The sequence below is a fragment of the Topomyia yanbarensis genome, chromosome 1 (assembly GCF_030247195.1).
Source record: "Topomyia yanbarensis strain Yona2022 chromosome 1, ASM3024719v1, whole genome shotgun sequence".
NCBI lineage: Eukaryota > Metazoa > Arthropoda > Insecta > Diptera > Culicidae > Topomyia > Topomyia yanbarensis.
Window position 1 is genome coordinate 66,412,824 of NC_080670.1, and position 144,179 is coordinate 66,557,002.

Genomic DNA, 144,179 nt, shown 5'->3' on the forward strand with positions numbered 1-144,179 from the left:
CCGGAAGCCCCGGCGGAAGTATCTAAATTCAGAATAACATTCACATCGGTTTCTCGGAGATGGCTAGACCGATTCGGCTAAACTTGGTCTCAAATGAAAGGTATTGCGTCCTCGTAAATGACTATTTAATTTCATCCCGATCCGACTTCCGGTTCCGGAGTTACAGGCCTGGGCGTGCGATCACAGAGCAAATTGTGATTCAAACCGATACTCCGATGAAAGCAAAAAAGGTAAAAGTTTCGCTAAAATGTCTCTCAAACAACTTAAATTTGCTGTTCTCGGTCACCGACGGCCAACCAAACTTTCGTTGACTACATTGACCACCATAGATGGTTCCGGAAGTGCCTGGGAAAAGCGGCCACCTTTCAAAATTTACGAACTCACATCAGTTTCCCGGAAATGGTTTGGCCGATTTTCACAAACTTAGTCCCAAATGATAGCTATAATATCCCCACAGATGTCTATAAAATTTCGTACGGATCGCTTATATGGGTCCGGAAATATAGACTAAATCGTCCGGTCACATATGAAATTCCCATATAAGCCGGAACTCAATTTTTTTTTCAAAGGAGGGACCCCATGAAATTTCAGAAATCGAATTCGTATTTTTGATGCCAAACATCTTAAAAATGCATGAAACGTCGAGATTTTATGTTATCTCGAAAAATTTTTTTTTATGAAGATCGACTTTTTGGGACTTTGCCGATTTCGCACCTTTTTTTTCAGTTCAATATTACCATGGCTGTTTTTTCTTTTTCAAAATTTTAGAACTCGAATAATGATTTATTTTCCTGTATATAGTTGTCATGTGATGTATAATAATAAAATGTAATATATGCATTTAAAAGTTTTTAATGAATATAAACAACGCACACATTCTCGTGATTCATGATTGAGAAAGGCACAATTGCACCGCTAGGTGGATTAAAATAGGTTTTTATCAATATATTGCTCTTTTCGTGCATAAAATAGTAAGTACGAGTATGACGCACATAAGTACAACATTGTAGAAATTCAACTAAAAGGAAACATATCTTTCGTTTTAAGGTTATGATCAATCAATTTAATTTCACTTACAAATTCAATATTTACAGATCTGAAACCAATCGAACCACTTTTATGCACAGTACATTGGCGAATCGCAAGCTGTACTCCGTTCTTGGCGTTGTAAAAGATTTTAATCACTGCATATTTGGTGGGATAACTAGCGATCACGCAAGGAATCATTAAAGCGAAATACTTGAAAATATTCTGTTCACAAAATTACCCTCTTGCAGACGAAAGGATATAAAAACAAATATAAAACATTCACGTGGCCAGGATTATTTTGGTTGTCTGTAGTGATTGGGATAGATTAATAATAAATTAATGATTAGACATAATGTAAGTACAGATTATTATTTCTTTAAATGATAGTGTAATTTGTAAAATAACACAAAGTTAGTGCAATAATAACAATCCATCTATCTAAGGTTATTCAAGTTTCAAATGTGCGGGATCCTGTGATCCTACTGGAAAATATTATACAAATACATGTTGTTGAACCTGGCGGGTTTGTGAATGTTCCGAGCTAGTCGCTTTGGTATTGTCTCGACGGGGTCTTCTGCATCGCCATGGCGATCATCTGTGTTGTTCTCAGCTTCGCTTTCAGAACTAAGTACATTCTCTGCAATGTCTTCACTGTGCAATGGAGCTCGCTTAAGATCATTAATACTTCTTGTGTATTGAACACCGCGGTCACTTTTAACTACTACCTTGGCGCCAACTCGCGATAGAACTGTGAATCGTTCGATAGTGAATATAGGATCAATCTTTCCTTTCTTTGGTATCGCTATCAGTACGATATCCCCTACTGAAATGTCCGAGTATTTTGCACACCTTCGGGCGTCAGCATATTTTTTACTCTGCAACTTGGTCTTTGCATCCATATCACGTACGTTGTCTCGGTCAAGTCTATCCTCTGATTTTGAGTCCCAAAGTGAAGGGAATATACCTCTGTACTTCCATCCCACTAATAACTCAAACGGAGTAATTCCAAGTCTAGCGTGTGGTTTAAGCGTATTGTGTACGTGTACATATTCCTGTAACGCGTGTCGCCAGTTTTTACCATCAACTTTAGCTGCTGCCAATGCTTTTATAACTCCTTGATTTTAGCGTTCTACGGCTCCGTTTGTCTGAGGACACAACGGAATAGATTTCCTTACCTAATAATATTAACAGTTAAATCATAAATATTTTACTACATTGCTCTGTAAATTACCTTTACACCTTTTGATTCCCAAAATCTTACAAATTCGTTGCTCTAGAATGGGGGTCCATTATCGCTTTGTAGGATAAGCGGTAAACCCCAAGTGAAGAAAATCTTCTGAAGTGCTTCGTTGGTATTTCTAGCATCGGTAGTTCTTATTTCAACTACTGTGAGAAATCTGGAGTACGTGTCTACTAAAACCATAAACTCTCCAAAACCACAGCCATGAACTGCCAGAAAATCAACCTGCAATATTTCCCAAGGGCCTTCTGGCAACTGGCGACTTGAGAGAGGAATTGGAAGAAGTTTTTTTGGAAATTACTATGCAGGTGTTGCAATTTCTCACGAACTTCTCTACATCACCGCTCATCCCCGGCCACCAAAAGAAACATCTGAGTATTCTTTTCATTGCAGGACATCCTATATGTCCCTTGTGCGCTTCTGCTATGGCTTTTAGGTGCAAACTTGAAGGAAGAACAATTTTATCCATTTTGAACACCATTGGGCCCAAAACCCGTAAGTCTCTCAACTGTGCCTCGTAACTAACGAGATGTTTCGACCAAACATTAGACTTTATGGCTGTACGCACATCATCCAATTCGTTGTCCTTCTCCGATTCACATTCAATATCATGCCACGTTATGTTCATATAGACCGAATCCAGGGCATACAATAAATTATTTTCATCTTCTTCCTCGAAGGGCTCGTCAACTTGTGCCTTTGATATCAATCGAGAGAGAGAGTCTGCTACATTCAACTGTCCTGGTATTCGCTTGACTTTAAAATCGTAAGCCTGCAGCCGCAAAGCCCACGATTCAGCCCGCGATACAGCACGCTTGCTTGATTTGTATCCTTTACCAAAAATAAATTCGTTGGCTTCGGAGTCAGTGCGTACCACAACACTTTTTCCAGTTAGATAAAACGTGAACCTCTCAATTCCCCAAACCATCGCGAGAGCTTCCTTTTGCGTTTGCGGATATCTCATTTCAGCAGCTGTCAGTGCCTTGGACGCACAAGAAATTACCCTTGGAACCCCTTCTTTGTTGTATTGTGCAAGAACTGCACCTAATCCAAATGGAGATGCATCAACGAAAAGCTCCGTATCATCACTAACGTTGAAATAACCAAGTTTTGATATGGTTTTCAATGCCTCATTTTTTAAGAACACAAATTCCGCCTCTTCTTCCTCACTCCAGTAAAAATGTTTACATTTAGCGAGTTCCCTTAACATCTTAGTCTTGTCAGCTCTGTTGGGGATGAAGCGTTCAGTGAAGTTCATTAGTCCCAAAAAACTCTTCACTTCTTGCTGCGTTTCTGGTTTACGAAATCCCCGAATGGCTTTTAGTTTTTCATCTTCAACTCTGAGTCCGTCGTGACCCAATTGGAATCCAATAAATTTTATTGACTGTTGACTAAATACACATTTATCATTGTTTATGCGGACGTTGTGATCTTTCAGTCTATGCATCACTTCGCTCAAGTTTTCATCGTGTTCCTTTTTAGTTTTCCCAAAAACTAGAACATCGTTGAGGTAATTACGAACTCCTTTACATCCAGTCAATACAATTGTCTGCATAATTTCCTGAAAAATATCTGGAGCGTTTGTAAGACCAAATGGGAGCCTTTGGAATCTATACATTGCATTTCCCGCAAAGAAATTTGTCAGGTGGCGCGAACTTTCATCCAAAACGACGTGGAAGAAGGCACTCGTCAAGTCGATTGTGGAGAACCATTTAGAATCTGGTAAATCTGAGAGAATAGATTCCAGTGTCGGCATCTTGAAGGGTGTACGGATGATTGATTGATTTGGACCTCTGAGATCCACCACTAATCTTATATCATGTTTACCCTTAGGCACCACCAGAAGTGATGAGCAATATGATTTGTCCATTGAATCTGAGACGCGTTCAATAATTCCTGATGCCAATAGATCGTTAATGCGTCGCTCGGTCTCGGCTTTAAAAGCCGGTGGGATATTTGTAAAAATCCTTCTCGATGGTGGCATGGTGTTATCGTATCTGAGAATCACCGGTGGAACATTGAACTTTGGGAACTCATCTGGTACATTTAGTGAATGTATTTCTCCTGGGAAGCTTGTTTTATGTTCATTTCGGATTGGGACATTTAAACCCAGCTGCAGAACACTGTATCTAATAGCAGTATCCCTACCCAGCAACGCACGAGCTTTGTTGATTACATAAAATTTTTCCATGTAGCATGGGCGATCCTCACTAAGAGTTAGCTCTGCCACAAAGGTTGCCACAACATTAATCTGGCTTGAAGATGCGTAAGCCTTAAGTGGTTTGTCCGTACCGTTGTTGATGCAGAACAACCCTGATCTGGATTGGACTCCGTTCAATAACATTTCGAATGTGTCGCTTCCGATTGTGTTTACGTCTGCACCCGAGTCTATTAGAAAACTAACTTGAGCTCCCGATATTTTACCAACAATTACTCCATTATCATTTGAAGCCAGCGATTCATTTACACTTGAAATGAGTAACCCGGATTCCACCAGTTTCGGGATTTTGGTTTTTATATTTGTATTATTATCAGATGAGCACACGTCTGATGACTCTCTGACTGCTTCGAAAGAACATTCTGATTAAAATCTCTCGGCTTCAATTGGGATACATATCTCTGGAAATCAAAATTGTATTTCTTATTCATTCAATCAATGATAGTCATTTACGAGTTCATTGTATGTTTATTTATTTATTTTCTTGTTTTAAGTTTTGTTTAAAGAAAATTTAAGCTATTTCAATAACAATTTGCAAAAATCAATCCAATAACTCGCAAAAGAAAACCAGGACAAATCAGATAAGTTAAGCCAAAGATGGTGAACTTACATCATCGATGACTGCTTCATCCTCGTCTTGTTTAACGATAGCAACCTTCTTCGCAGCTGTCGCTTCATCTTTGTCGTCGTTGCTGTTTCGCCTCTTCGCTGGGCCTGATGACGGCATACGACGACAGGCACGTGCTACATGCCCCATCCATTGGCAATTATGACAAGTTTGTTTAATACTTCAACACTCCGTTGCGATGTGTCGACTACTCAAACACCTCCAACACGTCTTTTGTTGGACGATCGCTCCTCTGGCATATCCACGAGCAAACCCTCTTCCTCTAGCACCTCTCCAGTTACCACCAAACGGAGATTGGTTATTACGTTGGTATCTCTGACTGCTGAACCGATTATTGTTGAAATAATCATTACTTGATCCATCAGCTGCAACAGCTGCCACCTGGACCTGCTGTGGAACTGTCTGGTGATTCTTCGCATACGTCTCTTCGTTGATTTGATCCATCTCCAAAGCTCGAACTTTATCCATAATCTCCCCAAGCTGTCCTCCTTTGCGCAGAAATTTCCTGGCTACCTCACGAACCCTGCGATTAGATGCATGGGCTTGAATTGTATCTGCTACCTGCTCTAGAAGAATAGTTTCGTCGAAACCGCACAGCTTTGCTACTGCTATTACCCGTTTTACATATTTTAAATCTGACTCCCCTGATTTCTGTGCCAGTGCTCGGAGTTTTTGTCGTTGCATAAATAAATAGTCTCGAGAACCAAAAAAAGCGTCAAGTCGATAAATTGCGTTGGAATACGGGGCTGTACGTACATCGGGTGCATTGGTATCTGATACCGTTCCTTCGAAAATATCCAAGAGTTTCAACCCTGCCTTTATTTTGAAAATATTCATTCTCGTAACTTCTTCGGACACTCCTGCTAGCTGCATGGATGATTCCAGCAGATCCTTCCATTGCTCGTAAATTTTGCGATCGATATCATCTTCACCGTCGCTTGGCTTACATTCTGGAACTTGGAGCGATGCAAATGACAGATTGCTCATTGATGTCATCAAAACCGATTGTTGCTCAATGGTCGAATTGTCTTCGTGCATAGTAGAATTTAATCGCACAAAACTACCTTCTGCTAACGACTGTTCCAGCTGTTTCTTATCAGAGCGCACTTTTTGCCTTTCTCATATAAAGAAAGGCATGCAATCACTGTAAAAATCGACTTATTAGCCGAGGCCCGGAGGGCCGAGTATCATACACCATTCGATTCAGTTCGTCGAGATCGGCAAATGTCTGTGTGTGTGTGTATGTATGTATGTGTGTGTGTGTATGTGTGTGTGTGTGTCATTTAAACTCACACAATTTTCTCAGAGATGGCTGAACCGATTTTCGCAAACTTAGTTTCATCTGAAAGGTATAACGCTCCCATAAGCTGCTATTGAATTTTTAGTTGATCCGACTACCGGTTCCGGAGTTACGGGTTGAAGAGTGCGGTCACACAGCAAATTCCCATATAAACTGGTACCACCATAATGTTCAAATGATGTAAAACATATTAAAATTGATATAACATTACTCTAGTTTGCGGGTCTGGATCACTAATGATCAATCAAAGCAGCTTTGACCACATTGGTCACCTATGACGGTTCATGACGCCCTCGGGGAACCCGCCAAGTTCCTAAGCTAATATCACACCCATTCCACAACGAATTCTCTACCGATTTTTACGAACTTAATTTCAAATGAAAGATACAGTAATACCATTGACTGCTGATGAATTTCATTCTGTTCTGACTCTTGCTTCCGGAGTTACAGGGGTGTTAGTAAGGATACACTGGAATTTCCCATATAAATCGGTACAATCGTAATACCTCAGAGGCTAAAAACTATTGAAATGGTCACCAAATTACTTCTAATCGTAGATCTAGATCACTGATTGCCAATCAAACATTCTTTGAATATATTGTCCACTATCGACGATTCCGGAATTCCGGGCATATTCCACAATTAAAGTCACATCGGTTCATCGGTGATGACTGAACCGATTTTCTCAAACCAAGTCTCAAATGGAAGGCAAAATATGCAGTTGAGTATTGCGTAGCCGCCCCTTCCCCCCCCCCCCCTCCCCACCTTGCCCTTACACCTCCCTCCTTCATCACTCCCCTCTTCTTGGATCACCCTCACGCCCAGATTTCCTTCATCCACCCCGTATACCGAAATAAGATGAAGGATTTCTGACGCATACTCCACACCCACTCTACTAAACCCCCATTCCCTACACGTTCAAACGCATTCCACCAACCTTTGCAAATTATAATCACATGAAGATAACATTGAACTCATGCTTATTAAGCTAATTAAATATTATTCTTTTGCCTTTCATATATAGAAAGGTTATGCAATTGCTCCAAAAACCGACTTTCTAACCGAGGCCCGGAGGGCCGAGTCTCATATAACATTCGACTCAGTTCGCCGAGATCGCAAAATATCTGTGTGTATGTATGTGTGTATGTATGTATGTGCGTATGTGTATGTGTGTATGTATGTGTGTGTATGTGCGGATTTGTTAACAAAATGTCCACATCGGTTACTCGGAGATGGCTGAACCGATTTTTACAAACTAAGATTCAAATGAAAGGTATAATATTCCCATAGGTTGCTATTGAATTTCATTTTCAACCGACATCTTGTTCCGAATTACGAGTTGAAGAGTATGGTTACAAAACAAAATTTGTTGATTTGTCCACATCGGTTTCTCGGAATTTTCTGAACCGATTTTGACAAACTTAATTTTAAATGAAAGGTCCATCAGCTGCTGTTGAATTTTGTGTGGATCCGAGTTCTGGTTCCTGAATTACAGGGTGATACGTACGATCACGCAGCAAATCCCGATTCTAACGAATTCTGCGATGAATGTAAAAAGGTGATTTTTTTTTCCAAAATGTAAACACAACTGTTGAATTTGTAGATCTAGGTCCCCAACAGTCATTCAAAGTCTCTTTGGCCACACTGGCCACCATCGACGGATCCGGAAGCATCCAAAGTCAGACTAACGGTTATATTGGTTTCTCGAAAATGGCTAGATTTGTCAACAGTTTTTTCGGCATTTAATTAGCAAGGGACTGGAAGGTGAAGTATATTTTTCAATATTTAGAGCCATAGTACTCAAGGGAGAGCAAGGTGTTGAAAGGAGAAAGTTTAGAAAAGCGTGGAAGGATCATATATGCAAGCTTAGAGCTCACCGGCGACTTAACCCTTTGTCTGCTACCGTAGGGGTCAGGGTCTTTTGGCATTAGAAATGCGAATCACCTGAGTCTACGGCATGTCCGAACAAGCTTAAAGTAACTTGTTACTTCATGCTGTCGGTTCCGACAGGTTTTTTAATTTTGATCGCAAGGTAGTGTTGAGCCTTTTTGCCTTTCTCATATAAAGAAAGGCTATGCAATCACTGTAAAAATCGACTTTTTAACCGAGGCCCGGAGGGCCGAGTGTCATACACCATTCGATTCAGTTCGTCGAGATCGGCAAATGTCTGTGTGTGTGTATGTATGTGTGTGTGTATGTGTGTGTGTATGTGTGTGTGTCATTTAAACTCACACAATTTTCTCAGAGATGGCTGAACCGATTTTCGCAAACTTAGTTTCATCTGAAAGGTATAACGCTCCTATAAGCTGCTATTGAATTTTTAGTTGATCCGACTTCCGGTTCCGGAGTTACGGGTTGAAGAGTGCGGTCACACAGCAAATTCCCATATAAACTGGTACCACCATGATGTTCAAATGATGTAAAACATATTAAAATTGATGTAACATTACTCTAGTTTGCGGGTCTGGATCACTAATGATCAATCAAAGCAGCTTTGACCACATTGGCCACCTATGACGGTTCATGACGCCCCCGGGGAACCCGCCAAGTTCCTAAGCTAATATCACACCCATTCCCCAACGAATTCTCTACCGATTTTTACAAACTTGATTTCAAATGAAAGATACAGTAATGCCATTGACTGCTGCTGAATTTCATTCTGTTCTGACTCTTGCTTCCGGAGCTACAGGGGTGTTAGTAAGGATACACTGGAATTTCCCATATAAATCGGTACAATCGTAATACCTCAGAGGCTAAAAACTATTGAAATGGTCACCAAATTACTTCTAATCGCAGATCTAGATCACTGATTGCCAATCAAACATTCTTTGAATATATTGTCCACTATCGACGATTCCGGAAGTCCGGAATTCCGGGCATATTCCACAATTAAAGTCACATCGGTTCTTCGGTGATGACTGAACCGATTTTCTCAAACCAAGTCTCAAATGGAAGGCAAAATATGCAGTTGAGTATTACGTCGCCGCCCCTCCTACCCCCGCCTTGCCCTTACACCTCCCTCCTTCATCACTCCCCTCCCCTTGGACCACCCTCACGCCCGCATTTCCTTCATCCACCCCGTATACCGAAATAAGATGAAGGATTTCTGACGCATCCTCCACTCTCACTCTACTAACCCCCCATTCCCTCCACTTTCAAACCCATTCCACCAACATTTCAAAATATAATTACATGAAGATAACATTGAACTCATGCTGATTAAGGTAATTAAATACTATTCTTTTGCCTTTCTCATATAGAAAGGTTACGCAATTGCTCCAAAAACCGACTTTTTAACCGAGGCCCGGAGGGCCGAGTCTCATATAACATTCGACTCAGTTCGCCGAGATCGCAAAATATCTGTGTGTATGTATGTGTGTTTGTATGTGCGTATGTATGTGTGCATGTATGTATTTATGTATGTATGTATGTATGTATGTATGTATGTATGTATGTATGTATGTATGTATGTGTGTATGTGCGGATTTGTTAACAAAATGTCCACATCGGTTTCTCGGAGATGGTTGAACCGATTTTTAGAAACTAAGATTCAAATGAAAGGTATACTATTCTCATAGGTTGCTATTGAATTTCATTTTCAACCGACATCTTGTTCCGGATTACGAGTTGAAGAGTATGGTTACAAAACAAAATTTGTTGATTTGTCCACATCGGTTTCTCGGAATTTTCTGAACCGATTTTACTTGATTTTAAATGGAAGGTCCATCAGCTGCTGTTGAATTTTGTGTGGATCCGAGTTCTGGTTCCTGAATTACAGGGTGATACGTACGATCACGCAGCAAATCTCGATTCTAACGAATTCTGCGATGAATGTAAAAAGGTAAAATTTTTGCCTTTCTCAATAGAAAGGTATTGCAATTGCTCTGAAAACCGACTTTTTAACGGAGGCCCGGAGGGCCGAGTGGCATATACCATTCGATTCAGTTCGTCGAGTTCGGCAAATGTCTGAGCGTGTGTATGTATGTGTGTATGTATGTATGTGTGTGTATGTGCGGCTGTGTGTGTATGTGACCAAAAATGTCACTCATTTTTCTCAGAGCTGGCTGAACCGATTTTGACGAACTTAGTCTCAAATGAAAGATACAACGTTCCCATAGGCTGCTATTGAATTTCTGATGGATCCGACTTCCGGTTCCGGAATTACAGGGTGATGAGCACGATCACGCAGAAAATGTCGATTTTAATAAATTCTGCAATGAATGTATAAAGGTGAAAATTTTTCCAAAATATGACCACAACTGCTTCGATTTGTAGTATTAGGTCACTAACATCCATTGAAAGTCTTTTTGGCCCCATTGGCCACCATCACCGGTTCTGGAAGCCCCGGCGGAAGTATCCAAATTCAGAATAACAGTCACATCGGTTTCCCGGAGATGGCTAGACCGATTCAACCAAACTTAGTCTCAAATGAAAGGTGTTGCGCCTTCGTAAATGGTTATTTAATTTCATCCCGATCTGACTTCCGGTTCCGGAGTTACAGGTTGTGGCGTGCGATCACATAGCAAATTGCGATTCAAACCGATACTCCGATGAAAGCAAAAAAGGTAAAAATTTCGCTAAAATGTCTCTCAAACAACTTAAATTTGCTGTTCTAGGTCATCGACGGCCAACCAAACTTTCGTTGACTACATTGACCACCATAGACGGTTCCGGAAGTGCCCGGGAAAAGCGGCCATCTTTCAAAATTGACGTACTCACATCAGTTTCCCGGAAATGGTTGGGCCGATTTTCACAAACACTGTCCCAAATGATAGCTATAGTATCCCCACAGATGTCTATAAAATCGCTTGGATCGCTTGGATGCGTCCGGAAATATAGACTAATCCATCCGGTCACATATGAAATTTCCATATAAGCCGGAACTAAATTTTGAAATTTCAGAAATCAAATTCGTTTTTGATGCCAAACATCTTTAAAATGCATGAAACGTCGAGATTTTATGTTATCTCGAAAATTTTTTTTTTATGAAAATCGACTTTTTGGGACTGCCGATTTCGCACCTTTTTGCCTTTCTCATATAAAGAAAGGCTATGCAATCACTGTAAAAATCGACTTGTTAACCGAGGCCCGGAGGGCCGAGTATCATACACCATTCGATCCAGTTCGTCGAGATCGGCAAATATCTGTGTGTGTATGTATGTGTGTGTATGTGTGTGTGTGTCATTTAAACTCACACAATTTTCTCAGAGATGGCTGAACCGATTTTCGCAAACTTAGTTTCATCTGAAAGGTATAACGCTCCCATAAGCTGCTATTGAATTTTTAGTTGATCCGACTTCCGGTTCCGGAGTTACGGGTTGAAGAGTGCGGTCACACAGCAAATTCCCATATAAACTGATACCACCATAATGTTCAAATGATGTAAAACATATTAAAATTGATGTAACATTACTCTAGTTTGCGGGTCTGGATCACTAATGATCAATCAAAGCAGCTTTGACCACATTGGCCACCTATGACGGTTCATGACGCCCTCGGGGAACCCGCCAAGTTCCTAAGCTAATATCACAGCCATTCCACAACGAATTCTCTACCGATTTTTACGAACTTAATTTCAAATGAAAGATACAGTAATGCCATTGACTGCTGCTGAATTTCATTCGGTTCTGACTCTTGCTTCCGGAGTTACAGGGGTGTTAGTAAGGATACACTGGAATTTCCCATATAAATCGGTACAATCGTAATACCTCAGAGGCTAAAAACTATTGAAATGGTCACCAAATTACTTCTAATCGTAGATCTAGATCACTGATTGCCAATCAAACATTCTTTGAATATATTGTCCACTATCGACGATTCCGGAATTCCGGGCATATTCCACAATTAAAGTCACATCGGTTCATCGGTGATGACTGAACCGATTTTCTCAAACCAAGTCTCAAATGGAAGGCAAAATATGCAGTTGAGTATTGCGTAGCCGCCCCTTCCCCCCCCCCCTCCCCACCTTGCCCTTACACCTCCCTCCTTCATCACTCCCCTCTTCTTGGATCACCCTCACGCCCAGATTTCCTTCATCCACCCCGTATACCGAAATAAGATGAAGGATTTCTGACGCATCCTCCACACCCACTCTACTAAACCCCCATTCCCTACACGTTCAAACGCATTCCACCAACCTTTGCAAATTATAATCACATGAAGATAACATTGAACTCATGCTTATTAAGCTAATTAAATATTATTCTTTTGCCTTTCTTATATAGAAAGGTTATGCAATTGCTCCAAAAACCGACTTTCTAACCGAGGCCCGGAGGGCCGAGTCTCATATAACATTCGACTCAGTTCGCCGAGATCGCAAAATATCTGTGTGTATGTATGTATGTGTGTATGTGTATGTGTGTATGTATGTGTGTGTATGTGCGGATTTGTTAACAAAATGTCCACATCGGTTACTCGGAGATGGCTGAACCGATTTTTACAAACTAAGATTCAAATGAAAGGTATAATATTCCCATAGGTTGCTATTGAATTTCATTTTCAACCGACATCTTGTTCCGAATTACGAGTTGAAGAGTATGGTTACAAAACAAAATTTGTTGATTTGTCCACATCGGTTTCTCGGAATTTTCTGAACCGATTTTGACAAACTTAATTTTAAATGAAAGGTCCATCAGCTGCTGTTGAATTTTGTGTGGATCCGAGTTCTGGTTCCTGAATTACAGGGTGATACGTACGATCACGCAGCAAATCCCGATTCTAACGAATTCTGCGATGAATGTAAAAAGGTGATTTTTTTTCCAAAATGTAAACACAACTGTTGAATTTGTAGATCTAGGTCCCCAACAGTCATTCAAAGTCTCTTTGGCCACACTGGCCACCATCGACGGATCCGGAAGCATCCAAAGTCAGAATAACGGTTATATTGGTTTCTCGAAAATGGCTAGATTTGCTCAACTTAGTCTCAAATGAAAGGTGTTGCGTCCCCAGAAACTGATATTAAATTCCATCTCCATCCGACTTCCAGCACCGGAGTTACGGGTTGTGGAGGTCGATCACATAGAAAACTCCGATTCAAACCGATACCGCGATGAATGCAAAAAGGTGCTCTTATATATACTTACCAAGTGTAATAAGAATGAAAGACATTTCCATAAAGTTATATTGTACGAACCAGCTATTAAATCATAGTTTGGAGAAATGAGAAAGGCACAATTGCACCTCTAGGTGGATTAAAACAGGTTTTTCAATTTAATATTAATGTAGCTGTTTTTTCTTTTACAAAATTTTAGAACTCGAATAGTGATTTTTTCTTGTATATTTGTCATGTCATGTATAATAATAAAATGTAATATATTCATTTGAAAGCTTTTAATGAATATAAACAACGCAAACATTCACGTGTTCGTGATTGAGAAAGGCACAATTGCACCGCTAGGTGGATTAAAATAGGTTTTTCATCCTCAAGTTGTTTTGCCAATGTTGTGGTATTTTTGGCCGAAGTTCTGGTTATCCTCCTGTGGGAACATTCCATATTACACACATTATTTTTTACATTGGTTTATTGTCATTCACAATTACAAAAATACTCTCGGTATTAATAACTACTTCATGATTCATCAATATTATTGTTATTGATATTTTTTTTTGCTAATTTTCATTTTTCATTTGTGTTATTTTACAGATTGTGTTATCTATATGAACGTAAAAAATCTAATGGAATGTTGAATTTTGATTTTTTCTTTTATATTTTTAATATACAAATATAATATGAACCCAACCGGGTCGACGTTCTCTACGGAACGCACCAATCCGATCAAGAGTTGGATTTTATTCTAAGATCCAACCAGATCGAACATTCTCTAACGAATGCAACGACTACTCATTTTGCTACTATTCTTGGACATATCACTCGTTCTCTCCGGAACGCACCAGCCCTATAAATGGCTGGGTTATCACATTTTTTTTATTTTATGTTTAGACCCAACCGGGTCGACGTTCTCTACGGAACGCACCAAATCTGATCAAGAGATGGGTTTTTTTTTTGAAAAACCCTACCGGGTAAACGTTCACTACGGAACGCACCAACCCGATCGAGGATTGGATTTTCTTCTGGGTTGCATGATTTATACGAAACTATTTGAACAAATGCGGAGATAGTTTTAAGTTTAAAATAATTATAACTGTACCAGTTCACGTTAATAGTTTACTTAATATATTAGGTTGCCAATCAATTAGATTATTGAATTTCTATTAAAGATTTTAGTTACGAAAGGTTTAAATTACAATTTCAAGTAATTTTAAATTGAAAAGAAAATTAGCGCCATCTTGCTTTTTTTTTTTATATATATAAAATTGTGCGTTATCAATGTACATTTCATTTCCTCCATGGCCTAGTGCAATCAATGATCACTACTTACTTTCCGACAGGAGCGTTTCTGGTATCCCCAACTGCGCCATTGTCGGATTCCTCCATTTTTTTTACTCAACGGTATTCGGGTGGTGCGAATGCGGTACCGCAACTGTCACACTCAACAATCTTTCTTCGAATGAATCCTTCCAATCTTTTTTCATCCGCCTACTATGTTTGAAATCACATTTTCAATTTTTTTCATTTTCGTTACTTCCGTTACCGTAACATTAGTCGCGTGTTATATTAAGATAATTTAAACATACACCGACACACTACAAGGAAGTTAGGGTAAGTGCCTCAATTTACGCTTTTTTTTGCATAATGCTATTCTTACACCCTATGTGATGAATATTTATTTACACATATATTTGAAACAGATGCATCTAATGTTTAGTATTTTTATTTCATTCTTGAATTAATTTTCATTTTCTAATTCCCGCTTACTTTTAATATATGGAACCTTTAACTATTGCTTCGTCATATGTACCTACAATATATATCACCTACAATAGTGTGTTTTAGTTTTAAGGGATTTGCGTCAAGCCGGCGCTAATCTATTCCGACAATACGTTAGTGTCGGTTTCTGAAGAGGCGAAGCCGAAACGCAACATAGTATGAAATAAGGATTTGTGCCCTCCTGTACAAAGACTGGTTTTTACCAACAAATTTTCACCCTAGTGAGAAATTTTGGTTTTTACCAAATTTTCTTCCTTAGGGTGAAATATAGCATAGTGCTTTCGCATAGACCTGCTAAGCCAAGACAAGTTTCGGCTTCACTTGTGTCTCATCGGCATAAACAGAACTTCTGCTCGAACGGGACATTACGTTTGATCAGTCGTTTGATTGAAACACATAGTGTGTTTTAGTTTTAAGGGATTTGCGTTAAGCCGGCGCTAATCTATTCCGACAATACGTTAGTGTCGGTTTCTGAAGAGGCGAAGCCGAAACGCAACATAGTATGAAATAAGGATTTGTGCCCTCCTGTACAAAGACTGGTTTTTACCAACAAATTTTCACCCTAGTGAGAAATTTTCTTCCTTAGGGTGAAATATAGCATAGTTCTTCCCCTTGTTTGAGAAAATTTAACCATTCTAAATGTAATGGCTTTCGCGCACTCAGTAAATATGTAAACGGATTGTTTTTCGCTTTATAGATTAGTTAGTTAACCTGTGTGTCTGGAAGTTAACAAGAACACACTATAATTACCGCTTTATGCCGTCATCAGGGGCACTTTTTTTTGAAAAGTCATCTGTTTGCCGTTTCAAAAATAGAAATCGCTCAAACTTTCAAGATTTTTTTCCGAGGGCCGAGTCTTATATAGCAATCGACTCACCTCGACGATTTGGGACAGTCTGTGTGTGTATGTAACGGACCAACTCTCATTCTTTTTCTCAGCAATGGCTGAACCGATCTTATCCAAACCAATTTTAAATGAAAGACCTATCAGCCAGACACAACGCTATTAATTTGTTTTTGATTCTGATGTTTAGTTTCCAAGATATTAATGCTTGAATGTGTGAAAATGGCTTTTCACAGTTTTTTTTTTAAATTATCTGCCGAAATTGACAACATAGATTAACACTTTATATATTTTTAGACAGCTTATACAGCTTGTTCGAACAAGCTATAGATTGTTGAAATCGGACTGTTATCAAAAGAGATATTTAACATTAAATACGGAGGACGGATTCTTGCCGTTTCCCAATATCTAGAAATAATACCAATAACATGAAATTGACTATTGCCGCCAAAACCGCTAAGTTGAGACCAATAGTGTCTTCGGAGAAGTTATTGGATATAATATGCTCTTTCTTTTGACATTATGCTTTCACTGATTAATCGCCCTATAAGTGAGATATTTTCATAAATTTACTTGGAAGTGATTATATTGAGATGATGTCTTCTGCAAATTTACAGATCTTTCTTTTGCAAACAACTTTGCTGAAGATACCAACCATCTATCTTGTATGGTTTAAAAGTTTTAGCATGTTATTTATCGTTCTATATAGTAATGGTCCGTTTAAACTTACCAGCCGAATTTTATTTCCTTTCCACCACAATTCCTCAATAATCAACAGTTTTAACCACCATTTGTTTCGTGTCTGACCCAGGCAACACTTGTAACATGTAATGGACGCGGTTTGTTGCATAACCATTAACTTTTGCTGGTGCGCTTTTTTGGATGCTAAATCAGTTGAATAATGGTTGGTGTACATTTCTTTTCAACTAATTATGTTGTAGAAACTGTTAGTCAACAAACGGTGTTACTCGGGGAGTTAATGCACTCCTTTTGGTTGCCAATAAGCTATTGTAACTCTCTATGAATGTCCATGAATTCGACTTATATAATTTACAACGACAATAATTGAATCTTAAATATGTTGTATTTGGAAAAGGACAGCTTTCGGTGGAGCTTTGATTTGAAACAAAAGAACAATTTTTTAGATGATTATTTTTATTTATATCATTTAATATATTTAAACTATAAGTATTATTATTATTATTATTATTATTATTATTATTGTTATTATTATTATTATTATTATTATTATTATTATTATTATTATTATTATTATTATTATTATTATTATTATTATTATTATTATTATTATTATTATTATTATTATTATTATTATTATTATTATTATTATTATTATTATTATTATTATTATTATTATTATTATTATTATTATTATTATTATTATTATTATTATTATTTGCTCTTTATATTAGTATTAATAGCTTTAGATTATTTTTTTCTTAATTTCTGCGTTGACGGTGTCAACCTGCGTGCTGATGTTCTGTTTCAGCTGGAGACATACTGCAAACAAAAAAGATTTATTATTTTAATGCTTTAGAACAAGATTTATATCTTACCAAATGCAGGAATATTTTGCTTGTCGATATAAGATAGTGCATCATCAGCCACACGGATGAGTGTAGCGCACATCCGCTTCACTTTCTGGACCTTGAACATCTGAAAGCATTATTATTATACAAAAGGGTCTGTTACGAAATAAAGAACAATATAATCTTACTGCAATTTTCTGGACGTTTTTATTAGTTTCATTAGTTCCTTGGCGATTTTTCTGACGTTTTGTGTACATTCTACTTCTTATTCTTTGGTTTTTTCTCCTCGTCCCTCTTTTCTTTGTCATCATCGTTGTACTTGCCATCGTCCTTGGTGCTTGGTCCTACATCCGCCTCTTGAATGTCCATTTCCTATTGCAAGCAACATATGAATTATGTACAAATTATTAACAACATCTTACCAAAATAATTTAGCCCAAGCTCACCTTTCTACCCAACACAATGTCCTGAAGATCCTGTAGTTTCTTCCACATATCCTTCTCGGTTAATTGTGCCATATTTCTGTAGAAAGAACATGAAACATTTCAATTGATTAGAAGATTGATAATTGATGAAAATATGTACTCACATGATGCATTGCAAGAAAAAATCTAAATTATTATAAATACTAATTTTATCGAACGCGTGGAGTCATCAATTTTGTGAAAATTTTCAAACAGAAATTTTCATACCATGACATTAATCGAATCTTCTCTATTGCTACCAGGTAACGTGAGAAGTTATTTATGGATGTACCGATACAACACTTTTAATTTGATGTATTCATTATATTGATCTTATATTGTTCTTATTTAAAAACAAGGTTGTATGAATACTTCTTAGGAGATTAAAGTCAAAATGATGATACGGTACACAAATTAGGCCTAAATCCGACTCAATAGCATACGTCGCGTCAGAACACCACTTAATATAAACATTATATGTTTTATTTTCGCATTATATTCATGTAGGGTACACGAACAATAGCAATGTGGCGGTCAAATAAATTCGAATTTATGTATTTCGCATTATATCCTCTAGAGTATTTTGCAAACTATACTTCGAATGAATGTTTGTGAATGACCTTTTTACATCTCGTGGTAGCAACACATTGTAATGAATACAATCAGTACCCGCATTTCGAAGGTGTAATACTATTGGTGCTGAATACACTGTATAAGGTTGAATCAAAGAAACATTGACTTCCTCATTTTGTTGGATAATAAATATCTTTCGCTCCAGTTTGAAACTCAGAGCAAAAAGTGTGTCCATATTACCCCAGCGATTTAGATCGCAACAAGTTCTTAGTAGTTCCGGCAAAGTCTCCGATTCTAATCTTGGACCTAATCCTTGAAAAAGTTCAAAATTCTCAAGTACGCTTTGAAAAGCTAGATCTTGAGAAAAGCTTTCGTTGCCGTGTATTGCATAAGAAATAGAATTAAATTGACAATTGCCATTTCCAGAGATTGGGATTTCATGAAAATCACATAAAATTTGTTCTGAATGAAGTTTGTCGCGTTTACTGTGGAATATTGTACGTGGCACATTTTTAAAATAATTACAAGTTAGATCAAGGGTTCGTTTGTATAACAACAGTTTTTGTTCAATGCATACAATAACGACAGAATTCATGCTGTTACTTTCCAGTATTTCTAAAAGATTTTGTTGTAGGTTTTGAAACAGAGAAGAATTGAACGATTGTATGTAATCAAGATCCGGACTAGCTGTTGTTTCATTCGAAAAAAATGACTCTTGAACTCTTCTAGTAGCACTTGATCTATTAGTTTGAGTATCACTGCATTGTATTGACAGACAAGCCATTTCGTTTGTAGCGTTTTGTAACTCATCACTAATAAATATCGAATCACGGCCTTGAGTATATTTATAATTGGGTTCTGAATATTCAATAAATAACACGTGAAATAAATTAAATCAATATGACTATGATAGTTATGTTTTCGGTAAAATTTGAAGACAATTTTCGTTGTTATGTTGTCGATAAGAATTCCATATTTGGAAAAACACATAAGTCCTTTGGAAATATTTGTTTTTTGATGAAACTGATGCGAAATGTCACATCGGTAAAACAATTCGTAGCCAGATATCATAATTTGATCACTTGGACTTGTACATGTTTCGGAAAATATCAATACATCGCATCTTGAACACCATTTATCTGCTAAGACATGCCCAAGATTTTTCCGTAAGAATTTGAATATATGCTATTACCAACCCTTGTGCTTTCATTAAATTATTAAATGAAAGACATAGCTCTCGTTCTAATCTTAATCTTTTCATTTCATTTAAGCTGATATTTATAGTATTATTAATTTTCATGTTACCAGGAAATGTTCCCCATATTGACAATCCGGACAGTTTCGTTACTCTGCTCAATGCTACATAAACTAATTGTCGAGTTAAGTTACCAGATTTGCGAAAATCTAGGCAAATATTTTCATACGTTTGCCCTTGGCTTTTGTGAATTGTAAGGGCTCACAAGGAACCAATGGGAATTGATCACGCATGGCTTGATAATCTATCTGAAAATAATTTGTGAGGTTGTAGACTCGCCTTGTGATTGGAGTCCAAGAGCTATTAATTGAATTATTTGTCGTAAAGTCGATGTACTGTTGGCGCACTTTTTTTACCAACGATATTCGACCTAAAGTCAAGAAACACAATTTTCGGTCTGCTTGTTCCAGCATCGCAATGTACGAATTTAAGCGTTCCTGTAGCACCATTGACCAATCAATCTGAAACGTCCAGGTTCGCAGTGATCATATACTTTATTCCTCGTTTTAGACGTAGCATATAAGGATAACCAGCACAATCCTTAGTCGGTTTTTCTTTCCAAAGTTTCAATTTTTTAGCTCTATGTTGTTGGTTTTGATTTCCTATAATAATATCTACAGCGACACATGGTATTGCTGTTTCTATGGACTGCTATATCTTGATATTGTTGAATTTTTCAACATCTGAGTTTGTATAGTACAATCGAATGGCACAATCAGGTACCTGAGATTCATCAACTTCCCTTGTTTTGATAACACATATATCTTCTTCGGTCATCACACCACGGGCAAAGTTGTTCAATGCATTAACAAAGTTTAGGTTATCTTTTTGACGCATTACGTCAGTCAGTTCGTAAAGGGAGAATTCAAACTATACTTCGGTGGTTGAAAAATTATAGCATCTTTAACAGGTGACAGTTGCAAAAAATCACCAACTACAGTCAATGATAAATCACCGAAACTTTCATGAGAGCCCATAATTTGTCTCAATCTTGTATCGATTCTAGAAAAAATTGCACTACCTACCATTGATATTTCATCAATAATAATCAACTTACAGTATAGTAATTGTTGCCTTAGATTATTTGCTACATCCACTGGTAAATCTGGCATATTAGCACTTTCTGTCAAAGGTAACGCAAATGCTGAATGTAACGTATTTCCTCTGATTAAAAACGCTGCCTTCCCCGAAAATGCACATAGTAATACCTTCAGGGAATCCAGGTTTTGATCTTTAGTTATTGTAATCGAATATTCCAAATGATAGGTTATGAGATGAAAAATAGTAGAAATTACCATACTTTTTCCAACGCCAGCTGATCCAGAGAGGAATATTCTTAGTGGTAATTGTCCGACCTTAAAGCATTTATAAACATGTATAACTGTTTAGATTAACCGTACAAATTTAGCGATGTTACTAAAGGGAGCTGATAACGGTGTAGGTTTTACTTTGTAACCCCACTCGTATACGTTAGCCGTGTAGCATTGGCATTTTGCTTCCTATGCATTTCGTCACCTATACATAGATAGTAACAGCTGTAATAGGGAAAAATAAATTCAGTTGATTCCGACCGTCGAACTGTGAACACTACCTGCAAAATAAAAGAAAAGTGGTTAATAAAATTAGTACTTACCGTGTAGTTTTTCGTGGTTCCTGCCCTTCTTCAAAGTGCTGCTTGCTGTTCCATCTGCTGCGGTGTTCAGCTGCTGCGTTGCTGCGTTGCTGTCCAAATCGGTGAGCTAAAAAACCACAACGTAGGACACTTAGCGCGATCATAATTGGTGCCGTGACCAGGATCGCCATTAGCAAACGATCGATTCCGCCATCGCCGATTCGTTTGAACAGCAACTTTGTCTCGCCGGACATTCTTGAAGTCGCCGTTGTAGACGCCGTCTATTTTCCCGCTTGGATATCTGAGAGTCGCCATCGCTATCTTCAAGCACCTGTTGGAATATATTTATACAAGGCCTGATACCTTCAGGCAGAAGGCTTCATCAAATTCTTGGAATTCTTTCGACGGTCGACGACGAGGGCAGTTTTTCGGATCCGGTAGTTTGCGAAGCAGTGCACATACTGGCTCTACGATCCACTCGAGGGATACTTACGTGACCGCCCATCTCTATGGCCCCTGCGCAGTGTATTGAATAGACTCGAGGATCACCTACGGTACTCGGCCATCTAGCGCCATTTTCTTCTATACGACTTGCAGCCATTGTAGCGTGTATCTGCGAACAATATAGCTTCCTGATTCGGATCAAGTTTTTGGAATTCTTGATCGAGTTCCAGCCTGTTCCTGTTTGGATATAAAATTCAAGGCATTGATTGCTTTGGAGAAGATCGACGCATTTTCGAACCACAACCGTTCTTTCGATCGCTTATTGCTGGTCAAGATGGCTGACAACCAGCGAATTAATCAGCTGACTGCAAGGAGAGCTACGATGATTGGCGCTCTGGGTCGGGCTGAGGCATTTCTGGTGGACTACAACGCTCAGCGGGACGAACCTCAGGTACTATTGAGGCTTGAGCATTTAAACAGCATTTTGGCTGCTCTGGAGGAAATTCAAACCGAGCTGGAAACTGAAGCGACAGATCAAGAAGGTAGGGCACAACATGATGCAGTCCGTGCTGATTTCGAACCCCGGCTTTTTACAATAAAGGTTTCATTAATTACTAAACTGCCTGCACTTCCTGGTAACGCTAGTAACCCCCGACCCCCGCATGCTACTTCCGCTCTCTCTGGCATTAAACTGCCTACTATTTCGCTTCCTGAGTTCGATGGCGACTATATGCAATGGCTGACCTTTCATGATACGTTCTTGGCTTTAATCCACAACAACGCTGATGTTCCACCTATTCAGAAGTTCCATTACTTGAAAGCAGCTGTCAAGGGGGAGGCTGCTCAATTGATCGAATCCATCGCAATTTGCTCCGCTAATTATATTCTTGCTTGGGAAGCTCTCGTGGGACGGTATTCCAACGAATATCTACTGAAGAAGCGACACCTTCAGGCACTCTTCGACATCCCACGCATGAAGAAGGAGACTGCAGCAACGCTTCACGGATTGGTAGATGAGTTCGAGAGACACACGAAGATTCTTCACCAGTTGGGAGAACCGACGGATGCCTAGAGCACCATCCTTGAGCATTTATTGTGCACGCGACTACACGATGACTCTCTGAAGGCCTGGGAGGACCACGCATCCACAACGCAGAACCCGAATTTTGCTTGCTTGATCGATTTTCTCCAGCGTAGAACCCGCGTGTTGGAATCGATCTACGTTAATCACCATCAATCTACAAGTGCGACTAATGACGGTGCGTCCACCAGTCAGTTCCGGAGGCATTCCCAGTTTCGTTTGTCGTCCTGCGCATCCACCGCTAGCCCGTCGTTCAAGTGCCCCACGTGCAGCCAATCGCATTCTCTGGCAAGGTGTGGCAAGTTTAATAGTATGTCTGTGAATGATCGGCAGCAATTTGTAAATCTGAAGCGATTGTGCCACAATTGCCTGAGAGGAGATCACATGGTACGTCAATGTCCCTGTGATATGAATTGCAGAAAATGTAACCAGCGCCACCATACTCTTCTGCATACGGGCCCAACCGCCGGCCCAAAGAAGTTCAGCAACGACGCGACTTCTCGTTCAATTAATTCCATCGAGCCTGCTGTCAAGGCTACTTCGTCGTCTACTAACGTAATCTCCGAGCAAACCATTGTTGCTGCTGCTGAAGATGTTTCGATTGTTAGTGCTTCCCTTTAGCAACCTCGTGAAAATGTTTTCTTATTGACCGTCATCGTCAACGTCGTCGATGCTTATGGGCAGCATCACCCTGCACGCGCTTTACTGGACAGCGCATCGCAGCCAAATCTGATCACCAACCGCATGGCTCGTATTCTCCGCTTAAAGAAGCATCCCGTCAATGTTACTGTCCAAGGGGCCGGACAAGTGTCGAAAGTCATTAGCGAATCTGTCTACGCCCAAGTCAGCTCAAGGAAGGAACCTTTCTCTTGTGGTGTTAGCTTCCTCGTAATGGATAAAGTGACGGCCAATCTTCCATCGCATAATGTCTCCATAGCCGAATGGAGAATTCCAAAGGAACTCTTTCTCGCGGATCCAACATTCCACAAGAGCCAGCCGATCGATATGGTGCTCGGAGCTAAGCATTTTTACTCCTTCTTCCCGAATGCCGCACGCATATAATTGCATGGCAATCTCCCACTCCTAGTTGACAGCGTTTTTGGGTGGATCGTTGCGGGTTCGGCTGATTCAATTCTTCCAACACAGAGAGTATCTTCCAGTCCCAGCAGTATCGTAACTGTATCGATGGTTTCCTTGGAAGAAAGTCTGGAGCGTTTTTGGAAAATGGAAGAACTGACAACCAAAGACAACTACTCCATCGAAGAGAGGCGTTGTGAAACCCTCTACCAAGCGACGGTCGCCAGAAACCCCGATGGACGATACATGGTTCGCCTTCCTCGAAAACCTGACTTTGACGATATGCTGGGCGAGTCTAAGGTAGGCGCATTGCGACGATTCGAAGATTTGGAGCGACGCTTGGAACGAAACTCCGACCTAAAACTAGAGTACCACCGTTTCATGCAAGAATACCTCGACCTTGGCCATATGCAGCTGACCAAAACAACTGGCGCCGAAAGCTCCAAATCTTTTTACTTACCGCACCATCCTGTCATCAAAGAAGCGAGTTCCACGACGAAAGTTCGTGTTGTGTTCGATGGTTCGGCAAAAACATCTACCGGTTTCTCCCTCAACGATGCCCTCTGTGTTGGTCCAGTAGTTCAAGACGAGCTACTTACCACAATGCTACGGTTTCGCACGTACCCAATTGCTTTAGTCGGTGACATAGCGAAAATGTATCGACAAGTCCTCATGCACCCAGATGATGTTCCACTGCAGCGAATTTTCTGGCGATTTTCCCCCGACCAACCAGTGCAAACCTTCGACTTACTTACCGTTACTTACGGGTTAGCTCCGTCATCATTTTTGGCAACTCGTACACTGCTACAGCTAGCTGACGATGAAGGTCAGTCCTATCCCCTCGACAGCAGGGCTCTCCGGAAAGGCTTTTACGTCGACGATTTCATCAGCGGGGAGCAATCGATCGAAAAAGCCATCCGCCTACGCAAAGAAATCAGCGAATTACTTGAGAAGGGAGGATTTGTTCTTCGCAAGTGGACTTCCAATCGACTCGAAGTCCTACACGGATTAAACGCTGACCAAATCGGCACTCAATCCCCTCTGGAGTTCACCCCCCATGAAACGGTGAAACCTCTGGGAATAATTTGGGAACCAGAAGGAGATTTTCTTCGATTCGATTCGCAAGTGCAACACGACGGCAAACCGCCCACCAAACGATCAATTTTATCGTCTATTGCCAAGCTATTTGACCCCATCGGCCTGATTGCGCCCGTTGTTGTGCGGGCCAAAATCATTATGCAGCAGTTGTGGCTACTACCAATTGAGTGGGATGATCCAGTTCCCAAAAATATTCGTGTTAACTGGGAAAAGTATCACAACGAATTGCCGAAAATTACCGCGCACAGAGTAAGTCGCTACGCATTTCTACCTTGTTCCACCATGCAATTGCATACCTTCGCCGACGCGTCCGAACTAGCCTACGGCGCGTGCACCTACGCCCGTTGCCAAGACGAACAAGGAAACATAAAAATCGAACTTCTTACCGCCAAGTCCCGTGTTGCTCCGCTAAAACGACTGACTATCGCACGTCTGGAACTCTGCGCTGCAGTTTTGGCCGCTCATCTCCACGATCGAGTCAAACGAGCTCTCGATATTGACGTTTCTGCTTCCATTTTCTGGTCGGATTCTGCTATCGTTCTCCAATGGCTCCAATCATCTCCAAACACATGGCAAACCTTTGTGGGAAATAGAGTTTCGGAAGTGCAGCACTTCACTCGTGGCTGTCAGTGGAAGCACGTTGCTGGTATCGAGAATCCCGCCGATTTGGTGTCCCGGGGTATGTCGGTCGACGAGTTCCTGGCTAGCACGTTATGGAAGGAAGGACCGCATTGGCTTCTTCTACCGGATCGAGAATGGACCAGCTCTAACCCGCCAAGTGTGGCCGAGGAAATGCTAGAAGTTCGACACATCGTAGCTACCGTACAGTCAGTTCCATCAGTCAATGCATTGTTTCTCCGTTGGTCGTCATACACCCGCCTACTACACGTTACAGGCTACTGCCTTCGCTTTCTGTTGAACGCCCACGCCAAGGCCAGAACTCAGCCTCCCCCCAACGCAGAACCTGTTGCGAAATCACTGTCTGTGGAAATACTTACCAAAGCCAAACTTACCCTGATTCGCCTTGCTCAACAAGATGAATTTAGTCCTGAAATAAAAGAGTTGGAAAGGGGGAAACCTATATCAAAACGCTCACATGTACGCCAAATGAGTCCGTTTCTAGACCAGGAGAAAGTGATGAGGGTCGGAGGCCGTCTTAAACTAGCACAGTTACCCTACCAAATGAAACATCCCGGCCTACTACCCAGCTTTCATCCCCTATCACGTTTAATTGCCATGAACTATCATGAAAAAATGCTTCACGCCGGTGGGCGACTGCTATTATCAGCCATGCGCGAAGAGTTTTGGCCACTGCACGGTCGTCGCCTAGCACGTAGCACTGTGCGTAAATGCTTCCGCTGCGCTCGCCTTAATCCAGTGCCTGCTCATCAACACATCGGGCAGCTACCCGTTCACCGAATTATTCCCAGCCGTCCATTCAGTATCGTTGGATTCGATTACGCTGGCCCGCTGTACCTTAAGCCGATCCACAAACGCGCAGCATCTCCAAGGCGTACATCTGTTTGTTCGTCTGTTTCGCCACCAAAGCCGTCCACATTGAGCTCGTCAGCGATCTGTCCACTCAGGCTTTCCTATGTGCGCTTCGTCGTTTTATCGCCAGACGTGGTCGCCCAGCACACATCCACTCAGACAATGGCAAAAACTTTGAAGGAGCTAAAAATGAATTACCGGAATTATTTGCCATGCTTCAAAACTCGGAAGTAAACGAACAGATCACATCCACCTGTGCTGACGAAGGAATCACTTGGCACTTAGTTCCGCCAAAAGCGCCCCATTTCGGCGGGCTATGGGAAGCTGCCGTTAAAGTAGCTAAAAAGCATCTCCACCGCCAGCTCGGTCCGTCTCGACTGTCATTTGAGGATGTCAGCACTGTGCTCACTCAGATCGAAGCACTGATGAACTCCCGGCCGCTGCTTCCTATGTCGGACGATCCCGATGAATTAGCTGCACTAACACCTGCGCATTTTCTGATCGGAACCAGTATGCTAGCCTTGCCCGACCCAGACCATCGGAACATCCCTGTCAACCCACTGGATCACTACCAGAAGCTGCAACTGCACGTCCAAAAATTTTGGTGTCATTGGCGCACCGAATACCTCCAGGAGCTTCAGAAAGACACCGTGATGTACCAACGAAACGATAGTTTGCTTCCCGGTCGAATGGTTATTGTCGTCGATGAAATGCAGCAGCCAATACGTTGGCCGCTCGCCCGAATCCTGACCACTTCACCCGGCCCGGATGGAATGACACGTGTTGTAACGCTGCGTACTGCTCGGGGAATTATCACCCGCCCAATCACCAAAATTTGCCTGCTGTCTGATCCTGCTACTACTGCAAACGACGAAGAAGATGATCCGCTGGCCACCAACCAACATCCGGCCCAACGATCCGAGGTTCCTGAAAATGAAAATTGAAAAAAAGAAATTGAATTTTGTATACTCACCTAGTTGATAAGTTGAAATTTTTTCTTGTGAATTTTGTTTATTTTGAAATGACATTTCAAGGGGATGGCAATGTTTAGATTAACCGTACAAATTTAGCGATGTTACTAAAGGGAGCTGATAACGGTGTAGGTTTTACTTTGTAACCCCACTCATATACGTTAGCCGTGTAGCATTGGCATTTTGCTTCCTATGCATTTCGTCACCTATACATAGATAGTAACAGCTGTAATAGGGAAAAATAAATTCAGTTGATTACGACCGTCGAACTGTGAACACTACCTGCAAAATAAAAGAAAAGTGGTTAATAAAATTAGTACTTACCGTGTAGTTTTTCGTGGTTCCTGCCCTTCTTCAAAGTGCTGCTTGCTGTTCCATCTGCTGCGGTGTTCAGCTGCTGCTTGCTGCGTTGCTGTCCAAATCGGTGAGCTAAAAAACCACAACGTAGGACACTTAGCGCGATCAATAACAATTTACAATTGCCTTGGATTCAATGATTTGAGAGTATCAAATAGCTTTGGTACATCTATTTTTAACGGAGTGGGGTAAACAAACGGGCCGTTCAATGCCACCTTGAATTAAAATGTCGATATTTTGATCTCGATCAGTTTGATCAAAATCAGTTATTTCAGCTTCATCAAGATCTTGCCGGTTATTAGTAGATTCTTCCACTGCCTTGTCCAAAGAATCACCCGGTATTGCAATAAGCTGTGAACGATTTTTGTTAATTGTGTGAATATTATTTTCATACACACTTTTCCAATTAACTGATTCAATCTCTTTTTCTTAATTTTTCCATGGTAAAAATAATAATAATTGATCTCGAAAATAGTTATCTGGATCCTCATCAATTCTGTATCTAACATAACGTATAATTCGTGCTTTTTTACGGCGATGTACATCTTCCGTTGGTTTTTGATATACGCCATTATCACTCGCATCAGCTTCAGAGTTAAAATTGTTCTGCTTCCTAATAAGCTGCATATTCCGCTAGGTACATATCCGATAAAGCTCTACGTTCTGAATAGTGAGTAATAATGTGCTTTCCAACTATATCTTCGGAATCGGGATGCAGAGCTTCGAGTTCTTTAACTGATTTCAAAAATACTACCCTTTCTTCCTTCTGATTTGTGTTTATGAAAATACATGACCTACTTGTATCTGAAAGACTTTTTTTTGTATTTCGTTTATTTGACACGGCTCATTGTGGTAACTTTACGGAGCCGTAGGGCTATTAAATTATTACAATATGTAAAAATAAAATTAATAAACAAATATTATGAAGTATCCTTCGGGTCTCGTCCACGCAACTTTCTATTGCGTGGGGAGATCTTCTTTCGTGGTAAGGTACCATTTGTCTGCTCGCCTAGTGCATCTTGTGGGTCGATCATTTTTTTTGTTTCTGTCGATGTCATCATCGTCTATGGTGTCTACATGTTCACGATCAGATGTTCCTCAAATTGGTAACAGCTGCCACAAAATTGGTAACCGTTTGTGGTTCTGGTGATGGTATTGAAGTCTATGTTTCAGATTGGTTTTCCGAAGATGTGCGGTGAATTGGCTGTGATGCATTCTCCTCAGCATCTTCCGCACAAGGTGTTCCATAATGTGCCGTCTGGTTGCAGTATTTGCACGTAGGTGTCTGCCCTTCGTGGGTGCATAGCGTGTTTAATGTTAGTTCCATTAAAATTGAATTGTATGGTCAAGTGGGAGGGAATAGGTCTTTCCACTCGCATCCTAACCACAAGAACACCGTACCCGGGAAGAAGTTTCTCGAAGTATCAGGTGTAACGGATTCCACTTCTCCGAATTGCGACATGTATTTTGTAATTGATTCACGGGGAGTACACGGTGATAAATCATTCGTCTCACATCTATAAAATTATTTTCTATGTACACTGGGATCTTCATTTCAACACTGCCACTTTTAATCACGTGTTTCAGGTTGTTCTGTAAAGCGAACTTCATTGCTTGTTCTAATGTGGTGAATAATATCAATACTGCACTACGCAGATGATGATATTGAAGATAGGTGACGTCCTTAAGCCTAAGCTTCATGTTCACCTTCAGAAAATGTTTCAGCTCACGCAGACTCGGTCGCGTAGAACAAAATTTCAAGTCAACAACCGCTGTGTTGGGTCGAAGCAGCGCTTTTTCATCAAATTCACTCATGATGGCAGGAGTACATACAATGGTTCTTTTGTTCTAGACGCACTAACTGTCGTTCACTTTGCTCGTTTGTTACTCTTGTTTAGAGGGACTTTGGCAGATGTAAAAGTAGATCGAACGGTTTCCTTTGTTCTTAAGACAATGCACACACTGTGTTGTGGTTCGTTTTGCGCTGGCTCAGACAGCGGCAGAATTTCGTGACCGGTGTCTTTGGTGGTTGTAAATCGACTGATGTATCTGAAAGACTTGTCCCTAAGCAATGATATACTGCTTCGGGAGCTGAGAACATTGGCATTTAGAAACTTATTGGCGATGCATCGAAAGCGTTCAAGTAAATTGCGGTCACCTTTATTCAGTTTTGTTTGGAGATCTTTTAATCCTTTTGACAAACCAGCCTCTGTTTTCGCTATATAATCTACTAAGTACTTAGCAACCGCGTATTCATCAATAACATACTGGACATCTACGTTTGATTCCATTAAGTTTAGTAATGTAATGTTATATGTATTGATATCAACTTCGCAGCTTCTGCTTTTATAAAACAAGGACACCTTCGAAATTGAGCATCTTAATGCAGTAATATAATCTTCGTCCGACATCCCTAATTCATTTAAAATATCATTGAATTCTTTATTCACTCGTTCCTTGTTTTTGTAAAAGACTTCCATTAGATTTTTGATTTTTGCCAAATTTTGTTTAACTTCAGTTGTTTTCCTGACGTGTGTTAAAGGATCGAGAATCATTGTTCTTCGCATTAAAATTTTTGGAAAATTGAATCTACAAGATTGCATATTTTTTCTACCTTTGCTACACGTGTCGGTGTGCCTGTGGCGCAAATATTTGCAGAATGGATTATTTTCATCATACTCGCAGGTTATAAAGTTATCTACAAACTCAATTACTTTCGCAAAACTAGTTGTATTTTCTGGGTCCAATTTTGGAGCTCCATTGATAAACAGAAGAATGTGATCATGAGGAGAACCTCTTTGTTAGAACTCCCTTCGTAGATAATGATCTGTTACTTGAAATGGTTGAAAAATCCCCATTTTATGATTAATTACTCTCATAGGTTGTTTTATTTTATTATCGTAATATCTTGCAGTGAACACTGGATATTCTTTAATAAGCTTATACTTTTGTTCAGCTGGTAGGTTCAAAGCTGAAGTCAATTATATATTTTCACCCGTTGTTTTCAACACTAAACCTTGTATTAACTCAGGCCAACAGGGTTCAACAGCAGAAACGGTTAGAAAAACTGTTGGCTTTCCTATCTGCCTAATAATTGCCATCAATTTCTTTTTTTTGCGATGACCAGTAACTTGGTGAGCATCGAATGTGATTTATGAAGGTCAAGCCATCATTGTGCTGTCTTAAATCGGCAGAGAAATCTGGATTAAGAGCTTCCACGGCTGTAATACCCTTTGATATTACTTTCTTTTCATCGCTGCCGTTATAAGCATATTTGTCCCATGTTCTATGGGTTTCCCTATATACATGGGACAGTTATGCGTAGAACGGCAGATCGATGTTTGTATAGAATTAAGAATATCGCGCTCAAGTTTAATCTTTGCCAAATATAATAAACGAGGAACTGTTATTTTCGAAGAATAATACGTAACCTCCCATTTAACAGTATCCGTTAGCGTTATATTTTTATTTAACCGTTGTGTATCCGACGCGGTACCCGGGTACCTTTTCAGGTTTCAATTAACGAAATTCCTATGTTACATCCATAGTACGAAATTGAAACTTTGTGACATCTTAGAACTTCACTAAGTCAAGGTTTTGGGTTAATAATATAGTTGATATAGTCAGGGGGGGAGTGAGGAGGGGCTCCTGAATATTTTTATTACGGAACAGGCCGACGTGGGTACCCGGGTACCCACAAAACTGAAATGCCAATAACTAAGGCAATTTCCAACCGATTTCGACACTTTTGGACGTTTTGGAATCAGGAACTCATCTACTTTTTTGTACTCTGATAAAAAGATCAGTAAAATTTATCTGGTTCCCGTGAACCCGGATTTCCAGGAGAACGTTCAATGGTGGAATATTATTTGTGAGTTTCAGTACAATTTTAGCAATATGAGTTCAAAATTCTACAAATTTTTTCAAGAGATTGCTTCTTACCGTTATGGAATCATCCAACAACCACCCCGGAACGGTCATTCCGGGACGGGTTCCCGTGGGGCCGTTTGTGGCCGCAAACTGATTTGAATGGAATACTGTCAATATGGGTGTTGAACTTCTTGGAATTGTCTCAAGGGATTGTTTTTTATCATTTCGGAACTATTGGATGGGACGGTCATTCCAGAGCAGGTTCTCGTGGGACCGTTAGTTTCGAATATACGATTTGAATGCGTTGCGTTGCGTTGCGAAGCACGGTGCTATTCGTAGATTGCATACTAACGATTATCATGTTGCCTATAGGTAGCTCAACTCATCTTGCTTGTGAGATAGATGATCGGGAATGAACTTTATCTCTTATGAGTTCAGTAAACCAATAGCATGAGAATCGTTATTGCCGGCCACGACCATCTTCACCGATACTTAGGATAGGGTAGGAAATGTTGATGTAATACCTACTTAAGGAAGGCCCCCGACTCAGCGACGCTTCCATAGATATTACGGAGTTGGATTGAAGGACAGGTACAGGTCTAGGATTCGCCACAAGCAGGCAATGCGACCACAAAATGAATATGTTTTATGCGGTGGGATGGTTAATCTCCGAGTACACGTATACTCAGAGCAAAAAGATATTTAGTTATGATTTTTCTTGTATTTAAACTCAGGATAGCCGGCCATCAAGAGTGATTTAGTTTTTCCCTAAACTACAGCAATTTGAACTCCAAACAGCCGGCCATAGGAGTATTGCTAAAAGCGCGAGCTAGTCTGATATAAATATTCGTTTGAGAATTGGGTAGTAGGAACACAAGTCAAGAGTATTTTTAATGTGCACTTTCAAATAAAACCACAACTTAGTCTATCCTCATATCGAGTCATAGCCACCGCGGGCTGAACCTACCTCCAACCTCTAAGGCAAAGTTTCGTCGGACCACCGATCGCGATCTACTTTCAAATAGTTTCCAATATACGATTTGAATGAAAGTAAAACAATATTGTTGTCAATATCTTTGGAATTATTTCAGAAGAATGTTTCTTGACGTTATGAGATCATCTGAGTACATACGACCCAAAAATTTTAAGTTACACATTTTTTCCGAATGTAATTTATATTTCAATGCAGCATTTGGCACTATTATGTATGCCGGTTTATTTCTAAAAACAAGCTGATGAATTCATGTTATTTTTAAAAAAAAATGCATAAACAAATAAAAATAAACAAAAACAAATTAAAAATCAACAATCAGAACACAAATATCTGCAATGTGCATTACAAATTGGTATCAAACATGAATGACAGATTTTCCTAGTCTTTCTTCGTTTGTTTTCTTCACCTTTGCATATTCCGCAGATACCAACTTGTGGAATCCGTCCCGTTTGGTCACGTTCAGTTGGGTTGCAGCTCTCATTTATAGATTGATCTGCAAGTTTTTTTCCAACAACATGCTCAATAGCCGTTTGCGTGAAATATTTGGCCATCACATTCGGATTTTGCATTCTTGTTTCAATAGACGGCATACATAGCTGCACCGATAGATCCTGCAAAAATTTCCTGCGCTTATTCGTTGACATCAGTGATTTGTTATGTTCGTGATAAATTATGTAAGCAGCCAATCCAGCAATGTTCAGCATATTGTAAAACATTGCGAGAGGCCAACGGTTCGTCCTGCGCTGAACAGTGTATTCAGCCAATAGTTTATCCATATTGTCCACTCCACCTTTTGTCATGTTATAAAACTTAATTATCTCCGGCTTGGCAGCAGGAGATTCGTCAACTTCAGCATTTGTATGCATGGTTGATATCATAACAACAGCCTTATTTTTTTTGGGCACATATGAACATAATGTAGCTTCTTTGTTGAATGCAAATTCTGTAGAATACAGCTTTCGGTTTTTATGCGGTTGCATGTTTGCTGGAAGAAACGGCTTGTTTTTTCTGACCGTTCCAACCATCGTTAGATTCCAGGTGTTCAAAACTTTTGCCAAGCTATACCCTAAAAAGTGAACAACGCGAATATAGTGTTGAAAAAAGCATGCATGAGGGCGCTGAAAGCATCTAGAAATCTGACTAATTTGAATATGTACCTGTGAAAAAATTGTCCATTGTAATAGTCCTGCCTGTATTTTTGTACGGAGCGACTAGGTCCAATACTGTACGTTCACCAACATTCGTTTGCCGTTGTCCATCCGATGGCTTTCCGGTATAAATATGACCTTGCAAGGGATATGATGTTTTGGCGTCACAAACCCAGAAAATTTTAATACCGTATTTCTCCGGTTTTGCGGGCATGTACTGGGTGAATCTGGTTCGTCCGCGATATCCGAAAAGCTGTTCGTCGACCGTTAAAGTTTCGTATGGACGGAAACCTTTCCTCAAATTATGATTTAATAGGTCCCAAAGTGTTCTTATCGCAGCTGCTTTGTCGTTTTTAGATCGTTCGCCACGCGATGTTCCGTCATCAAACAGAAGGAACCGAAGAAAATCGCGGAACCGATTACGTGAAATGGAGGCCCGAAAAAGTGGTAGATGCTGTGGCTTCCAGAGTTCTTCTATGTGCTCCTTATTGGAACGATGCACTCCAGAAAACAAAAGTAAGCCAAAAAAAGCATCTAACTCTTCTTCTGTAAATGGAACGTGATTTTTCTGATCCTCGTTTCTATTCAACACTTGGGAAGCCTTTTTATTAGTTTCTATCAAAATGATTGAAATCATTTCCGGTGTAATAATAGTTTTGAAAACTTCCTTTACCGTGTACATATTTGAGAATTTAGGAGCTCCTCTTCTCTGCCGAAGAATGTTTCGCATTCATGTTTGGGAAGTTGGTAACGGGTTTGAACTCCACTGCGTTCCGTCCTTTGTTGTGATGTCGAAGATCGTCTGTACTTCATCATGAAACTCATCAGAATCGTATTCTTCATCGTCGTTTGAAACAAGTTCCAAATCATGTTCAACATCAGATGCATCATCATCCGTTTCACTGTCCAAATCACTTACTATTGCTCTAATTTCATCCGAGTTTAATCTGCGTCTACTGAGCTCAAGTTTTTCCATGTTTGCAGGATTTTCGAAATAATTCTCGTTTTATCTCCAATGAACTTCTAATACGACTGTCAAACAAAATCATAATATTGCGGTTACACACATACATGCCCAAAATGATCTGTTGAAATGCATACTGTTTCCAATCGAAAGGTTGTGCTTTTTGTCACACATATAGCTAAGGTTCTATTCAAATAAGTAAATGGATTCTACTCACGGAATCTGTTCCGGAATGAACATTCCGGTTCCCATAAATTTGAAAAGAGCTTTCCTAAAAAATCAAGAATTTTATGCATATTTCTATAGTTTCATTTAAACCCGTTTATAGCTTATAGACCCTACGCCAATCTGTTCCGGAATGACCGTTCCGAATTCAATTCTCAGATGGTTTCATAACAAAAAGATACAATTTGTGAATTTCAACAGAATTCTGGCAATATGGCTACCAAAATTCTTGGAATTGCATCAGCAGGCTATATATCGTGGTTTTGGAGCCATTTGGTGATTTGACCCCGGTGCGGACATTCCGGAGCAGGTTCCCGTGGGGCCGCGAGTGACCATTACATTCCAATTCCGTTTTTTAAATTAGCATTGGGTCCCGTAACAATAAATAACAGACTTCCGAGACAATTTGAAGAATTTTGATACTCATATTGCTAAGATATTAGTACAACCCTAGTAATGGAACATTACTCCGGAAAATCCGGATTACCAAGAACCAGATCCATTCATCCGGTTCAATTTGACATAATCGAAAAGTGAACAAGTTTCTGAATCCAAAACATCTAAAAGTGTCCAAATCGGTTGAAGAGAGCCATAGTTATGAGCATTTCAATTTGTGGGAACCCGGGTACCCACGTCGGCCTGTTAAAGGTGTTTTTTTTGTTGGACACACAACGGTTAAAATACACTTTGCTTGACCAGAAAAAATCTTGGGAAAACTTAAATATTCCCAATTTGGGTCTCTGTGCACTGAAACCGGATATTGATTTTGTCCAGGTGCCAAAACGATTATAGCATTATTGACGGTTTGTTCGTTGTAATCGAACAGAAGACATTCATCTTCGTCGTCATCAAGGTGCTCGTAAAACTCATCTTCACAATCAATGTGACAATTTTCTTTGACATTTTGGTGGTTTTCACTTCTCATAGTCAAAATTATTTCATCGTCGATTTCTAAAGATCTTAGAAAATCTGGATCGGGTACGATATTATATTGTTTGTATAATTGCGTATTTTTAAAAAAAAATCCAGTGCAGTAATTTGGTAATCTGGACAAATTAAACCTGTCAAATAACTTGAAGAGTGATCAAGTCTTCTTTTAAAGTCTACTGGAATGGTAATCATATCCAAATTATCGAAATTATCTTGGAATAGATGTAACGATTTCGGTAATGTCAACCGGAATGTGAATTACGCTACCTTTTATCCCAAAGTGAGGGTTAGAGGCACGCTTTGACATTAGGGTTGTGGTACCGGTAATACCGGTACCGAAAATCCCGGGAATACCGACCCATTTTTGGTACCGTAATACCGGTACTGAACAAAAACCAGTACCGGTATTTTCGGTACTATACGATTTTTTATGACAAATATGTTAACTCTGCAGGGGGATCTGTTTCAAAATATCGGTCTGCAAGGTAACGTTTAATTATATTAATTTGCCTTCTAGATAAATCGTTGAGATAACACCTTTGTGTGGGAAAGAGGTGGGGCCATCATCATAATAATTCTAGAAGATAAAGTTTTACTAGCGACATTCTGATTGGTTTCCATTATTTACTGGGTGGCACGTAATAAGACTATGGTCTAAGTCATGTCTGTATTTGGTTTGCTCTTAAATCTTTATCTATAATAGAACGAATAGCGATTTAGTAGCTAACAGTTTTAGAGTTGGTGAACTGCTTCAAATGGGGCGATTTGTAATTATTGGTGATCGGAAAATTCAGCAAAACTCAGCATAGTTTACCGGAAAGCAAAGAGCCTGAATATGCGTTGGAGAATAGTAGGCAAACGACATAAAGGTCAACACCAATTTTCAGAACAGCAAGAGAGGAAATGCGATTAACCTGCTCGGATTTACTGCCATTCTCGCTTTGATTTACTGTTGTTAATAGAGTTTCATACATTTACCATCTGTTCAAGTCGACGAAAGTCGCACCACTTAGCAGTTATTGATTTCAAAGTGGCCTAGATTTCGAAATAAAAGAAGGTGCTTCATACGAAAAATATCTTCTGTGAAATGAGTCTTGCCATTACGAAACAATTAAAAACAATAAACATGTTTTATGATCAGCAAAAATCAATCATCTGAGAATAAGATCATCAGTTTGAGCATTCAATTTCAGTTTGAAGCATTTTTCGAATTTTTTAAAAAAATATTCAATTTGAAGCTTATTTCGAATTTTTTTAAAAAAATATTCGAGTACCGGTACTTTACCTGTACTACCGGTACTGAGGGCTTCAGTACCGTAGTACCGGTTCTCGCCAAAAAGGGTCGGTACTGCGAACCCTATTTGACATATCACGAATTTGCATGAACGGTACACACGGAGAAATCATTCTCTCTTCAATATCATTCAAGCGAGTTAAACAAGTTAGTACATTTAGAAATTAGAGACCCCAACTAGTAGCTAACTTAGGAATTCTACCCGATGTTACGTACTTGTGTACATGTATGACAGAGGAAATTTTGACGCTTAACATCGTAGCAGTTTAGTACACGAGAATCGATAATATTTTCATTAAAGCTTCTAGATTCCAACAGTCCCTTTGTTTTTAGTTTTTCGATAAGCAATTCGCGAGTAAATTTAATAACACTAGCAGGAAATCATGCTCTTTCACAGCAAGAACATATGAAATTTGGATCATTCTGCCTTTCTTCTATAAACTATGGTAGCAAACATGACAATTGATCTGACTGGGATGCAATTAATTTGTTGTAGAAGATATTTCTATGGGCTAGTATGTCACTGCTACGTTGAATCCTTCTGCATATCTTATCTCTTTGCCTTTCATTGATTCTACATATTTCATTGTTGCAAAGATTTTGCATCTGCGTCTAGTTATTAATTTTCTCGTTAACCGAATACATTTCATTTGTTCTGATTAAATGCATTCTAGTTTTATTTTTGGCTCTTTGTTGAGTGGTATATTCATTATCAATAGTCCCTCTTTTTAACATTTTCAATATTTCTAAATTGTTCGTCTTTCCGTTTATCGATTTTTTTCAATTTATTTTGTTTTTTTTTCTCGTGTACTTTTTATTTCGAATTGGTAGTCCTGAGGTGTAGCATATTCTGACGATTATTTATTCTTTCTTTATCCCTATAATTTTTGTCATGAAGTCTCTTATTACGCATTTGGATTTTGTTATCGTAATTATCCTTCTTTTTTAACTCGCTATTCTTTCTTCTTGCTGCCATATTGATTCTATTTCGTGTGTTATATTTGATTCTAAATTTCTCATTCTGTCGGCTTAGAGATATCCAATCATTGAAAGTTTTCGCTTCTACTTTTCGTTTCACTTTATCCTTTCTATACGTAGCAACCCTTTTTCTAATGGAATCTTGCTCTTTCCTTTTGAAGAGCTCATCCTCTTTCAATCGTTCATTCCGCTGCATCTTTTTATTTAATTTCATTGTCAATTCATATGACATAATTTTGTTTAATCTATTTTTCTGATCTTTCAATCTTTTTAAATTTTCATAATTTTATTATTACTCAATTTCTCGTTTCTTTCTGATCTCCGTAGAGGTTTAATTTGACTTTCTAAGTTCACTTTTTTCGTTTTATTTCATTTAATTCCTGCTCCCCCTGTTGTAATTTCCGTTTCGTGGTGTACGCCCTCAACAACACTTCTTTTCGTGCTTCCGACACTTTCTTCGTTGTTAGCATTTTGCTCATTATCTGAAATTTTTTGGATAACGAACGAAATTGTTTCAATTATTATTGAAATTTCCTTATTTCTTCAAAGTTGGAATTAAAGAATGTATACAAAATGTATATTCCTACAAGCAATGCGAATTTAGGCAGGTGCAAATGAAACGAGAAGCTAAAGTTTGCTTTCCGAAACACTTGATTCAATATTGTTATTGAAACGTACAAAATTTTGTAAACACGCTGATCACAGCAAATACCGAAGTTTACGAAGCGTGATTATTTAAATGCCCTTAAATATTCTTTCCGTTTCGTTATTTTACACTATACTCCTATCTCGGTTCGTTTCGCGTCAATTTATTTTAAACACAACATGATAACAACACATACGGTGGGTAAAGGGAGTTTTCGATCATTTTTTCAATAGCGATTTTTTGATGACTCAGTTGACATGTTAACACTTTTTTTAATTTGTTCAGATTTCTCTATAATTTTGTTATGCCAAAAATATACGCTTGAACAGCGTATTCAAATTTTGGAATGTGCAATCAAAATGATCTTTCGATCAAGCAAACTTTTCGCAATTAGACACTTCGAAAAACTCTTGTAATTTTACGTCATCTTACGCCGACATATGCCAGCGAACAATATGACCGATTATTACGTTCATTCTTATTTTTACAAGACGCTAAATTATTCAAAAACGTAATTTTACATTATGCCAACGGTAAAATTACGTGCGACATGTAAATTTACAAAAACGCTGAGAAATTACATTTGTCTAGTAAAATTGAAGTAAGACGCATTTTCAATCCGATAATAAAAACATCCTTACTGCAGTTCGTCACGCAGCTTCTTACCAACAAATAATCGACCCATTATCTACTTTCGTGAAAATGGACGATACAAATAAATAGATAGATAGAAAAGATACAAATATATGCGTATACATGTATTCTAATTTCAAGATAATTTATTTAATATGCTGCACAACCGAGTTGAATGATTTAAAAATGACCTGGTCGAAAAGGCACACGAACTTCTTTTCCCTTTTGTGCAACCGAACATGTTTAATAAAAAAAACTACGTTTTCAGCGGAGAATCCGCAGAACTAGCAATCTAATTGCATTTTGATCTTCACACGAAAAATCGCCTTGCGCAGCCGATGGACCTTGAAGAACTTTTGAGAGAAATACACGCTTCGCTTCGTTTGATGCGTTGATGATGCGGGACGTGTAATTTTATGACATCTTACACTGAAAACATAGTCATTGGGTCCAAATTTTATTTCGTGCGCTTAAAAATAGTGTGTGCGACAAGCGTTTTTGTTAATAATGACGGAATATTGAGTTTATTAAAGAGAGTATAATGAGTGCGTCGATTATGACATAAAAATAGATCACGTTTAAAGTTGCGTCATATGCAATTGCGTCAGATTTCTCAATTGAGTCATCTTTAATATTCAGATTTTTTTAGTGTGATGCCTAAAATTATTCTTTTCACACGAAGCTCGTCTGCCTATTTAGTGTGATGAGTCTCCGGAAGGGATTCTAGAGAACTTATTTCATCCTAATAAAGTGACTGGGTGGTGCTATTTGTACACCATTGGTATGCTAGGTTAATTCTTCTTCAAGAATGATGCTGGAGACAATGACAACGACAATGTTGTTACACAAGATCTGGGAAACCTTTGTTTAAATAAATTGGGGAAAAAAGTCGTACGGCTGTTGCAACCATCGATGTATTAAAGACGATGTTTGATAGACAAAAAACGGTGATGTCGATTGGCGATTTGACATCCTTGGATTTTTATTCATAGTCCTACACTGATAAAATATATTCGTAAATTGCTGGGAATTAGTTTCGTACAGAAAATATTCATAAAATATACGAATTTTTCGTACATATAATGAATGTTCATAGTTCTATTGAAAGACTTTAATTTTTCATTACGAGTTTTTAGTGAAAACCACGAAACGGCTTTCGTTGGCTTATTACGAAATGGCTTCATTAGGCAAACGAATTGTTCACTGCTATATACGAAAGTCTTTATAATATTTACGAGCACCATTCGTCAAACCGTCAACGTCAAAGGAGTTTTAATAGAGGAAGAATATGGAGTCATTGTTGCTATACGTCAGATAATTGTTGATCATCACGACGGTCTCGGTCTGACTATTTAGTAGCCGTATCCGTGTCCGCCGGTTTCAAGAAGATTTCCTAAACCTCTTTCGCTTCCATTTGATCCAGAATCCGGAACAGTAGGGATTCAGTTGAGCCATCGCGAACTGCTCGTTGGTTTTGTATGAATTAGTTTGAGTTTTTCTCTGCAAGATCAATGTCAAAATAATATGCTATTAAATGCGTAAAATTCGCCTAGATGAACGTAAAGAATTCGTGCGACCAACGAGACTGTTCGTAATATACACAAATGTTTATTAAAATAAACAAAACATTTCGTTTCATTCACAAAAAATATTGTCGTTTTCAACGACGACATTCGTGCAATGTACAGAAAATTAGTAAAATTTACGAATACTTTCGTTCATCAAGCGACCATTGCTTCATACTACAATAAAATCGATCTGAGCCTTTTATTAAAAAAAATCGGTGTTGGCAAACATCGATCCCTAAAGATCGAATGAAAAAATAAGAGGATAATAAATACGAAAACTTTTCTAAAATAAACGAAAAGAGTTCGTGCGACCAACGAAAAGAGTTCGTGCGACCAACGAAATCGTTCGTAATATACATAAACGTTTATTAAGATAAACGAAACATTTCGTTTCATTCACGAAAAATGATGTTGTTATCAACGATAACATTTGTTAAAGTTACGAAAACTTTCGTTCATCAAGCGGCCATTACTTCACACCACAATCTTTCTAGTCCTCAACATTGATGAGCAGGTTGAAATAGAATCGAATTTTCCAGATCGATCCCTTTAATTAAAAAAATCACTGCTGTCAAATATCGATCCTAAAAGATCGAATGCGACCAACGAAATCGTTTGTAGTATACATAAACGTTTATTAAAATAAACGAAACATTTAGGTTCATTCACGAAAAATAATGTCGTTATCAACGATTACATTCGTTACAAAAAATTTCGTTCATCAAGCGGTCATTTCTTCGTACCACATGAAAATCGATTTGGCGATATCGAGTTTCATAAACTAAAAAAAAATCGATGTTATCAAACATCGATCTTAAAAGACTGAAAGCAATAAGAGGCTAATAAATACGAAAACTTTTTATAAATAAATTCGTGCGACTAACGAAATCGTTCATCATATACATAAACATTTATGAAAATAAACGAATCATTTCGTTTCATTCACGCAAAATAACGTCGTTATCAACGATAATATTCTTGCAATGTACACTAAATATGTAAAATTTACGAAACCTTTTCTTCATCAAGCGGCCATTACTTAACACCACAATCTTTTTAGTCCCCAATAGAGCTGAGCAGGTTGAAATAAAATCGATTTTGCCAAATGGATCCTTTTAGTTAGTTTAAAAAATCGTTGTTGTTAAATATCGATCTTAACTTATCAATTGAAAAAATAATATGCTAATGAATACGAAAACTTTCGTTCATCATGCAGCCATTTCTTCGTACCACTATAAAATCGATTTGGCCACACATATATATATATATATATATATATATATATATATATATATATATATATATATATATATATATATATATATATATATATATATATATATATATATATATATATATATATATATATATATATATATATATATATATATATATATATATATATATATATATATATATATATATATATATATATATATATATATATATATATATATATATATATATATATATATATAGAAGAATTTAAATAATTTTTGAAAAGAACAAATAACCTTCCGGCAGTCGCGCTAGTGCAATCAGTGCACGCTGCTCTGAAAACCTAGCAAAATCGTTTTAGGGCACCAGCGGCTGCTCGTTCAGCGCGACTTCCGGAGGGTTAAGCAAAAGATGAACGTTCACTATTATCATTGAGCAAATTAAATAAATGAAGGCGCCCAAACTCAGTACGTCCAAACAAAACAAGCGTACGATTAATAACCGTGATCGTACACTACCCATGATCGCATAGTTGTTCCGTTTTCTATGGGATTTCCTATCTTTATGGGTCTGATATGCGATCATGGGCAGTACAGCAAAGCTGCGAAACGACTGCACCAATAATAATAAAAACGCTCTCGCTTTGCACATATAGCTGTAACGCGCATATGTTATTCGCGTCAATATTCGTTTGCTCAATATTTGTTTGCATGCGTAAAGATACTAGAACAGATCGCCGCACATGCTGTTGCTTCAGCCAAAACATGTGGTTAGAATACGAGATTCATTTGTATTAATTTCTCAAAAAGAGCCTATTACGGAAAGTGCCGCATTTTTGCATTAATTACTCGACCAATAATTGACAAGATGCAAATAGGTGGAAATACTTACTGAAAACTCGAATCGAGAACCACAATTATCACCATTTGATTCAATGTGTTTAACAAAGATGGCAGACCCTGCTCTAACCAATGGCTTCAAATGGCTAGAGCAATAATAGAATCAAGGCGAAAAAGGCCTATTGTCCTATATATACTGTTGACTAAGATACAAGGGCCCGATTTATTCACCCTCGCTTAACCTTTAAACCGGGTTTAATGCCCCGATAAACCTGGTTTAACAGTTAGCAAGGATGAAGAAATCGACCCCAAATGTTGAATAATTTGTGGATGAAATGAAAAGGGTTGTTTATGTTAAAATATACATTTAATTGCTTAACCTTAGTTAATGTGAAATATGTGGGGAACCCACTCACTTACCCAACAGCAAGGCAGCAAATTCCCAGCTTCGATCACTCACTATATTACTATATCACTATATCGCACCACAAAAACCTCGTGTGTCTTTGTCGAGTAATATCATACAACTGACAACTGTTAAAAGAGAAACAAAGAAATGATAAATTTGACAAAAGCGCTTGGAACTATAGAATAGGTATACTCATCAAAGCATTACGGATCGCCCCGATCGTCACACGGTGCTACAATAATTTTGAACTTTGCAAGGGACCTAGTATAAAGTGTAGGTCGCGTCAAAACAAAATAATGTATGAAAATATACTCCCGAAAACATTTATTGCAAACAAACCATTTTTTGGAACAATCGGTACAAACAAATTAGTTACGGTTTAATTGATTAGCCGATTTTGTATTTTTCATTAGTTCTGAAATTTTTTATGCTTCTGATTTGGGAAAAAAAAATAAAAATCTCCGGCATTTTTTCGACCGATTTTGACCATCAAAATATCGTTAGATGAGGAATAATTTTTTGAACTTTCACTAGGATATGCCTTGCGCTCACTTGGGAATTTCTCATATAAACCGGTACAATTGTATTACCTCATAGGTTAAAAGTCCATTGATATGAACATCATATAACTTCGCTGACCTAGATCACTGATGGTAAATTAAATATTCTTGGAATAAATTGTCCACTATCTATAATTTCGGAAGTTCCTGGTTCCGAACATATTCCAGAACTAAAGCCATTTCGGTGATGGTTAAGTCTCAAATGGAAGGTATACTATGACTGATTGTGGCTGTTTATAAGTAGCATTTTATGAAATGAAAAGCCCAGGAAATCGATTGAATACAGTTAGAATGGCCACATTAAATGTGTGTATCCGTTTTACCCCAACTCTTCTTTTAACTCAAGTGAGCCTGAATGCGACAGATCAAATGAAATGATTCTTATAAAAACATATCTGGGAAATCGATTGAAGACAGTTGTAATGACCGCACGAAACCCGCACTTCCGTTTACCCCAGTTACCATTACGTGCTTTTTTATTTGATTATTTTTTAATTTCTTTCCTTCTTCTCTAGTATCTATTTCAGATATGCGGAAAATGCGTGGTGTGCAAAGCCATTTTTCATCACTTTCCTCCTAGTTTCCGACAATTTAAATGCGTTCTGAGTACACTCAAGATAGGTTTTCTGCCGAGCAAAGTTATTGTATGAATCTTCAATCACTTTTGTCGTCCTGTGAGATTTTTTAAGGTAAGCAGTGGTCATATAAAATAATAAACAACATATGCAATAGACATAATTAAAAATATTCTCGAGAGTATAATAAAACAGAATAGTTTGTTTGAAAATATCGAAAACTTAAAGTTGTGGACAGTAGCCACGTAGTTTAAAAGGCGTTTGACGCTATCGCAAATGTGTGTGTGGTTAAGTTACCGATAGGATTAATAACTTACATAAAGTGTGCACAATTCTTGCTAGAACCTGATGTAATATTCTTACTTGGTTCGCCTATTTCCGTGGTTATCTATCCTTACTCTACCCTATATAGGATAAAATAAATAATTTTAATAGTATTTTCAATAAATATCATAAAAACGATCCATCAAAATTGTTGGAACAAATTAGTAAACTTGTAATCTTACCTATATCTATCAAAATATCTAGTTTCACCTACCATACATAATTGGCTGACAACTGTGATGATAGTGATTTCATCGCAACATCAAATGAAAGTAACATTTTAACAAAGAACGTCTATCCTCAGCAGATGCTGCTTCCTTTTTTCGCACGAACTCTGTGTACGTTTATTCGAATACTATGAAAGAGAATACTGCAATATGAGCAAAGGAAGTTGAAACCACACGACAAAAACACTTTTCCCCTACCACTCGATTTATTGCAGCTTAGCAATAAATTCTCAGCTCATTTTCTAATGAACAATATGGTCCAATGTGGTTTCCCTACTGTGTCCTAGTTTGCGTTCAGTCGTTTTGTGACTACGATAGCAGGGTGGAGAGTTTTTGTCGGTTGTAGGCCGTCGGCCTCCTTGTTTGTTTGCTTGATCTTCTGGAGCTTCCTTGCGAAAATTTTGCACACACACCTCTCAGATGTGTGCCTTGGCCCAAATACAAACGGTTCATTTTCCAATGCTTCCGTAATGAAAAACAAGAACGGCTATATATACATTTATACGAAGCCAGACATGGATAGAACTTATTTGTACATACGATCTGTATTAACTGGTAATATAGAGAAGGTAGTCAATGGAATGCAATGGAAGTTCCATATGTAGGGAGGGGAGGGGGGGGAGGGGTTGTTTCATACAGTGCACTAAAATTCTGGCAATCGTATTTATATTGGATTGTCTGCTCCAAATATATCACCAAGGGGCCGATCATAAATGATATCGTATTGATAGTTGGTAACGAGCGTGACTTAACATGATTTGCCGAAATCAAAACTAAAGTGAATTTGAGACGTACTAGTGAAGCGGGGATAATAAAACCAACAAGAATTTGCAATATGCTTGGAGGGGAAGTGTATTTTAAACTATTTTTTTTCTTTCATGCGAGACATGTTTTAGGAATAATCCCCAAATAATCAATATTCCATAATGAATATCACGTAACATCGATGACAGAGCAGTGGGATTAAAGCCAAGTTCTCTCTGGGTCGTGCAAAACTAAGAAGCAACATCAATTTTGAAAACAATGTGAAAATTCCAGAACGATAGAAAACCATTTGTTCGAGTTTTATTTCCGGCTACTGCAAAAATGTGGTTTCGGGAAAAAATAAGTTAAAGCTTGTAGTACACTCAGGGTATATAAGAGACGTTGCGGCAATTATTACCGCCTTCCATACCTAATAAATATTGCAAAGAATTCGCAGATTATCCAGCCTATTGTCAATTGGACGCAACTATAAAGTTTAATCAGCAGACCCTGTTGATGGAGAAATGCGAATAACTTATAAAATGGTCGTAATAAAACAATATAATTGGCATGAGGCAGTCCACTTATACGCCTATACACTCACTCTTCTGTCTTGCTTCGGGGTGGCTGGGTTTACCCCTTACGCGGTTGCCAGTCGCTGCGCCAAACCTGCCTCGGCATGAACAGACCATTCACTCCCTTTTTTGCGCTTGGCCTTTTTCGCTCCAGCTAACCAATCACTAGTTAGCCGTGCCCGTCGTCTGTTGCTCGGTTCGCCAGATTACCTGTAGCCTACTGGCAATCTGGATGGTAGCAGCCGAGACTGCGTTCCACTTCTCCATCGATTGACACATCCGCTGAATAAGGGTATCAGGGGTTGTGTCCCAGCCACAGACGTCAAGCATTACTCTTCTTTTGACGTCGAACCGATGACATACGAACAGTATGTGTTCAGCAATTTCGTCTACACCTGGGCAGTCTGGGCAGACTGGGACCTCCGCGTGCCCGAACCTGTGGAGGTACTGTCGGAAACAGCCATGGCCTGACAGGAATTGTGTCAGGTGGAAGTGAACTTCTCCATGGGGTCTTCCCACCCAGCTCGATATGCTAGGTATCAGCCGGTGGGTCCACCTACCTTTCGAGGAGTTGTCCCACTCACGCTGCCATCTGGCGACCGAGGTCACCCTGGTGCGCTCGCGGGCTCCCCTATTTCCACATAGCTCGAAGCACTCCTCATCTTCCCGAATGACCAGCCCGACTGGCATCATGCTCGCTATCACGCAGGATGCATCGTGTGATACCGTGCGGTAGGCAGATATCACTCCGAGGCACATCACGCGGTAGGTGCTCTCCAGTTTCTGTAGGTAACTGGTTACCCTCAGTGCTCTTGACCATGACGGGCCGCCGTACCTGAGGATAGATACGGCAACGCCTGCCAGTAACCTACGTCTACTGGCGCACACCTTTGAGCTGTTGGACATCATTCTCGATAGAGCCGCAACAGCAGTCGACGCTCTCTTGCATGTATAGTCGACATGGCAGCCGAAGGTCAGCTTATCGTCTATAATGACTCCGAGAGACCTCAGACTTCGCTGTGAAGTGATCGCAACTTCTCCCACATGAATAACTGCATGTTGTGCCGACTTGCGGTTGTTGACGATAACTACCTCCGTCTTATGATGAGCGAGCTCCAGGCCTCTCGCGCTCATCCATTCCTCCACCGTGCTGATCGCGTGTTCTGCGGTTAGTTCTACCTCAGGAATTGACTCCCCGTAGACCTCCAAGGTTACGTCGTCAGCAAAGCCGACGATCTCCCGCTATGACTACCGGTTTCAGGCCCACTAGGTCCGACGAGAGCCTGTCGATCATCTGGTTGAACTGTTCTATTGGCCACCTTGGTGGAGCGTAGCAGCTGCAATAGAACACACCATTGATCTTGGCAATCTTGAATCGGGAACCGTCCCGTTGTACAGATTACCACCATTCCAGACCCGTCCGACACCCAAGGGGGGCCGTCTGTCATATACCATTCGACTCAGTTCGTCGAATTCGGCAAATGTCTGCGTGTGTGTGCGTATATATGTGTGTATGTATGTATGTGACCAAAAATATGCACATCGGTTACTCGGAGGTGGCTGAACAGATTTCATCAAACTTAGTCTCAGATGAAAGGTACAACGTTCCTATAGGCTGCTATTGAATTTCATTAAATTCCGAGTTCTGGTTCCGGAGTTACGGGTTTACGAGTACGGACACACTGCAAATTCAAATTTTTGCCTTTCTCCTATAGAAAGGTTATGCAATCACTCTAAACATCGTTCACTTATTTTTTTTTTTGACGTACATAGGTTTTCTGTATTTTAACATGGTCGTAGTTAGGGGGATACGGTGAGGCACTCCCCCCCCACATCACTCACCACCCTTCCCTAAACCGCCCTTCCCTCATCAAGTACCCCACCACGCGAATGAAATTTTCTAATTCCTCTAGGCTATATTTTCCTAGTGGGTCTGAAAAACCAGTGCAAAATTTGGTTTGAAATGATTTTGAGTTGAGAAACTAATTTAAATTTTCTTAACAAGTTGAAAATTTTTGGCGGGGTCCAAATCCTCGAACCCTTCTCCTGGATTCGCCGCTGGTTTCAAGTGTTTCAGCGTCGACATATAGCGACTCAAGTTCGTAGCTGTCGATTCATTGTACGTATGTGTAAATCACACTGAATATTTAATAGACATTTCCACCATTATATTAAACATAACCAGCCATGGAATCGTAGTTTGGATAAATGAGAAAAGCAAAATTGCACCACTAGGAGGATTAAAACGGGTTTTTAGAATTTCCATCACTAAATAAGGTTCTGTAGATAGTTTATTTTAGCTATTTGTTTTGCGTTGTGTAATTTTTTGTTAACATGTCTTAGGAGTTCACTTTTATGGCTATCGGTGGGGTGTATTTTTCGTTTTTCGAGTAATTAGTTTTTTACTTGCATGAGTTTCCAAACATTGAAGTTAAACCATCTTTAACTTCAATGAAGTTAAGCCTTATCTTTAATTTTTACTTCAATTTCAATATATTTGGTATGTTTTAATCTTAGTTCGTTATATTTATCGATGATCTGAAGCAAGGTATCATTTGAATTCAATTCATTCGCGATGTTGCTCAAAAACTGCAAAAAATCAAACTGAAATGAATGATTACTTAGCATATGTTTTACCAATTTAATTTGTTTTGTCTTCGTTTTCAGGTCGACTTGAGTTAAAGGGGGAGGGGGGAGATATAAACTTTCAGTTTCCGGCATCAGGAATTAACAGCCAGGATTACAGATTCGAACGGATTGATCAACTAAAACTAGAAGATAGGGGGACACATAAGTTTTGGAAGATATTCAAGGGGAGAAGGGGTGAAGTCATACATCTGTGTATCAGAGACATGGGAGAGAGGGTGGACAAGGCTGAACGGGGGGGGTGAGATATAAACTTTCGGTTTCCGGCATCAGGAATCAACGGCCAGGATTACAGATTCGAACGGATGTATCAAGTATTGGGACGCCGGGCGGTTTTCCTGGAGCCGGCAGGGGTTCCTCCAGACGATTTCGTAGTACGGCTCAGATACGGATCGGAAACACACCGCGTTGCGCGTGTGATGTTGTACTGTAGATCTCGTGTTGTTGGTTCATTCGACAGATGTTTTGTCTCGTCTTGGAGTCGTATCAAACCATCGTTGGGGTACGGTAGGCGAAAGAGGGCACTTCTGGGAATGATAGGAGAAAAGATAGGGGCATTTAAATTTGGATATTGATGGTTTTGAGGAACGTGTATATAAGAGACATGCAGAGAATATCGCGGCTTGCTAGTACATCTCGAACCGGGACATTGGGTGATCTTCCTCGGGCCCGAAGGGAATCGAATAGTTGAGATCTAGCAGAACAGTACTCGGTGCATGCCCAGACAACATGTTCGATTTCGTGATAACCGTTGCCACAAGCGCAGATACCGCTATCCACGAGCCCAATACGCCGGGGATGTGCGTCCAGCGTGTAGTGATTGGACATGAGCCGAGACATCACGCGAATGAAATCCCGACCCACAGCCATCCCCCTGAACCAAGGTTTCGTCGATACCTTAGGGATTATCGAATGTAGCCACCTTCCCAGTTCACCATTGCTCCATGAAGTTTGCCAACTTTCGAGGGTTCTCTGATGAGTAATACTGAAAAATTCGCTGAAGCTAATTGGTCTTTCATATATGTCACCTTGCAAAGCGCCCGCCTTAGCTAAAGAGTCCGCTTCTTCATTACCTGGAATGGAGCAATGCGAGGGAACCCAAACTAAGGTAATCTTGTACGATCTTACAGACAAAGCACGCAGGCGCTCCCAGATTTTCCCCAGAAAATATGGAAAGTGCTTTCTAGGTTTCATTGAACGGAGAGCCTCGATTGAGCTGAGGCTATCCGAGACAATAAAGTAATGATCGGTGGGCAAAGTATCAATGATCCCAAGGGTATACTGAATAGCAGCAAGTTCTGCGACGTAAACTGAAGCAGGATCATTGAGTTTGAATGAGGCGTTGAGGTTTTGATTGAATATACCGAAGCCAGTGGAGCCGTCGAGGCTTGACCCGTCGGTGTAAAACATCTTGTTGCAGTCGACTTCTCGAAATTTACTATGAAAGATGCTTGGGATCACTTGCGGACGTATGTGATCCGGGATTCCACGAATCTCCTCTTTCATGGATGTGTCGAAGAATACAGTTGAATCAGAAGCATGAAAGAGATTGACACGGTTGGGATAGTATGAAGAAGGATTGATATTTTGTGCCATGTAATCGAAGTACAAGGACATAAATCGGGTTTGAGAATTGAGCTCGACAAGCCTTTCGAAATTTGCAATTACTAACGGGTTCAAGATATCGCATCGGATGAGCAATCGATATGAGAGGTCCCAAAATCGATTTTTCAGCGGAAGGACGCCCGTCAGCACTTCGAGACTCATCCTGAGTGCATGCAACCCAAAGCAATACGCAAACAACAATATTGGATTCGCTCTAGTTTGATGAAATGTATGTTCGCAGCGGAGCGGAAACAGAAACTCCCGTACTCCATCACCGACAATATTGTTGTTTGGTACAGCCTGATCAGGTCTCCTGGGTGGGCACCCTACCATGTTCCGGTTATTGTACGGAGAAAGTTGATCCTTTGCTGGCACTTCTGTTTCAGATACCTAATGTGACATCCCCAGGTTCCTTTAGAGTCGAACCAGACCCCGAGATATTTGAAAGTTAAAACCTGAGCAATAGTTGACCCATTAATTGAAGCTGCAGTTGCGCTGGTTCACGCTTCCTTGAAAATACGACTAGCTCAGTTTTCTCCGTGGAGAACTCGATACCTAGCTGGAGGGCCCAAGCAGACAAATTGTCCAAGGTATCTTGCAATGGTCCTTGCAGATCGACGGCTTTGGGACCTGTAATAGAGACCACACCGTCATCTGCAAGCTGCCTTAGCGTGCAGGAATTGACAAGACATTCGTCAATGTCGTTCACGTAAAAGTTATAGAGAAGGGGGCTTAGTCCTGGGGAAGACCCATGTAGCTAATTCGTGATGTCGATAAATTACCATGCGAAAAATGCATATGTTTTTCAGACAGCAAGTTTAGCAAAAAGTTGTTTAGAGTCGGTGAAAGACCATGCTGGTGCAGCTTCTCAGAAAGAATTTTGATAGAAACTGAATCAAAAGCCCCCTTTATATCTAGGAAAACTGATGCCATCTGCTCTTTGCTAGCATAAGCCATTTGAATTTCTGTTGAGAGCAACGCAAGACAATCGTTCGTCCCTTTGCCTTTGCGGAAACCAAATTGTGTATCTGACAGTAAGCCATTTGCTTCAACCCAATTATCGAGGCGAAACAAGATCATTTTCTCGAACAACTTTCGGATACAGGACAGCATCGCAATCGGTCGATACGAGTTGTGATCGGAGGCTGGTTTTCCTGGTTTTTGGATGGCGATGACCTTCAATTGCCTCCAGTCATGAGGGACAATATTACCCTTAAGAAACTTATTAAATAAATTCAACAAGCGTCTCTTGGCAGAGTCTGGCAGATTTTTTAACAAGTTAAATTTGATTCTGTCTGGCCCTGGGGCTTTATTGTTACATGACAAGAGAGCAAGTGAGAACAGTGTTTCGTTCGCGTTATTGTGAGGGGACGCGGCGCGGTAGATCTTCTGTGCCGGGGCGGAATCCGGACAAACCTTCTTGGCAAAATCGAATATCCAACGGTTTGAATATTCCACGCTCTCATTAGTACTGTTTCGGTTTCGTAAGCGCCGGGCCGTACTCCAAAGAGTGCTCATCGATGTTTCTCTCGTTAGTCCGTCGACGAACCGGCGCCAGTAGCTACGTTTTTTGGCTTTTATCAAACTCTTCATGCGCGTTTCCGCCATCGCAAACTGTCGGTAGCTAGCTGGCAGCCCGTCGTCCCGGAAGGTCTTATACGCAGCGGCCTTCTCCGCGTACACGTCTGAGCACTCTTTGTCCCACCATGGATTGGGAGGACGCCCGCGTGAGTTCGCGTCTGGTACGCGTTTAGTCTGAGCTTGAATCGCGGTATCGAGAATCAAGCCAGCCAGGAACCCGTACTCTTCCTCCGGAGGAAGCTCTTGAGTGCACTCTATTTTGTCGGATATCGCGATATCGCGATCTTCCAATCAATATTTCGTGTGAGGTCATACGAAACATTGATTGTATTCGGTGGCCCTGAACCGTTAGCAATATTAATTACGATTGGCAGATGGTCGCTGCCGTGGGGATCAGAGACTACCTTCCATATGCAATCTAACCGCAGCGATGTCGAGCAGAGGGACAGATCTAAGGCGCTCGGTCGCGCTGGAGGGGCAGGAATCCGTGTCTTTTCACCCGTATTCAAAATAGTCATATTGAAGTTGTCGCAAAGCTCATGGATTAGGGTAGATCGATTATCGTCATAAAGGCAACCCCATGCCGTGCCGTGGGAGTTGAAGTCACCTAAAACTAGCCTCGGTGCGGGGAGGAGTTCCGCAATATCGCAAAGCCGTCGGTGGCTAACTGAGGCTCTAGGGGGGATGTAGGTGGAAGCAATGCAAAGGTCTTTGCCTTTAATTCTGGTTTGGCAAGCGACAACTTCAATGCCTGGTGTCGAGGGGAGGTCGATCCGATTGAAAGAATAGCACTTTTTGATCCCCAAAAGCACTCCTCCGTAAGAGTCTTCTCGATCCAAGCGAATAATATTGAAATCGTGAAAGTGTAGGGTTATTTCTGAAGTGAGCCATGTCTCGCATAGGGCAAATGCATCGCATTTCAAATTATTTAGTAAGATTTTAAACGAATCGATTTTCGGGATAATGCTTCTGCAATTCCACTGTAGAACAGTGATTAAATCCTTGACCTCGTTCGATGAATTAGCCATCGAAGGATACAATCGCTGAAAGAAGGGGCCATTTCGCAGTGAACTGCATCAAAAATGTTTTTACTGCGGGGAGAAAGCTTATCAAGATACTTTTAAGGGGGTCAGAAATGTTTAACGCTGTAAGAATACTGTCCACAATGTCAGAGAAATTTATTAAGCCAACACTGTTTTCTTTCTCTGGCTGAGATATGGGAACACTTGGGGTTTTTGATGTTCCTGGAAGTGCTGGGAACTCCTTTTCTGACTGAGACCGGGAGCGACTTGCTTCGGTTTTGCACCAGTACTTCCTTGAGTAGTTATTTTAGGGGGACCATGAAGAGACACCTTCTGGCCTTTACGACGAAGCTTGGAAGAGGAAATGTTCTTCCTTTTTCTACTACTTCTAGGCACAGCAGAAGATGTTCCCTCCTGGGGTTCATCACAGTCGCCTTCGTCAGTAGACAAGTTGGTAAAGATGTTTGTAGAGACAGGTGGCGTAGCTATCTTAAGCATTTCTGCAAAAGATCGCTTAGAGCGTCCCTGAAGGGAACGCTTAAGATTTTCCTCGCGCTGTTTGTACGCGGGACATAAAGGGAGATCATGTGGGTTTCCCCCACAATAGAGACACTTTTCGACATCTCTACCACATGATTCCCACCGCATTTCCCACAGCGGGCTTTATTGCTACAATGGGAGGCTGTGTGTCCCAATTGTTTGCAATTAGTACAGTTCATGACCCGCGGCACAAAGAGGCGAACGGGTAGACGAACCTTGTCAAAGAGGAGGTAATTGGGCAGGGCAGAGCCGGCGAAGGTCACCCGATAAGAGTCTGAGTTGACGTATATTTTCTTGCCGTCAGCTGCGACTGATGCTGAATGCAAACGTTTGCATTCCAGTATCTTCACTGGCTTAAGCATGGGGTCTTTGAAACAGCCAGTCCCATATTTTAGCAGGTCCTCGCAATTCAGACTCGAATCGGAAACGACCCCACTGACTTCAACCCTGCTAGCTGGAATATACACCCTGTACTCCTTCGTAAAGGGCTCGTAGCCAGCAATATCGTTTGCCTGAGTTGAGCTGTTAACCACTACCCGAAGCTTATCAGGGCGAATTTTCGATATTTCTGTCACGGCCGAATACCGATCCGTCAGAACTCGAGAAATCTGCAACAGATTCAAACACTTTTTTTCTTTGGTCCGAAAGAAGATCATAAATGGCCCGGTGGCCGAGCTCGGATATACCTTGAGCCGGGGAGCCGATTTTATTTCGACGTCCATATCACCTTGAGATGAACCGCCGTCAGGGGAAGTCATTGTTGCACGGGCCTATTGCCCAGTGCACGTTATTAAGACAACCAAGAAGGGGAAACGAAAACTAATACTTAGCTTGTGTAGGTAACGGTATCCAGACGGCTTATTAGAAGAACACTGCTTCACTTCGCTGACCGGCTAACGGTACTCAGAAACAGAAACACAAAAGAAGGGAAAAAATACTGAAACCTCAACTAGGCGTAGAGTGTGCAAATAACCTTGAACGCGGATTAACACTATTTGTCGCTATAGAGTGTACGGACCGATGACAAAAGACTTCTATCTCGACTGAGTGCTCGATAACGAATGTATATCAAATCTTATTTTCAATTCATAAATAAATAGAACAAAATCATCAAATTTGGATAAATCATTTAGACCGCGAACATTTTGTTGATTTGTATTGAGCATTTTTCCATTAACTCTTGAAAGTGGGGTAACATTTAAATTAAACTGTTCTATATCAGTAAAGTTTAAGTTAACAATTCTGGCATCCATTTCTATTTTTGGTTTATGAACCTAATCCAACCGAGATCTACGAACAATATCTTTTAGGAGTTTGATCCTGCTGTGGACTGACTTCCGAAGCTGTCCGTTTACTTTGATGAGCATACTCCGTACATTGAATGCATTGTTCCCGTTCCGGATTTTTATAAAAGACGAGTTATCTCTTTTAATAAGAACTACACTGCTAGGACCAATCCAAACATATTGTACTCCCATTTCTTTCTGCTTGGATTTCAGCTCCTTGTAGATTTGGTGACATCATCGGGTAGCGAGAGGAGTCGAACGAGTATAACCGCAGCCAAACCTTTAATCGTCCAGTTAGTATCGAAGTCTGTTGATTTTAAGTTGTGCAGCTGCTTTGCGAAATCCTTAAACTTGTTCCTGCAGTCAATACTTTTGAATGTCACTCGGATTGGTGGGCTGACCATTGCCTTGTTTTTTTTGTAGAAATCAGAAAACAGAAAGTATATCGTTTCTCGTGAATAGCTATGGTTGTCCGTATGTCATGCGGTTGATTATAGTGACGTCCACTTGTGTTCTCGTTCGCAAATAATAGTACTCCAAAAACATTGGTATTGTTGGCTAGGAGCTCTTTGTGTAGAAATTCAACATCACCTTCCAAATCGTGGACTGTCCCCTCGAGTTGTGAACTAGGGCTCGTCGCGGTGCGGATGTGGGCAGTAAATGGATAGTCCGCACCGCAACCGCAAAAAAAAACATAATAAACCGCACCGCTTACCGCAACCGTACTGCATTTACCGCACCGCACCGCTCGGTAATGCGGTAAAATTCATGTATTTTTAAAAATTGTTGAAGTATATAATACGACCGAATAATGTTTATTAATTTTGTTTTTTATTCCTCGGCTTTTCGGTCTTTCAAATCAGAACGGGTATTGTATACTGCCCGACGTTTCGGCCACTGGTTTTGGTCTTTTTCAAGGGAAATATGTTATCGTTCTACGTCTATACGTCGGTTATAGACGTTGAGAAGGTGGGAACTTATGGACCTTCTCAACGTCGATAACCGACGTATAGACGTAGAACAATAACATATTTCCCTTGAGAAAGGCCAAAACCAGTGGCCGAAACGTCGAGCAGTATACAATACCCGTTCTGATTTGAAAGACCGAAATGCCGAGGAATAAAAAACAAAACTTCTATGAACAAAATACCCCCAATACTTCTATGAACAAAATACTCCAAAAACCCTAACTTCGTATTTATCAAGAACTGGATGTATTCTTCTTCAAATACTAAGTCTCCCTTAAAAATGCATGAGCTGTAATTTTCTTACAGCTAGTTTGAGAGTTTTAGCATTTTATGTATTTTTTTCTAATATTTTTCCATAATGCCAATGACAAAAACGTCAATTGAAGTTGGCAGGGGTCAAAAAGTGTCCAAACTATGTAAAATTTGGCATCTGGGCTAACTTTGCCACTTGTCACAATATGAAGGGAAGCTTTAAGAAACACAAAAAAATCGCAATACCCTACATAAATTTCGAAAGCTTTACTTTCAAAAAGATACAAAATAATTCTAACTAAAAAATATTAGTTGGTTATTTGGTAGATAATATTCCCAGTTGGACGAACAATGGACGTACGCGAAAAAATGTAGAATACTTTTTGAGAAGAAGTCTTATAAAACGGACTCATTACGAATTTACACAGAAATCAAAAGAGATAGAAATACGGTGTTGAAGAACGAATGATTAGATAATCAGCCTAATTTGGACCCCTCCTTATTTTGAACGCTTCATTTGTCTCTTTTACTGCCAATTCCTCCAAATTCGTTTGGTTTGATGATGATTATTACATTCTTTGGATTGTTTTTAAGTCTCAGTATTAATAGTTCATCTTTAAGTTCTCCCAATTAATCAAAATTCGCAGTTGAGAAAAAAATGGCATCGAAAACGATTCTTAAGGCCACGATTGCCAAGGAATCGGAAGAAATTATGCATTTTTACATTGAATTTGACAGTACATTTCAATTGTTTTTCGATGATGAGTTCGTGCGTTTTATGTATTTGAAAAAGTAAGTTTGTAAATTTTTACTTTGAAGTATAAAATAAATAGTGTTCAAAATATGTCGTAAAAATAATGGTGCAAAATTATATTGGACACAGCTCAAAGATTTTATTTCTTAGTAACAGTATATTTTATCATATTAGAATAACCAACATGTAAAAAATCAGGTAGCGATAGATCGAGTAGAGATTATATTCGGATTTATTTTCAAATCATTGTCAAGTCTATGGAAATTAGCGCTATTGAATGTTTATTATGTTTCTCTATTGTAGGGTAATAAGTAAAACTCGAACGTTTTGACAGAGGGATTTTCCTAATAATGACATTGCTAAGCATTTGTTAAGAAAATAAATCTAGTTGCGTACTTCTCAAATGGTAAAAGTCATAGTTTTAATTCACTTTTAATGCAGACTACAGACTTTATAAATTATTTTTTTAAGTGCGGTTGCGGTAATACCGCGCGGTAAAAGCTCATTTTCCGCACCGCATCCGCGTGAAAAAGTGTCTCACCGCACTGCAGTTCTTGCGGTGCGGTTGTGGTAATTACCGCAACCGCGACGAACCCTAATAAGTATAGTTAGTATGTATTTAATTTAGTCGTTTCGCATATGTACCTAAGTATATCAGCATAATGAGTAATTCGTTTCTCCGGCTGCATAGCAAACGAAATATTGCCAGTTTTGCACATTAAAGTCAGTGAACTTACCATATGAGAACCACCCACCACCGATGTATTGGGAAAATGCGCGAAATCGGCAAACCCAGGCGCGGAGATTGTTCGGACGTTGGCGTAACACGTGATGGAACCTCCGGTGGAGGTGGCATTCGCAATTGGTCGTCTAGCTGCTTTGATAGCCCAGCACTAGCTCCGCTGACTGTATTTAGTTTAAACTTGTTTAAATCCAAGCTGCTGCTTCGTGTATGACGGTGTTGGACTGGTCGTGGTGGTGGTAATGGTGGTGGAGGTTGATCCATCTTACTGGCACTATTTGCGAGGGTGCTCACAGGTGCCTGTCCAGTGATATGGTTAATGACACTATTAAAAGTGACCGTATCTAGCGATGTCTGGCCATTGAATCTGCAGTTCCTGTCGAACCGCTGGAAGATGTTATACTTGGTTCATGTTGTGGAGGAGGCGGAATGGCGCCGACTCCCTTCGACGGAGGCTTTTTCGGTTAAGGTGTCTGTATAGCACGAAGATCACCACTGGTCAGCGAATCGCGTTGATTGGAGACCGGTTGTGCTAGCTGTTGCGGACTAGAATCGTCCTGCTGAACGATCAAGATATCTCCTGCGCAGGAAGATAATCGCTTTAAGAACGATGCTTTTGGCATACAAACGTGTGCACCGTACCAACAGGTGTAACTCGCAGTGGCACTGGATGTAAAATTTGAGGATCAGAAACTATTGCCTGCGTCGTACGCTGCATATCAAAGTTGACCGGCTTTGGTCCGGGACTAGAGACGTTGAATGTAGCAAATTCTGTGAATTTGGTCCATTCTTTGCTGGATGCGTCCCATTCCTGGATGAGAAGAAAAATTAAACTATATCCGCTACAGGTTGATACTTGATTTTAGAATAATTTACCTTATTTAAATTATTTGTTCGAGTGCTTTGCTTTCTGCGGTTGATGAGGAGGCGATGCCAGGTTTGTTGGAGTTTTTCTTCCGCTGACCGTGTTTATTAATTTCGAGTTGTTTGTAGTGGATGAGATCGCTGAGGGGTTGCTATCGGTGCTATTAACCGATACCAGTGTTACCGTAGCCGTACTACTGGCCGATGGTAGTTGATGATTCAGTTTGAGTGGTTCTGGATGCGACAGAATACGCTCGTACTCTTTCTTGTCGACGGTTACCTGGGTGCCGTTATCTGTGATAGATTATGTGCCAGTTCCAGCGCTGCTAGTACTAGCACCTCCCGCCGACCCACCACTGTGTTGGTTTTCGCTGTTCGCACCAGGTAACAGCGAGGTTTGCAATAAATTCGGCATCAAACAAGCAGGAAGTGTTGCAGGAATGTTGTTCCGTCGCAAAACTACCAGATGCAGAGCAGCAGTGAACTCGGCCAGATTAATAGCTCCATCGCGCGTAACGCACACATTTGCCAAATATAACGGAGTTCCTCACTTGGAATACGAGATCTTTTCAAAAAATACCCTACAAAGTAGCACGATTTCAATTATTCATCGTCGATTATAAGGTAGTTTTTACTCACCTGGCCACTTGTCCGCTGACTAAACCTTGAACATCATGTATGGACCGAAATTGTTTCAGGTAATACTCTTTTTGCGTTTGTGAAATCTGATAAAAATATTTCAAATCGGCTTCCTGATCATCGTGACTGCTATGCTTATCGGATGACTCTTCTTCTGTGCCAAGTAGCTGCTTCTGTTCCTCGCATACTAACCCTTGCCAAAGGGCTTGATTTGCCCTGGGACGCTCTGTAACACTGTTGGTTGGCGTAGGGCTATCACTGGCAGTACTCCAAGCTTCTGGCGATCCACCGACACCACTGTTCTTTCCACCGACTCCTCCATCTACCAGTCTACCTGTTCCATGGCCTTTCACTTTTATCATATAGTGTCGTTCGACAGAACGCAGCATAGATTCTTCGTTATGATCTACCTCCGAGTCCGTACTGGGTTGATCTGAATTAGTCATATCACCACTGTTCGACACGTTATCCACCTTCTCACGACTACTGCTACAGCTAGTAGTAGTCAGTTCGATGAGATCTCTGCCAATCTTCATAACCTTGTAGTCCGTCGATCGGCTTCCGTATCCGTTGCGTTCTGATATGGCACTGCTGGAACTGGTGATGCCTGCACCTCCAGATGAGCTCCCTGACGGTGGTGGAAGTGCCGTCGAAGACTATATCCAGCTAAACTGTGGCAGTGGAAGAGTCACATATTTGAATTAATATATTGTCTTCGAATTAATAAATTTTCGTACAGACTGAAATACTATACTAACTTAAACCTATTTTCAATTTGAACATTTCTCTACTTAAGTTAAAGTCCAAATGATGAAAAACGCTATTGAAGAGCTGACAGCAAACATCTACCGGGTTATTTTGGCCGTACTGCGTGCGATGAGTAGAGCACCGAAAGAAGTCCATTCTCCGCAGAGACCTACCAGGAACGTTGAAGTCCAGCTTAGCGAGAAGCAGAGGGCAGTCAATGCTGTCAGCGAGAAGATCGAACACAAAAAGTCGCTGCAGAAAAACTCTCCTGTTTCGTAGCGTAGGCAGGTTGATAAGAGCACAACGATGCTCATACGGTGGTAGTTCAAATCGATTTCGCCAGGGAAGCCGTCGAAGGGCATACCGGACGAAGCTCTTTTGCACCCGTTCTATGCGATTAATGTGTACGGTGTGATACGGGGCCCAAACGATAACTCCATACTCTAGAATGCTGCGTACCAGACTGATGTACAGTGCCTTCAGGCAGTAGACGTCGTTGAAATCTTGGGTGTTTCGTTTGATGAGTCCTAGTACTGCATAGGCTTTAGCAGTTACTGCATTGAAGTGTTCGATGAAACGTAGCTTACGGTCAAGTATAACACCAAGGTCCTTGAATGATGAAACTTGTTTTACTGGGGCAGCGCTCACTGCATACTCAAACGTAATTGGCGAGAGTATTCGTGTGAATGTGATTATGTTACATTTCTGAATGTTTATAGTCATTCCGTTTCTATCACACCAACTCATGATCCTATCTATGTCCATCTGAAGTGCACAACAATCTACCAGTCAACGTCAACGTGGATGTTAAAATTTCCTCACACAGGGGCACCGATGCTTGGTAGACCGCAATCAGCTACAGATATCCGTATAACTGCTGTCGAGATAGGTGCAGCGCAGTTTGTGGAATTCCGACTAGCGAAGTTATCTACGAATTGTGGGAGAGGAAAATAGTATTATTTATATTACTGTTTCTTGATTTTCCTGTAAGTTTAGAATCAACAAATGATGAATAAGCACCAACGCACGGCACGGCTGTTCGGCCATTTATGGAAGCTGTCCTTCAATGTCAGCTTCTTTCACTGAACAGCCTAGATAAGCCGTGTAGTGTCGGTAGTGGTTATTTCAACCGGCTAAGAATTACGCTACGGACTACCTGTTCCAGTGGTAAAAATCCACCAAACAGGGAATCCCAATTCCCTAGTGTTATGCGACCCTATGGGTAAAATTTTGGGGGGGGGGGGGGTTAAAATATTCTCAATGGCGAACGGAGCCTGGGAAGAGTTGGGCGAACTCCCCAGTATGCTGCATTATGCAGCGGAATTCTACGCACCGAAGTTTTTTTTCACCGATGATCCGCTTAATTTTACCGAATTTTTGTTGGCTGGGGGTTTGCTGAGACTCTCGGCTGATGGTAGTTCGGTGAAGTTTTGTTGAGTTTCGAATATCAAATTTCGATGTGTACAGATGAATCTGCCTAGAGGCCGCGTGGTATCCGGCCAAGAAATGAGCCACTGGGGTCCTGCTCCCATGTCGTAGGTGGCGACTGACAGTAGGAGACCATAAGTCAAGGTGTAGTTCCGTGCCGAGGACTTGATGACTGGAGGGCCTAAAATATGCCAGTCGCGCACGGAGCATTTTGGGTTTTGCCCTTACTGTGTTATGCGAATCTCTGACACAGTGGACCATTATTTTCTTCGCAAATCGTGGGAATCAGATGATCGTATCCCATTTAAACCTGATATGGCTCGCTATATGCGTTAACATCCCAACTCGCTTGGTGTCCTCTAGTTGTTGTGCAATTTATGTTGGAGATGAAATGTACAGTTCTCTAATCAACAATGGTTAGAGTAGCACAAATCAATCTCCAACATAAACGTACAGCAACTATGAATTTATCTCGACTCATGCAGAAAGGGAAACTTCTATTTTGGAAAATTACTTAACACTGCCTTCATTGCTTACCACAACACAGGCATGACTACCCCACGTGAAATGCCTCGTGCTTGCATTCTTGCAAATAAGGTTATTGACGCGTGTCTTATATTGGAGCGCACAACTCGCGATATCTTTGTTGTCACAGTTACACTAACTGTCGGAAACGTAAACAAAAAATATATATATTGTTCAGCATATCTACAGCATAACGAGTGATCTCCTTCTGATGATTTCAAAACAGTTGTATCGTATTGAAGCAGAAATGGATTTCCGCTCATTATCGGCAGTGATACGAATGCTCATCACATCATTTGGGGCAGCTCAGACATCAATCTGAGAGGCTCTGAACTGATGGAGTACATAAGTAGTACAAATCTCCATATTCTGAATGTGGGAAACCGACCAACTTTTGCGAGGTCTGGGAGGGAAGAGGTGTTAGACATAACACTTTGCTCTGATAGAATTTTGCATTGAATTTGAGCTGGGAAATTGGCAGGTTCCAAATGAAACTGAACCGTCTCTATCCGATCATAAATATATATTTTTCGATCATTTTGATGTCACCTTCAATGTGGTAACATATCGTAATCCTAAATCTACAAACTGGGACCTCTTTTTGGAAAACTTGGCGACTAAATTTCATGGATATTTTCCAACAATTAGTCAACTAGACGACTTAGATGACGTCGTGGATACGACAAACTCATTCATATTAGCATCCTACGAAGAAGCTTGTCCACTTCGTACTGTTAAATCGACTAGGGGAACCCCTTGGTGGAGGGCTGAGTTTGAAAGAATGATGAAAGTTATGAGAAGAGCTTGGAACCGGCGTCAGCATGATGACTCCAGATCTTTCAGGTCAGCTCGTAGTGCATATAAGAAATGTCTTAGATGTGCAAAACGGGCTGGCTGGCAAAGCCTATGCACTAATGTCTCTAGTCTGAGCGAGGCTAGCAGGTTAAATAAAATTCTTTCCAAATCGAATGATTTTCAGATGAACTCCTTAAAAATGTGTGACGGACGAAAAAAATGTTTTTAATTGTCTCTTCGACACGCACTTTCCAGGTTGTATCGATCCGGAGTTGAACAATGTTCACAGATCTCATTCTGGTGAACCGAACTCGTGGGCGTTAGCACGCACATTGGTTTCCACTGAATCGGTCAAGTGGGCAGTTGACAGCTTTGCTCCATACAAATCACCCGGAAAAGATGGAATACTTCCCGTGCTACTGCAAAAGGGATTTGATATTCTTAAACATATCTTGAAAAAGATTTTGCTTTCCAGTCTTGCTACCGGGTATATCCCGAAAGCATGGCGAGAAATAACTGTTATATTTATTCCTAAAAGGGGGCGCTCAAGCTATGAAGAAGCCAAGAGTTTTAGGCCTATCAGCTTAAGTTCTTTTCTTCTGAAAGCTTTGGAACGGATAATCGATCATCACATCAGGAACGTTAGTTTAGTTGAATATGCATTGCACAAAATGCAACATGCATATCAGTGTGGGACATCCACGATCACTCTGCTTCACGATGTTGTTTACAACATTGAGAAAGCCTTCTCACTCAAGCAATCTAGCTTGGGTGTATTCCTAGATATTGAGGGTGCTTTTGACAATGTGTCCTTCCAGTCTATTCTGGAAGCTACGCGCGGTCATGGGATACCTGCATGTATCTCGGGTTGGATAAACGCAATGCTTAGTAACCGCATACTTTGCTCGTCACTGCGACAGGCTAAGATACGGAAGTTGAGTATTTGCGGTTGTCTTCAGGGTGGCGATCTGTCACTTTTGTTATGGAACTTGGTAGCTGATGGCTTGTTGAAGAAACTCAATGAGCTTGGATTTCCAACCTACGGGTTTGCTGACGATTACCAAATACTAATTACTGGATTTTGCATCGGAACAATCTTTGACTTAATGCAACAGGCATTAAGAGCTGTCGAACAGTGGTGTCAACAAGTTAAACTATCAGTTAACCCAAGCAAAACTTCAATGGTTCTTTTCACGAAGAAGCGAATAACAACCGGGGTTCGTCCCTTGCAGTTCTTTGATTCTGAACTACTGTGTGCAGATCAAGTCAAATACGTTGGAGTCATATTGGATTCCAAACTGAATTGGTCTGCTCACATTGAGTTCAGAGTCAAGAAAGCGTGCATGGCCTTCGGGCAGTTCAGACGAACTTTTGGAAAGACCTGGGGTCTCAAACCTAAATACATCTATTGGATTTACACGACAGTTGTACGTCCAATACTGTCATACGGATGCCTTGTGTAGTGGCAGAGGTGGTGACAGTCCAGTCAAAGCTAAACCATCTGCAAAGAATGGCGCTTGGCGTTGACTGGTGCTTTTACACGACTCCGAGTGCTGCTCTTGAGGCACTTCTAAATATCAAACCATTACACATACACCTTAAACAAGAAGCACTATCATGTGCATACAGACTGCAGGTTACTGGGCTTTGGAACAGTAATCATATACGATTTTGGTTACATGGGATGAAGATATTCTTGCTCTCAGCGATATTTCACTCACTTGTAGTTTTCCTTACAGGACATTCCATGTGAAGATTCCCTCTCGAGAGGAGTGGTTGTCTGGCTTTATGGAACGACAACAACAAACGCAAGTGGTCTGTTACACTGACGGTTCTCTGGTGGAGGGACGTGCTGGTGCTGGTGTCCACTGTCGTGAAATGAGATTGGAACAATCTCACTCACTAGGTAGATACTGTACTATATTCCAAGCAGAAATCTTTGCGATTATGTGCGGGGTGCAATCGACCCTTCAACTGAGTTTGTCCGGCAGAGTTATAAACTTCTGCTCCGATAGTCAGGCTGCAATCAAGGCCAGACAAATCCCGGTCCAAGCTAGTGATCGCGTGCCGAACCCAAATCGAAGAACTAAGCATTGTCAACACTATCTACCTTGTCTGGGTGCCCGGATATTGCAGTATTACTGGAAATGAATGGGCTCACGAATTGGCCAAGGAAAATAGGATTACTGTTCCCTAATTCATCTCACCCATTTGAACCCATTAGTTAGAGCAGTGTCTGCTATCTCTATTCAACGCATTAGCTCAAATGGTAGGATGAATAAGGGTTTCGTTTCGCTCAAACGCGAGCATTTTACATTTTTCAGGCAAAATTTTTAACTGTGCTGCTTTATAGGAACGAAGCAAAGATGATGATACCGCAATCCAGTAACTCTAAGTCGAGTTATCAACGAAATGATGAATATGGGCTCGTCTACCCTACCAGCACTTCTATATAGTATCTCAATACAGCACAGAAAAAAATATTTTGTAATTTTAAGTTTATTTTCATGCACATATTTGGAGCATGAAAATAAATGTAAAATTAAGTTCCACCACAAATACACACGTCTTGTCGTGCTTTCTTCAACTAATTTTATTATAATTTTACAAGTGGATTGAAAATTACAGTTTCTTTAAACGAAAAGCCAATGCACTTCAATGTATTTTTACTCGAATACTGCTGTAAAATGAATGACATGTAATATTACACGAATGAAAGTGTAAAATTGTGTGCTGTTTGATGCTCCAATCGATTTCAACGTAATTTTCAATCAAATTTTTGATTCAATCGTTGTATGTTTACATTCGAAATGATTTACATGTCCTGCAAATTTCATTATTTTTTAGTGTGAGCGATATAAAACATGTTGGATTTCACCAACAAGAACGACGCAATATTTGACGAAAAAACACGTTCTACACATAACATCTATCCAGGAATCCATCCCATCTCAACCGGTACAGAGTTATTGAAATTAGGAATTAGAAAAACTGCAAAAAATGTATGATTTGCAGTATACACCAGAAATGTTATTACAAATAGGGGATAACTAACTTCGAAAGCATTCAAAAAGTGACAAAATACTCCTAACTTAAAAATATTAATTCGGTAGAAATATTCCCAGTTGGGCAAACAATGAACGAGCGCGAAAAAATAATTGCTGCGGACCATATTAGTGAATTTGGTGAGATAAACCAAATTTTATTTTTTGGTTTACTGTGTTGTTGAATATTAATCACTCCAAATCAATTGTCTCATTCTCCTTCCCTACCAGCAAAATCGAACATCAGTAATACCTATGGAGATTGCGTGAGTTTCTCGTATCTTATCAAGTAGGTATCCAACTAACATTCCCTTTGCTTTGGCGATCATAAGGGTATGGCGTGAATTTTACAGTTGTATATATTGATTTCCAGCCACCCTATAGCCTATGCTAAATGGTCTACATAATTGTACAAATAATAACTTGTCATTATAAAATGATTAAAAATTTATTGTGAAAGTCCTGGGATGTCGGTTTTATCCGCAATTCCCCTATAAAATCACATTGTACCTTGAAGTAGCATAGGGGTACATCCCACATCTGTCGGTTCACTATATGGACCTTATATGAAATGTCGAAGTTCGGTTCAGTCTCCAATTTGCTATGAACTGTGGTCAAGACTGAGTTTATTTTTAGTTCCTTTATTATGCTCATATGGCTATTTAAATCACCATAAAATATTCCTTGGTCCTTTTGCACTCTTTGGGAACCAAGCTTTGCTTCCCTCATAACATGTTTGTGCAACGAAGGCAGGTGAAGCATGGCTTCCAATGCTGCAGTGGGTATTGATTTAACGGTGCCTGTGATAGGGAGGCAGGCTAGCCTCTACATTTTAGTTAGTTTTGTTTGAACGGTATTTTGTTTAATGGAAATGCAATGACAACCGGGATGCTGACAATATAGTTTTGTGTTAGGCAAAAGAACATGTTTTAAATTTTCATCGCATTTTTGTCAACTGGTTGTTTTGGAACATGGGACAGATATGATTGAAACGGCTGTATATTGGGAATTAAAATCCGTGAATGATCAGTACCAGTTGGATCAAGAGTGGTGGAAGTCTGTAAAATTATTTTCAAACCCATGATTGGAAGTTGACAACCTGCTTTCTTATATAAAAAATATTAACTTGATTTGAAAAGGCACCTGACATCTAGTGTTTTAAATTAATTACTTACTTTATTAGGAGTATACCTGCATTCTAGTTGACAAGCATGAAAAGTTGCCTTTTAAAGTGCATGTTTTCTCAGTCTCATATAAGAATGGTTATGTAATCATTTCCAAAATTAATTTTCCTTTCAAAGCATATCAGCTGTAACTTCAAATTTCTGAATAAAATTGAACCTATTTGCACAAACTTAGATACAATTTGAAATAATATTGCAATTGAATGTATTAAAAAGGCAATTTCCACTCCAGATATCAATATGATTCAAACAATTGGAAAATAGTGGTAAGAATTCTAGAAACAGCATAACCTGTGATATGAAACATATTTACGATTGCGTAATAAGTGTTTTTTATACATTAGTGAAATATGGTATTACATATTTGGATATGGATATGAGTAAAGTATCAATAAAGTTCTAGGTGGATCAAGATAAGATGTTTCTGCTTCTTTTAATTAGGACTGAAATTTTCTGATTAAATAGAATAGGGCTAATTACAGTTTCCCGAGAAAAAAAGTTTATTTTCCGATTCGCTGTTCGCGCTCCTCTTGTCCATGTTTCTATGATCAATGGCTACTAATTTACTTGAATTTAAATTAGTTTGAGTTGCATTTATAATGAAAGGGAACTTTAGCTGGTAGCGATACAATTCTGTGAAACTAATTAATTTGCATACGAGACTGCTTTGTGCCTGTAAAAATCCTGTCGATAGGACAAGGAAGAGCTATTTCTCGAATATTCTTTAGAATGGTATAAATAACATCTATTTCAAGGTAAATCGATTCCTCCCAGCATTTGAACTTTATATCTTGTCTGAACATCGTGATAGAATCTTGAAATAAGTAATTAAATTCTGGTTGTTTCACCCAAAAACCGAGATTTCCGAATAACAATTCAATTTTGAAACTTCTCCTACTCATCGGCGAAGAGGACTGGAACCGAAATGGAAAACTTTGCACTTCTTCCCACGGCCATCCTACATGTGTTTCTGCAGACGACTGATGCTAAGGCTGGTGTAGGAACACTCCTGGCAAACGTCGACCGACACACAGCGTGCTAGTGGGAACGATAGAAAATCCCCGATAAACTTCGTTATCCGTATCGCAGAAATTTCTAGCGCATCCATTTCGGTCAAAGTATTTTGCTAACTCTATTATCGGGCAACTTTGCTTCACTACGAGAAATGTTTCTAGCTCTTTGCAGTGTGAGCAACAAATGCTTAGTCTAAAATCAGATACCATTTTGTCTACTACTATTGTTCTTATTTATAGCTACAACGGGTAGAACCACTGGACATATATCACCATAAAAATAAATTATATCTTCAGGTACAATTTACGTGAAAACAGATTTTTATTCGAAAATTCACAATGATTGAAATTTGGTACGGCAATTTTCATTTGCTCCACAGATTAAATAATTTGTAGGCATTAGCTGAGAGACAATTCAGTGTAATACAAGTGGCGGATCCAGAGGAAGGGTCCTACAGGTCCGGACCCCCTCCGAAAATTTTCAACTTGATGAGAAAATTTAAATTAGATTTACTTTAATATTACTTTCAAACTTAAAATCATTTCAAACCAAATTTGACCACCAAAACCGGTTTTCATTAAAGGGGGGTTTGACGCATAACGTATTGTACAATGTTCATTCCAAAATCAAAAACTACGGACACCTCCCGATTATTTTTTTGGATCCGCTCCTGAATACAATACATCTCAATTAACCCAGCGACCACTACTTGAAATCAGAAATTTTCTGGTTATCATCCTACCCTGTTATTTTTATATTTCTTATGTATCGCTACTGTATCTTGTCGATCGTTTGTCTATACCTCGGCCTCACTAGTGTTAAACCATTCAAAATAATGTGCTCTAGAGGATATCAAGCAACTAGTTATCAATCTCCACACCGATACGTGGATCGCTATCACTGGATCTACCAGAGTTTAACTGGTTATGGGCCCAAGACCCTTGCCAGCGACTACGACATTAGACGATGACGTCGACAACAAAGAAATGCAGATATGGATTGCCAGTGGCCGGTATCAACGAGCTCGCCGAAGGAGACAATAATGAAGGCTTTCCAGGTTTGTCAAGACCTATTGCATCTGTCAGAGGATGATTGGTCAGGGCAGATACAACCAGCGATCACCTCCAATCATTTGCAGCGTGAGCTTACCACCAGGATCAAGCTTATTCACATACTGGATAGTACCTCTCTGGATGAAGGATTAGCCAATGGCAAATCTTTCTTTGAGTAGGCATCTATTCACGCTAGGACAGAAGCAGTTCGCAAACCTCTCAGTGCTTTACAGCGAACACTCTCTACTCGGCCGCGAGCTCGAGGTAGCAGAAATGCAGCTATGGAACTTATTAGGGACAATAGTGGTGAAATACAAACATGTGGTAGTAGTTATATTACACCACCACATGGACTGAAGTGCAAGCCTATCATGGATATTCACCACATACTTCTGGAGGCGGATCTATATATCATATCAATGATAGGACTTCAGATACAGCAAGGTCAATGGACTTCGACATAACAGCCGCTAAATAAAAAAAAACATCGAGTATTTCGGGTACGGTCAAATCGAACACTATCGCAACCGATACTTGCTCCACAAGCGTCGACAACGCTGGCTGAGTGAGGAATCGGTAAGCAAATCAGTTTGGTGGTGGAGTCCGGAGCGTCGAGTCACATGATCAACTATAAAGGCATTTATATTGCTTATTGGATAACAAAAAACCACACAAAAGAAAAAAGAAAGAAGTTGGACAAGTGAAGAAGACTTTTCAAGTTCATAGGATATGTGCACAATGGATATAAGCTTTAGAACAGTCTAACGAAAATATTATTGCATTGCTAGACCCTCCTATTTTCTGTCAAAGGATGTTAGACACACATAATAAATGGAATGTTTGAATTTCTCGTTACATGTATACGTCCTCTTCGCCACCAGAGTCTTAACCAACATACCTATCCAACCGCCACAGGGATGGTCCAGCGCCGTGCATGGACACCCCTATTCCCTCACACACTCCATATGCGAACACTCACCTAAGGGATGATCCATAAATGACGTAGCATTTTTTGAGTGATTTTTAATTCTCCCCTCCCCCATCGTAGCATTTCGTCACAAAATTCTATATACCCCCCTGATAATTACGTAGCTTGACGGTAACCCTCACCCTCCGTTGTCCCCGTAAAAAATTAAAAAAAAAATCAAAAACGATGTTAGTTAGATGAAACGGGTAAGATTGTCGTGACATCAGGTCAACCCCTATTCCCCTTTAAAAAGCTACGTAGCATGACATGACCCCCTACCCCCTGTCGTCACACATCATCACAAAATACAAAACTCTCCCCTCCCCCATATAATGCTACGTCATTTATGGATGGTCCCTAACTGGGTCGGCAAGGTGTAAATTTGGCTTTACTGCCTCGCATATAACATACGCAGAGGAGTATCGGGGCCCGTGCACGGCTCCGAGCAGTCACTGAATCGGATCGGAAAGGTGTGAGTTCGGTTATACGCTGTATTAAGACAAGTGCAATACTCGTACGAAAGCGGTTCGTATCTTCGTTTATGGCAACGAATTTAATCGGCTTGCTGCTGGTTCGCATCACCCTTGAACGAATCTAACATTCGCTCCAACAAGGAATAAATGTGATAGTCTATTTTTCATCGACTATATAATAGAGAAGCAAGACAGCACACCACAACCAAACATTCTGTGATGCACCTATGGCTGCGTGTGTAATACATCTTGTTCAACGTTTACAATCGCAACACACACCATAATGTGTATCATCTTTGAACTGCTGCCATGCAAAAAAAACAATACTCCCATAGCTGAGTTTCATTACTGCTAATCGGAATATATCTTTATCAAGATGCTTGATTTTTTTTCTCGTCAGCTATGAGCAAAGCGCCACACAATGCTCGGGCAATTTCGCACATACACACTGCGCAACCGAATGCCAGGGCCGAATTTTCAACATGCTACACGGTATATTAAAACCTGAGAAACAGACTTTCACGTAGTTTACACTTTCACGTGTTTTACTTAGTTTTAATTCAACAATTGGATAGTTTGAGCTATAAAATAAGTGAAAGTTTATTTTATAGCTCAAACTATCCAATTGTTGAATTGAAACCCATTGTTGCAAATTACGGAGCAAACGCAACATAGAAAAAATCTTGAAAGTTTGAGCGAATCCTATACATTTCTTTTGTAAGAAATGTAAAAAATCGGGAGCGAAGGCAAGCACAACCACCACTTGGAACTCTCAATCGAACTATAATGACATTACTTGTATACAGTGATGTACCAAATCGGGTTTTTATAATTTTGGGGAAAAAACCCAAGGTTTTTTCCCGGTTAAAACGGTTTTTTCGCGGGAAGATTGGGTTTTTTGCATTTTTTGATGTTTTGGTAATTGAACATTAATGTATTGTTATCCAAACATTTTTATTTTATTTATGAGCATTATTGTCATAAAGTTTTGCATGTATATGAATTCTGAATGGTTTTCCTCGATTGAATCATTGTTATAGCGGTGATCCCACTTTTTTTTACAAATATTGTGGTTAAATAAGTGATAAAACTTTTCAATGTTTGGGCTAAGTCGATTTTGCTTCTTACTGTGAATCCACCTAAACGAACTAAACATTTTTTTACTGTTGCTGATGTAGCTGATAACGAAAAAAATCGGATTGTGATTTGTGAGAGTTCTGATTACGGTTCATACTAACGACGAATGTCAAGGCCACTCGTATTCTGCATATGACTCACTTTTCACCGAACTAAATAGATATTTTCTAAATTTTGTGTGAACACCTACCTCACTTAAAAGTATAGCAACCGCTAAAATGAGTAACAAGCAGAATAAAAGTAGTTTAGGCATCACACGATTATTCTAATTTTCACTTGTCAGAGTAACAATGACTATTGTTCCCAGTATTATATGAAACCAGTTGGAATATGGAATGGACCGAAATTAAAGTCGCAGGAACAGAAAATGATTCGTAAAACCCGTATTAAATATATTAGAATGTGAAAATTGAATTTAAACTTCAAGTTTCAAAATTGGACAGGAGCTTTTCGATTATGTCCTACAGAATAAAAACCGTAAAAAAGTATATCCGGTTTCCGCAAAGGACTTTTCTTTATCCAACTTTTAATCTTGAATGTAACGTTGTACGGAATTTCCTCTGAGCGAATTATACTGGAGGTTCATCCTTGCCGACTTTTTCGGGTGAGAATATTCTAAGCGATTGTCATGCTCAAGGATCTCTGTCCGATTTTTACGCTTGATGTTTATATTCGATTTTTACATGCTAAGATATCTGCAGGGGATTCTACAAAGTATGTTTTATCCTTGCGACTTTTATTTTCGGTCTCTCAAAAGTAAATGCAAGATTCTTTAGGAAGTCGCGCTTATACCCACTGAATGAGCAGCCGCTGGTGCCCTAAGACGATTTCGCTAGATTTTCAGAGCAGCGTGCACTCAGTGCACTAGAGCGACTGCCGAAAGGATAAAAAAATTAAATGAACATTATACATTCGATAAAACGAAAAAACCCAAATTTCGTCCGGGTTAAAATGATTTGGGAAAAAACCCGGTTAAAACCCAAAAATAAAAACCCGGGAAGACGGAATTTTTCCCATCGGTACATCACTGCTTGTATAGGTTCTTAGTATGGTATATCCACAAACTAACGGATTTAACATCATGACATATAGGATTAAAGGTCTATTTATCTATATATGTCATTGCGGGTTTCCTGCAGCGGGTAGCGCAGAAATATCAAAAGCGAATCCAAACGCAGACACTAAGGACAAAATGCACCAACTCAAATAAAAAAAAAGTGTGTTACTTAAATCAATAAACATGTATTATTCCCATCTTCACTTTCCCTCTTCTTATTCCTTTCTCCTTGCTTCCTCCTTTCTACTATGACTCCACCATAGCTTCTTAATTCTAACTTCCTCTCCTTTACTATGCTTTCACCCTAACCTCTTCTCATTCCTTTTCTCTTTTTTCTACTGCACTCTTCTCACATTTTACTACCCACTATTCTGCCATTTTCCTTTCGCCTACGCTCCTGCGCGTCGTTCGTGTTCCTGTACGACATTCACGTTCCTGCACGTCCCTCGCGTTCCTGCACGTCTTTCGCGTTACTAATCGTCATTCGCGTTCCTGCACAACGTCGTGCCGACTGGCGGCCGATCAAAACTTATCACTTGCATCCGATCGGCTCGTTCGTCGATCGTGAGCCTTGCCGACGTGGGAAATACATAGCCGTCTCTGTTGCTGGCAAACTTTCGTCTTGCTTTAGTAATCCTAACCAGCCAAAAAAACGCCAAAATGCTGAAGACAATAACGAAAAAAGACCCTATTGAACAATTGCCATTAGTCTCCAGGGCTTCCTTTCACTCCCGCTAACTCACCCTTCCGAAAGGGGCCTTTGCTGTTACTGTTAATGCAGACTGCCAGCCACTCTGCTTCCAGAGGATCTTCACGGGGTATTTACCGCCTGACGTCTCTCAAACACTGCTAGTTAAACGGCATTAGACGGGCTTTTATGATGACTCCATTTTGCTTACCACTTCTGTCGACTCGAGCCACGCGGACTAAATCTAAACTCGGCGAGACCATGACGAACCAACTGTCCTACGGCTGATGCTGGTCGTGTTTTAATACAGTGAAATTTTTATTTTATTTATTGCGCGCTCAGCCGACGCCGGCATCGGCGGTAAAACATGATGATGAGTTATGTTCTTTCAATGACGGGGGTGGGCGTAGCGTAGTTGGAAAAAAGATTGCCTTGTACGCAGCGCACCTGGGTTCGAGTCCCGACCCCGCACATGGGGTTGGAAATTTTTCATAAAAGATATTTCTAACCCGAAGAGGCGAATGACCTCTATAATTGAAAAAAAATCCTATCAAAGACCATACCGTAGACTTGGGTGCAACGCCCAACTTCTACTCAGCAGAAGGCAAAGGACTCTTAACATTTGTTTATAACTGATTCGCTCTAGAATACCTATCCGTCTCTCAATTTCATTGATTTTATTTCTCTTAGTCTTAAATTTTCCGAAAATAGCCAAACAAAATCGATGCAGTAGAACCTTGCGGCAATTGAAACATAGTAACATAAAAATACTTTGGTTGACCATTTCTCAGTTTGGGACCACAGCGCGGTGTCTCACCCGCATATGCGGGGCATCTCTCCCGAATTGACCTTTGTTTTTAAAATCTACGATAAAATTTGATGAATTTATTTTTTATGGCAAAAACCATCTCAGTGTATTTTAGATACTTGTCGCAATTGATAAAAATGATGTCATATATTGTATGATTTACTTTGATGCAGACTTGATTTTTAGAAATGTGTGGTATCTCTCCTCAAATTACCCTAATCAGTGATGCAATTAAAACTTTGCATCGATTCCGCTTCTGCCTTTTTGCTGGTCTTCTCTTGGGTCCCCTAGGAATTAAAGCGGATCAATCGACTAGTGAATCAGAGAGCGCTTCTAACCGTAATATTCACGAATACTGATTTCCCTGCAACTATTCTGCCAATTATTATTCTATTGTGATGTGTGTTATTGACTGATTTAATGATTGTTGCGCCAGACTGAATTGTCAAGTTGAATCACCACTTTTCTTGTTTAATGTAGTGGAAATTGTTAAATATGATTCTCCACAACTGACGTCCTCTTCTCTATTCTAACCTTATTAAATGCCTCTCCGCTCGGCTATAGTGCCAGCTTATTCAATTTACAATTTCAATATGTTACAACTTAATCACAGAGAACAGACATCCAGGTTACGAGCATACAAGTATAAAATACTTGTTTTGTTATTTGTCGGCGGATGTCGTTCCGCCTACACGACACCGAAAAACTACCTAAAATTGAGTACTTTTGACTCAAAATCGGGGTATCGTTCAGGAAGGTAAAATTAGGTAAACCGTATTGAAGGTAGTTTACATTTAACTACGGCAAAAATCATAACTTAATCTTAAGTTCAATTTACTTAAATTCAAGTTGAATTTACCTAATTTTGAGTGTACCCCAAACAACTCAGAAGCACCTTACTGCACGGAAGACCTCGACTGAGTCGCATCTCTCGTTTTGTTTTTGACAACACTAATAAGTGCGAAAGCGACCCTCAACTCAAAAGTACCTAAATTTAAGTTAAAAGAACTTATTCTGCGGGTTATTTTATTTTTACGTGTAGAGAATTGCGTTAACTGTCGTGAGAAAATGATTCTCGCTCTTTTTATTGCTATAAGAATTTTGTTAGAATTGGTAACCTAGGCAACCCACTGAAAGAATCATAGCACAGATGATAGGGTAAAATGGTATAATACGCCCCACCGGGGCACAATGCCCCGCTTTAATTCCGAGGATTCCTGAATTATCTAAAAAGTAAGAATGACTGATAACAGTACCGTTTCATGAAATCAACGTACTAAGTTAGTTTGGTATTTTTAATATGTTGCAAAACCACAATATTCACAAAAGTTTAAAAAGAGCTACTTTGATGTAAGCTTCCACTTTTTCCAATAACATTACAACCAATTAGAAACAGTCGAATTTGATAGAACTATTTCGAGTAGCTTACTAGAATATTATAGTTACTATCTTAGTTTTTAGCTTGGCTTAAAACTACGTGTGCGTGTAGAATTATTCATGTATTCACAACAGCTCATCACCGACTAAAATGCCCCACCCATTGTTGTGGGGCATACTCACCGATTGCTATGGGGCATAGCATCCTCTTGTTGTGGGGCATATTACACTTTAACCGAGGGCATTTTACCCTGGGTGAAAGAAAAAAAAAACTAGAATTTAGGCATCTTTGAAAAATGTTTAATAATACTTGTATCAAGACGTTTTTAATAGAAAATGAAACGGGTGCTAATTTCTAACTAATATAACAATAAATTAGAGTAGTGGTTGCGGAGATCATAGTGTCGAATGGTGAAATATAGCTATTTTTTCTTAAGGGGGGCGTATTAGACCTGTTTACCCTAATAAAAAAGGGTGAATGTAAAGAAAGGCCCGAAAGGAATGGGTTGCGCGCGATTGATGAGCTGGCTCAAGATTTGTTAGATTCGAACCTTCGTAGAATTAACATCAAAATTTAATGTGAATTGCACAAAATAAATATGTTAATTGCTGGAAGTAAAGAGATTAAAGTAAAGTGCAAAAAGGTGTTCTATCTTACTAAACTAACATACAGTTCAGAATGTTCCATCATTAGGCTAAAATTGAGCGGAACACCATTCCGCTAGAACACTGCAGTCACCATACTGACATATCCCAAAATAATTATGATGGTCACTTTGACGTCAATTGTGTGGTCCACAGTAAAACTCACGCCCTAAACGGAATAACGACAGAAGCATCTCATTGCAATTACATTTAAATGTGCCGCAAATTTTTTCTCAATTTTTACCCTTGAGATGGACGTCTATTCTTTGCGCCTAAATTTATGTGGCTTCTCAGTTTTGTACGACCCAGGGGGAACTTGGCCTTAATCCCACTGCTCTGTCATCGATGTTACGTGATATTCATATTGGAATATTGTTTGTTTGGGGACCATTCCTAAAACATGTCTCGCAGAAAAGAAAAAAATAGTCTAAAATACACTACCCCTCCAAGCATATTGCAAATTATTATTGGTTTTATTATCTACGCTCCACTAGTATGTCTAAAATTCATTTTAGTTTTTATCTCGGTAATTCATGTTAAGTCACACTCTTTCCCAAACATCAATACGCAACATCATTTGTGAACGGCCCCTTGATGATATATTTAGAGCAGACAATCCGACGAAAAATGTTATTGACAGGATTTTGGTGCGCTTTTAGCACCTTTATGTTTGTTATATTAATAAGAATACTAATTCATGTGATGTAATAACCGGAAGATTAGAGAAGCACCCCCCTCTCCACTGCTGCTTTTGTTTAAGCGTCCAATAGGCTATTAACTGCAGGATAATCTGCAAATTCTTAGCAATATTTATCAGATGCAATTTCCTACACTTGCTGGAATTAGAATGACCGACGTAGATGTTCTTTTAATCGTGGGTTCGTGAAGTTCGTTATTTTGTTTTTTTTTTATTTTCTCTCGACATGTGAATCGACATCCGTGCCGTAATCTCTCGGGGGAAAAAGTGCTTTGATTGGGGTGTGAGAGTCACAACTAGCAGTTTTTGGTTTTTGTCATTACCTCGAACTTTATCCATTTGTATACAGAGGCCAGCCTGCTGCGCATAAGTTACTTAGAAAAGCAGCACAGTATAAAGACCAATTGCACTAATGCACACTTCCATTCTCTTGTGTTTACAGATATAACAAACCAACTGCCATTCAACATTTCTGTCGAATCGAAAAGAGTTGATCCCAGAATTCATTTTATGTATTACCTGTTTACCTCGAAAAATCAATTTTCTCATACGCTGATTAAAATGTCGATAAGGCAAAATTGATTTTTTTCAAATACCCATCACTCCAAAAATGAACCCTTACACAAGGCATAAGTAATGTCATTACTGAGCAGTAATGTCACTTGTAATGATCGTGTAAGAGGAGTAATGAAGAAAGTACAATTCCATTCAAGTCATTACTCAATTATCACACTCTTTTACGCTTTTGAGGGGCCCTAAAGGTGTTCATGAATATTACGAAGTTTTTCTTGCATTTCATCAAACGATTCTTGCTATAAGCGAAACACATTCGTCATCAACCCAAGACATTTTTTTGCACTTGATTTATTATTAGTTTAATTTTTGGTTTTAAAATGTATTAGCACTCTTGTCGCGCGCTATGCACACTCTTGGCCGACCATGAAGCAAAAGCACGTATTTGAGTTTCCATAAGAAAATAATTATTCCTGGAATTGTAAACAAATCAAGGAGATTTCTCCTTTGAAGGTGTGTGATGAAGGTGTACTAATAATGTCGATTTACTTGTTCTTTTCTACTATAAGTTATGTTACGGAAACTGTTATAAGCGTACTTTTGTTCCATCTTACTCAATATTTCCTGTTTATATCAACTTGAACAGAATTAGAATTAGATTAGATTGTTTTTAGTAAGACGAGTGTTTTTTACTGCTTTATGCTTACATTCATCATTATGACATGATCCACTATATTCACATTAATAATACAACTGGTGAAATGGTGCGATCCGTATCCTTTTTGAAATTATTGGAGCGTTTTGGGGTGATTTTATTCTCCCTTGTGCGATGCTGTCATTTGAGACAAAGTGAAAATTTATACTGCAGTCGGTTGCCCCACCCAGCATTGGGCAATTGCTGACGCTGCAGCACTGGGGTGTTGTACGCAAAATGACAAACCATTCCACTGTCTTCCGAAACTGGCAATGCCTGCAAGTGAGCGTTCAAGTAAGATTGGCTAAACAGCAGCAAAATAATGCATACGACAGAGAAGCGGCAGTTTGTATTTTCATTTAAATTGCAAAAATGTTGAAACCGGCAATCAGCAGCTTAGAAGAACGGTTGTCAGAACAAAAACGAATATTTTAGTCCCTTCTGTCACACTTATGCATATTTAAATTTTGTGCGATTGTATAATTTTCAGAAGACATACTTAGCTCTAAATATCAAATCGTTAAATACCTCAACAGCACTTGGTGATAGAGGAACTTGAAAAGATCGTTTGACACTATTTAACAACGCTGCACAGTGCCTGTAAGTATAAAGGAACAAATAAAACAAATGGCTAATAAAATTTGTCAGAAGTATTCAAAAAGAAGGAAAAAGATCCTACGGAAGGAAGCCGCACTTTTCACTAGTTACTCAGCCTACAATTGATGCACGTAAAAATTGGCATCAATGTCATTACTTCGTTCTTAGTAATCAATATAATAACTACATGGCTTGAAAACGGTTACATGCTCGTATTTAAACGCAACGAAATCGAGAATTGAGTGCCACAATTATAACCCTACCATTCGGCTCAATGCGTGGAATAAATATGGCAGATACTGCTCTAATCAACGGCTTCAAATGTGTGGGGTGATAATACAAATAGGGTGAAAATATGCTCATTACCCAAATTATTTATTTAACAGCTGTAATGGACTGCGAATTCTTCATCCCACTAAGATTAAACACCATCACACCACTATGGTCTGATAATTTTTTTACATACCAGAGAAGAGAGCCAGATGGTGAACCGGAACATGATTTTGGGCTGTAACTTTTTACAGAATGAGGATATCGAAAAATCCAATATACCGTTGGAAACCTGAACCTACGATGTAACTTTATTTAGCAACTTTTTTTAGTCAACTTAACTCCCTACGGAAGCAAACGAATTTGGAAGAATTGGCAGTAAAGCAGGCAAATATGTGTAAAGGGTTCACAATATGTAGGGGCCAAATTAGGTTGATTATCCTATGACTCAATTGTATTCACGGTATCTTTTTACTCCCATAATGTCCCTTTCAGGTGCGAAAAGGCATTGCTGTTGTACAAGTTGAGAGGAGTTCGCATATGTGTTTTAATGTAATATTACGAACAACAAACATAAAAAACATCTTCACATATATTGATGGCAAATCGTTCCAGTCAATGAAAGAGGCGTTCACAATCTAAGTCAGCAAGAGTGGGTAAAAGCATTTCAATTGAATGCTGGCTTAATATTTCATACTTTCCATTAGAGCTGCTTTTGCCGAAAATGAAGAAAAAGCAATAGGATTCGCAACTTTTCGTTCATCAGACTCTTCGTGTGGGATATAAAAGTTTGGGAAAGAAAAGTTTTCTTTTCTGAAGAAATTCTAAAAGTGGAGTGGAGCACACACAGCTTACCTCAATCTAGGCGGAATAGTTGGTAAATGCTACATAGTATAACGCTTTTGTTGAATAAACAATGATTGCCAAACCCAGTGCTGGATTGTGTAATAAGTAATGTTGATGTTTAATATATATTATTAAGCAAATTATCATTGTTGAGTGTAACGTCTTCCAATCATAGTAAAGTTGAATATAAAATATATATGCTTTTCGCATTTACATTACAATAAAATCTTAACCCTCTAGAGCCCAACCCTGCCTTTAGGTGTGCTCTTCAAAAATCTAAATAAAACTTCAACACATGATTTTATGTTGTTGCCGCACTAGCATTTCTTCCCAATACTCGCACCATGCACACTGATTGAAAATTCGTAGTATAGGTCGATTATCCGGGGATTTCAAAAAAAAATCTCACCCCAGATAGAGTCAAACTTTTTTTTTGATATTTTATGAATATAAGCTTCATTTGCAAAGAAATTAGAAATAAAATGATCAGGGTAAATTTTTCTATTATGGTAAATGTAAATGTACCTATTTTGGCCCTAGTCGATTTTCAGAATTTCAAGGTATGATTTGTATTTTCATTTGAATTGCGTTTATTCTTTATATTTGTAATGAGTTAACGGTATGTATTATGTGTATATAGCTATTTGTGCAAAAATTCTAAGACAAGCTTCTAATAAAGTTTCTGCAATACAAGTCAAACTCGATTACCCGGTGCTTAGATTTTTCGGGGAAAGGGATTCGATTATTCGTATACTAAGGCAATGAAGTAAGCTGGGGGTCGTCTGTTTCTTGGCTCCAGTTTAATTAACGTGGTGGTGTCACCAGCGAAGGACTATCAAAGGTTACGTAGATGATGGGTATCTGGCCACCTCACTGAGAAATACTGCTGGCGCCCTCTTTACATAGCCTAACATCCATCTTTGCTTGAGCTACCCATAAATTGAAATCGCCTCCAGTGACTACCGGGTCTCTTGTCAAAATCTTGTTAACCCTTTCTTGACCAACTTTTTTCTAACGGATGCAAAACTACTTTTCTTTAGAACTGTTGGCGTCATGAAACACGAGAAACCTGGTTTAATAAAGATAGGTGTTTTGTTCGTAGTACTCGAAGCTGCTCAATATTTACCTTCCGATCTATTCCAATTGCACGAAAAAGGTAGTTGAAGGCAGTCTAAATTAGATAGTTTTATCAGTATTCAATAATTCTGCCAGGTTACGAAAATATTCCAATATTCCATTCTCACCATTAACGTAAACTATCCCTGGCAGCACTGCTTCAGCGGAACCCAATTAGATTAATTGTAATAACTTCTTTTCTACTGATGATATTTATAACTGTTAGTGCTCGAACGACAGATACTAGTGCCAGTTATTAGCTTTGCTTGTTAACATATTTTGTGTAAACCAAAAGTTATAGTCTTTCATAAACGTAGTTGTTTATCAAGAACATGGGCATAAAGGGGTTAAAGATGCCATTGGAATTCTTAGCACGAGTAAATTGTTGAAGGGGATAACAGGAGAAGAGCAATATTGTGTCAAACTCCACTGGAACTAGAGCAGGATATTCATTATACCTTTACACCGGATTTCATTTAAAATAGGAACATGATTCTATTAGCATCTTGAATAAATCATAATCTTCGCAGAATTCTATCTTGAGAAGGATTCCACCAGACCTCTAAAAAGCTTCTCTCTAGAATCCTGCATCGAAGTTCAGAGTAAAAACCGCAGAAAAGCGGATAAGGGTTCAATCGAAATTCTGAAATAGGTTGCCCACTACTCGGGTTCTGGTTTGTCCGGCGAACCCTTCTTATCAGGGCGGCCTAGGTGTTCCTATCAGAATTTCGGATTTTCGTATGTAAACTAACAAAAGGAAAACCAAACCAAATATATAAATAAGCAGCCTTTTTATTTTCTCTCAAAAATCCTCGCGCTGCTGCTGCTACGTTTGTGAGCGAAAAGGCGTGTGGTCTCTTTTGACCGGTCGGGATTGCAACGGCCGCGTTCTCCTGCTAGTTTTCGTTGGCTGCTCCGGCAGCTGTCCTTTACTGTTAGCTAGGAAGGTAAGCTTTGCTCCATGGTTGGAACCTTCTTAGCGACGATAGCGAATTATCGCCAGATCTACTCGCTCCCCGTGAGAGATCCCAGAGGGCAACGCAGTGTACTTCCCAGTGGGCACCTTTGACCGCTCTGCTTCGCTCTCCTTGGCGTTTAGCTGTGAGGGAGAGCTAGGCTGATCCTTCACAGAGAGAGCGTACAGCGTAAGCGCGTCTTCAGGGTTCTTTATATTTAGCCGGGGAAGCGAGGGACTCCTTGGCGCTTAGCTTCCTCTTCCGGCGACCTGACATCGAAAAATTACAGTTCTCGAATTACGGGCCGGCACTTTTGCGGGAGTATTCTTCCACACACTAGAACTGGCTGGATTGGTCCAGGTCGTTCAAACGGGGCTAAAACACAGGACGTCGTTCACTCACATTGGCTCGAAACTTTCTAACCCAACTACGCTGGCCGTCTTACACCTCGACCGAAACTAAACACAACCGCCTTGTCGCATAGCTGTCATCGATGAGCAGCATAACCAGCGCACACGTATTTTTGCAAGAGGAGAGCGGTAACCTAACTAAACCCTATGCTAATTATACATAAATGTCAAACAAAAATTACTACACCTATCTGTACAAACAGAACCGTTCACAAATACGAAAATTAATTAAAATTTAAAACTAAATGCAAACGGTACATAACAGCCGTGAGCATAATGTTGCCAAAACAAATACACTCAACGGAGTGTATAAGCAAAAATGGATATATTTCCACCCAGTGCTAAATTGTTACCCTGACTGGTTACAGTATCCAAACAGAAACCTGAGAAGTATGTCAACATTAGAGTGCCAGGAACTGACCGAAGCGAAGTAGGTATGATGACATTTTATGTGTCAAAAAGACCTGCAATAACCGATATGTGTATTAGAAGAAAAATGATTTTAAGGTGCAACACTACCGTAGTATTTTTCCTAGATTCCTTGAACAAATTCTTCGAAAATCATCTCGCTGTTGATTATAGTGCAAACAGTACCAGAGATATAATCCGGAAAAAAACATTTTTTTAAACAATTTGTTAATATGTTAAAAGTGTTCCCATGGATAAAGGGGTGGTTTAAATGACACAATAATTTAGGTTAATATATATTGGCTCTAGATGAACAATTTCTCCAATCCGTGAACGTCGAAACTCGAAACTCATCTCCATAAGTAACAAGTGCAAAGAAGACCTGCCATGTCTTCGACATTGTTTTGTTTAGTATAATTTTCTTCAGTTTTCTGAAACACACTGCACCATTAACAAGCTGATTTTCAGATTTTAGTGAAACTGTAAGGGTGGTTCACACGAGCAAAATTGTTGGAAAAAGTCTTTTTTAAAGGAAAGAATTAGATAGTGCCAAAATCTTTTACGTGACAAAGAAACCATATCATTTATATTGCCCGCCGTAAAAGTAATTTAAACATAATATTAAGGGACGCTATACGATAAACCTATTTTTAACCGCTTCTGTAGTTTTTATTTTTGCTACCATGCCCCTTCAAAGTTTTTGAAGATATAAATACTTTTAATTTCAACAGTTTGTTTTTTTAAACAAATTTTACAAAATTTTAAAAAAATATCGTCATCGCAATGCTCCCTCGATTAAAAGCCTTCAATATTGCAGAAAATAAACATCTCTCGTTTCCCCCGTTTACTCCCATTAAAATTAAAAAAAAAATATCAGAAACATCATTTTTAAAATTAATTATTCTACAACTTCACTGAAAGTAGTACGGTTCTATCTTGAATGATTGAAAAAGTAAATTTTTGGATCTTAATAAAATTGGAACCACTCCAACTGATATTGAATCAAAAAGAATAGACAAAACTGCGCAAACACTCCCAAAGATGGTTAGACTAAGTTGTTTAGTTTAGCAAAAAGTAAAAATTTCTGCTTAATTTATACTCTGGACAGGGTTGCCACTATTTTTCAAATAAAACCTGACAGTTCAAATAAAAATGTTTGGCAAAATCTATCACTTGACAGCGACCTCAAAGTAATCGAAATTTAGCATACATTTTGGTTTTCATAGAACATTAATCGATTTTTGTTTGGGAAAAAATGACCCAGATTTCCAAAATTTGTGTGTATCAACCTCTATAATTTAAACATCTGGTAGAATTAGAGATTTGTCTTTTTGCTAGAAGCTTAAAAAACTCGAGCTGTGCCAGATAAAATTGGTATAATGGCATTCCTTCTGGGGTGTAACGTAGAATTCAGAATATCTGAAAGAATCTGGCAAAATTTAAAAAATCTGGTAAAATGTCTGGCTTGAACGTTCAGTTTAGAAAAATCTGGAAGATTCCAAATAAATCTGGAACATTGGCAACGCTGATCACTAAGCAGTGTAGTGGAATTTAGGGTAAGATTCTTTATCTGAAATACCAGCAAAGACACAGAGAGGATTTTTCGTAGGTACATTTTCAGTACTGTCTTGCTATTAGAGCATTCTTTTCTTATTACCGTAAAGATATTAGGCCATGTTTTGAGAGCATTTTATTTGAGAATATCATAGAAATAAAATAATATTTAATGACATAGCTTATTTTTGTTTAAGGAAAACAAGAATTGGTTTTGTGTTTTCTTGCATCGAATGGCTTTCAGTGCAAGTAACGAATGGTACAAAACGGGTACACGTTACTTAATATAGGTATATCACCTCCCAGTAGTCGATTGAGTCTCAAAGCAAACGTCACGATTTATGCAAGTATTTGTAAAACTTATAAAAATATCTTTCTAGTAAGATTGTCGAAATCCGTTCACGAACGACGGAGATATTAAACATTTTATATTTTTGTTCGTCACTCACCAATTTTAAATAACTAAAAATGAGACCGTTACATAAAGAGTATTGCTTTACTGGTGTCTTAGGGGAGAAACTAAAGCGAACTTGAATATCGGGGTATGAAAACAAATCTTCTTGATTCAAAGAATACGATTCTGGAAACATTTTGGGAATTTACTCAATAATGATAATACTTCTCAAAAATCGACATATAAGTACACTTCAAAGACAAAATAATGTGTACTCTTCAAAGTGGAAATGTTTCAAGAGTTCATGTATTTACCACTCGGATGAAGCGTTACGTTTGGCCGTGGGTTAGATATTTGCTGGTATATGAATACACAAATCATTAAGTAATCCACTGAATAGTGAGAGAAAAGATTACTCATATAATTCATATCCCTATTGTATTCGAGACATCGTAAATGTATTTTGAATCTCATACTTCTAGTGAAAATTTGGCTTATTTTGCCAGATTTAGGTTATAATGGCAATGGTGCAAAATTTACCAGTTGTATTATTTATAATAAGGATATAAGGAAGTAAAATATCGCACAATATACAAAAATATTGTCACGGCACCAACCATCAGTTAACATATCTCACTACAGATCCCCTTTCTTGTTACTCTTGTACTGGTTCTCTATTCATTTCTTAGTTGTGTCATACTATGTTCTTATAATCTGGAATACTTGTTAATGTCCAATCTGATTTGATATGCGCTATCTGATTTGATGTGTAGGTTTGGAAGACAGAACTGATGTTTGTCTGTTGTTTCCCTTTAAATTTTTACAGTTTAGTGTAGCACAGAACCTCTCGCGGAAACGAATTTATTATTACAACCTACTTAACAAAGAAAACATTTGAAGTCGTGAGAAAATTTGCAAAATTTCTCTATTATGAGAGAACTATATCCAATTTGTGTTGAAATCGTACCTACCTATGTATTCTCATTGAAACAGGGGAGGCTTGTGATCAAAAATTGCAAACTACATCAACTCCAAGATAATTCAAGTCTATACTGAGCGTTTATATACATTATAATTAAGGAAATCATCCTGATCACCTCAGAATAATGACTTTCTTCGCCCTCGCTTATCTTTTAAACTAGGTTCACCAGTGCGTTTAAACCTGGCTTTAGCGTTAAGCGAGAGTGAAGAAATCGACCGGGTTACATGGAATTTTGAAGCGATTTTTTTTTAAATTTTAAACTCTATTGAATTTTGAATCAATCGTATGTTCAAATATGTTGTTTGAAATGTGATGATATTATTCAATTGCAAAAATTAAGCCTTGTAATTTCATGCCTTCACTTATTTTGGTAGTTTGAACCATTTACTTTTCGCCGTATTGATTTGTGTAGACTCATTAATCCATATCTCTGGAACGAGGATTCCAAACCAAACAGTTCACAAGCTGAACGGATGACTGCGTTGTAATCGACTGAATGGACGAATTTTGTGCAAACGGCAATAATATACACTCAGGCTTTTCTTACGCGGAGGAAACGTGCGCGCAAAATAATCCGCGATAAATTAAAAAATCGCGTAAAAAACAGCGTTAATTAAAAAAAAACGCATTAAATTTCAGTGATATTAAGTGTTTTCCCGTGAACCCCCTTTACGAATTCCACTTAAACCACTTCAGTTTGAGATGTATGTAATGATTGAGACAAATACGGAATCAATACAATGGCACAGTTTTACCACAGATACCATTTGTCTGTAATACTTACTGCGAAGTTTTATCGCATTCCTGACGTTCACTCTAGTTTTTCGGGGAGAAGATGGCACAGCATAACTCAGAATTCAGTATTTATTAGTTAGACTAATTATTTAATACAAAACTAAGAATATTTTATCGACAGCACTTAGAAACGAATGCTTTTAACTTTTTTGCCTATTTATTTCTAAACAAAACTAAAACCGTAGTTTTTAAAGATTAAAACAATTAAAAATCATTTAAGAGATAGTTATCGTGTCTTTTGATTCATTTGGTTTCATATTGATTTCCAATGGTAATTTGGGGCTCTAGGCCCACCATCACTTACGAGTCACGAAAAGGGTTTTCCGAGAGCAATTTTAGATGAGGTAACTAGTAGGTGACCGTCGCACAGTGGTCCCAAGCCCGAAAATGACGATCTAAAGCATTTACTGACTGTCGATGATGCTGTCATGCTTAGAAAAATTCGGCAAAGTATTAATAAACCTGAGACAGTATCTGATTCGGTTAGCACCTTAGTTTTTTCAAGGGGGTGTCCCATTTTAAGGATTTTTTTTCATACATCAATAAAAAATCATTGCTCTAATTTATTCATTTTCTTCACTTTGTTCATGTTAATAATCTAACTATTTTTTAATTAATAATTTAATTAATTTCACCAATAATTAATTTGCACAATTGTTAAACAAATTCATTTCATAATTTTGTAAATACAGTAAATTTTTCATTTTGAACGTTCAATTAATTTTATTTTGTTTAACTTTTTCTTCTTTTTATTCATTTTATCAATGCTATTCACTTTGTTTATTTTATTCATTTTTTTCATTTTAGTGAATTTATTATTTTTATCTATATTGTTTATTTTATTTTTTTGATTTATTCTTTCCAATGCATACAATTCATTTAGTGTCTTCTTTTTATTGATCTTATTATTTCAGTTCAGATATTCCTTTTATTAATTTAATATGACTTTACTTCAATTGTGCTGATTGCTTTGTAACTTTTTAATGAGAAATCCTGCAAACATATCTTTGATTTGGATGAAATTTAGTTCCAAGATAGGTAATTATGTTCCCTATCTACCGTCAAAAATTCAAGTTGGGTTTTTTCAAGGAAAAATTGTTATTGGAAAAAAACTTTTCCTTGTCCAAACAGATTTTCAGAGTATTTTATCGATAATTAAACCAATGAAAATCAGAATCATCTCAGAATCCATTTTCTTAATTGCTATTTGCCTGATACATGCAAAAAGTATCAGGAACGAATTTGGTATATATTCATAACACACTTGAATGAAGACTGGAAGACTGCAGTTCAGTTGTTCATCTCAAAAATGATAAATTTTATGAAACAATTGATAAACTTTTCTAAAATTTATTTTATGTCTGTAGTATTAGCAGCACAATACAAAAATAACAAAAACTTTGCAAGCTTGTGTTGATTCCAGCCAAAGTATGAATTAATCGCAGAATTGCATTTTTGCAACATCCCATGGAAAAAGACCCTGTGATGCTATTGATTGCACTCACTGAACAGTACAACAAAATGTCAGAAGAACTCGCCAAAACAATATCTGGCACTCAGAAATTCCACAGTTTTGTGTCTATTCCTGGTGGCAAAGTAGAGGCGAAAAGGTATTCTGATTCTAATTTTTGCAGAATTAGTCATTTTTATACTGTAGCCATTGGTAAAATTGGTAAAAAAAGTTTGACCTAGATCATTTTTGCAAAAATAAAGTATGCAAAGTGGCTTTTTGTGACAAAGTCTTCATGTATAGAAAATTTCATTAAAATCTGAGATGGTGCTGCCAACTCCGAATACGATTTAACGCGAATTCCTCCATATACACAATACATTCTCGCCTTGATTTTTTTTGGACCGGTAGAACAAAGCCCCTTAAGGGAAATACAGTTTTTCCATGCATAGTTAGATTAGAGAACTTAGATATTTGATTCCAAAATGACTTGAGATTTCTCGCACTGATTTTTGAGATTTCTCGCACTGATTTTGTTCCATGGTGATTTCATTGCACAGCCAATGTCCCATGTAGTATCCGTTATAAAAAACCTGTTTTAATCCACCTAGCAGTGCAATTTTGCCTCTCTCATTTCTTCAAATTATGACTCCAAGACCGATTATGTTCAATATAATTGTGGAAATGTCTATTACATTCTTAATACACTTTGCACCTACACACGCTCGCCAGCCACGGACTTGATGTCCTCCTTACTTCCGTAGCTACGCTCATGTAAAATCCATAAATCCTATGTCAGTCGAAGTAAAATTGGATTGACGATTTTCAGCGTGATTGCATAACCTTTCTATATGAGAAAGGCAAAGGCCAAAATACAAAAAAAAATCAATCTTTGTCATTTTTTTCGAGATTTCATCAAATTTCGACGTTTCATGCATTTTAAAGACATTTGGCATCAAAAATATAAATTCGATTTTAAAATCTTCTTATTCAGTTTCTACTTCTATGGTGCACACCAAAAAATATGAATTTTATCGTTGACGTAATTGCAAGCATGACCGATTTTAACAACCGTAATTCACGAAATCGACGAGAACATTTGAAAATGGGTCCATAAACAATTCCGGTTAATACTTACTTCAAATGGACAATAGCAAAGCTTTATACACACCTTAAATAAGCCGATTCTGAAGCCTGGCTGTTGGCGAAAAAATAGATTATCGAAAAGGCACATAAGCAAAACTTGTTTTGTTTATGTTCCCTTTCACTTCCCATCAATAATTAACGGTTCATATACACCAAACGACAAAACAGAAAAAATGTTTATGGGCCCTTTTTTAATGAAAAAGACTATAGTTGAAAAGGGTACAAAAACTTCCCAACACCGAGAAAGGGATCAAATCAAACGTCACATAATCATTTTCTATAAAAAAAAGGGTTCATCCGCATGCACTATAAGCTAACGTCTCGCGAAAAAGGGATTATGGGAGAGAGCACAAAACCGGTGCGATGTTTTAAAAGGGACCAAAACGTTTATCGTCCAAATCACAATTTTTTTTAATAAATCTAATAATAAATATATTATTTTGAAAAAGGGTTCATTTAACATTGCATTGAGTTGTTTGGTCCTTAAATCAAGTTCTTGTTCATAAACGGGAATATAATGTACGAGGTAATTTTTCAGACGCCATTTTCTCAACATGAGCATATTGTATATGCCTTATGAAATGTTGACGTCGAAATGACAAAATATAACCGTGCTCCGTTTAATGACACAAAATTACACTTACTGCCAATCAGAACAAACGCTATAGGTGGAATAAAATTACATGATTTACGAAATTCGACGATTTTTTCTAGGTGTTTGGCCAATGTCAAAGTGACATGTCAATGACTTTGGGGTGTCCATAGTGATCTAGACTGTTATAATGGTATCAGTTTATATGTGTGGTCGCACTCTAAACTTTCAAAAAAGCAAGCTATAATTGTGACTACAAGAAGCGTCACTTCTAAGACCCAACGAAATCGTAAGACTCTTTTTTGTCATTTTATCAGTGAGAGAATCGAAGCCCCGAAAACATTCGATCATTTGTATTTCAAATTACAAGTTCAAAACAGTAACTAGCCAGGCCATTAAGCCTTTTGGAGGGTAAAAGCCGTAACTCCGGAAACGGATTCAGATCGTCATAAAATTCAATAGCAGCCGAAATTCGATATAACATAAAATCCAGTCGTTTCATGCATTTTGGAGATTTTTGGCATCGAAAGTACGAACTCGATTTCTGAAATTTCAAGTGGTTCCCTTAAGAAAAAAAATGTTCCAGCTTATTTGGAAATTTCATATGTGACAGGAAGGTTTAGTCTATATTTCCGGAACTATATAACCGATCCGTACGAAATTTAATAGACATCTATGGCGATTATATACCTTTCAATTAGGACTAAGTTTGTGAATATCGTCCCAACCAGATCCCCAATAAACTGATGAGAGTTTGGTAATTTTTATAGGTTGCTATTCTTTCGGGGCACTTCCGGAACTCTCTATGATGGTCAATGCGGTCGACGAGACTTCGGTTGGCCGTCTGTGACCTAGAACTGCTAATGCAACTCGTTTGACACATAGATATATTCATTTTAGCGAAATTTTTATCTTTTTGCCTTTATCGAGGTGTCATTTTGAATCGGAATTTTCTATGTGACCGCATGCCACAACCCGCAACACCGGAACCGTAAGTCGGATCGGAATTAAATTTAATAGCAGTTTACAGGGTAGTAAAAGCATTCATTTAAGTTTGGTTTAATCGGTCTAGCCATCTCCGAGAAATCGATGTAATTGTTATTCTAAGTTTGGATACTTCCGCCTGGGTCGCCGGATGCGGCGATGGTGGCTAATGTGACCAAAAAGACTATGAATGACTGTTAGTAAATCCAAGCAGTTGTGATTGCATTTTTGAAAAAAAATCACCTTTATACATTCATCGCAGTATCCGTTGAAATCGGGATTTGCGTAATCGTACTCATCATCCTGTAATTCCGGAACTAGGAGTCAAGCCCACACAAAATTCAATAGCAGCCGATAAAAACGTTGTACCTTTCATTTAAGACTAAGTTTGTGATAATCGGTTCAGAAAATGCCGAGAAACTGATGTAGACAAATTATAACAAGATTTTCAATGTGACCGTACTCTTCAACTAGTATCTCCGGAACCAAATGTCGGATCAAAATAAAATTCAATAGCAGCCGATGGGAACGTTGTACCTTTCATTTGCTAAGTTTTTAAAAATCGGTTCAGCCATCTCCGAGAAACCGATGTGGACATTTTGTTGACATGTCTGCACATACACACAGACATTTTCCAATCTCGACGAACTGAGTCGAATGATATATGACACTCGGCTCTCCGGGCCTCGATTAGAAAGTCGGTTTTTGGAGCAATTGCATAACCTCTCTATATGAGAAAGGCAAAACATAGTGTAATATCATGTTGCAAACGTTCTCCAGTGATATAATATCCAAAGAGAGAGAGAGAGAGAGAGAGAGAGAGAGAGAGAGAGAGAGAGTCATATGAGTAGTAACAAACGTCTCCTCACACTTTTAGGTGGATTAAACTCATTTTTCTGAAAATGGTATCCCCTATGAACCACATGCGTCTAAACAGCATGTCGGTTGCACCTCAACCAAAGGGTTTCGGTTTTTATTAGCTTTTTTACATTTCTTACAAAAGAAATGTATAGGATTCGCTCAAACTTTGAAAACTTTTACCGAGGCCCGGAGGGCCGAGTCTCATATACCAATCGACTCAGCTCGACAAATTGAGACAATGTCTGTATGTGTGTGTGCGTATGTGTGTATGTATGTATGTACAAAATGTCATGTAATTATCTCAGCAACGGCTGAACCGATCTTAATGAAATTAGTTTCAAATGAAAGGCCTAACGTTGTCATTTGACACTATTATTTTTGATTTTCGATATGTTGCTTACTTTCTAAGATATGGGCGATTTTGTCAAAACACGGCAGGTTTTTTGCAAATAACTTTCAAACAATACAATTTTGTCCCACAAACTGCACATAAATAAAAAAGCTTGTAAAAATACCTTTCTAACAAGCTATAGATTGTCTAAATCCGTGCACAAGCAGCGGAGATATTGAACATTTTGTATTTTTAGTCCGCACTTACCAATTTCCCCTAACTAAAAATGAGATTGTTTCATACAGAGTATTGCTTTACTGGTGTTTTAGGGGCAAAACTAAACCGATTTTGAATATCGGGGTATGAAAACACATCTACGTGATTCAAGGAATTCGATGTTGAGAACATTTTGTGAATCACCTTTATAATAAATTAACTATTTCTCAACAATCAATATATAAGTTCACTTCAAAGACAAAATAATGTGTTGATAAAGAAACAGTGAGTTCTAGTATTTATTCCTTGGATTAGGCATTGCGTTCAATCATGAGAGAAATATTGGATGTTATATCAATACACAGATCAACAAGTAATTCACCTAGTAGTGAGATAAAAGATTTCTTATATAATTATACTCGTGGCATCACCGAAAGCAACTGAATGTTTGAAGCCTAAAAATCTAGCGAAAATTTAACTCTTTTGCAAGATTTAGGTTATACTGGTTATGGCGCAAAAATTACTACTTACATTATTTATGATAAGAATGTAAGAAATCAATATATCATAATAATATACCTATAAAAATAATGTCACTGCATTAACCATCATTTGCCATTCCTCACACGCCCCCCTCCCTCCATCTCTCTCTCTTGCTCTCTCTGTCTCTCTTCTATCGCATCTATCTAACTATTTCTGTATCCATTTCTAAGTTGTGTGATAAGATCTTCTGCCAATCTGAAATATTTATTAATTGTAATTGCGAAGGTTTGAGAAAACAAAACTATTTTTTGTCTGCTGCTACATCAACTCAACTTTAATTCAATTGTATTCAGAGCCTGTATCTACACTATAAATAAGGAAATTCATGGCTAAATCAGAAAATATTTGGCTTAACTGGGTAATATGAAAGTTTGACGATGGAAATTTCCAAAAGAGACATTCCACGTGCGATATTTGAACTATTCGTATCTCTATTGAATTTTGAATGAAACCTATGCTCAAAGACTGACAGCTGAAGCCAGCAGGATTGGACTTGCCATCAACGTTTCGAAGACAAAATACATGAGAGGAAGAGGTTCTAGAGACGACAATGTGAACCTCCCACCCGAGTTCGGATTGACGGTGACGAAATCGAGATGGTCGACGAATTCATGTATTTGGGTTCACTGCTAACCGACGACAATGATAACAGCAGAGAAATTCAGAGACGGATCTTAGCGGGAAATCGTGCCTACTTTGGACTCTAGAGGACACTCCGGTCGAACATAATTCGCCGCCACACGAAATTGATCATCTTCAAGACGCTGATTAGATCAGTGGTCCTCTACGGCCACGAGACCTGGACTATGCTCGTGGAGGACCAACGCGCCCTTGGAGTTTTCGAACGAAAGGTGTTGCGTACCATCTATGGTGGCGTGCAGATGGAAGACGGAACGTTGCGCAGGAGAATGAACCATGAGTTGTATCAGCTGCACATTCGTTGGATTGGTACGAACATTCATGAAAAATAACGGATCAAAGACCAAAAATATCCACAAATTAGATCCAGGAAAAGAAGTATCCCAAAGTACCCACTCTCGATGGGGGATGCAACTACAATGTGTCTTCTAACTTATCGTCGTCCATATCTGGATATACTGAGTAGTTTGAACCATTTCTTTGGTCTGTATAGGACTTATTTATCCATATTTCCTGCACGAGAATTCCTAACGAAACAATATGAAAGCTATAAGGATGAATGGAAAGAGACTGCATTGCAATCAACTGAATGCACGGCTTTTGTGCTATCGACATAGCCTAGACATTTCACACGATTTACTTCAATGCAAATAAAAACTTTGAAATATCTACCTGTCTCATTCACGAATCGCATTCTCCCTGTCGTTCTCTGTTCAAGGGCCTTGAAAGCACATGTGACCTTGTCTCACTTTACTGTATTCAATTGTGCGTTAAAATACTGGACCTGGAAATTCTATTCTGTACATAAATCTTTTTTCGGGAATATGTGACCAAAAAGTAAACTTCGAATTCCAAAGCAAATTGAACATTCTAGGTTCCTGATAACTAATTAAGGTACAACAATAAAGTAGAAACACCAGATAATCTTAAAACGACGCCGTCAAGTAAAGAAGAATGAAAACAAAAAGAATAAAACTAAAAAAAAGATGGAAGCCCTAGAAAGTCCATTGCATATTTATTACCCTTTTCTCAGAAGATGGGATTTTCAAAAACATTTCATAACTTTCTGATGCAATGGTTCTCAAGTTCGTTTTTTTATTCAAAAATGTTTTTAGCTTAAAATATATGACCATTCCTTTTTAATTAATTATTTCATTACGCATCTTTTTATTCGTTTTGTTCATCTGCGTTCATTTTACTTATTTTATTCGTTTCATTCTTTGGATTCACTCTGATCAGTTTACTCTTTTTGTGCATTTTACTCATATCATTCATTTAACTTATTTTATTCATTGTTTTCATTGTATGCATTTTATTCATTTTTACCAGTTTCTTCATTTTAATAATCTGACTACTTTTTCAGTTTTAATCATTACATCCAAATAATTTATTTGATTCAATTTATTTCTTTATATTAATTTATATCCTTTTACCATTGTTCAATTTTTCATTTTAATCAATGCATTTAATTCTGCTCATTTTCTTCGTTTTATTCATTTTATCACTTCAGCTCATTTTGTTTATTTGATTCGTTTGTTTTATTTATGCATTTCATTTATTTTTTACTTTATTCATTTTGTTCATCCATTCTTTTTATTCATTTGATCCATTTCATTAATTTGATTCATTGTATTCACTGGATGAATTAAATCAATTTGATTCATTTAATTCATTTGATTTATTTGATTTATTTGATTTATTTGATTCATGTGATTCATGTGATTCATTTGATTCATTTGATTCATGTGATTCATTTGATTCATTTGATTCATTTGAGTCATTTGATTCATTTGATTTATTTGATTCATTTGATTCATTTGATTCATTTGATTCATTTGATTCATTTGATTCATTTGATTCATTTGATTCATTTGATTCATTAGATTCATTTAATTCATTTGATTCATTTGATTCATTTGATTCATTTAATTCATTTGATTCAATTGATTCAATTGATTCATTTGTTTCATTTGTTTCATTTGATTCATTTGATTTATTTGATTCATTTGGTTCATTTGATTCATTTGATTCATTTGATTCATTTGATTCATTTGATTCATTTGATTCATTTGATTCATTTGATTCTTTTGATTCATTTGATTCATTTGATTCATTTGATTCATTTGATTCATTTGATTCATTTGATTCATTTGTTTCATTTGATTCATTTGATTCATTTCATTCATTTCATTCATTTAATTCATTTGATTCAATTGATTCATTTGTTTCATTTGATTCATTTGATTTTTTTGATTCATTTGGTTCATTTGATTCATTTGAATCATTTGATTCATTTAAATCACTTGAATCATTTGATTCATTTGATTCAATTGATTCAATTGATTCATTTGATTCATTTGATTCATTTGATTCATTTGATTCATTTGATTCATTTGATTCATTTGATTCATTTGATTCATTTGATTCATTTGATTCATTTGATTCATTTGATTCATTTGATTCATTTGATTCATTTGATTCATTTGATTCATTTGATTCATTTGATTTGATTCATTTAATTCATTTGATTCATTTGATTCATTTGATTCATTTGATTCATTTGATTCATTTGATTCATTTGATTCATTTGATTCATTTGATTCATTTGATTCATTTAATTCATTTGATTCATTTGATTCATTTGATTCATTTGATTCATTTAATTCATTTGATTCAATTGATTCATTTGATGCATTTTATTCATATCTTTAATTTTATGCATGAACATTAAATGTCATTCATTCGTTTTATTTCAATCAATTTGTTAGTATGAGTCAATTTATTCTATTAATCTTATAACTATTTCTAAATATAATCTTAATTTTTATTTAATAACCTAATCTAATTTGATTCGTGTATATTATAATTTTGATTTACATTAATTTTTCTACTCATTTTATGAATTTAAAAACCTATTATTTCATTTTTTGCTTTACTTTTTTTTATTTCGGTCGTTTTGTTGATTTCTATAATTTATTCAGTTTATTCGAGATTGTATTCGTGCAAGACTAGAAACTGTTTTCATCCCACCTCTAGTTGGGTGCTTACTTCTCGTGAGTTCTGTAAACTAATCCAATAGTGTGTGAATGTGTAAGAAATGTCTCATCTCACTGCTAGGTGGATTAAATCGGTTTTTTTTTTTTCAAAAACGCAATAAAAACATTGATTAGCTCAAATTCGTCTTTGTATTTTGTTTTTTTTTATTTTTATCATTTTTACGAAAACCTGTTAGTTTACACTGTATTTCAGGCCAAGGAAATAGTTTAGATGGTTTGACAATTGGATAGAGTTAGAGGTACATACTTTGTTAGTCTAGGGAATTTGGTTTTTAAGCGCAGCTTTAAAAGTGCTCATCGTTGGTTGCTGTCTTGTAGTTAGGGGAAGTCTATTCCACAAGAGTGCTCCGTGGATTATTGGACTTTTCCTGCTGGAGGTTGTGTTGTGGGGCACCAGAAAACTACGTGTGCGTTCGCAACGACCTAGTTGCAGATGTTGTGTGATGTATTCAGGAGATTCACCGTTGTATCCTTGCCTTATGAATCAGCATATGCGGTGCAGGTAATTTTCTTGTAGGCTGTGTCCCAGGATTGAGTTGCGTACCATTGCTGTTGTTTCTCGTCGTTTAATGTTGTGGGTGAAACGTGTTGCTGCTTTAAAACAACGATCAAGCTGCCCTTTGAGCGTTGCTGACAACTCAGGGTAGTAGACAACGTCGGCGTAAGTGAAGAAAGGCATGATCACAGACTGCACCACCTTCTTTCGCGTAGGAAGTGATAGAACAGCTGCAAATCGTCGGAATGTGCTCAGAGTACCGAAAACTTTTGCGACCACACTGTTGATTTGCGGGGTCCACTTAAGGTTACAGTCCATTAGAAGACCGAGGTTAGTGACCTTCTTGGACAGAGGAATGGTTTCGCCGCAAAAATGTATATTTGTTATTGGAGTAACAGTTCCTTCTCGACAAAATATGATCGCCTGTGTTTTCTTGGGGTTCGGATATAGAAGATTGTGTTTTGTCCAGCGTTCGATGGATGTTAGGTCAGCGTTGATATTGGCAAGCAGATTTTCAACTTCCTCGATGGGGCCTGACACGTACAGCTGTAGATCATCAGCGTATAGCTGATATGCACATTTTAAGCAGCTTGGTAGGCTGTTGATGTACAAGCTGAACAGTAGAGCGCTCAGGCAGGATCCCTGTGGTGTTCCATCGAATACAGCTTTTTCCGTGGACATGCCGCTTGCTGCATTCACCACCTGACTTCGCTGACCTAGGAATGATTTGATTAGAGCACATGCGGTGTCGGAGAAGTAAAATTCTTCGGAAAGCTTTGTATTCAACTTGTGATGGCTGACGCATTTGAAGGCAAGTGAAAAATCGACGAGGACCATGACTGTACAGTAGCCCCGATCAAGGTTGTTGTAGACGTCGTGAGTGACTTTTGCAAGCGCGGTCATTGTACTAAAACCTTTCCTATATCCTGATTGGTGCTTCGCCATGAGCGGTGGATTAGAGTTTTCGAGGTATTCGGTGATTTGGTTTAGCAGAATTTTTTCGAAAATTTTTGAGATGGCTGGTAGCACACTAATCGGCCGGAAATCGTTAAGGCTGCTGTGGGTATGTTATTTTGGGGATCGGTGTTACAACAGCCTTCTTCCAAATTGCGGGGAAAATTTGGCTATCAATAATCGCATTGTACAGGTGGACCAGCATCGATATAATAACGGGACAGAGCATTTTGATGAAAGAGATTGGGATGCAATCAGACCCAGTGGCGTTGGTCTGGATTTCCCATATTCTCTTCGCTACTTCGTTTGTGCATGTATGGTGGAAGTGGAAATGCTCCCCGTGGTCAACTGCTGTACGATGGCGAGGTTCTAAAGAGACTGCTTCAGGTGTACTTACAGTTGACAGTAGCCGATGTCCATCAACGAAAAAGCTATTCAATTCGTCCGCACTTACATCCACGTCGGCAGCACTCTTCGATGCGTTGTGGATTCCTTCACGCTTTAAGTTGTTCCATAGCTTCTTCGCCGGAAGATCACAGGAGAAGTTTCGCTCGGCATACCGTTTCTTCGCTACTCTTTAACACACTCAGTTGATGTTTTCCTTCTTTAACATCGTACAATCGTATGCGTTGTATATTTTTTGTACTGGTGTAAATTATTTTGTTTCTAATTGCTGAAAATAATATTTCCCTGTCATTAAAAAATTAACGAAAATTTCAGGAAAAGTCTTGGGGTGTCAATCTTACCCGTAACCGTACCCGGAATTTTCTATCACCAATTAAATCCAGGATAATTGATCGAATTATAATTGAAATTTATCTATGCCCTTTACCAAACGACAAATTTGTGAACTAAATGAAATAATTAAATAATAATCTATGGATAGCTCTTAATTTTCACGTAACCCACAAGCTATCTAGATCGTAGACTAATCCTAGTCATTCTACCGAAATGGAAACTCACAACAGCTGGTTAAATCCCTTCAAGCAATAACGATGAGCTGTCTGTACTACAATGCGGTCAACTCCGTTGCAGTTAGATAAGTCATTAGGTGAACTTGTTAACGTCCAAAGTTTTATAAACTTTTTTTTCTATCCTAGGGTTTCTCCTCAATTACCGCTATCCCTGCGGAAATCTACGTGTCGATTCATCATGGCTAGATTGCATATAGAAGCATAGAGAAACACACTCACATGTGATAACGATTACTCTACGGGTTTTAGCTGCTGATAAATTACTAATTGGAAAAGTTGAACAGTAAAAAAGTTTTTCTCGTCCTAATACTGATTCCACGTTAACACCGTTTGATGCTGGTGTATTCGTTGCTGTGGCTTCTGCTATGAGTGACATTTAACGATCCTACTTTTATTACGATTTTGCACTTATTTCTTTTAGTACTATGTCTAATTGCGTTCCATGTTGTAAGATGATAAAATATTATTTTGGCATTAAATTATTGAAATGAATATTGTTCAAACCCAGACTCGAAAATTTTTATTATGATACCAACTAGCCATACTATCAGTCATCATTTTAAATTACTCTGATTCAGTTTGCCTTCTTCGAGTGATACTCCCATGAACAACTAGCATGGAGCTAGCATCCCATGAACCACATCGAGTGATAAGAAAATTTGACCAAGCAGTAAGTCTCGTCTCGTCTTCAAGATTGACTGTGTTGGCGTAACAATGAAAACATGCCAAGATACCAATCTATCGCACAGAAGAAACGCCTTCTAAGTTAATATCCGATAAACAGTGTCTGATTCAAGTGGCAACGTGCTGTGTGAGTCACTTTATTATTCAAGTGCTATCTAATTTGTAGAACGACATAGCTGCAAACATGAATGTTACATGAATCTGTATTGATAAACGCTGATCATAATAAACGTAGCATCGTAAACGTCACAGTCTAGACACAGTGAAGTGCAAACATGTCACTACTGCACTGGAAATTGCCTTGCTTCACATCCTCACCATTTTTCTGCGTTTTCCGTTTTCAAGGTATGCATTCTGAAGGGCAAGATTCCAATAGCGGACTACCTATTGAAGAATGTGTGAAAAATGGAAAATATTCGTCGCCACAGTTTTCCCCTTTGCAGGTAAGAACACTGCTCTTATGTCTATCGTTCAGAAGATAGCAGAGGGCAGAATACGTACACTCAGGCAAAAAATAGAGCGAATTTCATAAGAATATCCTATGCTTTTTAGCCACATGAAATTCATATGTAAACCATAAGATTATCTTATGAAACGGTGTGAAGGTTTTTAAACCAGTTTGCTATGTTTTTCTTAAGATACGCTTTCAAATTTCATAAGAAGATCTTATGAAATTCATACAGCATTGTTGGGCGTTTCATACGACATTCGTATGAAAAGTGTAGGAAAAGATATGAACTTCTGAAGACCGTCGTGTAGATTCTATACTAAAATAACTAAATTACAATGCGTGACTACGCTTACATAAGCACACATTTGAGTTCAATCGTCTAGATATATATGTTTTGCGTACTTATTTCGAATGAACCAGGAATAAGTACGTACCAGAACCCCAGACGACTCACCGTAAAAGCCTCGTTTACTAGCGAACGTAATAGGGTGCTGATCGTAAATGAAAGTGTGCCTCTATTCACGATTTTATACTTATGCATTGGTTCATTGAAAATTTGTGCTCCATCGATATCAGAACGATTTAATGCAAACGTGACTTCCATTAGCGTTTTCACATTTTTTGTCCCAGTTATCATGTACCGTATCTAACGGTTTCATTCATAGGATTATTTCCATAATGACGACGAAATGCATGTTCTTTAATTTAATAAATAACAGTACTTTCTCTTTTTCCCTTTGCTCACAAATATTTATTGCTCTTATAATCGACAAGTTCTATGTAATGACTATTGCTCTAAATAAAAACTTATTATTAATTTCATATAAACTGAATGGTATACCATCAATTGCTGACATTTTTATAACACGCATATCCTCGCATCTTTCCATTGCTTCGAACGCTAAAAAGTGTTCTACAAACTCTCCTAATTTCCAATTCCTACAAATGATATACAGCATCTCACGGTATTTAACAAATTCTTCTATCTCCAATAACTCCATGGTAGAATTTACAGTTCTGGTTACAAATTGGCCTATACTAAATTCTTCACCATTAAATTTGATGGAGTGTGCAAAGCTAACTATTTCATTTTCTTTGAATGGACAAGTAGATTTCAATTTCGAATGATAGGGACGTGATTTGATTGTTTGCTCAGCAAAAATTCCTTCTGATTCGGAATTGAAAAATGATTTGTGATACAGACTGTGGCTAAATTGCAAGCATGATTTCATGCACAATGTATATGATATGTTTATACGCGACGATGTTACATGTGCATATTCTTTGAAGTTTTGATGTTTTGCCTCGTTTCTGAAGCACATCATATGTACTACTGGTCCACTTTGCCTGATCACTGTTGGATAATGTAGAAGAAAATGTTGTTTGGGCTTCAAATGATAGTTAAAAATCTCCTGATATTGATGATGGTGTGATTTCACCATGGCGCTCAATTCATCTAAACTGTTGTCACTAAATGATTTTGCCAGAATTAGATCAACAGTCCGGACCAAGTTCTTACAATAGTTCCAACATGGATCTTCGCTTGGAATGAAAGGCCCTACAAGGAATGTAAAAATTCCACAAAATGCTCTCATCTCGGCAGAAGTTGATCTTACGGTAACTGTTTTTCCTTTTAGCTTTTTATCGAACACTTCTTCAAAGTCCGGCATGCGGCGTAAATTATTTCCAACTGATACTTTACTTATTAAATGTTTTCTTGTATTAAGTTGTTTAACGGTCAAAAATTTTTTTTTGAAAATGAAATAAGTTAGTGCTGCAAGAAGACCGTATCTACAAAATCCATTACTGAACAAATCATGCATAGCGTCCACGCTGGGGTTTCCAATAACGTGGAAAGAAGGTAGCTGATTGAATGCCGATATACCAGCTATACCTGTCTCTGAATGCCTACCAATTGCAACATCTTCGTCGTAATTTTGAACATTTCTCAAGAAATTGTGATGTTCCTCACAGTCCCTCTGTAGTTGTACTTTATGTCTGCGGCAAAATCGACAATAATAACTTGCGTTGAACCCATTGGATAACGAAAGCAAAGAGTGTACTCCGAGATTATCGCCTTGAAACAAACTGAATATAAATCGTACCTTAACATGTTCCGACCCCAACTGCAAAATCACACCTTCTTCCTCGAGTTTCTTAAATGGTAAAATCAATTCTTCAACCAGCCTATTTACGCCTGTCCTGTTTATAACAACTTTTCTGATAGCTCCTGCGACAAATATATTGCACAAACGTGATTTGTATTGATCAGGGATAGTTGGAAAATTGTAGTATATTCCACAAACAACATCTATCTTACTATGAGAACTCTGTGGGTCATTCACTTCGAACTCATCAGCATATAACCACAGAGGTATAACATAACTTGACTTATCTTGTTCATATTTCGCTTTTATAGTTTTCCAAACTTCCCCATTCACGAAATGCTCGATATGTGTTGATTTTTCTAATGCTTTTGTATGCTCGATGGTTTTTTCTAGTATACCGTCTGTTTCAAAAAATGATCGAACTTGATACTCTATTGGATTTAATACTATACAAGATTTTCGAAATTCAATTGTTGTGGTTTGCTTCAATTCGTTGTTCTCCAAAGTTAGTATTTTTGGAAGCCGTAAAATACCAAGATTCTGGAGATGTTCAAATAGTTTATATTCTGTGTCAATGAAGTCGAAACTGGTTTTTAATTGAGTTAGATATTTCTCGAATTGGTATTTGACTTCAGGATTCTCGATAATTATAGGCAGAGCTTCGATATTTTCTACTGTTTTTATATAATGCTTTTTTGTTGCGTCTTGTATATCTTTCACATCACGTCTTGAAAAATTTGGTCTTTTGTGCATATTTAATGTAAACTCAACTGCAGATTTTTGCATGTTTATTAAATTTTGTTCGAACTTAAAATTGTTTAGAGTGTTTATTGTATTCGGCTGTGTTTTCTTTGTTTTAGGAGGAACACTTATTAAGGCTTCATCGTTTTCTATATTTTCGTTTGTCAGCACATTATCAAACACTCCAAAAGAATGGTTTTTCAAATGCCTTTTAAATCCATAAATTTTAGAAAAAATTTGAATGCATCCAGGAAATGTGCATTTATAAAGAAATTCTGCTGGGGGTCTATGAATTTTCTTAACATGCTCCAACAATTCATCTGCAGTTTGAAATAATCGTGTGCATTCTTCAATACAACATGTAATCATCATGGCTGATTATTTAGGAATTCGATCAGTTTGCTTAAGCATAAGTAACCACCGTTATCAGGCTCAACTCGGTAAACATATTTGATAATGAACAACCATACCAACTTAGACAGCTTAGAGGCAGGCAACCCTAGCACAATCAGTAGTTTTACTAACACGTCATTACCTCGCGCGATGCTGGTTAATTTATATTCGATGTTCTTATATAGAACAAGACACTCTCCCGTTACTGAGGACAGATTTTCTCCCAGGACTACGAGTTTTGGTGGAATTGGAACTCGCTGTTCTTCATATACCAAAAGTGACTTTTGTATTTCCTCTAGTGCTTTTTCTCGGCTGACCACCAGCAGAAACGTATCAGATTGCGCGGTGGCCACCGTTGGTTTGAATCCCTGCGCTGCTTTAACCGGAACCAACACTGTATTCAGCGCCAGAAGAAAGCACAACAATCGAGAATCTGTAAAAAATATGGTTGCTTCGTATATTTGTGTTTTGACTATTGCGAAGAATACCCCATTACTTTGAATACGTTTATTATCCTCAATTCTGCGCGTGAAGTGTTAAATCTCACCTCCATGCACACTACTGTCCTCGCCCGATTCTGAATAGTCATCTCGGGTTACGTGAGAGGACCATTTAATATTAACTAGAACTCTCACGTCGATCAAGTTGACCCTCAAGATGGGCCGAGGAAAGTCACGTTGAGTGAAATAACACGCCGCTCAGAATAATGGTGTGTATATTCATTATCCTTTCGATTAGTCGTCCAAACTTACTTGTTGACAACTCCTCATTTTCGAGTGAATAAATTAAGTCCTTTGACGATGGATCTCTAGCGTGTTTAGCAACGTACTTTGCTATTGGTTTAAACAAGTCAGTCCAACATTTACATCCTTCGCTCGGATCTCCAAGACACAACAATCGGTAATCAATATCCAACTAAAAATATTTGCATTTTTGTATGTGCCATTTAAGGTGCAACAACGCACTTACCAATTGGTAGCCGTAAGCCTCGCTCAAATGTGGATAGCTAGCTATTAACTTCGAGGACTTGCAAAACTTCCGTAGCGACTGCTTTCTGCCTGGAAAACTTATTTCCCACTGAGTCAGCACACTGGTCCAGGGAAAATTATTCAATTCTAGCCAGGAAAGTGCGTTTTCTACAACGATCGGTAGCACGTTGACGTTCAACCCAGTTGACACGTTTTCCACTTCCTCACGATCACGTTTACGCTCTGATTGTTTGATATAGTTTATACGACTATATAATTTTCCTCCAGGATTACCGCTTCTTCTCGGTATGAAATAAATGTCCTATTGGTATTTTTAAAATGTCATCAATATAACCAAAACTTAGTTGATGTTTATTATAATTATAGTATTGCGACAAATCTATTGTAAAAATTACCTTCGATTCTTTTTGGAAAAGCGCAGTAATCACAACGCTGTACTCACGAATCACTTCTGCAGAAGCTTTGCGGTTGTAAGAAAGATGGTGACGGGCAACGGTATCAACTACAAATTTTCTCCCGGAAACTGAAAGTGTATGCGTTTTAGCATGCTGTAGCAATTGCTTTCCGTAAACCGTCTGTACCAGCAGTTTTTCCAAAGCGTCTGGTGTAAGGAATGATAGCGGATGCTGCAGAGAATATAACAATCAGTAAGTTGCAAGTGTCCTGGTGAACATTTGTTGTTACCGGTCCTGCGTTATTTGTCAAGTTGTGATTTTTATGTTCAAACTGTTCACATTCTTCTTCCGTATCCTCGTGCGATTCTGCAGTTTGAGAAAGCGTTGAACCGTTAGCTTGCACTTTGGTTTCTGCGTTAAAAACTTGATCGTTCGGGAGTGAAAGTGTTGGTTGCTGTTGACATTACACAATTATTATTAGAATACTACAAGGCTACTAATAAGAACGACGCTACGTTGTTAGGAATCATTGAAATTACCTTGCAAGTAGTCGGTTCTCGAAGATTTGAATGTTCAAGAACTTCTTTTTTAAAAATCTTTTGAGCAGTCGCGCAGTGAGTATCCTCGGGAGCAACGATTCGGGTTCCAGTTTCTGACTGCGTTCCGATGTCCGTAACTGAGCTCACATCTTGTTTGAAGCTATATGCAGTCTGGTTCGAATCCGTCACATTATCATGAATATGTGCTGCTACCGATTGTGTGACAGAATTGGGAAACGTGGGATCCACGTTAATCGCAGACACGTTTTCTAGTTGCTGTAAATATGTGAATTGTTGTTTAATTGTTGGTGCTATGACGTTTTATATTTTAGATCATATCACTCTGGTCATGTTCAGTAACTGTTACTGTATGAATGTTGCTTCGGTTACGGTAGATAAATGGTAACCCATTTCAAATAGCAATACCTTTTTATGCTTGTTTGACTGCGATAATAAACTACGTGCGTCTATTAAACAATTTTTAATAAAACTTACATTTCTTTGACGCCAGTTTTCAACCCAATTCCACAACTGGATGATGTCTGAATATGTAGCTATTTTTGCAAGTGCTGCGAAAAACTCTGTCTTGCCAATAGTTATCAGTTCTACAGTGCCAATTCCGACCTCTGAAATTGAAAGCTTATTAATTATCTTTGCAATTATCTATAGATTTTATTTGCTTTTGGTAATTGCTTACCTTTCAAAAGATTCAAACTAGCTGTTGACGCCTCCTCGAGAAAATTTTCTATCAACACGCTTTCCTCCACAAAACGCTGCGCCATCTTCGATTTTTTCACAAGAAAGTGTTCTGCATATTCTCTTGCGTAATAGCTTATGCCGATCATAAGATGCTCGTATGAATTCGGAACGAATGACGTATGTAATTCATATTGTAATGTTATGAATATCATAAAAGTCTTATGTTTCACATAATAATCTTATGAAAACATATTTTTGTAACTTTTCTTGATAACATACGATCGATATTATGAATTTCAAGATGTGTTTTGCCTGGGTGTAGGAGGATAATATGAGGTGTCTGCTGTCATCATTTTTTCCAGCCGATGGTGAAAAACTCTTCGGCTTGTCTCGCATATTTTATGTGCATGTTTACGTGCACACTTCATGCACGCTTCCAAGCGCCCCTTGAGATTTCGCAGGCATCCGGCACATTCAACAGTTCACCAGATCAGTGCCCACATGCCACAGACAAAGGATTTTTCTCGACGTCAGAGTGTATGTACTTGAGCAACGACACGCACCAGTGTAATTGGGTCTCACCCTACGGTGACAGTGTTTACAGATAACCCAAACATCGTTATTTGGATATTCATATGATGTAAATTCCGAAAGACATCATCCAATAGAATGATTCACATTTCGGTTATGGAGTTGTTTGCTTGGTTGATGTTCGAGCTCGCAAGGTATGATGTTAACAATAGTTGGAAGTTATGTTAAACTTCTTTCAATGATTAATGAATCGATTTATGAAAAAATACCAAAAAATAACTTTTATTCTAGTTCATCGATTCAAATACCACTGGTAGAGCAACTTGGGGTAAGCCCAGTACCCGAAGCATAATCATATGTGTAAATATGTACTACAAAGCTATAAATATAAAATTAGTGCAAAGTCCTTCTTTAAATGATTATTAATACGATTCTTAGTCGATCGTTTCCGGTAGTAGACGTAGTCTAGCGGCGCTACGCTGCAAGTATTTGTTTTATTGATTTACGCCGCGTGCAATTTTCGATAAGTGAAGTCAACATAATGTCGTGCTGTGTTCAATTAGTGACGGCCGTTTCTTACGGAAGTTCGAGTTTTGCAACAGATTGGTGAGACGGACATCCCAAAGGGGTAAGATCTACAACCTTTTTAATTTTCTTTCTGTCCACTTTTCTTTATTAAAACATGTAAATGACGTCCAAAAGAGGGTATCCCACATTTTTTTCAGAAATGACTTTTTTTACATGTTTTAAAAGTTACAAGTAATCCACGGCTACTGTCATTGAAGAAATTAGAAATTTATTTTTAGTTAACGCCACGTTGTGTCTTATGAAAACTCGAGATTCCTAAGTCTAACAAGTGTGCTAACAGCTATCCCCGATCAGGAGAGTATAACAAAACAATAATACTATTATAACTATGGTTGATATTTACAACAACTGAAGTTATATTCAGATAACGGAATGCAAAATGGATTGCGGACAGTTTTCTATACTATCAATAATCTGTTATGAAACGGTCAAGTTATGAATTGATCGTTTGTTATTAGGTCGCTGTCATTGGATGGTTATATCCCGATCAGAAACACCTAATAGAAATATTTCAAAACTATATCTCGCATTGTTACTTGTTATAAATTTCTGTTATTTTAACTACTAACTAGACCTAATTTATAATACAATATGTTACAAAAATTGTGTTCTGTTATAATCTTGTTATTTCTTTCTGATCGAGATCTAATACGGTTCTTTTACAGAGGACATCAAAATATTTTTGAAATAAATAGCTCCAGGTGTTATAAATCAGTTATGCCCTTCTGATCGGGTCTAGAAGTGTGAGGATGCAATCCATCTATCAGTGAACTCGATATAAAAGCGATTTTAGTTGTATTACATTGTATGTTAACGTTTCGGCCCGAACAGTCTCTCCTGAAGGTACTTGCTATGCATGGCTATTTTCTATCTAATATACGTTTCATGCACGAGCCTATGTTTTCGAAAATCCCAGTGAAGTTGTCATGTCACTACAATGAAAATTGACCGATAAGTATGGGATCTATAGACAAGTGGCACACAGTGATTGAAAGGTGAGAAATCTGCTTTTATTCACCTAGTGGTGTCATTGTGCCTTTCTCATTTCTCCAAACTTTGATTCCATGGTTGATTATGTGTAATATTATTGTAGAAATGTCTATTACATTCTTAGTACACCTTACACCGATATACAATAGTGGCTTGTTTGAGGATGTTGTGTCCTGCTCTTTGTCCATTCTCAACTCTCCAGCTAGAGACGAGGATTGAAAAGTGACCAAGGAAGTCAACATGGGGAACGTGTCATTTGAGCCAGTCACTACTGAAGGAAGACACAAACCAGTCCGGCGGAGCTACTGGTGGGTCCGATGGCTCCGAGAATAAAACAAGAGGAATACGAGGAACTCGTCACTTAAGCAGAGCGGCGAAGAAACATTATGGCTGGTTGCTGAGAAACGGCCACAAATACATTGAAAAACCCCAATAGGGAAGTTACCAACCAAGCGACAGTTTTCGACGGACACGGAGTCGCCGAACAATACTTGGTGCAGGAAGGAACCCCAATCGAAAAGGATCACGAGGCATGATCCTAGAAAAACATTAAAAACTGAGCAGCACTTAACCCTCAACGAAAGTCGTACTCCATGGCCATCATTCCGGTTGGGTACCCTACGAATACCTTCAACCATGAACAGTTGCCTGCTACACGATGCACGCTTATCGATGGCGTCATGGAACAGAGCTCAAGCAATACGAGATCTCTAAGTGTAGGAAGTGGACTTACAAACAATGGTATCTCTAAATCGCCTGTGCAGACGATAATACAGCTAAGTGGCTGCAGGATGCCACAGCTGCGATCAAACCCCGGAAAGGCACTTTATTGGAAACCGTTGAAACGTCGCAGATTACAAAACAAGCGCTTTACACCAGGTATTTCCCAGGCAGTATCGACAGCTTCGATGGGAACATCCTCCGTCTGGTGCAGAATCAGCATGACAATTTCTGCACAGAATGTTGGTCGGTCGTGAAGAGAAGCACGGTCCTCAAAACCGTAGAGCTCCTGTTAACGGTAAATGAGGCTTCAGTGAAAATGATAACCTCCCAACTCAACCAACTGAACTACGTTTTTCGGAAATCTAGAATACGCCAGTTTAAGGGTGCCCCGGTCTTCGCCGAACGTGGGAGTTCTAGGCAAGCATGAACTGAAAAGACTCCTGTGGGGACCCAACACGGAACACCTCACGACGGACTTCTGATCATAGCAAACTTTCCGCAACGAGTGCATCGTTAGCAGCCTCAAGAACTATACAAAAAAGCACCGTACCGTATGCGGTTCATGAAGTGATATGCAAAGAGAGGATCGAAAAGCCCCTGCAGGCGAAGGTGTGCTAACGACAAGAGCCTAAGCAAATGCTGGTTCAAAAAAGACCACTGGAACGTCGAACAACACACAAAAATATTTTTTAGAGTTTTGTAACCGATTATCAATAAAGGTTCACTGATCCAGAAACAACACCATTCAGTCACACAATCGTCTGAACTCTCGATCGAAGCAGATCGTTTTCTTGTGCTGTGCATAGAGTAAATCAATATAAATATATACATTGTGAAGGCCAGTCATTGTTTGAGGCAGGCTTTGTTCGCCGGTGCCTAGGTTGGTGAAGTGAATAGTTCAATAACCGGACAAGCCGCTATATAAGCTAAGTATCTTTTTTTATCATTTCCCTTTTTCCGATCTGTCGCTACTTCTTAGATCCCTTTCCCCTGAATATAAGTTTCATCTCTCGTTTACACCACGTGCTTTCCTCGTGCCTAAATGGCCGAGGGCGAAGTAACATTGGATGGGAATGATGTTCGATTTCGGATAAACCCGAAATCACTCCCTCCTCTGATTCCCCCAGTCCTCCCCGTATTAAAACATACCCACCCAGTTCAACTGGGCCCTGGGTGGTCTATTTCCGGCCCATTACGAAATCGCTTAATATTTTAGAGATCTCACGGGAGCTGACTGCTAACTACCCGGCCGTAGCTCAGATAACACGTGTTAGAGCTAATAAGATACGCATATTAGTGAATGACCTCGACCAGGCAAACCAGATTGCTCGCAGCGAGCGCTTTACAAAGCAATTTAAGGTGTATATACCTTGTTTGGCAGTGGAGATCGACGGGGTCGTTGCCGAACCGGGTTTGAAGTGCGAAGACGTGTTGAAGTATGGAGTTGGTTGCTTTAAGGACCCCTCACTTGAACATGTGAAGATTCTGGAATGCAAGCAATTGTATTCAGCAAAAACTGAGAATAATAAGACAACTTAAAGGTGCGGCAAATGCGAGGGAGAACATGAGGATGACGCTTGCGGTGGAGAAACTGAAAAGTGTATTTACTGCGGGGGCCTTCCGCATGATCTTAAATCATGCCCCGCGTACAAACAGCGCGGTGATAAAATTAAGCGCTCCCTCAAGGAACTCTCGAAGCGCTCTTATGCAGAAATTCTTAAGAATGCTTCGCCATCTGTCCCTTCCGAAAATTCCTTTGCTGTTTTGGCTGGCGTTGAGCAAGAATCTGACGACCCACAAGAGGGAACATCTTTGGTTAACCCAGGGGAGTCCAGGAAGAGGAAAAATCAAGCTTCCCCTAGATTGCCTCGTAAGGGTGCCAAGGTGTCGTCCACTCAGAGTGCGCCAACTACAATCAATAAATCCAACGGAAGTGATGCACTAAAGCCGAAGCAATTCGCTCCAGGATTTGGAAATTTTAATTCTAACAAGGAGTATCCACCACTTCCAGGGACACCAAAAACCCCAAGTGTTCCCTTTTTTCAAACAAATACTCAGTCCAGTCCTTACTAAACAGTTTAAAATGTGATGTTTTCGCATTATGTGAAACTTGGTTAACTTCCGATATAAATCTCAACTTCCACGACTTAAATATAATCCGTCTGAATCGAGAAAACCCTTATGGAGGAGTACTTTTGGTGATCAAAATTGCTATTCTTTCAACCGAATTAACCTCCCTTCGATACCAGGCATTGAAATTGTCGCTTGTCAAGTTCTAATCAAAGTTCTTTGCATTGCTTCCATCTACATTCCTCCTAGAGCCTCGGTAGGGCACCGAACGCTTTGTAATATCACGGAATCCTTACCGGCACCGCGGCTAGTTCTAGGAGACTTTAACTCGCACGGTACGGTATGGGGCTGTCTTCATGATGACAATAGATCAACATTAATCCAAGATCTTTGCGACAATTTCAACATGACCATCTTAAACACGGGAGAAATGACGCGGATTCCTACACCACCAGCACGCGCAAGCGCGTTGGATTTATCGCTTTGCTCGACATCGCTACAGTTAGATTGCAGGTGGAAGGTGATCCCTGATCCCTACGGTAGCGATCATTTGCCTATCGTGATTTCAATTGCTAACGGTTCAAGACCATCGGAAACAATCAATGTCTCGTATTACCTCACACGGAACATTGATTGGAAGAGTTACGCGACCGCGATATCCGTTAAAATCGAATCCACTCAAGAACTTCCTCCGGAGGAAGAGTACAGGTTTTTGGCTGGCTTGATTCTCGACAGTGCGAATCAAGCTCAGACTAAACCAGTACCCAGCGCGAATACCCATGGACGGTCTCCCACCCTGTGGTGGGATAAAGAGTGCTCAGAGCTGTACGCGGAAAAGTCCACTGCATATAAGGCCTTCCGGGAAGACGGGTTACCCGCTAGCTATCTACAGTACGCGTCGTTAGAAAGGCGAATGAAGAGTCTAATGAAAGCCAAAAAACGCAGTTATTGGCGCCGGTTCGTCGACGGGTTAACGAGAGAAACAGCGATGAGCACTCTTTGGGGTACGGCTCGACGTATGCGTAACCGTAATAGTACCAACGAGAATGTGGAATATTCAAACCGTTGGATATTCGCTTTCGCCAAGAAGATCTGTCCGGACTCTGTCCCGGTACAGAAAACGTGCCGCGCCGCGTCTCCTCACGATACCGCGAACGAAACACCGTTTTCGTTGGTGGAGTTCTCACTTGCTCTCTTATCATGCAACAATAACGCCCCAGGGTTAGACAGAATCAAATTCAACTTGCTGAAGAATCTGCCTGACACTGCAAAAAGGCGCTTGTTGAATTTATTTAACAAGTTTCTTGAGGGTAACATTGTCCCTCATGACTGGAGGCAAGTGAAGGTCATCGCCATCCAAAAACCAGGAAAACCAGCCTCCGACCACAACTCGTATCGGCCGATTGCAATGCTGTCCTGCATTCGGAAGTTGTTCGAGAAAATGATCTTGTTTCGCCTCGACAATTGGGTTGAAGCAAATGGCTTACTGTCAGATACACAATTTGGCTTTCGCAAAGGCAAAGGGACGAACGATTGCCTTGCGTTGCTTTCTACAGAAATCCAAATGGCCTATGCTAACAAAGAGCAGATGGCATCAGTCTTCTTGGATATTAAGGGGGCTTTTGACTCAGTTTCTATCAACATTCTGTCAGAGAAGCTGTACCAGCATGGTCTTTCACCAATTTTAAATAACTTTTTGCTAAACCTGTTGTCTGAAAAGCACATGCACTTTTCGCATGGCGATTTAACAACATCGCGATTTAGCTACATGGGTCTTCCCCAGGGCATATGTCTAAGTCCCCTGCTCTACAATTTCTACGTGAATGACATTGACGATTGTTTTGCCAAGTCATGCACGCTAAGGCAACTTGCAGACGACGGCGTGGTCTCTGTCACAGGGCCCAAAGCTGCCGACTTGCAAGGACCATTACAAAATACCTTGGACAATTTGTCTGCTTGGGCTCTTCAGCTGGGTATTGAGTTCTCCACGGAGAAAACTGAGTTGGTTGTTTTTTCTAGGAAGCGTGAGCCGGCGCAACTCCAGCTTCTATTAATGGGTGTAACGATCAATCAGGTCTTCACATTTAAATATCTCGGGGTCTGGTTCGACTCTAAAGGTACCTGTCACATTAGGTATCTGAAACAGAAATGCCTACAAAGGATCCATTTTCTCCGAACAATAACTGGAACATGGTGGGGTGCCCACCCAGGAGACCTGATCAGGTTATACCAAACAACGATATTGTCGGTGATGGAGTATGGGTGTTTCTGTTTTCGCTCCGCTGCGAACATATACTTCATCAAACTGGAGAGAATCCAGTATCGTTGCTTGCGCATTGCCTTGGGTTGCATGCACTCGACCCATACGATGAGTCTCGAAGTGCTGGCGGGCGTTCTTCCGCTAAAAAATCGATTTTGGGAACTCTCATATCGATTGCTCATCCGATGCGACATTCTGAACCCGTTGGTGATTGAAAACTTCGAGAGGCTCGTCGAGCTTAATTCTCAAACCCGATTTATGGCCTTGTACTTCGACTACATGGCACAGAGCATTAACCCTTCTTCATATACTCCCAACCGTGTTCGTTTCCTAGATACTTCTGATTCTACTGTATTCTTCGACACATCCATGAAGGAAGAGATTCGTGGAATTCCGGACCATATACGCCCGCAAGTGATCCCCAATATATTTTATAATAAATTCCGAGAAGTCGACTGTGACAAAATGTTCTACACTGACGGACCAAATCTCGATGGGTCCACTGGCTTCGGTATCTTCAACAATACTATCACCGCTTCATTCAAGCTCAATGATCCCGCTTCAGTTTACGTCGCAGAGTTAGCTGCAATTCAGTACACCCTTGGGATCATCGACACTCTGCCCACAGATCACTACTACATCATTTCGGACAGCCTCAGCTCCATCGAGGCTCTTCGTGCGATGAAGCCCAAAAAGCAATTCCCATATTTCCTGGGGAAGATACAGGAGTCCTTGTGTACGTTATCTGAAAAATCTTATCAAATTACCTTTGTTTGGGTTCCCTCTCATTGCTCTATCCCGGGCAATGAAAAGGCCGACTCATTAGCAAAGGTGGGCGCATTAAATATATTAATATATGAAAGACCAATCTGCTTCAACGATTTTTTTAGTATTTGTCGTTAGAGGACACTCAGCAGTTGGCAAACCTCGTGGAGCAATGATGAACTTGGACGATGGCTACATTCCATTATCCCAAAGGTATCAACGAAGCCTTGGTTCGGGGGGATGGATGTGGGTCGGGATTTTATTCGTGTAATGTCCCGACTTATGTCCAACCACTACACCTTGGATGCGCATTTGCGGCGTATTGGGCTTGCGGAGAGTAGTTTGTGCGCTTGTGACGAGGGCTATCACGACATCGAGCACGTTGTCTGGGTATGCGCCGGGTATTTGGACGCCAGGTCTCAGTTAAAGGATTCCCTTCGGGCCCGAGGTAGACCACCCAATGTCCCTTATTTATACTTTCATAAAAACGATAAATATCCCAATTTAGCCCCTCTCTTTTTATTTCTCGTTTTAGAAGTTTCCTCCTGCCTTGTGGGACCGATCAGCTCCAGACTGCAACTATGTAACCGCCGTCGCACTTACCACTACTGAAACTGAAGCGAGAGCGACTCGAGGTCCGATGATTTTTGAAGGATTCCCCGCGGGTCCGAAGAATACCATCCGCCAATCCGACCTACTAGACTGAGGCGCTAATTGGTTTCGCTGATCTCCCATTTGCCCGAAAGTTGCAAGTTTTGCTCTTCTCTCCCGGTCACCATCTACGCTTTCTCTCCCCTGTCCTTGATACAACTGCTTCTACAGCCCCCCTCTGAATATCTTGACCAAGCATAAGTCTTCGCTAAAAAAGTTCAAATTTGTATTCCGTATTCCTAGTTTTAAGATAGTTGTAATTTTACCTCTTTGTTAAAACTATTGTCCCCCATCTTGTAAATAGAATTGTATCCCTAGTTTTAAAACACCGGTGAATTTTCTCATAAATATTTGTTCCCCCTTTTGTGTACCAAACTATATTGTTAGTTTTAAGATAACTGTAAATATTTCCTAAAAAACTATTACTATTGAATTCCTTATTTTAAAATTTTTCATAAAAAAAAATCTTTTGCTCCCTCTCTTGTATATAGAATCTTATTTCTAGTCTTAAGATAGCTGTAAAATTTTTCTCTTAAAAAAAAAATATTTCACCATTGTAACCTCCTAGTTTTAAAATATCCAAAATGTAAAAACAAAAGAATTTGGCATCGCCAAGCTAACGCATTTGTGCGTAAACGAAATGAAAAAAAAACACCATTCAGTTCAGTTACGTGTGTAACATTCCCTATGAAATCAACACTAACTACAGCTATGGAAGCCATGCTTCAGCTACCTTCATTGCACATTGAGAGTGCTAAAGGGTATTTGATGGGGATTCAAATGATCACCTGAGTATAATCAAGGAACTCAAACTAAACCCTGTCTTGACCACAATTCAAGATAAAATGGAAGCTAAACCGAACTTCGGCATCTCATATTACGTCCACATAGTGGATCGTCAGATATGGGATGTAGTGTGTCTCATACTACTTGCAGGTACAATATCATTCTATACGGATAGTTCTAAAATGGGTGAGCTGACTGGATCGGGAGTCTACGAACCAAGATTTAAAGAAGCGATATCAATGGGAAAGTGGTCTACAGTTTTTCAGGCAGAGGCATAGGCCTATTTATAGGACATTGTCCTGCCAAGTAACATCTGAAAAAAATGGAAAAAGTCAAGATGACATTTGTCGATTCTGTAACTGCAAGCCCGACAGCTTGGAACACATTCTCAGTCATTATGCAATACTGTTTCTTCGAAAGAAGCGATACTTCGGAAGGCATCTTATGACCCCTCGCGAGGTATGGAACACCTGTCCCAAACGAATACTCAGTCACATTAATAATGTACTGTCCGGTTGAGACGAGACATGTGGACAAACAAACAACTCGCTTCTAACGGGCAATGTAATGTAACATGTAAAGCAAATAGGGGTAGCCACAAAAGATAACCTGAACAGTAGTCACAGTGGCAAAGTGTCCCCTAACAAGGAAAAAATATACAATGGTTCGCCAGCCACGAGTTTGATGAGCTACGTGTCGAAGCCAAAACACTTGAAATAAAAAAAAATGTCTTACTCAAATTGCTTAATCAGCATTAGTTCAATGTTGACTTCTTGCTAACTTATTTCGACATGCGGGGAGGGTGTGTTATGGGAATGAAAAACCCACAACCTACAACCACTATCTATACCTATCGCGATCAGAAGAGCATAACAAAACAATAACACTATTATAACTATGGTTGATATTTATCACAAGTAGGACCATTTTCAGATATTGAAATTGAAGTCGGATTACGGACAGTTTTCAATATTATCATTATTATAACATAATCTGTTATGAAACTATCAATTTATGAATTGATCGTTTGTTACTCGATCACTGTCATTAGATCATTATATCCAATACAGTTTCTATCTAATCTCTCATAGAGGTTGCAATAAAGGTATACCTACTTCTGGAAGAAAAAATAAATCTTGCTTAGTTTTAATTTTTAAATTTTATTACAATTTTGTTGACATTGGCCAGTTTTTTGTTATTTTAACAACTAACCAGCCGGATTTATAACAGGTTCTGTTTCAAAATATTTTTGAAATAAATTACTCCAGTTGTTATAAATCAGTTAAGCCCTTCTGACCGGGTATCTACCCTCAATTAAGTTGCTGCACAGTTTTTATAATGGTAATTTTTTCAAGATAAAATGTGAATATTTTTCAATGTGTCGATTACAAATCAAAAAGGTGTATCTTATTTTCAAACTAAACAGAATTAGATTTTATAAAATTAAACTAGAGTTCGAGAGATTGTAGCATTTCTTCAGACCAATTTTCAATGCTCGTTTTACTCCATTTCCTATCAAAGTACACAAAAAAAATATTTTGTGATTTTAAATTTATTTTCATGCACATATTTGGAGCATGAATATGAATGTAAAATTAAGTTCCAGCACAAATACACACAACTTGCCGTACTTTTTTCAGCGATATTTATTGTAATTTTACACATTGATTGGAAATTACAGTTTCATTAAACGGCAAACCAATGCTCTTGAACAGAGTTGCACGAAATCATGACTATCACTTTTTCATCAAAATGTACGTAAAACTTCGGTCACAAATCAAAATGATCGTCTTTTTCAGTTGAGAGAACTTGAGCAACCAAAACTGAGCATAGTGAGTGACAGCAACAGTGACGAGGGAGAGTGAGAAAAAATGACGGCACGCAGCACAGACAGCAGAGTCAAGTCAGCACACAATGCAAATTCTCCTCTTTCAGTTTTGTTTACCTCGCGCTGTTTTGTCTACCTCGTAAATTCAACAAGCGTAGTTTTTATTCATTTAATTATCACCATATGATTCAATCACTAGCCAGTATTTATTGACCCTTCTGCACTTGCCTTAAATTCGAACGAAAACAGTAATATACTGATATTTAAACTTGAAAGATATCTAGGGTGGATGTACCAATAGTCGCATGCTTAAGGAAAATTTTTGATAAAAAATCGATTAATAGACCTACGGGCAATGTTAATACATTAAACGAAAGCTTTCAGTCCCTACTTCATAGGAAAAATATAAAGATGGCTTAGTAACCAATTTATGTATTCAAAACCGCTTGTACCACTATAGGAACACATGTACCAATAGTGGTGCAATCGCTAATTTCGGTTCCTATTGTTGCAAATCCCATTGCTTTCTTATGGGACTAGCAACTATAGGTACACTACATCAACTATAGGTGCAAGGGAGCTCAAAATTCTAAGAAAATCATTTTTTTCAATAGTTATTTGAGCAAATTTCAAGGATAACAGTTTTATTGTCGCATAATTTTAGTGCGATGAATCGATAAAAAAAAATTTGTTGATGGTTGGTACCGTAGTTAGGCGTATAACCCACTACTGCAACTATTGGTATACCTCAACTATAGGAGCACCCACCCTATATGCTTTTGACCTGGTTACCTGTAAACATATTTATCAAGAGATAGAGCACATTTTCAACTAACCAAACACATCAACATGACGAAAAAATCTATTTGTTTTGTTTTCCTTGCATTTTAACTCTGCCTACTGCGATTGCGAATAAACAAAAGTCTGTTTCATATTATTAGGGAAGCCTATAGAATACAACACGAATATTATACCTATTATTAAATATTACATTGCTTTAGCATGTTCCATAGTCATACATCGAATGAATTTATGAATGCGCGTAATTCTTTCACAGCTCTTATTCAAACGGCGAAGGAAATTGAAATACAATTTTTCTCGAACAATCTTTGGTTAGCAACCAAACCACTTTTAAACGGATAAATGTATTTGAACTGTAATATTGAATTCAAGGCTTGTATCGTGCAGAATTTAAAACTTGCCTTGCCAGACTTAATGACAATAACTTTCGAAACTGACTGTCATCGTGAGCTGAAACGAAACGAAGTGAGCAAAAGAGCAAAAAGGCAGAACATTTTTCTGCAAAGGCACTCACGTAGTATGACTGACAGTATATGACGCTATCTCAGTGTGAGAACTTACACGGAAAGAGAGTCGAATATGAGTGCTTGCGACCGTGTAGGAAGGTTTTCTGTTTACGGTTACCGAATGCAGCACTGCTCTTGAATATATTTTTAATCGCATATTGCTGTGAAATAAATGACATGTAATATTACACGAACGAAAGTGTAAAATCACATGCTTTGTGATGCTCTCATTGAGTCCATCGAATTCAACTTAATTTTCAATCAAATTTTTGATTCAAGCTTTGTATGTTTACGTTCGTATTGATTTACATGTCGTTTAATTTTCATTATTTTTTGGTGTGTAGGAATCTAATATGTAACAGAAATCCATCCCATACATGCACAAAACAAGTGCTTGAATTTTCATCAAAATCGGAGAATATTAATCCTACGACCAGTGACAAAATATAGAAAAACTTGCAGGAAAAACTTTGACATTTTGACGTGCATCGCGGAGCAGAACGTGACTATACAAATGACAGCATCATCTGGATTAAACATTAACGCAGCTTACCATGATTGCATATTTGTCTCGTTTTTTATGGGATTTCCTATCTTTATGGCACTAACTTGCGATCATAGGCAGTTCAAGTTCAAGTTAATCTGGTTTAACAAGAGCTAGTACGCCTTCGAGCTTACTGTGATAGTTGTATTTTTTCCCTTAAAGGTTTAGTGCTGCAACGACCATTCTCACTTGAATGCCACTCCCTCGATTACCTGCTGAAAACCACCTTCTGTTACCGAAATTCAATTATCACTGTTAGTCCCACTAGGTACCGAAATCCAATCACGAAGATCAGCAATTATATCAACTAAACCATCGACATGTTCGGCTTCGATGGTCTGACCTTTTTGGGGATGCGATACGAAATGTGTTAATGTGAAATCGAAAAGCGATTGACGTAGCCGAACTGTGGCCACTGTGGTCTCGAATGCGGAAGAGAGTGGCAACATAAAGCGAAAAGATTTTCCCATTTCAATGGTCCTTCTCGCCTCGAATGGGATAGCGAAATGGTTTGATACGAGTAAGTTGTTTGGTGTTTCTGACGAACTTTAAGTTGGGAATACGTGTCTTTTATGGAAATCGTAGGGAAACATTATACACTGACACACTAATGGCTTCAATTTGGCAAATGAAATCCAGATCCTTCATCCACCTAGATGGCTACGATGAATTTTCTAGGTGCTTTAGAATTGAAACAATTCTTAATAGAAGAGAAGTAACGTAATATTATTCATAATAGTTTAGCAAATGCTTATTTATAAAATGTAACCAAACCAATTCGAACCATGTTAGTGGTATTAAGCTAATGCTACAAAACTAAACTAGCAGACAATACTGTAAATGCGTACAAAGATATAGGGTAATGAGCCCATTTTCGCTATGTTACTATTATCACCCTACCCATTTGAAGCCGTTGGTTAGAGCAGTGTCTGCCATCATTGTTCAACGCATTGAATCAAATGGTAGCGCAACAATAGGGGCACTCGATTCGAGTTTTTGTTGCGCTCAAACACGAAATTACACTGTTTTCAGCGCATTTGTGTTATTATATTGGTTCTTAACAACGAAGCAAAGCTGTTTATGTCAATTTCTACGCATTCCATTGATTGTGTGCCAAGAAATTGATGAATTCGTGAGGCACTCTGCTTAGCATGGTAAAAATAGGCACATTACCCTATTACGTTAGAGTGGCCGAAATTTTTTTTAGTGCGAGTATGATACAACCGGATTTTGAAAGGAAACAAGATATTTAAGCCATTGATTTCAATAAAATTTAAACCGGAATTACTCTCACAAGTTACTTAAGCATATATCACGGTTTAAGGAGACTTTCTTACAAGTGGCTCAAAAAAGGTGTTTTTTAAATTTTTTGAACATGAAAACAACAAGAGAAACAAATTATCTTTTGCGTATTTTTAAACATAAATTTTTCTCAGAAATCATTTTTTTTAATGTCGAAATAAATAAAAATGTTGGATTTATGAAAAGCTTCCCGAAGTAAATTGCCGCGTACAACTTCAACTTCGTGCACGATTCAACCCGTAATTTTTACCTGGAACAATAAAGTGAAATAATTTTTTATTCGGAAGGTATTTCTGAACAGGATGGACTATTATGGCAATTAAGATATATTAATATATTGTCTTCGAATTAATAAATTTTCGTACAGACTGAAATACTATACTAACTTAAACCTATTTTCAATTTGAACATTTCTCTACTTAAGTTAAAGTCAAAATGATGAAAAACGCTATTGAAGAGCTGACAGCAAACATCTACCGGGTTATTCTGGCCGTACTGCGTGCGATGAGTAGAGCGCCGAAAGAAGTCCATTCTCCGCAGAGACCTACCAGGAACGTTGAAGTCCAGCTTAGCGAGAAGCAGAGGGCAGTAAATGTTGTCAGCGAGAAGATCGAACACAAAAAGTCGCTGCAGAAAAACTCTCCTGTTTCGTAGCGTAGGCAGGTTGATAAGAGCACAACGATGCTCATACGGTGGTAGTTCAAATCGATTTCGCCAGGGAAGCCGTCGAAGGGCATACCGGACGAAGCTCTTTTGCACCCGTTCTATGCGATTAATGTGTACGGTGTGATACGGGGCCCAAACGATAACTCCATACTCTAGAATGCTGCGTACCAGACTGATGTACAGTGCCTTCAGGCAGTAGACGTCGTTGAAATCTTGGGTGTTTCGTTTGATGAGACCTAGTACTGCATAGGCGTTAGCAGTTACTGCATTGAAGTGTTCGATGAAACGTAGCTTACGGTCAAGTATAACACCAAGGTCCTTGATTGATGAAACTCCTTTTACTGGGGCAGCGCTCACTGCATACTCAAACGTAACTGGCGAGAGTAATCGTGTGAATGTGATTATGTTGCATTTCTGAATGTTTGTAGTCATTCCGTTTCTATCACACCAACTCATGATCCTATCTATGTCCATCTGAAGTGCACAACAATCTACCAGAGTTGTTATGATGCGATAAATTTTCAGATCATCTGCGTACATCACCTTACACGATGTCAATTCGCTGCAAATGTCATTCACAAAGAGCACGTAGAGAAGAGGTCCAAGGTGACTCCCTTGAGGTACACCCGATGTGATGTCGAATGGGTCTGAAAGTAAGTTGAAATTTAAAATATGTTAGTCATTTTTTGACGTAGGACTACGTCTTTGTTTTCGATATGGGGGTCCACTTTGCAAATTCAACAAAAATGGTATGGTCCAATTTTAAACGCTTATAATTCAGCCATCTTACGGTAAATTTTTAATTTTTTTTTGCATATTGCTCAGAAATACTTCTAAGAATAAATTCCTATAGATAAACCCAAAGATTTTTGATAACATGGCATTAAAATTTTAAATAATGTTCAACATAGTTAAAATACCACGCATTTGCACACAGAAGGCTGCGCTTCCCTAGTCTGGCACGACAGATTTATGTACCTAACGCGCAACGCTTCTATGAATGACGTCATCATCGACTATTTAAAGAGCAGATTTGGTCGGGCAAGCTCAGTTGCCTCTTGGATAACAGGCACAACAGAGCACTGCGCTGCATGCTCCCACAGCCAGTGTAGCGTCGTGGTACTAGTAGTCTCTTTCGCACCACCCATCATCACCAGCGTTGACTCATTTTGCTTGGTGCGTATCTTTTATTCGTGTACGAACACGATGTACTGGCACAGCTTTTTTATTCAAGCACGGTACACAGTTCGCTTGGGTTTATTGTTTGAGGCGAATGTGTAGGTATATCCAAGTTTTTTGTGTATGACAGAAATCTGAGCTTTCGTTGCGCGAAGCGAAAGCTTTCGGTTTTTCTTTGTGTTGTCGTCTCCATGACAGGCTAAGGAGATGAAAACTTTCTTAGCAACAAATTCACGCGAATGGATAGAAGAAAGTGCAACGAAGGTTTATTATTTACGTTTCATCAATTTATTGATTCCACGAGATTCATTTCCACTCAACCTATCCCGCTTTGATTCTACCAATACATAGGTACTACAAAGCCTATTTATGAATGGATGCACTTTTACTCAAAAAATCGCTGCAAAAATGCATCTAAGTCCATCTATAAAACTATTTTTGATTCTTGTATATGTTTTGCTTCGATATATGATTAAGACCACTGCATTCGCTACATTTATGTGTACTTTAGGAAAATTACAATAACGGCAAAATAAAACTATAAAGCTTGTCCTATACAAAAACTGTGACTGTATTGTCTAAAACATGATTTTTAAGCATCTGGTCTGGTTGTTTACCGCACACAATAAAAAACTTTTTAAAATTTTAAAGCAGTTCCAGATATTAGTTCGGTTTTCCATCGCAGTTTTCTGTCTGCTTTCTTTAATCGGATTCGATCCCTCATTGTAAATAAAATGACCTGATGAGCAAGACGGTTTGATTCATGAAGTGAACTGTAGAAAAAATGTTTGATTAATTATTAATCCAAATGTAATAACCCGGGCCCCGTGGTGGTGGAGGAACGCTACGTGGGAAGCTGAGCTGCAAGCAACCGGGCGGGTCATAGGTGGTGGATAATGCTTAATCGCGATAGCAACTAGTTGTGATTCGCGACCCGAACCAGCAGCGGGGGCTGACTGCGGGTGTGGTAGGACGAGGTAGTGGGCCCTATACGTCCTAGGCCTAAATACCACATGCCCTAAAGCAGCCCTGACAAGGCGAGCCAGTGCCGCCTTTAAATAAGCGCTTAGCCCAAATCCCTCTCCTCCCGTTATCCTTCCTTCCTTCCTTCCTTCTGCGGTTGTTCGCCCATCTAAATATGGAAGCTGTTCTTCAATGTCAGCTTCTTTCACCGAACAGCCTAGATAAGCCGTGTAGTGTCGGTAGTGGTTGTTTCAACCGGCTAAGAATAACACTACGGACTACCTGTTTGAGTGGTAAAAATCTACCAAACAGGGAACCCCAATTCCATAGTGTCATGCGACCCGTGCTATGGGTAAAATTGTTGAGGGGGTTTAAAACATTCTCAATGGCGAACGGAGCCTGGGAAGTGTCAGGCGAACTCCCCAGTATGCTGCATTACGCAGCGGAACGTTCACTCTACACACCGATTTTTTTTCACCGATGATCCACTTAATTTTGCCGAATTTTTGTTGGCTGGGGGTTTGCAGAGACTCTCGGCTGATGGTAGTTCGGTGAAGTTTTTTTGGGTCTCGATTATCAAATTTCGATGTGTACAGATGAACCTGCCCAGAGGCCGTGTGGTATCCGGCCTAGAATTGAGCCACTGGAGTCCTGCTGCCATGTCGTAGGAGGCGACTGAAAGTAGGAGACCCTAAGTCAAGGTGTAGTTCCGTGCCGAGGACTTAATGATTGGAGGGTCTAAAATATGCCAGTCGCGCACGGAGCATTTTGGGTTTTGCCCTTGCTGTGTTATGCGAATCTCTGACACAGTGGACCATTATTTTCTTCGCAAATCGTGGGAATCAAATGATCATGTCCCATTTAAACCTGATATGGCTCGCTAAATGCGTTAACATCCCAACTCGCTTGGTGTCCTCTAGTTGTTGTGCAATTTGTGTTGGAGATGAAATGTACAGTTCTCTAATCAACAATGGTTAGAATAGCACAAGTCAATCTCCAACATAAACGTACAGCAACTATGAATTTATCTCGACTCATGCAGGAAGGTAAAGCTTCCATAGCATTGGTTCAAGAACCGTATTTCCATAAAGGAAACTTCTATTTTGGAAAGTTACTTAACACTGCCTTCATTGCTTACAACAAGACAGGCATGACTAACCCACGTGAAATGCCTCGTGCTTGCATTCTTGCAAATAAGGCTATTGACGCGTGTCTCATATCGGAGCTCACAACTCGCGATATCTGTGTTGTCACAGTTACATTGACTGTTGGAAACGTAGACAAAAAATATATATATTGTTCAGCATACCTACCGCATAACGAATCATCTCCTTCTGATGATTTCAAAAGCGTTGTATCATATTGTAGCAGAAATGGGCTTCCGCTCATTATCGGCAGTGATGCGAATGCTCATCACATCATTTCACATCACATCACATCATAAATAAAATTCTCTCCAAATCGAATGATTTTCAGATGAACTCCTTGAAAACCAGAGATGGTGTTTATGTGACAGACGAAAAAGATGTTCTTAATTGTCTCTTCGACACACACTTTCCAGGTTGTATCGATCCGGAGTTGATCAATGTTCACAGATCTCATTCTGGTGATTCGGACTCGTGGGCGTTAGCACGCACATTGGTTTCCACTGAATCGGTCAAGTGGGCAGTTGACAGCTTTGCTCCATACAAATCACCCGGAAAAGATGGAATACTTCCCGTGCTACTGCAAAAGGGATTTGATATTCTTAAACATGTCTTGAAAAAGATTTTGCTTTCCAGTCTTGCTACCGGGTATATCCCGATAGCATGGCGAGAAATAACTGTTAGATTTATTCCCAAAGGGGGGCGCTCAAGCTATGAAGAAGCCAAGAGTTTTAGGCCTATCAGCTTAAGTTCTTTTCTTCTGAAAGCTTTGGAACGGATAATCGATCATCACATCAGGAACGTTAGTTTAGTTGAATATCCACTGCACAAAATGCAACATGCATATCAGTGTGGGAAATCCACGATCACTCTGCTTCACGATGTTGTTTACAACATTGAGAAAGCCTTCTCGCTCAAGCAATCTAGCTTGGGTGTATTCCTAGATATTGAGGGTGCTTTTGACAATGTGTCCTTCCAGTCTATTCTGGAAGCGACGCGCGGTCATTGGATACCTGCATGTATCTCAGGTTGGATAAACGCAATGCTTAGTAACCGCATACTTTGCTCGTCACTGCGACAGGCTGAGATACGGAAGTTGAGTATTTGCGGTTGTCCTCAGGGCGGCGTTCTGTCACCTTTGTTATGGAACTTAGTAGCTGACGGCTTGTTGAAGAAACTCAATGAGCTTGGATTTCCAACCTACGGGTTTGCTGACGATTACCAAATACTAATTACTGGATTTTGCATCGGAACAATCTTTGACTTGATGCAACAGGCATTAAGAGCTGTCGAACGGTGGTGTCGACAAGTTAAACTATCAGTTAACCCAAGCAAAACTTCAATGGTTCTTTTCACGAAGAAGCGAATTACAACCGGGGCTCGTCCCTTGCAGTTCTTTGATTCTGAGCTGCTGTGTGCAGATCAAGTCAAATACGTTGGAGTCATATTGGATTCCAAACTGAATTGGTCTGCTCACATTGAGTTCAGAGTCAAGAAAGCGTGCATGGCCTTCGGGCAGTGCAGACGAACTTTTGGAAAGACCTGGGGTCTCAAACCTAAATACATCTATTGGATTTACACGACAATTGTACGTCCAATACTGTCATACGGATGCCTTGTGTGGTGGCAGAGGGGAGAGGTGGTGACAGTCCAGTCAAAGCTAAACCATCTGCAAAGAATGGCGCTCATGGCGTTGACTGGTGCTTTCACCACGACTCCGACTGCTGCTCTTGAGGCACTTCTAAATATCAAACCATTACACATACACTTAAAACAAGAAGCACTATCATGTGCATACAGACTGCAGGTTACTGGGCTTTGGAACAGTAATCATGTTGATCTTGCTACCAGTCATACACGATTGTGGTCACAAATGGTTACATGGGGTGAAGATATTCTTGCTCCCAGCGATATTACACTCACTTGTAGTTTTCCTTACAGGACATTCCATGTTAAGATTCCCTCTCGAGAGGAGTGGTTGTCTGGCTTTATGGAAAGACAACAACAAACGCAAGTGGTTTGTTACACTGACGGTTCTCTGATGGAGGGACGTGCTGGTGCTGGTGTCTACTGTCGTGAAATGAGACTGGAACAATCTCACTCACTAGGTAGATACTGTACTGTATTCCAAGCAGAAATCTTTGCGATTATGTGCGGGGTGCAATCGGCCCTTCAACTGAGTTTGTCCGGCAGAGTTATAAACTTCTGCTCCGATAGTCAGGCTGCAATCAAGGCCCTTAGCTCAGACAAATCCCGGTCCAAGCTAGTGATCGCGTGCCGAACCCAAATCGAAGAACTAAGCATTGTCAACACTATCTACCTTGTCTGGGTGCCCGGACATTGCGGTGTTACTGGAAATGAATGGGCTGACGAATTGGCCAGGGCAGGTTCAGCGATTGACTTCGTTGGTCCTGAGCCCGCGCTGCCAATTTCGACAAGTTGGATAAGGGAAAAAATACGGTCCTGGGCTTCGTCCGAGCACCGCAATTATTGGAGAAATCTACAAACGTGTCGCCAAACAAAGGCGTTTCTAGAACAACCATGCCCAGTGGTTTCGAAAAATCTCTTACATTTTTCGAAGCTCCACTGCGGCATGCTGACCAGGGCTTTAACCGGCCACTGCAAACTCAATTATCACATGGCAACTATTCAGCGCGCTGAGTCTTTTTCATGTGATCTTTGTGAATCCGACTACGGAACCTCATATCATCTGATATGCAACTGCCCAGCGCTAGCGCAATTGCGATTACGAGTCTTCAGCCGTCCTTATATAGACGAAACCATGTTTGGTCGACTGAAACTCAGAGACATACTAAAGTTTCTTATCCAATGTGGTAAAGAGCTTTAGGCTTATTCGCAGGCAAGTTGAACTACTTGTGAGTTTAACTTACCTGTTGTTTATTTTTTGTTTTGTGCTGTTATTTTTCCCACCCTTCCAAGTCTACTTCCCCACACCTCCTTGTCCTTTCCTTCCGCTCAGGAAATGATGAAAACACACGGCAAGGCACAAATCCCCGACTATGTACGGGGAACGTGCCATTTGAGCCAATATATTCTGATTCCTGATTCTGATTCGGTTTTCCATCGCAGTTTTCTGTCTGCTTTCTTTAATCGGATTCGATCCCTCATTGTAAATAAAATGACCTGATGAGCAAGACGGTTTGATTCATGAAGTGAACTGTAGAAAAAATGTTTGATTAATTATTAATCCAAATGTAATAAGAAATTAAATATTTCACGTATTGCAGTCCTACGTCTGCAATTCGTACAACCCCATAGGGCTGTCCCTTGTAGTTTTTTAATATTTTTAAGACCGGTTCAGTCATAACTGAGATAATTTCATGGCATAAGTTTACATACACATTTAATTTTTTCTTCTTTTTTTGCAACTTTTGCCGAAATTTGAACAGCCGAGCACCCGGTAAATTCAGTTTTCACTGAGATCTTAGTGAAAACTACAATTGTTTGATGAGCCGCGGGAAATATTTCGCTGAAATCAGCAAACAAACAACACTTTTCCGAGATATCAGCATAAACATTTACTGATTACTCGACTATGTACATACAGACCTTGTCTCAATTTGTCGATCTGAGTCGATTTGTATATGAGAGTCGGTCCTCCGGACCTCGGAAAACGATTTCAAAGTTTGAGCGAATTCTATACATTTCTTTCGCAAAAAATGTAATATTTGTCGAACAATTTTTTGCGTGTATCATCCTCCAAAATGAATACTTATTACCTTACAATGTTTTCGAAACATTTTACAAAAATTAAACGTTGAAATTTACTGAAACTGTTAAAATTGCTACATTTTCTTGTGACATTTGTGAATGGTTCCGATTGAAGTTTTAATGAATACAAAGGCTTAAATATCTTATCTTCTCCTGAATTTTGCAAATCTGGTTGAGGGAGCGGATTTAGCGTTTTTGGTAAATCGACTACTAGGGTTCGTCGCGGTTGCGGTAATTACCGCAACCGCGCGGTATTTACCGCATCCGCACCTTAAAATCTGCGGTGCGGTGAGACGCTTTTTCCCGCAGATGCGGTGCGGGAAAGAGTTTTTAACGCGCGGTTTTACCGCAACCGCACCGCAAAAAAAATAATTGATAAAGTGATAATTTTGATTATTCTAAATTGATAAACAGACTGCTATAACGAAAGAAAATCTAGCTGCGTCCGAAATATTTTGACGCTATTATTTTTACGACATATTTTGGACTAGTTATTTGATACTTCTAAGTAAAAATTCACAAACTGACCATTTCAAATACATAAAATGCAAGATCCAAATAGAGACAAAATTATTAGATCATTTAAAACAATAAATTTGTACTCTTAAATCCAATTCAAAAGTGCATAACTTCTCCCGATTTCTGTTGGTAATCGTGGAATTATGAATCGTTTTCGATATCAATTTTTCAATTGCGAATTTTGACTAATTTAAAGGAATTAGAGATGAACTAATTATGCTGGGACTTAAGCACAACCCAAAGAATTTGCAATAATTGGCAGTAAAGGATACAAATGTATGAAAGCGTCCAAAATAAGGAGGGGTCCAAATTTGGATGATTATTCTATCATTCGTTCATCAACATCGTATTTCTATCTTCTTTGATTGCTGTGTAAATTCAATGTAAATTTTTCTACAGTCAAATTTAATGGACTCTTTCTCAAAAAGTATGCTACATAACTTTTTTTCGCGCACTTCCATTCAAATTTACTATAATTTTCTACCAAATTAAGTCCTAATATTTTTCAGTTAAGACTATTTTGTAGCTTTTTCGAAGTTTTTTTTGCCAAATACCACATAGTTTGACTCCCGTTCACTGCAATTGAAGTTTTTGCCTTTGGATTATTGGCAAAATATTAGAGGAAAATACATTAAATGCTAGAGAGGGATTCCCTGAGAAACCGGCCGAATGCAAAATATGACCATCGTCGATTCGAACGAAACTTTGCAGGTGTGTTCGCTGTATGAATCTCCATGATATTCTCTGGCAAGTGGAACATTTTGATACAAGAGTAATTTTTCAAAAGGGCGTAAACGTTTCTATGTGTATGAATTTCAAAATTTTTTTGTTCGATTTTTGTATTTTATACAGCAAAACTATCTGAGAACAAGTTACAGGGAATGAATACTTCTGTCCAAAAAAATATACACTGAAAAAAATGTGTCATTTTTCAAAAAAAAAACAAAATGTATGATAAAAATTTAAATTGCGAAAAAAACCCATTTTTTTAAATTTTTTATATTTTGTTACCAAAAACCTAAAGAGAAAAGAAACATTTTGAATGTGATTGCATGATGGAGAAAAAATCGGTAAAAAAGTTTTTCTAACAATAACTTCGTACATGTTTTTAAATTTCATACTAATTGACATACAAAATTGTAATTTTATTACAGAATATAATTCTAAGCACCATTTAAAATCAAAATGCATTTAACAAAAATCTTCCAAAATGCGATAGTTTTCGAGATATTTGAAATTTTGCTACTTCAAAAACAATTAATTCGTGTAATTATGCTCTTTTTAAAAGTTATTCGCGTTACCCCATCAAAAAATGTCAAAAATTTAATGTTTATCGTTTTAAAGACGTAAAAGCAACCTTTTTAGTGTATTTGGATCCTGGAGAAGCTTTCAATAAAAAAGTTTTCCTAACAACAACTTTTGACATTTTTTTATAATTCTTACTATTTGCAGTCAAAAATACAATTTTCTTTTTGAATATGATTCTAAACGCCATTTTAAATCGAAATGCTCTTAACAAAAATTTTCTAAAATGTAGTAGTTCTCGAGATATTTTAACTTTTGTTTTAACAACACAATTATTTTGTTTAATTACGTCCTTTTCATAAGTTAGTCTCCTTTCTCCATCAACAATAATAGGTTTTTCAAAAGGCCCGTAAACTTTCGTGCAACTTTCTCTTTGACATCAAGGCGATATTGTAAACCATTTGAAAGTTACATGAAAGCAACCAAAATATATTTCAACCATAGGGTCTGTTGATTAAACTATATAGCTGAATCATATGTTGGTTGTTTTCATGTAACTTTAAAATGTTTCACAATATCGCCTTGATGTCAAAGAGAAAGTTGCAGGAAAGTTTACGGGTCTTTTGAAAAACCTATTATTGTTGATGGAGAAACGCGACTAACTTATGAAAAGGTCGTAATTAAACAAAATAATTGTGTTGTTAAAACAAAAGTTAAAATATCTCGAGAACTACTACATTTTAGAAAATTTTTGTTAAGAGCATTTCGATTTAAAATGGCGTTTAGAGTCATATTAAAAAAGTAAATTGTATTTTTGACTGCAAATAGTAAGAATTCTAAAAAAAAATGTCAAAAGTTGTTGTTAGGAAAACTTTTTTATTGAAAGCTTCTCCAGGATCCAAATACACTAAAAAGGTTGCTTTTACGTCTTTAAAACGATAAACATTAAATTTTTGACATTTTTTGATGGGGTAACGCGAATAACTTTTAAAAAGAGCATAATTACACGAATTAATTGTTTTTGAAGCAGCAAAATTTCAAATATCTCGAAAACTATCGCATTTTGGAAAATTTTTGTTAAATTCATTTTGATTTTAAATGGTGCTTAGAATTATATTCTGTAATAGAATTACAATTTTGTATGTCTATTAGTATGAAATTTAAAAACATGTATGAAGTTATTGTTAGGAAAACTTTTTTACCGATTTTTTCTCCACCATGCAATCACATTCAAAATGTTTCTTTTCTCTTTAGGTTTTTGGTAACAAAATATAAAAAATTAAAAAAATGGGTTTTTTCGCAATTTAAATTTTTATCATAAATTTTTGTTTTTTTTTTGAAAAATGACACAACATTTTTTTCAGTGTATATTTTTTCAGACAGAAGTATTCATTCCCTGTAACTCGTTCTCAGATAGTTTTGCTGTATAAAATACAGTAATCGAACAAAAAAATTTTGAAATTCATACACGTAGAAACGTTTACGCCCTTTTGAAAAGTTGCTCTTGAGTCAAAATAATCTTATTACCTGTGGAAAATATTTAATCTTGCCTGACGGTGAAACATGTAAAGTTTAATTGGAATCTAAGATGGTCGGTCACGATTTTAAAGATTTTCGGACGGATCTTCGTGGAATTCCTCTAGAACTTTCGAACTAGCCTTAGGAAAATTACACTTCATACATTTTTTAAGGGAGCAATCTTAGTTTTTGAATGAGAATACATCTGTTTCTTGAAGAATGCGGAAGTTAGAGTTTTGAGATATATTGTCCGTAAAACCCACTATTTTTAAAAATCATTTCTGCTGTATGCTACAAATCATACATTTTTTGCAGTTTTTCTAATGTTCAATGATTCTGTACCGGTTGAGACCGGACACCTGATTAGATGTAATGTATAGAGCAATTTTTTCGTCAAATATGGCGTCGTTCTTATTGATGAAATACAATAATTAAGAATGAAAGGTGGTTTTACTACGTAAATGCGAAAATCATACATTTTATTTTCATATGTCAAAAGCATTGAAAATATGCAAAAATTTAAGGAAAAAAATATGCAACTTCATTTCTTATTACATTTTTATTACCCTTTTTTCAATTAACTGAAGGGTTGCTAAAATAAAATGTTTCCTATTACTGCAGTAGAACATTTTTGAATGTATAATGTTTGTCTTAAAATGAACGGAATTTTATTAATTGAAAATGCAACGGTTGATTTTTTCATAAATATTACATTCTGAGGAGTCTCTTAAAGTTAAATTTCATGTGAATAAAAATAACATTTTATTATATACTGTTATACAAATAAAGAATTTTCCAACACTATTTTTTAAAAATATAAAAATTTTACCGCATTTACCGCATTACCGCGCGGTGCGGTGCGGTAAATAAAGTGCGGTTGCGGTAAGCGGTACGGTTTTATTATTTTTTTGCGGTTGCGGTGCGGACAATCCATTTACCGCCCACATCCGCACCACGACGAACCCTATCGACTACCTTGTTCGCAGCTTATCCGGGTTTTGTACATAAAGTTACACATTTTACTAAAGAGATTTTTCTAACCCGAAAAAATTAGCGAAACATCCTAAGGTTAAAAACTCTACAATAAAAAAAACAAAAATATTAAACTTTTACGTTTGTACAGTAAATTTCAATGTAAAATTTACTTCCACAAAATGGGGGTGGTTGTGTATCTTAACCTTTAATTTTTTCGTATATGTTTTCTCGAAAACAAAAAAATAGTGTGAATTTACTGTACCATCGTACATTGCTTGTTTCATGAAATATTATAAATCTACTGCGAAAACTCTGTGCCGAACAATGTTGAAACTGTAATAATAATAATATCTATTGTTTTACGGTTATTTGAAGGGTATTGCAAAATTACTATTGTGCTATTGTAAAATTCCATCTAGGTATACCTTCATCCTAGTATGACCTTTCACATGTGCACGCATTTCCGAATGAACAGTGCATATGCCGCGCTGAAAGCAAACCGAGTAATGTCATGTTGTACTTTGGAAAATGAGCTGAGAATTTATGGTTAAGCTACAATTAATCGAGCGGTTCCAGACCTCGCTTCTATTCTGCGGCATCCTGTTACCACCAGAATTCTAATGTTGAATGCAGAAAGTTAGCTGTTGTGTATACTGTTAGCAGAAAATACAATGCAGCTCCATCGTCAACACCTGCAATTTCTATGTACATACACAGTCTTTGTTGAAATTCTGCCAATAATCTCGTATCCAGCATTATTACAATGACCTTCGGTGGAGTTCGGATTAATCTGACAAAATCCGGATGTAGTTCCAGTTAATTTTACAAATTGACGATCCTTAATCCAGATTATGGTATTGATGATAAACACATTCTAGAGAACTGATTTTTATAAAATATTAATCTGACAAAATCCGGATGTAGTTCAAGTTAATTTTACAAATTGAAGATCCTTAATCCAGATTATGGTATTGATGATAAACACATTCGAGAGAACAGATTTTTATAAAATATACATGAATTCAAATATACTTAATGCCGAGGCATTGATATTGCGTGGAAACTTGTCACCGAAAGCATGGAATATTTCCTGTTATTTTTGTAACTTCAAATCATTTCCGATACCGTCCATCAAACTGTTCAATTTAATCCGATTGAACAAAATGGAGTCCCATGGCGACAAGATGCACGAGTTTGAACCTTTTTGAAGATTGGCTTATATTTGCGCTTGAAAAAAGAGAGAGAGGTAAGTGAGTGTTTGGCATATACACATTCGACTCCATTTGCAATGATGATGCTGTACCATACACCCGCATCTACAGTGGAACCGGTACTATACGGGAAATGAAAAAGGTATATTTTATTGGTTATGGCAATCGTAAACAAACAAAAGATAGCCCAAAGGGAGATGAACAGTGGGCTTTTCTATTCGTCTCGCAATGGCCGGGTGGATCCTGCCCGTCCAGCGAACGCGATGTCATCCCTTCTAGGCATGGTCATAAAAGTAGAATATGTGGAGAATTGCTCCAGTCGGCACGATAACAGCCCGTGGGTGGGACTTTGATGCCGGTTGGAAAATCTCGAAGAACGGTAAAAGGGCAAATAGAAGGATAAAGTTCGAGAAAATCGAACAAATCATTCTATCGAATAGCCTTTTTTATTTCTTTCGGTGAAATATTTTTTTGATTTTCTTTACCCGTCTTTGAATTGATGACAATATTAACATATATGATTGCAAAAGCATTCAGCAATGATGAAGAAATCACAACGCGCTAGACGGTTACTACACAGTGGCTCTTCGTTTGGCAAAAGGATTTATCTTCTTTTTTTAGTCGGAGCCTATCGATTGTAGAATTATATGGCCGCTCGGATAGCAAATGATTTGGTTTTTCATGGAAAAGGGTAACTTTTGGGTATTCAGTTGCGTAATTCCAGCACTACAGATCTCTAAGCGCTTTTACTAGGATTTATTTTGAACTTAGAACAACAATGCGAGCAATCAATTATTTCAGTTTAACTATACACTAAAAGTCGTATATAGAAAGAAAATGATCACACAATGCAAGATTTTTTATTGTTTTCTGCAACGAAGCATTCTCGTACATTGTAAAGAGTTGGTTTCACGAAACTGGAAAAATTTCGTAATGCAATATATTTTGTGAATGTTGCACGAAAGTTATCGTCGATGACGGTTTTTTTTTCGCGATGGAAACGAAATGTTTCGTACTTTTTACTAAATCTTTCTGTGTAGTACGATTTGGACAGCGACAGGCTTGTGAATTGCTAACACTCATTTCGACTGGCGCTTAGGAGGGCTTACAGAGTGGCGGCGAGAAGCTGAGCAGGAGCTGGTACTGACATTAGGGTGCGAGATCCGAGAAGCCTGGTTGCAGCATATCAAATGGAGCCTATCAGAGTAAAAGCAGGCAGTCGCCGCAGATCCGTTCGGCTTTCACTCTGACTTTGGTTTGCATTCTTCACGTCTATCATGGCCACAGCGCCGTATTGAGCTCCCCTTTGCTTCTGTTTAGATTCCTTGTTGGTACTCTAGAGCACTGACCGAATTGTATTGATTGTCGATAATGCTTTGCGGAATCCGAACTGCACCTTGGACAGTCCGCGTTCGCCTTCTGTGCATACCGTCAGCCTGTTAAGGCTTCCTTGACTTTAGCAGCAATACCAGCTTGTGTACCTTCCATGCAACACATCTGCAGTATTATTCTGAACTTGTCCAAATATGCCACGATCGCAAGTTTTAGCGCCACGTTTAGTATTTCATCCGAATAGGTTTTTTTTTATTTCTCTCACATCGACGCTTCTGCGTGCTCGTCGTTAGTCGATTGCCAATCGTTCGTGTTCGCTGCTTCTTCTTCTTCTTCGTTGTATGGTGTCGGTGGTCAGTCGGATTGCGCTTCGGGAAGATGGTTACCCGGGTATATTTCAGCTGGCGTCGACGAAACTTTCATTTTCGTTATAACGTTCGGTACGCGTCTCTTTGCGTCTACTTGTCGGCACAGCTCTTTGTGGCAATCTAACTTGCTAAGTTTGATCTCTCGTTTTAAAGCGCGCACAGCTTCTCGAAACACCGCCTTGCGCTTCTCTCTGTCTGAGTCCTACCTTGCTCTCTGAGACCGTTTCGTTCCACCAATAAGCTGCTTGCCATCTACTGTGTGGTTCCAGTTTTTGCAGCCTTATGGCGTCTCAAGCCGTCACAATTCTGCTTGTCTACGCATCTACGATATCGGTCCTGCTGTCTGGCCTGTGTGGGTATGTGTGTGTATTTTAATCTCACATTTTTTTCTTTAAATTTGGCGAAACCGATTTGTACGAACCTAAAATCATGAATTCAGTACCATGAACTCTAAAATATCGCGTTTTTATTTCACGAAACAAGACCACGAGCAAAAGCTTTTGTTTTATAAGTATCTCTAATTTCACTTCACTACCTCCTGCACGACGCTTTTATTAATGGAGATATTTGCTTTCGTTTTGTGAATTTCAACCATGGTTTTCGCCATGTCATCAGCAACTTGATTTTTTGTAAGCAAACTAGTTCACAACTAAATAAACATTTTAAATAATCCAAAGGCTGACTCGTGATTTTATTCAGATTTGAGAATATTATTCAAAGCCGTAATATTCGACATGAACTGATCCATGATTTATAATATCTTGATCAAGATCTGCTTTCCGTGGTTGTGCATTAGTTCGAAAAATCAAAACAGTTTGGATATTTCCTCGTGAGCTATTTCACGAAACTCGGAAAATTATCCTCGAATCTGTGCAATCCTCGTGAGCTAATTTATGATACCTAAAATTATAGTCACGATGCACTATCCATGCTCATGAAAAATTTCACAACCTTATAAAACATTATTGAGATATTCGGTCGGATGAATTGGTTCATGATTCCTAGTATATTAGTCATTCCTCATTATTCGTACTTAGGAAGGGGTTCACAAAATCATGAAATATTGTTCATCGCTGCGTAAACTTATTCATGATTCCTAGTATAATGGTCACAACTAATCATGTGTGCCCGTAAAATAGTTCACAAAATCTTAAAATTTTGTTCCTGTATTCATGAACTAGTTCATGACATGGGAATATGATTCACGATCTGGGTTGAGTGCTTGTGATATTTAGAAGATATCTTTAATAATTTTCGATTTCATGCAACATGGTTATGATATTTTCACGTGAACTATTTCACAAAAATGGATATATTGTTCATGGTAAGCGACCAGTAGTTGGTATGACCAGTAGATATAAGATAACACTTAAGACCTCGAATATTGTTATTGATTTGATATGGTTCAATGTGATGTTCGGACAGAAAACGAACTGCGCTGATCATCAAAAATGCACTATAGAGCCATGAATCGTGTTGGGAATACACGGAAAATCGATTCATCACAATTTCAACCTAAAAAGTAATTGTAATTTTTAATTCGCCTAATTGACCACGATAAGGCGAAGAGCAATTACGAACATCATAATAAAACTACCGGTTTCAGAAACATGAGTCCATTACTTCACGTGTCAAATTCGATAGTAAGTTAAAGGCTAAAATGTCACGATAATTACGATAATGCGCCAGAAAAACCCGATAGTAAACTCAAGAATAAAAGTTTACGAAAACGTGATGAGAAATTACAAAATCGCGACTAAACTTATTAAATCATTACCATCGTGTAACTCTCGGCTCTTTTAGTTAAGCTCGTTTATACTAACCATAATATCGCCAAATTCGAACAAGAATCATAACTAAAACTAAACATATCCAAGAAACAACCACAGTAACCCAACTAAATATTCAAAATACGTCAAGTATAGTTTTTATGTGAGCACAAATAATATCATGAGTACAAGGTTTATTACCCATAACTTTAAAAACATGGTCATGATTTTCGTAAATCAGTTCACAATATCGTGATTTTTTTCCAGAATTGAATTTTTCCATGTAGTTTCAAATGATGACTGTGGTTCAACAGTTCAGGGTTTCTGAGTAACTATCTCATGTATATTTGCTTTCCGAAACTTTCCACAACTAACGGTATTCAACTACAAAACGTGTTTAGCACTGTGAAGTTAGTAAAGTTCCAACTCCATGTTTTTCGATGAACATTTTTGCTTTTCTTGAAAGGCAATGCAATCACTCTAAAAATCGACTTCTCAACAAAGACCTAGAGGGCCGAGTGTCATTAGCCATTTGATTCAGTTAATCGAATTCGGAAAATGTTTAAAAATCTTCAAAAGCCTGGCCTGTAGCGGCACTGTGTGGGACTCACGACTCACTATCGTACATAACCACTAAACACTCCTCATTCTTTTTTCGGAAAATATCTGTGAGTTTATGTGTGTAGGTAAATATGTAAATATTTCACAGAGATGGTTGAACCGATTAACTTATTTTTAAGTGAATTCCATTGAATATTTGTAGCTCGGACTTCCTAGTTCCGGAGTAACAGGTTGAAGAGTGCGGTCACACAGCAAATTCCCATCTAAACTGATGTCTACATTAGGGTTCGTCGCGGTGCGGATGTGGGCGGTAAATGGATTGTCCGCACCGCAACCGCAAAAAAATAATAAAACCGCACCGCTTACCGCAACCGCACTTTATTTACTGCACCGCACCGCGCGGTAATGCGGTAAATGCGGTAAAATTTTTATATTTTTAAAAATAGTGTTGAAAACTCTATCAACTGTTGTATTTGCTATTAATAAAATTCCGTACATTTTAAGGCAAACATTATACATTCAAAAACGTTCTACTGCAGTAATACGAAAACTTTTATTTTAGCAACCCTTCAGTTAATTGAAAAATGTTCAATAAAAATGTAATAAGAAATGAAGTTGCATATTTTTTTCTTAAAATTTTCATATTTTCAATGTTGTTGACATTTGAAAATGAAATGGATGATTTTCACATTTACGTAGTAAAAACCACCTTTCATTCTTAAAGGAATCTCACCAAAACAATTAAAGTCGAAATACCAGTACTTCTATATTGTAGCCCATATATTCCAATACAGTGAAATAAAAACATATTGTATTTCATTAATAAGAACGACGCCATATTTGACAAAAAAATTGCTCTATACATTACATCTAATCAGGAATCCGGTCTCAACCGGTACAGAATTATTGAACATTAGAAAAACTACAAAAAATGTATGATTTTTAAAAATAGGCGCTTTTACAGACAAAATATCCCAAAATTCTAACTTCCGCATTCATCAAGAAACAGATGTATTCTCATTCAAAAACTAAGATTGCTCCCTTCAAAAACGTATGAAGTGTAATTTTTTTGAAAGGCTGGTTCGAAAGTTCTAGCATTTAATGTATTTTCCTATAATATTTTCCCAAAGAGCCAATGTCAAAAACTTCAATTGAAGTGAACCGGAGTCAAACTATGTGGTATTTGGCAAAAAAAGCTTCATAAAGCTACAAAATAGTCTTAACTGAAAAATATTAGGACTTCATTTGGTAGAAAATTATAGTAAATTTGAATGGAAGTACGCAAAAAAAAGTTATGTAGTATACTTTTTGAGAAAGATTTCAATAAAATTGACTGCAGAAAATGCACATTGAATTTACACAGCAATCAAAGAAGATAGAAATACGATGTTGATGAACGAATGATAGAATAATCATCCTAATTTGGATCCCTCCATATTTTTGACGCTTTCATACATTTGTATCCTTTACTTCCAATTACTCCAAATTCGTTTGGTTTGATGAAGAGGGTTGTGTTTAAGTCCTAGCATAATTAGTTCATCTCTAATTCCTTTAAATTAGTCAAAATTCATAGTGGAAAAATTGATATCGAAAACGATTCATAATTCCACGATTTCCAACAGAAATCGGGAGAAGTGATGCACTTTTAAATAGGATTGAAGAGTACAAATTTATTGTTTTAAATGTATTAGATCATCATATTTATTTATCTCTATTGGGTTCTTGAATTTTATGCATTTGAAATGGTTAGCTTGTGAAGTTTTACTTAGAAGTATAAAATAACTAGTCCAAAATATGCCGTAAAAATAATAGCGTCAAAATATTTCAGACACAGCTAGATTTTCTTTCGTTATAGCAGTCTGTTTATCAATTTAGAATAATCAAAATTATTACTTTATCAATTTTTTTTTGCGGTGCGGTTGCGGTAAAACCGCGCGGTAAAAGCTGTTTCCCGCACCGCATCTGCGGGAAAAAGTGTCTCACCGCACCGCAGATTTTGCGGTGCGGGTGCGGTAAATACCGCGAGGTTGCGGTAATTACCGCAACCGCGACGAACCCTAGTCTACATGATGGAATACATTTTAAAATCCGTACAACATTGCCTGGATTTTCATGTCTAGATCACTAATAACCAATCAAAGTAGCTTTGATTACTTACCAAGCTCCTAAGTTAATATCATACCTATTTCTCAGCGAATTCTTGACCGATTTTTACGAACTTCCTTTCAAATGTAAGATACAATTCTCCCATTTTGCTGCTATTGAGTTTCATTTACATCTGCCTTTTGATCACATAGGAACTTCTCATATAAACCGGTACAATCCTAATATTTCAAAGGTTAAAAATCTATTATAATTGACATCAAATAACTTCGATAAGCCCATGTTGTCCAATCAAAGATTTTCTGAATATATTATCCACTATCGACAATTTCAAAGGTGCCGGATTAAAGCATATTCCAGAATTAAAGTGACATAAGTCCTTCGGTGATAACTTAATCGGTTTTCAAAAACCAAGTCCCAAATGGATTGTATCATATGATTAGATGTTGTGATTTCATTATATGTGGGTCTTTACGAAACATACTCACTGTTCCTTTTAAAACGTGAGGCTTTTTGAAGAAAGCGTGTGTTCATCCCGAATGGAAATCGATATTGTAAGAATCATATAATTAAAAATCGTTTGTATGAAGAAAAACTCCGGAACCTTCGTATTAATTTAAATGAAAGCTCTAGAAGTGGACGATTTGATGCATTTTCTGAATTGTTTATCGATCAATACTGGTACTACTCTAATGGATTCAGTAAGTGGTTATTCGATCTCAGAGGAGCGTCTCCAGGCATTTACTAGCTTGGAATGGGAAAATATTATTGAGCTCCGTGAGATGCGAGTTACAATGAGCAACTTACATACATACATATACAATATACATATACAATCGTTGTTGTATTTGTATTCAAATTACGCGCTGGAAATTCGAATATGATCATAGTCCCAATCCTTTGGCTGGACCGAGAGCCAACTCTTTGATTCAAGTATTCGAAAAAGAAGTCTTACCAAATAATTTTGGATTTCAAGCACTGTCTTGTGAACAACTGATTGAGAAGCATACTTCGGCAATAGCGAAAAAAATATCCGGGATCACAAATAAACTGTTATAGTTACACAAACTAACAAAGCCAGCGTGTGTACATGTCGTAAAACCGGAAGCTTTCTATGGAGACGCATGGTATTTGGATAGAATTGCAGTGGGTATTTCTCACCATAATGTGATTTAATCAAATATATTACCCGTCCACATTATTTTTAAAAAATATGAAAAATCAAGAATACGCATCAAAAAACAATTAATTAAAGTATAAAAAACATATTAGTAATAAAATTGAAAATTAAGAAACAGAAATTGCAAAAAAGTATTTGAAATGTAAATGTGAATAACAAACATGGATTTTATTAAATTTTTCCAATAGAAGGTTTTTTGGAAATAAAATAAAACTAAAATCGAAAAATCCACCCTAACTCCTTCAATATGGCCGTTAAAGGGATAAAATTTCCAAAAATCTTCTCGAAGGAAAACTGTTTAAAACGACTTATCACAATTCGCTATTGTTTTGGGGGTATATTTCACATGCTTACCCCTTTAAAAGGTTTCCAATCAAAAACTAGTAATTTTTAATCTAAATTAACAATATGATTTTTTTTGTCTTTTGTTTGAGCATGTGCATTCACGAAGATCTATCTTTCGATAAGGTTCGCTCCAGCTGATGCCCTAAAAAATAAAAGCAAGTGGGTTAAAATCTGAAATCTGCATAAAAAGAATCGCATAACTTTGAAAATCCGCATCAAAAACTGCATCACTTTGAAAAACCACATTGAAGGTTGCAGAGTGCGGCCACACAGCAAATTCTCACAGGTAATACCCAGATGTCCACATGATGTGAAACATAGAACATATTAAAATCCGTGCAACATTACTTGGATTTGCATGTCTAGATCACTAAGAACCAATCAAAGTTGTTTTGATTACTTACTATGCTCCTAAGTCAATATCATACCTCTTTCTCAGCAAATTATAGACCGATATCTACCAACTTATGATCAAATGAAAGATACAATACTCCTATTGGTCGCCATTGAATTTCATTCACATTGGTCATATAAGAATTTCCCATATAAAACGGTACAATCCTAATATTTCAAAGGTTATAAAAACCGCATAACATTGAAAATTCGCATAAAAAACGCATAACTTCGAAATCCGCATAAAAGTCGCCTAAAAAACTGCATAAAAACCTCATATAATACCGCATAAAAAACTTCAGTGTATTATATTGATTGCCTACTTACCATACAATTGTTTACCAGTGCGTCAAATGGTATTAAAAGTTTTGCTTCATATTTGTGAAGCAATTATAACTGAATTCCAATTTTAAATTTAAATTTTGGCACCACCCTATCAATCATATCATCCGAAGACAAACCTCACTCTCTCATTTTCAATATACTTAAGTCAGTCTTATACTATTCACGCAAGGGTACGGATGTAATACGTTATTAGTCCGAAATCCAATAATTACCCGTTTACAAAACTGTAGACAGGATCGATTTTGTTTTCGGGATCGCGACTTGAATCTTGAGATGCGTGAATAAGTTGATCACGGGAACGAAAAGTAATTTCGGAATTGGTGCCTTTCGGTGTGATGAACGAATCCGATAAGGCGTTGGAGAAAATATCTAAAAGCGTTGCTGAAAGCGTGGTTGGTGTGACGGGCAGCCAAGAAGAGGCTGGAGGCAGTGGATTGAGCCAGGAAAGTTACCCAACAGGTGTAGATAAAGATACCGATTCCGATAGTGACAGTTTTAGTTCCCCAGTCGATACACGTGAACATTTCGAAGATCTTTTGTTGAAAGACCCGCGCTATATAAACAAAATGCCGGACGAACAAAAGCCGGTGGTGATGAGTGAAGCTGCGATGAAGGCGCTGATTCGTGAAGTGACGGATATGGCGCAGGGAAATGCCCAGCGTCGTTTCGATGTCCGAGATGTGAAGGATCTCGTTGTTCCGTTTGAACCAGATGTACCGATTACACCTACGGCTCAGCAGTGGATTGATTCCATTGAGAAGGCGGCAACTCTCTACCGGGGTGACGCAGAATGGAAGTTGCAGTGTGGAATTCTAAACCTTCATGGCGCGGCCAAGCTGTGGTTTAGTGGCGTTGCGGTGAAAACGTTGGATGAATTCAAAGTTGCACTCGTTCGGGATTTCCCAACGTCTGTCGACATCGTTAGTATCCATCAGGCCATGATGAACCGAAAGAAGACGCCGCATGAGAGTCTTGAGACCTATTTCTACAGTCAGGTGGCCATGGGTAGAAAGGGGAAGTTGCCGAATGAGGCCACCATCAAATACATTGTGCTGGGTCTAGAAGGGAAATTCGGTAGTATTGCTCAAGCGAGCACTTTACCGGAGCTGCTCAAACAATTGAAATGGTTGGCTGAGGTAAGAGAACTGAAACCAACCGATAGTGTGCGTGCCTCTAGTTCGAAGCCAGTGAAAGCTCCGGGAGCTTTGAACACCAATATCAAGTGCTATCGCTGTAATGGTGAAGGTCACGTTGCCGCCAACTGCAGTGTGAAGAGTCCCCAAAAATCTAACGCAAACTTTGAGTGCTATCGATGTAACCAGAGGGGCCATATAGCAAAAAACTGCAATAAAAGTGGTGTGAAACAAGTCCCTCGACCAATGCAAGAAATTCGTCAGTCGAGTAATTTCGTGAAATCGGTGATCATTGGCGGGCACGAAATCGATGCACTATATGATTGTGGATCGGCAGTAACCACTATCAAGGAAAGCTGCGCTAGTGTATTGAACAGCATCGAGCCATGTGGTATCGCACTAGTGGGCTTTGGTGGCAATAAGGTACACGTTCGACAGAAGAGTGTGGAAGTGATCCAGCTGGACGGGATCGACATGGAAACCGAAGTGTGTGTGGTCCCCAATCGAGTTCAAGCCAATTCGATAATCGTCGGGAGAGATGTTCTCGATCGAGAGGATATTAGATTTGTGAAGGAAAGGGGTAGAGTGCGGATCGAGAAGATTGCAGAGCAGCGAAGCGACGATCGACAAGGCCAACCCTTAATCAGAGGGGCGCAGGGTGACGTGTGCAGCATCCAGGCTTACGAGCCGATAGTCGCCGAAGAGATCAACGTGGAAGGAGCTGATGCAGAGCGGGAGAAAATACTGGAGCTGATAAAGTGTTATCGACATTGTTTCGCAAAAAACTATAGTGAAATGGGTACCGCCAAGGGATGTGAGATGGTGATAGACGTTATCGGAGCCGAAAAACCGATACATACAAAGCAGTATCCAATGGAGTATTCGCGAGAAAAAGTGGTGGAGAGTACTGTAAATGACTTGTTGTCCGCGAATATTATCCAGCCATCTAGTTCTCCGTACAATAGTCCGACAGTGTTAGTGCGTAAGAAAAATGGTGATTGGCGCATGGTCGTCGATTATCGGGCTGTGAATGCTAGAACAGTGAAAGATTCATGGCCG

At 38.7% G+C, this 144,179-nt stretch overlaps 3 protein-coding genes and 1 long non-coding RNA gene across 4 annotated transcripts; 1 reads left to right on the plus strand and 3 right to left on the minus strand.

Annotated features, from left to right (window-relative positions):
• Positions 1-17,505: 17,505 nt before the first annotated feature.
• On the minus strand, positions 17,506-18,153 carry LOC131677844 (uncharacterized). The gene is made up of 4 exons (XR_009303438.1): positions 18,083-18,153; positions 17,825-18,008; positions 17,664-17,763; positions 17,506-17,607 (listed from the first exon to the last, which is right to left on the minus strand). It is a non-coding gene; the product is annotated as an uncharacterized LOC131677844 (long non-coding RNA).
• A 5,224-nt stretch (positions 18,154-23,377) lies between these two features.
• Positions 23,378-26,400, plus strand: LOC131695976 (uncharacterized). Its single transcript, XM_058984509.1, has 3 exons — positions 23,378-23,668; positions 24,212-26,301; positions 26,364-26,400. The coding sequence occupies exons 1-3, from the start codon at positions 23,378-23,380 to the stop codon at positions 26,398-26,400; spliced, it is 2,418 nt and encodes an 805-aa protein (XP_058840492.1).
• An 8,848-nt stretch (positions 26,401-35,248) lies between these two features.
• LOC131695987 (uncharacterized) lies at positions 35,249-98,069 on the minus strand. The gene is given in 10 exon segments (XM_058984519.1): positions 35,249-35,306; positions 58,172-58,504; positions 58,540-58,775; positions 58,814-58,987; positions 59,084-59,334; positions 59,395-59,559; positions 59,562-59,604; positions 59,606-59,621; positions 59,680-60,335; positions 97,215-98,069. Coding segments are annotated over 10 exon segments (2,787 nt in total).
• Positions 98,070-102,008: 3,939 nt separating this feature from the next.
• LOC131677843 (uncharacterized) lies at positions 102,009-106,391 on the minus strand. Its single transcript, XM_058957908.1, has 8 exons — positions 106,092-106,391; positions 105,890-106,020; positions 105,395-105,670; positions 105,145-105,309; positions 104,856-105,086; positions 104,441-104,761; positions 104,224-104,386; positions 102,009-103,904 (listed from the first exon to the last, which is right to left on the minus strand). Exons 1-8 carry the CDS (start codon positions 106,303-106,305, stop codon positions 103,447-103,449), a joined length of 1,959 nt encoding a protein of 652 aa, XP_058813891.1. The 5' UTR covers positions 106,306-106,391; the 3' UTR covers positions 102,009-103,446.
• Positions 106,392-144,179: the final 37,788 nt, after the last annotated feature.

Excerpts from the sequence above, each read along its gene's own strand:
- LOC131695976 (XM_058984509.1), top strand. The coding sequence starts at position 23,378 with ATGTCTGTGAATGATCGGCAGCAATTTGTAAATCTGAAGCGATTGTGC. Across the intron at positions 23,669-24,211 it reads CTGCTGAAGATGTTTCGATT|AGAGTATCTTCCAGTCCCAG; the intron begins GTTAGTGCTTCC and ends CTTCCAACACAG. Across the intron at positions 26,302-26,363 it reads TTTAGTCCTGAAATAAAAGA|ACCAGGAGAAAGTGATGAGG; the intron begins GTTGGAAAGGGG and ends GTCCGTTTCTAG.
- LOC131677843 (XM_058957908.1), bottom strand. The coding sequence starts at position 106,305 with ATGATATTCATAACATTACAATATGAATTACATACGTCATTCGTTCCG. Across the intron at positions 104,762-104,855 it reads TTTTCCAAAAAGAATCGAAG|GACATTTATTTCATACCGAG; the intron begins GTAATTTTTACA and ends AAATACCAATAG. Across the intron at positions 103,905-104,223 it reads AAATGAGGAGTTGTCAACAA|ATTCTCGATTGTTGTGCTTT; the intron begins GTAAGTTTGGAC and ends TATTTTTTACAG.